Genomic DNA, 111,725 nt, shown 5'->3' with positions numbered 1-111,725 from the left:
GCAAAAAAGGCAAACATCACAATGAAAATTACCACATGCACGTAAAAATAAACCCAGTCACGTTTTGACCTTTATAACAAGGTTAAACATGTTAATGACGGCTGTTGTAGTGGAAAGTTTCAATCATGTTCATTATAAATTTACAATATGTTTTAGCACAAAAATAGAACCTGTAGCATAGGAAAGTGTCCCAGTTGGGTCTTTAAGGTCAGCTCTCACATCAGTGGATGTTTGTTCCTGGCTGTGAAGAACATCTTTAAACGAAATAATTTGTGTCATATATGAGTCCACTTGGGCCATAATAGGATTTAGCATGAACCAGAATCACTGATAAAATGATTTGCATGAATCTATAGAGATTCTGTTGTGTGCGTTTTGCAGTGAATATTGACAAATGCAGTCAATGACCATATGCTCTTATGAGTTTGTTTGCCTTTTAAAACATGAATGTGTTGGGTTTATGCTTCAAATGGTTGTTGTGTGGATATACATCTTAAAGAATATTAAAAAGAGTATTTCTTGACAAAATCAACAGAACGATCGCCCACAGCACTATGAATTCTATGCATTATGTATTCAATTCTGCGCATATGATGTAAGCAAGCAAGCAAATACTAAACATTAACAGAAGACTGTACAAGTCACAAACTTCAAGATGCAGTTGTTTACAAAAAATTTTTTTTTAACGAAGTGACATTTTTGTCAAGAGTAAAATGTGCCTATTTGTCATAAAAAATTATGTTTCAGTGCAATCTCGAGATTCATTCTGCTAGTCATGTTTATGTATGGTTGTACATTCTGTTTAACAATCTACCTGACTTTGCTCAGGGTATATCTGTAAAAGCAGGGCCCTAATGGGCATGTTCAGTCATGTGCACTGGGTAATGACCAGCTCGTTGTATTGCCCCATGCATAGCAACCGTTGTCAATGGCGTTCATCTAAGAGCAAAGTGTTCTGTGTCCCGTCACTGGTACAAGCCCCTCTCCTCACAAGGAACAATGCAGTTTGTGTCTTAATGCACAACAGGCTCGACCGAATATGCATTTAACTTAACTATGTTTAATTTAGAGTCCAAACAGTAGAATCTATTATATTAGAATGATAGTAAACCCGTCAAAACTATGCCAAATGGGAAATGGACCAAATGGGAATTACGTTGTGAAATCAATGCATCTTCAAAGACCCTCTTTGTCTAGAAAGAAGAAAAATGACTCTTGAAATATTATCTTGAGGTCTCACCCTGAGATGCTTTGAAAAGTTAATGAAGGGGTTTCAATCTGTTCTGGGCTCATATTGGCCGCTTTTCTATATTGTTCCATACAAGTCATCCATTATTAAAATTTTATCGTTGTAAGGAAAGAAATCAATGTTCAAACAGTTTTATAAACAAACAAGAAAAGAAAGTCTTATATTTTTACCTTTACACAATCTTCCTGTAGCTCGGTAGACCTTTGGGTTGCAGAGTATTCAGAGCAACCAGAATATGTATATTTTAGAAATCAAACCTGTGACATTCGCGTTAGTGCCATGTTGTACCAACTGAGCTGCAGGAACATTTCTAATGCTAGGAAGCATTTCATGGAACAGCTGCTCCGACAACATGTTATGCTCACCTGGTTGGGAGGGAAAAGCAGCAGGTGATTGTAATGACTAGCCCTAAGAGAGTTGTTAAGGGTGAAAGCACTCAAGTGTGAGCAGCCAGTTGTGGCCAAGTAGAAACAAATATGCATCATGAGTCTGAGCTTTATGGAAACAAGCCAGAAACTATATTATGTCGTATGAATACAGTCCTATTATGCACAAAAAATATATATTTTTACAAGCATGGGTATATTGCTACATAAATAAAGCGTCAAATGGTTTATTGAACAGAGATGTAATAATTTTCTAAATCATTAGAATTGTGATAGTTGTCTGGTAGAAAATAAAAGCACTTTTTATTTTTAAGGAGGCACACACGCACTCAAGCACAAGCACAAAGTCAAATGAATTAGATCTTTTATTACAGACGGCCCCTTTGAATTGGAAATTATCCAACATGGCAACCTGAAAAACTATGATGTTCATCCCTATTGTAATGTCTTCATATTCAGTTTTGCAACCACGTGAACACATGTTTCAATTACACTTGATTTCCATAGTTTCCCTACTGAGAAAACCCAGAATGGCCTTTTGAACAGAAAGAAAGCATAAAGCATGTGTGGCATGCTTCTGCTTAAAGTAAAACACACCTGAACGATCATGCTTTGTCAGCAAATCCCCCCCCAAGTCTCAACTTCACAGTCTAGACGGCATGTTTTTTAACCGCAAGCTGTATCTCTTGGAGACTAGACGCTGCTACACCAGTGAGAGTTCTGAACCACACACAGTTTCCTGCTAACTGAGTGGTGGGAAAAACTGCACATTTTCGTAGGGGTATCCGAGATCAGTTTTGGCGCCCCCCGTCCGCCATCCTAACCCAATAGCCTACAGACAACGCGCATATAAAAATATGTTTTATATTGGCTTTGAAATCATTCTAGTCATATTTGAAATCGTATCAATACATAATTGACATAAGCACATAAAGTTAGTGCACAGAAATGCACAATAAATGAAGCTAATGATTATTTTGATAATCGAATAATCGACGATTGTGAAGTATTTTGCTTATAATAACCAAATAAAACCCCAAATAACTGTATTTATTGTATTTTTTGAAAGGGAGTTTCGCTTATAATCTATTATTTTGTCACGTAGCTTTAATACAAAATGCATGTCCAGTTTTAAACAATAAAACTATTTTTTAAATATCCCAACAACGGAGTTGTAGCCCATTTGTGAATAAAACACTTATTTTGATTTTAAATGTTAGTCATTTAGATTAGGCCTATTCCCTTTCCTTCAACAAAAAGTATTAAAGTTATTCATTATTATCAAAACGAATAAAACGCATAACGCATACCTGCCTTCTAGGCTATAACAAAAAGTCTTTTTTTTCACTTTAAAACGAATGCTTGTGGTTCATTAATGCTATTTAATAAAAATACAAAAACGAAAAAAGTAGCCTGTTAATCATAACTGAAACTTTAAACTAAAACCTTTATTGAAAAAAGAAATAAGACGGATACACTCCCATTATAACACTAATAAATACAATATTTTAATTACTGATGTCTTACTTTGAAACATTTTTAGTTTGTGGTTCATACTTCACGAAAACACAACATCGTTAAGATAAAGTCTTTGAACAAAGAAACAAAGTTTTTATTAACAAACGCCCTTGTCTCTGTCCTCCCGCTGTCATTCATCGCGCTGTTTCACTGTCCTCACGCAATCCCGCGGTGCTATGTGCCGCGCGCCGTATGGAGAAGACGCGTCAGACGCATCTGCTCGCGTTGTATGAAGATCACAGGCCGTGATGGGGAAGGCGTATTCTGACGTTTAACGATGTGCGCGACAACTAGTTTATATGCGTGATAGTGGGAGACTTAACAGCTTTAACAACCTTCAGCGCCTCACGACGTTTCCTTGCTTGATCCATTTGGTGATGTGACTGTCACAGAACGAGTGTGGCTGACATAATAACATGATAAAATATATTTGTTGAACTAGTTTAAAATGCTAGACAAAAAAGTAAAACGGAAACGTTTTAAACATTTACCTTTTTCGTTTTATTTTTTATTATAACAGTTTAAAAAATGTATAGAATAATATTTTGGCACAGTGGCGCCCCCTAATGCACCGCATATACTGCATACCCCCTTTTTTCACCACAGGGCAGACAGGTGATATCTTGTGGATTTGTTTTTCAGTAAGCATTTGCACTAAAGAAGAGTTTAGCATTTGACAGACACAGCTTTTGTTCCTCAAAAGCAAGGTTCAGAATGGAATACTAGGATACTGTAGACTACCTGTTTAAAAATGGTCTGTAAAATATTATGCCGGGATATAAAGCTACAAAAAAAATTCAAGACCTCATTGAGTCTCATGTCTTATTCACAGAGTGCCATACTTAGAAATTTTAGCAATGCCAATGTCATGGGTTCAATCCCAGGGATTGCACATACTCATAAACAATTGTATAGTATAATGCGATGTAAGTCGCTGTGGGATAAAAGTGTCTGCCAAATGTAAATGGGTGATCTGCACTCAATGTTATGTTTGAATTACAATTCTTCATTATTTGAGTTGTATCAGATTTGTATTTTTTGTGATTTAAGATTATTTACACAGCAAGACGACAGAATCTTCATATCTCATTTTTATTTGTTAAGGTCACTCTAGGGAATGTTTCTTGTTATTTACAGAATTATCAAATTTCTTAATGTATCTATATTTTATTCATTTAATAAATTAATTGTTACGAATCGTTATAATAATTATTTAATAGACAAATAATCATTTTATAATCGTGATCACCCTAGTTGTGTGGCAGTTGCATAGACCTGCTCGAGTATTCATTATTTATGTGTTGTAAAGTATTAAAGAATTTGTGTTGCTATCAAACCTTCAAACTTATAAGACTTTCTTCTATCAAACATGTTAGAAAGTATATTCTGAATTCATTCAAACTTTCAAGGTCTAAAGATGTACATTGTTAGTGCTTAGTAATTCACTTGATCACTTACACTCTATGAAATATTATATGGGGACACATCAAAGTTCATTGGTTTTTGAGTCATGACATTGGTTCATGAAATGCAATAGAAAAGTTTAAATATAGGCAACAGGTTCAATAAGCCAAAGGTCTTCCAAGACCATAGAAGCAAAAGTTGCTTCGCTTGTATTTTGGCCCAACCATCACAGGTATAACTGGACAATTTTATAGAATACACTTTCTGCTCAGCTTGAGCATTTATGACGGACTTTCAACACCGAAACTTGAAGTTCTTCAATCAAGTGCCTTCTTATTGAAGTGCTATATACAGTACACGGCGATTACAGAGAAATGTGCCGTTCCCTGCTGCCCCCAATGCACCAGTTGTTGTAAAACATCAACCAGTGAATAATAAATATATGTTGCAAACATCTGATCCCATCGAAACCCCTTGGAAATACTTGTGCTGACAGCATTAATATTTGCTTGTCTATAGATAACCACCACATCTTATTGCTTTCCAAATGTCTGGTTAAAGATATTCGACAGACATATAAATACGCATTCACACAATTTATTGAGCTTTTATTTCAGCAAGCAAATGTTCAATAAAAGATAAACGTCACATTGCTGGTTCAGTCAGTTCTTACCTCGCTTCCAAGAACATGACTTAGCCAGAATTTAAAAGCAATAAAACAAGGCAGGAATGCTTTAGGGCTGTTTTTAATACTGTGTAATTGTTTTAAAACCCCAAACTTGTTTATTTTTCAGTTTTTCTTTTTTTATTCCTTTTTTTAAATACCTTACTAGGACTAGAAATCTCTCCTCCAGACCTGGCTCTTTCTAGTTTCTTTTTTTACACATAGTTTTAGATGTTTTTGCGATGTTTTCTGCGTTTTAGTATTTTTCTCCGTTTATTTTTCCTCTTGGTGAAGTTTCAAGGTTTCACATCCCTATAAAACATAAATGTCGTGCATTAGCAGTTTTTAAGTAGCATGAGCAAAGTAAAAAACCATCAGATCCTTTGGCACTTGCATTCCTCTCAGAAAATTTAACACTTTTATGTTAAGGGTCACGTTAAAAGCTAACACTGTTAAAATAAAGTCCTAGCAATTTTCCAGAATGAGATGTTTCAACGTCAGCACACATTTTGGTGCCTGTGTGAATAAAGCATAAAAGCTGTAAAATTACCTGTATGTACATTTTTTCAATTTTAGGAAGGACTTATTTAAGTAGTCAGCTCTCACCCGTTAAAAAATATGAATTTGCTGTTAAGTCATTACTTAAAAACAACCCACTTAACAACTAAACATGAAAACACCAGAACCACGGTGTGTTTGCCTACATTCCCCACCATGTTTCACACATTCTCATGAAATATTAACATTAACGAAACTCGACCGGTTGGATTTGTGCAAGGGGCTACTGATAACAACAGAAACGCCTGTTACCTTGGCTTAAACGCTTGGCACACCAGCAGAGTTGGTAACGGTCTTCTGTGCGGCTTCTTTAGCCTGGTGAGCCTGAAGCACAGCCACTGCCTCATCAACCTGTTGGCACACGATCAACCACTTTTTTTATTTCCTTCAATTTATCTAAAATATTAGTGATGCGTTGATCCAATATTTCGTTCAAAATGGTATCGCCAGATACTCAGGGTTGCTATTGAAAATAAAGTGGTATCGAGTCATTCCTATAAACTTGCATGTTTTCAATCAAACAGCAAGTTGTACCTTGGAGCGCAAAGACTCCGGAGACTCCAACATGTGGAGAAGCTCAGAATTGTCTATTTCAAGAAGCATCCCGGTGATCTTGCCAGCCAGGCTGGGATGCATATTCTGGATAAGTGGAAAGAGGCGCTCACCTGGGAGAGGAAAACAACACTTTAACTTTTTTTACTGGGCAGGGACACAACTTCAACAGTATAGTACTCTTCTGAAAAGAACCCTCACCCAACATCTGCTTCTGCTCCTGTGGAGGAGCGGCAGCGAGCATGGAGGCGGTCAGTGGCTCCTGTCCTTGCACATGCACAGCAGGCTGAGATATAAAAACAAAAACACTTGATAAATCTTCCTACTGATTTGAAGATCTAAAGCCGTTTAAAGTCAAGTCAAGTCAAGTCAAGACTTACACAGATGCTCACCTGCTGCATAGTAACCTGAGACTGTGTGTTCATGTGCTGCTGAGGGTTGCGGACTGTGGGTGCGTATTTGTATTGAGGCACACCGCGCACGGGGGGCGCAGCTGAGGCAGCCGCTGCAGACGTGGGTCGTGGACCCATAGTCTGTGCAGCTATGTAAAAGAAGAGGACATTTCTTTTCATCAAACACTGTAATAATTCAACTTGCAAAGTGTTCTTTCTACAAAGATAAATAAGTAACTTAAATATAGAATTTTTTGTTAAAGGAGTCAAATTATTGTTTTGCATATACTGAACAAAATTAGCCTAACCATGTTTCTAACTAAGATTAATTTGTTGAAAGGACTTAGATTCTCAAGTTTTTGACCAAAATTCACCAGAAAGCTTGCCCAACTTACAAAACGTAAGAAAATATTCTGAACAAACAATATTGCAAGAGTTTGAAAGTTCCCAAGATGCATTGCAGCATGTTCAATTCTGTGTTTCTTGCTTGTTTGTCTTTTAAAGATTTGTGTTTTAGTTCTTGCTAGATTCATTTATGCTTAAATATCATAATTAGTGTAAATTAACTTTTGTGTTTAAGAGTTTTTTCAATGAAAGATGGTTTTCAATGGTTACCATGTTTGAGTTTTTTTTTGTTCAATGTTGAGGTGTAAGTGCATTACACAACAGACAAAAACGGTATCAATGCACTCAATACAAACTGTTACACAAGGTACTTGATCAAAGGTTTGACCTGTTTTAGGCAGAAAACATGTAAAATTATAGTAAAAGCCAAGAAATATATTTGGTTCTGTTGTTCATTAGGTAAACTTGAATATTTATGTTTTAACAGCTTGTTTTATAACAAAATATATGAGTTGTGTGGATTTCAGACCACATTTGTTGAGAAAAATCATAAATTTGCTTGTGATCTTTGGCCTTATTATTTTTTTGTTTTGGCAACTTTTTTTTTTTACAGTGAATGAACACAAGCGTGATGTCTAATAAAAAAATAAACAGAAGTCAAGGTGTAGGCTGAAGGGACTCACCAACGCGCTGAGTAGACATCATGCGGGGCACCTGGGAGGCAGGACGCATGGTACTGAAGGTCTGAGGTCTAGGGGCAGAGGGTCGCATAGTGCCCGGCATATTCTGGAAGTCTGGAAACGTTGAGGTCAACAGTATGAATTCACACTTGGTTTTGATTGATTACATTTACAAGCAGGGTAGAGATTTTCACATTGACTTACGCTGAGGACGAACACCCTGCGTGGCCCAGCGTGGGCTTGGTCTGAGCTGGGCAAGCTGGCTGGTAGGGTAATACGCAGCTCTGTTCTGGGCCTGTGAGGCAGGATCACAGTCAACTTAGCATACACAACCCGGATGTCACTTACTAACAGAGCCGGACAGTAACGGAGTACATTTACTCGAGTACAGTACTTAAGTACAATTTTGAGGGATCTGTACTTTACTTGAGTATAATTTTTGGGGAGTACTCATGACTTTACTCAAGTACATTTGAGAGGCAAATATTGTACTCTTTACTCCGCTACATTTCTATCCATAACCGTAAGTACACGTTACTTCTAAAAAGGAAAAAGAAAAATCTCGGAAACCACCAATTTGTTTTTTCCCTCTCAAACGTGATTGGATTGTGCAGGCGCCACTTATTGGGCGAGCCTATCAGCAACAATCACCCAGACCTCAGAGCTCTATCATTTGCTGTACACAGCTGTCAATCATCTCACGTCTGCATGACACGTCCTGTGTACACTTCCTCATTCAGGACATCCGCGATGAAGCTAAAGTAACATTTCTTCACCAAAACAAGAAGCTAATAAATGCACGATTGAAGAATATGTGTTTTGTGTGTTATTTTCATGCGATTTGGGGGTATTTTTATATGAATAAAGAATAAAGGTAAGGGAAGAGTAGCCAATAGCGTCATATAAAATGCTAAATATAACATGAAATGAACTTGAAAACATCGCGACCGGTCAGCTGATTTTCTTTAATCATTATTATTTTCACTTCTTTGCTCTATGCTGCGTGTATAACACGGTCAGGTTCAGAGGTGTGTCAGAACATTGCTATATCGCCTTTGCTGTTTTAGGTTTATTGATTTCAGGTGCGGCGTTTGTGTATGGCCCTAGCGTTCAGAAAACATTGTTGAAACAAAGTACGTGTGCATAATGAGACTCATTATAGATAATTAAACTACTTTACACTGATCTGTACATGTAGCATAGGCGTCGGAAGCATGTGTATTTGAGAATGTATAAACACCGTTAATTCACATAGCGTCATTGACGTATAGTCGGTAAGACCGAAGATATGTAGTTTTGACGTGACATCATCGTAATGTTGGTTCGAAGCTCTTTTAGCTAAACTCGTTTGTCTGCATTTTCCACATTTAAGATCATATACAGGCATTTATTTTCAATAAAACAAAGAAACTGTCTACAAAATGCCTAACAGTGGTTTTGGAATCAAGTGTGAGGTTAGGGGTAGTGGGGATGGTCTTTATTTTCCCAATTAGTTGGCATCCATTTAATAATTTTAATAAATCGAATAATTTACACTATTGTTATTGTATTTCATTCATAATGTACAACGCTATCTGTGAAAAATTAAAAAAATATATTGTACGGAAAGACTTTGTAGTGCAGTCGCAGTTTAGGCTATTATGTATTTTGCGATTTGCCACTAGCTATGCCAGGATTAGCTTAAAAATGAAAAGAATCAAGGCTTAACAACCCTGCGACAAGGTAAGACATGTTTTATATTTAATCTTGTTTGCTGAATCTGATCAATGGTTGGTTTATATTTTAGTCTCATAGTCGATTAACATAGTCGTTGGTGGTGGTTATGACAACATCTGGCTGTGGGTTATTTTTTACTACTTTAAGTTTTGTGGTTACATGTGGTATCATTTGGTTTCATTGTGGTTCGTTTTTGTATGGTCTGAGGAAATTTCGCCATACCCTGTTTTGATGAAACGCCACTACTGATTGATGAAAAACAGAGAAACTCACATGTACACACAATTGTTAGCTGAATTGTATTTTCTAATATTACTCATTAATGTAAGCAGAGTATTTGCTTTGATGTTCTTGAGTATGCGGTGTGTTGTTTAAAACTGTTCGGTTCAAATATGGGTGCAAAAAATCCATTAAAACTCTAGCAGAGGTGAAAAGAATAAAGCATGGTAAAAAGATTAAAATTACTTTATTTTACTTTAAATTCCTTTAACATTCTCCAAGGTATTAACATTAACATTTTTCATAACTCCATGTAGGACGTTTCTGTAAGCACTGTGGCAGTAGTAATGCAATATTTAGAAAATGTACTCTTGTACTCTTGATACTCAAGTACTTTTAAAAACATGTACTTCAGTACTTTTACTTAAGTACACATCTGACTGTAGTACTTTTACTTGTACTTGAGTAAAATTTAGCAAGGGGTATCTGTACTTTTACTCAAGTAATGAACCTGTGTACTCTGTCCGCCTCTGCTTACTAAACCTAAGACTGTTTTCAGCAAGTTTACCTGTGGAATAGCGGCCATGAAGTATCCCGATGGAGGTGCGGGCTGGTAGGGGTTGATTACAGGGTTTGGCACTGCTCGAACACTGGCCATCCTCTGCATGTACTGGTTGGTAAGATGGGCCTGTCGTTCCTCTTTACGTTGAGCCAAAGCCACATACAACGGCTTGGTGGCAACAATACGTCCGTTCATCTCAGTCACTGCTTTTGTGGCTTCCTCGGGTGAAGAGAAACAGACGAAGCCAAAGCCTTTACTGCGACCCCCATCCATCATGACCTTACACAGAAGAGAGGGAGAGAGGATGTCAACTTGTTATCTTAGTCAATGTGAAAATCAGTTTGCAGAAACAGTGACGGACGTCTTTCATCCTGAAACACTGAAAAATAGGCTTTTTGACCAACACGTGGAGGCTGAAGGTCATTATACTTTTCATCACCAAACCATTTGGGTGAATTATGGCCAGATTCTAAAAAGCTTTCAACCTACCCACAACAAAACCTGAAAGGTACCAATCTTTGGCTGTGTTTTGAAGCTTTGATTATGTAATAGTGGGATTATAACACCTAGTCCTTGAGTGTGTGTCCGAAGATGTCCTACCCAAACCATATCAGCGAGCTTCTGCTTCTCAGGGTGTTGTGATTGGCCGGTGCCCCTCTCAGGGCACGTGTGTTCATAAGATTTGGCTTTTATCAATAAACAGTAATGGCGTCAACTTCACTTCATCAGTTAAAAACATGCAGATTGATCAAGGTGTAACAGAGGTCTGCTAGTGCAAACGTAAATCTTTGTTAGAGATTGCAATTTATTTCCTACTATGGTGAGGGAAATAAGACCGGTTATATTAACACAATAACAGAACCCAAGTTGGATAATAAACAAGTAGATTGACCAGGAGACATTTGCAAGCAGGACTTCAAAGGACGTTTCATAGAAGTGTTCACGCACACACAGACAATATCAGTGTATTACGCAGAACAGCTTTCACAGCCGTTAAAGTCATGCAAGCTTTTATTTGATGTTGGTTATCTTAGAATGTGTTTAACGTTCTTATTCTTATCACCAGCTGTAGGACTGTTATGAAAGTGAAAGAAATAAAACGCGTAGCTCAGTCAAATGTTTACAATCTCTGATAACCAAAGACTACTGCAGTGGCTCTTCCTCTTCTCTAAGGAAGGCCTCGGCCCTTTTTTGGTGTATTCCTTTGGGCGGAGGTTATCCAAAAACTCGGAATACTGACTTCATGAACCGGGAAGTAAAGGGCTGTAGTCCGATTCCAGCCGTTCTCTGTAGTCCTTGAAAAGCGAGTTCTGTTAAAGACAATATCTCGCTTGGCATTGACCTTTGAGCTTTATCATTTTGCAGATATTATTTATGCTATAACAACAACATTACACAGTAACTACAGTTTGAAAATTGCCCTCACGAGAAATGGCACCTTTAAAATAAAGCCAAAACAGATACTAGATTTGCATATTGGATTATTAAATACCTTGGCACTAGTGATTGTACCGAAGGGAGAGAATTCTTTACGAAGACGCTCATCATCTATGCCATCATCCAGGTTCTTTACATAGAGATTGACACCCTGTAAATAGAGTAAATGGTTATAAATACAAAACGTGACCAAGGAATCTCCATTTAACTCAAAACACAAGAAACATTATCCATATACTGTGCATAGTATCATTTAGGAGTTTTAAAGGTAAAGTTCACTTTCAAAATGAATTCTGCCATTATTTACTGATCCTGTTATTTTACACCTGTGTGATTTTCTTTCTTCTACAAAACACAAAAGAAGATATTTTGATTGAAGTTGATAACCCCTTGGTCCCCATTGACTTACATTGGTTTTGTGTCAATACAGTAGCAATCAATGGGGACCAACGGGTTACCAAAATTTTTCAAAATATCTTCTTTTGGACAAATGGTTTTCTGTAACCAACCTTTGGTTTAGATAATGTTCTTCAGAAGAAAGACGGTTTTAAATGACAAGAGGATGTGTAAATAATGAAAACATTATAACACTACTCCTTTAATCGATTTTATAATAAGTTGTTTATGTAACAGAAACTCACACAGCCATCTAAATTACAGATCTTTTAGTTTGCATACACAAGACACATGACCTTTCAGAAATGCAAAAATCCCAAATAAATAGTTTTTTTACCAAACAATTGTTCATAGTTTCTTCTATCCCCAGTATCAACACTGGAAGAAATCGAAGAATTCCCCGCCACAGCCATTTTGGCCAGTGTGGTTCACAAGGCAAGCACTGAATTTGACTTGGCTGCAGAAGACAAGAGTGTAACCTCACCTGATAGCGAGTCATGCGGTCCTGCTTCATCTGTTCAAATTTGCGTTTGAGCTCAGTCTGGCGCTCTACCTTTTTCTGAGCGCGACCCACATATATGAGCTTCCCGTTCAGCTCTCTACCATTCATCTCATCCACAGCCTGTTGGAATGAAAGTGAGAAAAGACTAAGCTGACCATGAATAGTTGTTTTACACCTCTCTTCAAAACTCAAAAAAAATCACATTTGTAGATTGCCCGTATCGTTAGCTCATTTAAATATATGTTCAATGCTCTCTAATTTGTAAGTCACACATTTTTTGAAGTGTCTGCTAATGGATTAAAAGCAAACTCTCATAGAATGCAAAGGTAGACTAACCCTTTGGGCGTCTTCATGCCTCTCAAAACTCACAAAGCCAAAACCTCTAGATTTTCCGCTTTCATCTGTCATGACGCGGATACTCATAGCAATACCTTATACAATAGAATAAAATACAATAACATGTATAAACCTAAAGAATAATACAAATAGAGCTTAAATAAAGGTGCAGCAAAAACTTACCATATTTGCTGAAGATATCCTTGAGTTTATCATCATCCATATCTTCTCCAAAGTTTTTAATATACACATTGGTGAATTCTTTGGCTCTTGCGCCAAGCTCAGCCTCCCTCTCTTTGCGAGATTTGAAACGCCCTACAAACCTGATAGCAATGAATATAAAGAGGATTTAGTAGACGACAAAAGTCATAACTGAATAACGGTGCAGAGGTACAATAATACTCGATAATTAAATATCATGAATTGTCATGCACAAGTAAAAATTAGCTTTGACAACTACATCTCATAAGTCTAATGTCTCAAAACACTGTGTGGCCCAGTTCAAGCATGTTAGTTACCCACAACACCCCAAGTCGGTTAGCAATTGTGCTTCCACACATTTATAACAAAGCTAAAAATCACACTTACACTTTTCTGTCATTCAGCAACATGCCATTCATTTTCTCGATAGCCCTTTCGGCAGCCTCCTGTGTCTCAAAGTGCACAAAGCCATACCCCTTTGAGCCATTCTCATCACAAACAACCTTGAAAAAGGACATCAGGAGCAAAAGTATGATGTCATTCACACACTGACCAGTTCAAAAGCAGTCAAATCCCCCACCATGAGACCTGCCAACCTTGGATATTTATTATTAGACTACCACTAGTGCAACAGGACGGGCCACAGTTTCAGGGGGTGCATATATTTTCAAATTTTAAACAAGGTTATGATAAAACTATTAGCCTAGCTAACTCGTAAAAATGTCAAATATGGACAACAGGGCTATAGTCAAGTCCAAGACCAGTGTGGCGAGCAGGGCGGGACGAGAGCCACGAGGGAACGGCGCGAGGCCGGTGAGTTAAGTGATACCGAGCGTCAGCTGCACGTGCACCAGTCTCTCATCTCTCACGGAGGAGCTCCGGAAGCATAAGAGAGGAGCGACAACGGGGAAGGGTGAGAAAGGACCAGGCCTGGACTTTATGTATTGTGTTTGTTTTAAGTTTGTTTTATTGTTTGTTTTTGTTATATTAAAAGTTGTTTTACGTTCGCCCGTTCCCGCGTCCTTCCTTCCTTTCTTGACCTTTGTTACAACCAGGATTAGTCTAGACCGAGTCCAAAGAGGTTCGAGTCCAAGTCAAGACCGAGTCCAAATGAGACGGTCAAGACAGAGACAGAAAAAAGAATCCTCTTCAAGACCACATACTTTATTTGTAATGATCAAAAAGCAGATCAAATTAGGTCATTTTATTTACTTCAGGTGTAGCAATTTCACCAGTCACATAAAGCCGAAGTGCAACTTTAGACTCTCTGTCTTTCTGTTTATTGTAGTGTAACAATCCCATTCTGGGCTGCCAATGGAACATTTTCCCATTCTCAGTTTGTTGACTTAGTATTAAAGGGGTCATATGGCGCGAATACGTGTTTTTCTGTGTCTTTAGTGTGTTATAAGTTGCCCATGCATGTATAAGACACGTAAAATTGACAATATTAAAACTTATCAGTACAATTGCTTTGGAACCTGATGTTCCAAATATGGTAAGAGGCCTTACATTTTCGTCAAACGCTTGGAGTATTTGACCAATCACTACATACTGATTAACTGGCAACTCATTGCACACTTCACTTTTCAGAGCAATGAGCTTTGTAAAAAATCTGCGCGTTTCAGAGAGGCGGGGGCAATGAGGAGGTATAAACATGCACGGTATGTGGAAAATACAGTGTTTTTAAACCTTAAATCGTATATAAACATGTGTTTCATATGACCCCTTTAACTGCATTGAATCAATATCACTTTTGCAAATGCAATTAATGTTGAAACATTTTTCAACAAGCCATTAATATTGTGATCAGCATTTGCTTTAGTTTGGTTCTTGATTCTTGTGTTTTAACGCTTTGAACGGACTTCATTGTCTGTTATAACAATTTTATAAAATAAACTTGTTTAGGCAATGAAAATTAAGATCCAATGGGATCGGTGATAAAGATTATATTCTTTGGGCAGTTACCTAATAATTGCTCATGAGTGCATTGTGTTATTGATGTATGAGTATTGTGTGATACTATAGTGTGAAATTAAAGCAGTGGTATGGCTTCTTTGAATTGACAGAAAATTATACACAAAAAAACGTTAATTTATTGAATCAATCAGACATCAAGAATGAATTTATGAAACTCAACAATACTGAAAATCAACTAAAAGCTTCATGCTGCAAGGCATACTGTGTTACATCATAGTAAAAAACTCATTCATCACTCCCAGCATGCATTGCAGTTAATCTATTTATCTGAATTAGTTTGATGATGGTCACCATTGTTGAGATTTGTGTGATGAGTGTTGATTTCAGGAAAACATTCGGTTGAATTTGGCAAAGAATCTTAGCATCAAATCAGTCATCAACTTAATTTAGTATTATTAATCATCTTTTTTACACCTTGACACCCATCACAAAAAAGTAACCTACACCAAGAGGAAAGAGAATTAACTTAATGAAAGTCCTTGGAAGGAGAAAAAAAGTCTACAGACTCGGTCGATACCAACTAGAACATTTGAGTCCAATGTCAGAGTGCAGTTACCAATCAGTCTGAGTAAGTAAGAGACCACAGAAAAATGTTTCGAGTCCAGACTCAAGTACTACAGCACTGATAGACAATGAACAACCAAACAATGAAGACAACCAAACAGTCAGTATAAAGAAAAAATACACAAATTATGAGCAGTAGCACAAATAAATGTACTAAAACAAAATTTAATTAAAGGAGTAGTTCACTGCAAAATAAAAGTTTCCTGATAATTCATACAAGCTGTCATGCCCTCTCTTGTCTTGATTTGCTAGTCCATTGGCAGAATCATGACAGAGCCACGTACTTTGTGTGGAGAGAAACATATTATTGTCGATCAGGACATAATATACGTTCTCTCCGGTCTCGTCTTTGGCTCCGCCCCTCTCGTTCCTAGTCTAACTTTCCACCTGTGTTTCATTACCCACAACTGCCCATTGTTATCTCCTTTGTTATTCTTCCTATTTAATGCCCTCATGTCTATTGTCCTGTGCTTGTTCGTTGTGCAAACTACCTAGTCCGTTGTGCCATGTATCTTGCTGTTTCTTTGCCGTGCGTGCTTTAAACTTGCCTTGCGTACACTCACCGTGTCTGTTAAGACGTTGTGTCGTTGTCTATAATGGTGCTGTCTAGCGAACAATTAGTCATTTTCCCAAAAAATTAAAAAAGATGTATGCAAAGTATCTAATATAATGTTGTACGTGTGCTTAGCTTCTCAACTGATATAGAGACACAGCGGACTACTGTTACAAGGCTGCTAATATGTTCATTTTTACATAGTCAGAACACCTCCGACAGCTGGTGATACCCGAATTTAGTTTTCGTTAGTGCCGGACTTTGTGTTGCTGTTGACTTCCAGTCTCCTTATTGATTTGTCAATCCCATCATGCCTGCTTAATATTTGTGGACTAAACCCAGCACTATTAGTAGAACTCTCTCTTTTTTGCTGTTGCCTGATTTGAGTACTGCGTGTGGCATCACTATGTTTTTGCATAGTTTGAAGAAGTGGTTCACAAATTATTTCGTTGCAAGCCCCCCCGAATAGAGACTTACACTTCAACCAAAAACATATTTAATGTTATACAATGCCGGAACACTCATTATTTTGGTTGATGGTCCTTTTTTTATTTTTGATAGCAAATAAATAAAATCTGTGACAATTCTATATTTCATAAAATGCCACAAAATCAGTGGCCCCCCTGGATCCATCTTGGGGCCCCAGTTTGACAACCACTGGATTAGAGTGACAACTCTTTTAGGTCAAAATACGTATCCACAATGCAAAATGCTTTCAGGTTGGTAGGTCTGCACCATTAATAATAACATTCTAAACACAGCAAACCTTTAAAGACATCATTATTTTACCTTGCATGACAGGATGTTGCCGAATGCTGAGAAGGTGTCATAAAGGGCCTTATTATCGATGGACTTATCAAGGTTCTTGATAAAGATGTTGCCAACACCGCTCTTTCTCAGAGAGGGATCACGCTGGGACCACATAATGCGGACAGGTCGGCCCTTGATGACATCAAAGTTCATAGTGTCTAGAGCCCGTTCAGCTGTGAATTAAAGCAAGCAGTGGAAAAACAATCAATTAATTCAACCAAATCTCATTTTAATCGCCCTCAAACCATTTCAGATGTGTATGACTTCCTTTTTTTCCTGTCGAACACACACAAATAATTCAATATTAGAATGCCGCAATGTCACCAAAGACACGCTCTTAGTATATTGTAAGTCATAAACATCTGGAATGGCACAAGGGTAAATTATGAGAGAATCTGAGCCTCATGAATTTCTGACCTTTTGCTTTGCAACCATGATTTGAAAATGATAAGGAATACTACGTAGAATGTAAAAACGAGGATGAAGTCGAACATTACAATCCATATGTTCAAACATTCGGAGGTTAAATTTTAAGTACCTCGATGGGGCTGTGGTTCAGCAGTCAGCACTCCTGACACATATACATGAGTCGATAGCTCACAGGCTCCGAGTCTGAACCGGGTCGTGTCCCGGTTTTACAGCCTTGTCTCTTATGCTGCGTTCAGATTATGTCGCCAGTGAGCGTTCCCACTTGTGGTTGCCTGAGTGACTGAGTCACCAGCTCTCTATTGAAATGAATGGGATCATGTCGCTTGAAATGTGAATGAGGGGTTAAGCTGCATTCAGATTATAAGCGACTTTGTCGCTGCATGTGGCCAGGGGTGGCGGTTCAGGTATCTAGTGGTAAATTGCTAACAGCCAGGACCTGTCTCTCTTACATCTTTACGTCACTACAAGAGCTGGAGAAGGATGATGTCAGGCCCGGTTCCTGCCAGGTGCAGAAAGGTGGGCTAGCAGATATCCTGTGTGGGCTTAAACCCCAACCACACATACAGTATATAGCCGTAGAAAAAATGAAGAGACCATTTAAAAAGTATTTACATTTTTTCTGATAAGAATGTGTTTTGGTAAAATTATAATTTCTATGAACTTCTGACAACATTTCTCCCAAATTTCATATAAAAATGCTGTTTTTATTTACATTTATTTGCAGAAAATGAACTGGAGAAAACTGGTCAAAACAAGCATTTTAAGCATTAAAACTGAATCATTGCAAAAAACTAGTTTATATTAAGTTTTTAACAACACAAAATTAATGTTTGCACATGTAGGCCTATTAGAAATTAGCCTGATTTTAAAATGAGTTTATTATCATGCTCTCAGTCTTTCATATTGCTGTTGAATGTCACTCTTGAGGTTTGCTTCTGTTGGAATTCAACAAACACTACAATATGGCTGCATACATGCAGGATTTAAATGATTTATGATGCTATAAATATAAAAAAACAGCCATTAATTACGGAAGACTGCAAGTTTATAACAACAATCATTATTGTTGATTATTGCCTTTTATATAGTAATTGTGTTCATTTGATTTTATTTATGTTGTAAGCATTAATAAAGCAGTTATGCATGAATAAAGCCTAAAAACGGGCTAAGAACATCCCCCATCACTGAACGATCACTGACTTTTTTTTAATTTCGCAAAAAAACTCCCATTTTAATGAATGAATCTGATGACACTGCACAATGAACTTTACATCATATGTGCTGTTGTTTATGAGGTCCGTGAGCATGCAGCACGACTAAACTAAACTCTTTCCCACAGTATTTCGCTACCACCTGCACCAAGTTGGTGGCATTTGAGATGGAGGCAGATTTTTTTCTGAATCGGGAGCTTTCTGTCATTACTGACGGACAATAAGTTCAAATCTAGTCTATATATTGCAAGCAAATAATCGCTGTTTGTTAACAGCACAAAATAAGACCGCAAAACTGCCATTATAATAAATGAATCTGATTTTACAGAACAATACATTTTACATGCTGTTTATAAACTGAAAGGGAGCAGTGCGCCCAAAAACTATTTGCACAGTATTTTGCTTCCACCTGTAGCATGCCTCTCTGTTACAAACTAAAGCCACTCTGTGAGTGAAGAGTGACGTTGCTTTCAGCCAATAGAAAATAATGACATTTTTGGTGTTACTTTTTTATTCTCGTTGGGTGGGCAAAACAGACGTTTAGGTGGGCTCGGCCCACCCCTGCCCATGCCTAGGGCCGGCCCTGGATCACATCAGCTCTACCATCTTCCTACAGGCTGCCGCTTCCGAAAGTCGCTCTTCATTTGCATGAATTCTCAACTTTGTTGCTTCGCTGGACACGCCCCATCTAGTCGCCAAAGGTTGCGATTGCTCGTGTCGCCGGAAGTCTCCAGCTCTTCATTGAAATGAATTGGGATCATATCGCTTGTAATGTGAACGAGGGGTTAAGCTGCATTCAGATTATAAGCGACTTTGTCGCTGCATGTCGCCAGGGGTGGCGTTTCTTGTATCTAGTGGAAAATAGCCTAGAGCAAGGACCAGTCTCTCCTCCATCTTTACGTGACTACTACAAGAGCTGGAGAGGATCACACCAGCTCTACCATCTTCCTATTGGCTGTCGCTGATGAAAGTAGCTCTTCATTTGCACAAAGTTGAATATTTCTCAACTTTGTCTCGTCGCTAGACACACCCATCCGGTCGCCAACGATTGTGCCTGCTCGTGTCGCCGGAAGTCGCCAGCTCTCCATGGAAAAGAATGGAATCATGTCACTTGTCATGTACTGTGAACGAAGGGTTAAACTCCACTATCCTGTGTGTGTGATTACCCCCCTCCCACCCAAACAACATTATAACTCAATGGGTACATAACAACATTAAGTACGTTAGCAACGCGAATGTCTTGGGCTCCCAGAGAAGGTATAGATGAAATAAAGTCGCTTGGCAAGATGCATCTGTCAAATGCATGAGCGCAAATGCAGCGTAAGCGTGTACCGTTATGTCTGACTCTGACCTGAACAAGTTTCACGTGACTATTCTCATCAGTCAAGACAACGTCAGACCAAATGGAAATGTTCTGCTACACCTAAACATATTTCCGAAAGAACAAAGAGCCATTATTACAGTAATCGATGTTAATCCTCCTGACAGCCCCCGATGTGTTGTGTCGTTGACATATTTCCCCCACACTCTAAGCTCCACCCTCGCACTACATACAGCACACATACGAGTCACTTCTGTCATGCAAAACTAAGCAACCGGAGCACACACTTGTATATAAATAATCTTAATAATATATTTCAATATCAAATATTTCAACGTGTTCAAGGCATAAGACGTGAACTACTTTATGCAGCGCTGCGCATGTCGTCGACGTTTGACATCAAAGTACCGCGAGAGCGGTTCGTAAGTTCAGCTGATGATCGCTCTCTCGCAGTATTTTGATGTCATAAACATCTGTCTGCGAAGCACCGCATGAAGTCGAACACTTTATTTACACCAGACTCACCGTCTGCCGGTTGCTGGAAATTGACATAGGCGTAACCGAGCGATCTGCGGGTGATCATGTCCCTGCACACACGAATGGAGAGGATGGCACCGGCCGGACTGAACTTCTCGTACAGCATGGCTTCGGTCACGTCCTGATGCAGATCCCCCACGTACAGTGATGCCATGGGGTAACTGGGAGCACTGGGGTTCATTTTGTTTTCGATGTCAATTGTACAGACTCGGAGGACGTGACTTGTTTCGGTGCACTAGCTCGTGAGCTCGACTAACGTTACGTCAACGCAATATTAGCTGTCAGGCTAATTTCAGTAAGCCAATGTTCCGAATTGAAAAAGAGTCTAAAAGAACATGTCAAACATTTTTTTCAAAGCGTTTAAAACGACTAATATTGAGGGTAAGAATAATAAAACCGCGAGAAATTCCGGAACCGACGAATATGGCAAACCGCTTGGCCTTCAGATGCTCACTGACGTCCTTTAAAACTCTCGTTATTTCTTCGCGGCGCTGTTTTGGGCCTCCTTCTCCTGCTTCACCGAATCTTACTTGTAGAAAGAAAAATATAATTTTTTGGAGTTTTTAAAAGTTTTATTGTTTTTTTTATATTTTTTATTTTTTATATAATGTGTGCCGAGGCGAGCTCCGGAGCACACACGCACTCGCACAGCACTAACAGCCGGGGGTTTCGGGAGAGAAGGGGCGGGGAGAGCTGTCACATATATACTTGCTATTACGTCATCTTGTCACGCACGCACATGGCATTGTGCACGCGCACAGGATTCTAAACGGGTTGAAAGACGATTGGATGAGAAGGTCAGCGCACGCAGCAGCGTCCAATCAGCTTGATCGTAGGGGTGGGCAGAGGGAGGCTTCGTGAAATGAAACGTATCGTGTCGAGGCTTCGAAACATTCCGACACCCGTTTCCGCGGTGACACCTTGTGGTGATTTGCGCGTGTTGCTCTAAAACACTTAAATTAACAACGATGTAGAGAACCGCTGACGCATCAGGGCACGTGCGGTCGTGGGTGTGCGAGGGAGTGGTTCGTGTTTTTGACTGGCGATCTGCTGTCGAGGATTCGGATCTTGGATCTCACATCATTCTAGGAGTCAATTCGTTAAAATGAGTCTTTTTTATTTCGAGTTTTTAGTATCCTTAAATACAGCAGATGTTTTGGCTGCACCGATGCTCATCCATAAACAAGAGGGGTTAGGAGTGCACGTGTCTTAATATCGAAAAGTGTTATGATTTGCCATCACAAGGCTGTTCTCTTTTACCGCACTATGCAGCAACTGCTACCGTTAGGGGGAGTCACAGGCCATGCGAAAACAAACTGAGCTCAGGGACCGTCACATTCACTGTCAAGCTAAATGCGCCAAGCGTGTGACAAAGAAAAATTTCATCTTGAAACAGCAAATGTATTCGCAATAGATAATTACCAATATATTGAAACCTTCTAGTTACCACGTGGACTAACATTTTAAGACATTCATTTTTCATTCATAGGTTTATTCGGATTTGATGGTCTTGGGAACTCTTAAAAGGTATAGGTTACCCAAAAATAATGTCATGTCATTCAAACCCTGTGACATGGAATACAAGAGATGACAAAAGATTTTGAGAAATGTCCCTGTAGTTTTGGGTCTACGGTGAAAGTCAATGTTGTTTGGTATGATAGTGCTTTAGAGCATGGCGCCAGCAACGCCAAGGCAATGGGTTCAAACCCAGGGTTTACACATACTTACAAAACAAATGTATAGTCAAATTCAATGTTAGGCACTTTGGATAAAAAGCATAAATATCTATGATTATGTCTTCTTAAGATCACATAAACATAGCGTTTGGCTGGACCTCATCTTATAGTCTTGGTCAAATATCACCGGCTATTTCCAATGTAGCGTAGGGGATACATTGACATTTCATTGACAATATCGAGAATGTGAAAGGGGTTTGTTTTTTGTCTATTATAATCGTTCGCAAATATCTATAGCTGGAAATGTATACAAGATGCTTTAAAAGTTTATTCACAGCAATAAAGACTCGTTTTTGGTTTCCCAAAGAACCATTTGCTCAAAGGTTCTTCTAAGAACCATTTTTTCCCTTTTGTGAACAGAAAAGTCATTCATTCATTCATTCATTCATTCATTCACCTTTTTTAAAATGTAAATGTTCTATTAAATACCATCCCGTTTGCTGAAACAGCGATTTCAGAATGAAAACGTACAGATGATGCTCAAAGTTGTCTTTTAAAGTGCTAGGATAAATACATCTATTGTCTCATGACAGTGTGATTTATCATTACTCAGAGAAGTTTCTGTCTCCCATTTCTTCCTGCAGATTACTCATTCCTTCCCCACAGACATACCGCTGTTGTTCCATGCAGGCTAGCGGTTTCCATAGCAACACGGGCCTATCCCACAGTCGTAGCCCGAGGCTCTTTATTGACACACCCAAAGTAACACTGGTGCATTTGGAAGAAGCCTTCCTGACATACAGAAATGCAAAGGTGTTCACCTTCTTTAAATAAACTAAGCCTATTTGATTTATTTGCAATAGCAATTTTAAATGAGAAATAGAATTACTTTTATTTGTGGAGTTTTAACTAATTAATATAAAAGCCTGAATGTACTTTCTTATATGTGATCCAGTATCTCCTGTAAGCATGTGCACTATCCATTGCTCCAAACGTAAAACACAAAACCTGGGTTTATGCAAAGTGTCTCCAGATTTGCAAATTCTTCAACAAACGTGACATGCAGACATCGTGCATTAAACAACAATTCACATTCCTTTCGTTATTTGCGGTTGCTGTAGTCACCTGTTCCGAAAGTCACCTCTCCTTGGTCCATTAAATTTGGGGCAGGGCTCAAAGGCCTTTGAAGACTCAAATGACTAGCGAACCTTCGGCTGAGATTATATGACCCATTTCCTGTTCTTCATGTTAAACAGGTCTTAAAAACATCTGCTTGACCACTATCACCAAAACAGAGGGATTTTATGAAGTTATGTCCTGGAATAAATGAAGTAGAGATAGTTGAACCACGCACGAGAATTCTTTCATTTTCACCATTCCTCGTGTCACTTCAAATAATAGGTTTTCATGGAACACAAAAGGAGTTCATTACCACAATATCCTGGTGGATTTTGTTCGACAAGGGGATGTTAAGCCAGAGGTTCCTTTGACTTTATTTGAGGAAAAGATATGTATTGTTGCATCTCCAATTTGGATATTTTTCACATGTGACAAATTAAAGATGTGTCATGTTAGATGTTGGTGATGGAACCAATTGCATTTGACATCATCAGCTCTTTGGTGAAATTGAAACGAAGACTTTTTGAGCGTGTATATGCATAACACTTAAGTAGGCAAAAAGATAACGATGTTTATGTATTCATTCTATAGATATAGACAAATACGTTACAATGACATTTAAAGATCTGGTGTAGCATACAGGCAACCAGTTAAAGGGACAGTTCACCCGAAAAGGAAAGTTCTTTCAGCATTTACTAAATCTGTATGACCTTCTGCAGAACACAAAATAAGATGTTTTGAATATTTTAAAAAAGGTTACCAAACATTTTTGTCCCTCTCTGACAACCGATGTTAAACCACATAGACATTTGCAGCGTCTATTATGTTCTACAGAAAGAGTCATGTAGAGGTTGTATAAATAATGCATTTTTGGTGAATCTTTATATTTGCATGAGAACTCGCACCTAAAAAAACATTTTTATTTAGATGTTCGATGGCTCCATCGACAATATGAAAAGACACATCTTGCCTAACATGGCTTTTTATGGACCGAGGAAATAAAATTATACAAGTTTCAAATTATTTACTGAGGGTAACTACATAATTTTCCCTTGTTAGAAAATCTTTCGAACCTTAACTTGGGTCACCAAAATGAACCCTGTTTTTCCAACCAACAATAACATATATATACACAAGTAGGTGCAATGCAAAATGATCAAGAAATCTTGTTTTTTTGTAGATATTTTTTAATTCCACTTACATGAAATCCAAATCCCTCTGCCCACCCTCGGTAACAAATAACAATAATGCGAAGTGTTTTGTATGAAAATTCCAAAGACAATTTCTAAGCAGCCAAGTCCAGTCACCCTGATTAACTAAAGCCACATGCATTGTAGGCAAGTATCAAAAGAGTAAACAAAAAAAACTAAAAACAGATTTAGTAAGTAGTAGTACAAATAGAACAAAAACAATCCTAATAGAAAACCGTATTAGATTAGCACATGAAAAGCATTACTTACTGTTCTCATAGCAAGACATGTATATCAAAGTTACAGTATAAGCCATGTGGTCAAGTCTTTATAATCTTAGGTCTGTGGTTGACAATGAGAGCTTGTACGTTTATCACCAATGAGAAATCAAACGCTTGACAACTGAACGTCTCACACGAACCAAAGCCATCTACTATACTTTCACACTGACATTTGGTTTGATTTCCCATGATTCATTAGGGAAAGTAAGAATTCAGTCTAAGCCACAAGAAACCCGATCGCTAAACGCTCCCCTAGCAAACTCAGAAAAGGTTTCATTCTCTCTCGCTCATGCCTATGCTCTTATAAAGTTTTATGTTGTTGTCATGTTGGCTCAATGGTGACTCTTATGGGATGCAAAAGCATCTCAAAGGCCATAGGCATGAGCCCCCAAAAAGCCAACAAACTAAAACGTGTTGTCCACTCCACCAAATTACACATTTTATCAACAAATAGCTGCTGTTTGCTCCCCTCCCCCCAAACAAACACACATACATGGCCATTAAACAGTCTTTCCTTCACACTCTCATATCCAAACATACACACAAATGACGGGCTGGTGAGTATGAAGCTGGAACTGTAGAAGCGTCAGCATAGTCTCTTGCTGTGCTGACTGAAAAGGGTCAAAGTTGGCTTGGCTTTAGTTATCCCGTCCCTCCTCTGCGTCATCGCCATCGGCCTGATTGTCAGAGGTCCACAGCTAAAAAAAAAAGTGCAACGTTATCAACTGATTTTAATGTACAACATTTTGACAATACTTAAGGGACCATGTCCGCAAGTCTTTCTTTTATAAGAAAGCTTGATCAAAGAAAACTAATCAACATTCCCTATTGGTGCATTCCTATGGAAAAATAATGAAAATATGCAATCTTCTCAAGGCACACATGTAAAACTCACTGTCAGATTGTCTCTAAGTAACTGCATGATCAGTGTGCTGTCTTTGTACGAGTCTTCAGTTAACTGGTCCAGCTCGGCGATGGCATCATCAAAAGCCTAAATAAAACGAAAAATAGTTAATACTTCGACTTCAATCAGGTATAGGATAAATCGGAAAACAAAAGCAAAAGGAACGTTATTCTCGCTGTATAAGCGATGTAAACTTTCTCACCTTCTTAGCCAGTTCGCAGGCCAGCTCCGGTGAGTTGAGGATCTCGTAGTAGAAGACAGAGAAGTTGAGAGCCAGGCCCAGGCGGATGGGATGAGTAGGCTGCATATTATCTTTACTGATGTCAAAGGCAGCCTGGTAGCCTTCTTGAGACTTCTGGATGATACCTGTACACAACCCAAATGAAGCTCATTACTGCTCATGGCAATCACTGCAACTATCTTCTAGCATCCGTTCAAAACATTCAAGCTCATTTGCATTCGGTTTTTCATGTGCAAGACATCCCTCACAAATCATTTGTTTTATTCCCTGCTAGAATCACTAAGCCATAGCAATTTTTCCATTTTGTACAGTGTTTTTTTGGACTGAATATATTTTGGTGCAATGCAAGGCTGTTTGTATGTTGTACTGAGATGTATTAAGAGCCTGTGGTTGCTTGTATTGACCGGTGCTCAGAGGAGAAAAATACGTAAATGTTTAATTGACAGGCAACTCTGCAGATAAGCACCAGTCATTGTTCATCGGAAGAGCTTTTGCTGAACAGTGGCCAAGGCAGTATATAACCCAGCTGTAGGAGGTTCTGCCTACTGCTGACACCCAGATGGGCAGCACGTGCTAGCCAGATGCTGTTGCTATAGTGATGATCAGGCAGCTCATCACACTGACAGTAGTAGGTCAGCAGCTGCTAAAGCACAGTAAGACAAGCAATGTGTTCCCGTTCTGTACGGATCTATAAGGACCTAAAGCTTAAAGTCCTGTGAACCGGAATTTGCGATCGTTTTTACATCCGTACTTTGACATTTCTGAGGAGAAAAGTGGTGGGCGTGGCTTGCGTTTTTCACTGCGAATTGATTGGATGTGTTAAAACAGCTGTTGCAGTAGACTGACAATTGAAGGGGGGGTCTAATTTACGTCATTTGAGATGGATAGTCGTTTCAGGGCGGAAGTGCATTTTAAGATTTTAACTGAAGATTATGAGGGTACATGAATTTTAAAAAGAAAATGACCCACATTGATAAGCTATTTACTATAAACGCTGCAATATTTCATGAAAAAATAAGATTTGATATTTTTTATTTCACGGGGACTTTAACCATAAAACTACACAAACACGACTGATCTAGGATCTGCTGCAAAGCAGGATTTTCTCTCCAACACAGATGGCGGATCTTTTAGATCATTCACTCCTGTGCTGCCATAGAAACACACCAGGCTCTTAAAAATTCATCAAACCCAGCAGGAAGCAGAAGAATCCTTAATAACATTATGCATATGTCTGAAACTCAAACTTATTGTTTTATGGACCGACCCACCCGAAGACCACATGTGGAGGGAAAACCCTCGCTTACAAGTCAACTGAGGTGGAGGTGTTCATTAACAAGCGATGATAGTCTCAAGTACATGCTGCAGTGTGTTGCGCATGGTCAATCGTCAGGAAATAAACATTTGGATGATTTTCAGCTTGTGAAGTATATGCAATAAAAGACAGGCTACAAAAAATTATAATAATTTACACAACCCAGCTTAAGCTTTATATTGTGCTTTCCTTATTGACAAAAAGAAATTTAAACAAAGAATGTGTGCCTTAGTATCAGACAAATGTCTAAACAAATTACTTGATTTTTTATAACCTTTACTGGAATGAAATGTACATGGATGTAAAAAACCATAGAGAAGATTATACAGAATATGTAAGTGGGCTATTTCAGATACAGGAGGCATGAAATTACTTGTCACATTGGACGTCCTTAAATTAAACTGCAAGCAGCTTGTGTCTCAGGAGCTTTATGAACTAGGACATGAGGCTTTCAGATATAAACCACCAACTCCCGACTTCATTTCAAGACGTATAATCTCTGAATCTATGGCCATAATAAAGTGTGACTTTTGACACTGTGAAGAAGGGTTAATTAAGCCCTTGAGTCAAGTGAGACCAAAAGCTTCCTTATTTTCGACATAGGCATCTACCTCCTAAGGCGACATCCTAACCTAAACAGAACTTCACGATTGTTTGGAAATGGCAAACACTCACTCAAGCACACAACAGCAATATTTCCCCCGCTAAAATATAGTCGAGCTGCTCAAGCAATTGTGACTCTGTTTTGAGGCAAAAGGAAACCATGGAGTGCATGGGTATGTGGTGCACAGCATAGGAATAGCCTGTCCAACCTATTTGAATTCTAACGAGAGTTTTCGGTCTCAGTAAGAATTATGCTTGCCCTGACTTAACATTATTAGTCACACGGACTATGCATGATAAATCGGGTCTTGATTCAGGAACATAAACCAGACTTAAATAAGATACTTTGCGAAACAGTCACTCAATAATCAGTTATTAAGGGTGTGGAACTACAAGTTAAGACAGGTTCCACTAGAACCTATCAAACCCAAAAATCTGCGTGTGTGTGGCTACCAGGGTGTCTACAGATAGAAGCAAGTTAAATTTAACTTAAAGTTGACTTTTTAAGGCCATTTAAATGCCAGTTTATATGAAATTTAAGACCAAACCTGCGGTGGACAAACACAGTGTAATACACATATTATATATACACAGCATCTGAAAATGTAGATTTCTGTAAACAGTTTTTTCTGTGAACTACTGACGGAATTTCATCCAAATTCAAAAACGAATTATCGCTTAATATTTGCTCAAAATTCAAATGTAAAACTTGTTTTCAGAATACTTCAATATTTTTAAATGTATTAAAGACCCAGTCTGAGAAAACCAGGCTAAAGTCTCTGAATCTAATGATGATATAACTAGGGATGTACCGATCCGATACTCTGGATCGGATTTGGCTCCGATCCATACCTTTTTGAATGGATCGGGTATCGATCATGCGCGAGTCAGCACAACCGATCCAAATCCGATACCAAATTACCAGCAATTGTTGAACGGGGAGCTGTATTTAAGTAAATAGAAAACGTTCGTTTATTTTGAGAAAAATGCATTTACTTAAAAATAATAATTAAATACTTTGAAATTTATTTTGTGTAATGGCCCGACAGGCGAGTTTAGTGGGGAGACCTTTCAGGACCCAACTTTATGCCTATATGGAAATTTCAGCGCGTTGAAGATGTCGCAGATGTGGAAATATTTCACGCTTGAAACAACAGAAAGCAGCACAGCTGCCAGTGTGTAAGTACTGTTGCGCGTTACAACACGACTACAAGCGAAACGCAAAAAGGACGAATTAAAGCACCAAACCTTGCAGGAATTATTTCAAAGGCAAGAAAAACTTCACAAAGACGACAAAAAAAATCTGTAAAAATCACAGAAAAAGTTGTGGAATTTATTGTACTAGATAATCAGCCTCTCTCTGTTGTGGAAAATGTAGGCTTCTGTCGCCTGAACCACGTTAGTTTACCATCGCGTAAATACATTTCTGAAACAGCTTTGCCCGAGTTATTTTATAGTGTCGTCGCATGTTGCGGATCAGTTAAAAGATGTAAAATCTTTGAGCTTCACTGCTAATATTTGGAGCTCCGACGTGTGTCCCATTCCCTTTTGAGTTTAACCGCGCATGGGATGGATTCTGGTTACGCATTGCAGAGTCGTGTGCTACATGCTAAAGAGTTGCGAGGATCACACAGAAGCAGCGTGATTTCAGCTTCAATCAAAGAAATGCTGGATGGTTGGAAAATACAGATTGTCATTTGGATGACTCCATAGTAGGGCTGGGCGATATGTATAAAATAATAAATACGATACGATAATAAAATCTCCCACAAACGGCACAATTTGTCTCGTAGACATTTACAGGCCGCTAGGCTTTAACCCCCACGAGATCTCAGAGTCAAGCCATTTTTATTAAAATTGAATTTAAACAATTAAAATATGAAACCATATGTCATTCTTGCAATGCTAAAATGAATGATTAATTTTCAATATATAGCCAATCATCCAATACTTGGATATGGAAAATAAAGGATATTACACAAAGCAGATGAGAATCTTGTAAATCTTTCACTGCTGAGATTTGTATCTCTGCGGATACTCACTGGATTTCTCCTCTCCTGCTGCGACCTCAGCCAGGTAACGGTAATAGTCTCCCTTCATCTTCAGGTAGAACACCTGGCTCTCTGCCGGAGAAGTGTTGCGGATCAGGTACTTGTCCAGGAGATGCTGTGGAAGAGACAAAGATATGGACGTGAACACCCGCACAGATGTAGTTCATAGACGGTAACAATTTTTGAATGGCCGGTTTCGTGAATTGACTCAGTGTAAGCTGGCTCAGAGATGTTTAAAAGATCCCTGCACGAGTCACTTAAGACACGGTACCACCGACAATCAACCCGGTCTCATCAAACTGAGTGTAAATAACACGAGTTTATGCGACAAAGTCCAGTCTTGCGTCCGTATGATAGGCCAATATTTCCCAATAGTGTCGTTGGAAAGCAGACACGATCTTGACGTGACTAAATTACAGTATGTATTGTGGTGTAATTTTGCCATCATGAATTGTAGGGTGCAATTGCTGTTTTACGGACATCGTATTTTGTGCATCTTTATTATTTTATTTGCGCAATTTAGACTCATTAAACCCCACCCCTAAACCTAATAGTTTGTGTATAATAAAACACAACACATAACAAGCAGATACGGCTAGATGCTATTTATTCCAAAAGCGCAATTATTCTGAGCGAGGCCGACGAACGGACCCAGAAGCGATCCCCCCTCTGTCCACTGTAAACTCTGACCCGGCTGCCCACGCACAGATACATTTTTTGAAAAAACGGTTTTCAATAGATACCCAAGGCTGACTTCAGTTTGCTTGTTGCATGTTCTAGGTTGGCGGGTGAGCTCATGATCAAATCTTTCCGCAGTAGGCACCTTTTGGGTCCAAAATCTATTGGTCTGTTTACAGTCAGATATCTTTATTGGCTGCTTAAATACCAGACAAGAGTTTAAATATTAATTCAAATTGTACTCAGTAACATACGGAGCCTGTAACCTGTCACACGAAATTTTTTATATATATCGTGGCCACGAATTAAGAATTCGTTCCCACAAATTATTTATTCGTGTGAACGTTTTGCTCATTCGTTCCCTCGATTTACGTTAATCGTGCCCACGTTTTATTAATTCGTTCCCTCGATTTACGTTAATCGTGCCCACGTTTTATTAATTCGTTCCCTCGATTTACGTTAATCGTGCCCACGTTTTATTAATTCGTTCCCTCGATTTACGTTAATCGTCCCCACGTTTTATTAATTCGTTTCCTCGATTTACGTTAATCGTCCCCACGTTTTATTAATTCGTTCCCTCGATTTACGTTAATCGTCCCCACGTTTTATTAATTCGTTCCCTCGATTTACGTTAATCGTGCCCACGTTTTATTCATTTGTTCCCACAATTTAATGACACCATCGGTATTTTACTAATTTGGACGTTGCTACTGTTATGGACAGAGAAACTTTAATTGATATATATTTTGAGCTGGTATTGCCCCTTGCCCTCAATATGCGATGCAGGTGCCTTGTTGTAGGTTAGGTTTTGCTATCATGAAATTGAGTAGCCTAAACCCCCCTGGGTGCCGGTCAGAGCACATATAACGAAGAGACAGGTTGGTTGGTTTTATATAGTGTATTGGAGGTAGATGAATGTCCAACATCAAGTATCAACATCAAACAGTATCCTCACAGGCAGAGATATCCGTTTAGTTTCTTTCTTCAATGACTAGTACCTTGAGAACACTTGTGCCAATACGATCAGATAATGAAAATATAAACTTAAATATGAACTATAAACTTCTGCCCCAGCCAACTGCCGGAGTAGGATAGCTCCTCTACAGCAACATTGACTACCGGAAAGAGCTGAACTGTTACCATAGCAACGATTTCAACATAAGAGTCCGTCTCTGAGGAGGCTTTAAAACATGGCTCTCTGACAAAACGATTCCTTGCAATGCAAGGCTTCGGAGAATGTCTTTGTAACTTAATCCCAGCTCAAAATATATATCAATTAACGTTTCTCTGTCCATAACAGTAGCAACGTCTAAATTAGTAAAATACAGATGGTATCATTAAATTGTGGGAACAAATGAATAAAACGTGGCCACGATTTACGTAAATCGAGGGAACGAATTAATAAAACGTGGGCACGATTTACGTTAATCGAGGGAACGAATTAATAAAACGTGGGCACGATTTACGTTAATCGAGGGAACGAATTAATAAAACGTGCGTGCGATTTACCTAAATCGAGGGAACGAATAAGCAAAACGTTCACACGAATAAATAATTTGTGGGAACGAATTCTTAATTCGTGGCCACGATATATATAAAAAATTTCGTGTGACAGGTTACGTAGTAACAAGTGCGATTTTGAGAGCGATTTATAAAAGTATAATTACAGACCTAAAAATATACTCAAAAGTACAAGTATTAAAAAAAACTACTTAATAACAGTAGCGTGAGTAGTTGTAATTCGTTACTACCACCCTTGCGCTCAATTCAGGCCATCAACCTTTTCGGTTTGGAAGAGAACCGAGAGTCTGTATCATTATCTAAGGGCAAAACAAGGAAATGGATTGTGTGTTTTATAGAGACAAGCACAAAGCTTGCTTTCTCTACAGTGACTGAGGCAAGGACTCAGAGCTCAAGGGCGAAGGAGAGAAATACAGTGAAAATATAAGATACCATAGCGTGTACATGCATATAACAAGCAACGGAAGCTTAGAAAGACTCTTGATGGGAGAGGGTCCTAATGGCCTGTTCACACAAGGAATCTTTTTGCTTAAACAATTTCTATCAAAACCACATAATCATAGCATACTCTAAAATCAATATAATGGCTTAATATAGATTTTATTCATATTTAAGAGGACAAAGTCAGAATGATGCATACAAATCGGTTTTGAATGCTTATATCATCCAAATACAAATTTGGGTTTGAAGCTAAATATTTTACAGAACATGTCAAATGTGAATTACATGGGGACTTTAGGAAGTGTTTGGCATCTTTTCTGCTGATTACTTCAGATGTGCTACTTTGTGAGAGCTAACCACAACCCATTACCCTCTCAATGAAACATCAGTTTTTAAAACCAGTCTAAATAACAGCTAGAAAAATTAGAGGAATGTCATACATGCAAAGCACAACATTCCATGTGCCACTGTTTATAATGCCTCAGGCAGCATTCCACCAAAAAGACTCAACACCCAGAGGCATGATACATTAAAACCTACATTTGCACAGAAAAAACCTGAGACCGTTTTGGAGGAAGAGCTGATTTGGTGACCATTCAAACAACAGACCCCATTGTTGAACTTTAGTCATTGACTGGCAGAAGCTCTGGGACAACAGCCTAACAAGAAAAAAGCAAGCACTATTCATTGCTAACGTGGATCATATGATACAAGTGCTGATTGGAAAAGCTGAAAAAAATAGAATATTGAGTCCAACTTTACATTATGATTTTGGTTCGTTTACGTTTCAATTAATGATTCTGTAAAGCATCCCCATAACAAACTTCCCTTGTTTGTCCCATTACGAAGTTTACCAAAGTCATCCAGCATTAATCCAGAGCAAGGTCTTCCCATGAAAAGGGGTTTACGCCTAAGTCTTTTATTGAGGCTTTTAAAGTGCCTTTATAACATGCACCCTTTTTAGCTCTCCATAGAGGATGCATTTTGGTAAAAAGCTGAGATTTTTACAGGATCGTAAAGATACTGGCCATGCTTCCTGTCAAGTATTTATGTGTTGGGATTAGGGCTGTCAAATAATTACAAAATATATGACTGTATTATAATTTTGTATTTATAAACACAAACATTGTATGCATATACTTAGGACAATTGAGATGTATTTATTTATTTATATTTACTTATAAAAACTTAAATAATGTATCAACGTTAAATAATATTAATATTTTTCTTAAATATATGCATGTATGTGTATGTTTAAATGAATACAAAATGAATATGCACAGCACAAGACAAATATTATGTGAAAGACAAACTTTTATTTTGGATGCAATTAATCACGATCAGCAACTGACCGTTTCAAAAATGAAGTTAGGTTAGTAATACCACCACGCCTATATCGGCTTATGAATAAATTATGAGCATCAATCAGATATGTCCGCTATTAAGGCATGTCCTTTGTCTTTCCTATTAAATATGAGAAAGATATGTAGGCTTATTTCAGTATCGGCCATAATGACATGAAAAATATCAGAATATTGGGATTTGATATCAGCAAAAACCTGATATTGTGCATTCCTAATTATTAACGTCGCTACATGTAGTTAGCTCCCCAAAATAAGATTTTAGATGTCAAGAGATGCAATGGTTATGATCCTACAGTGGCCCTCGCCCGTCAAAGCTTACCAGAACATCTTTGCAGATGGACTTCAGCTCAGTCTCAATCGTCTCCCGGTACTCTTTGGCCATCTCCTTTTTGTCAGTGCCCTCTGTCTTCTGCTCGATGCTGGACACCACCCTCCACGCAGACCGACGAGCACCCACAACATTCTTGTAGGCCACAGACAGAAGGTTCCTCTCCTCATCAGTCAGCTCTTCTCCGAGCTCAGTCACTTCCTTCATGGAGGCGGCCATGTCATCATAGCGCTCGGCCTGCTCCGCCAGTTTAGCCCTCTGCACATGTTGGCTCTTGTCCATGGCTGCTTGGTTCTAAGGGATCAATGTAAAATTGTCGTTTTAAATCCATATCAAGTCAGAAATATATATGACACCAACCTAGGTTTGCTAATTTTGCGTCAACACCACTACTAAATGGTGTGGTCTTCTCCAAACAGTATGTATATCCCAAAAATTAAGGATGCATCGATTGCCATTTTCTTTGCTGATTCCAATTTTTCTAATTGGACCTGCCGTTACAGATTTGTGCCAATTCTGATTATCTATCTATGAACTATAATTGACATATATATATATATATATATAAACAAATATGTACTTTTCTTCAATGCAAACATTTTAATTTTCATAAGAGCAATTGTTGAACATTACAATCTCCCAGATGAAGTCTTCCAAACTGCATTAAGTTAGATGCAGGGGTCCCCAGTCTTGGTCTTTCTGGCCTTGTGTCCTGCAGCATTTAGCTCCAACCTACCTCAACACACCTGTCTGCATGTTTCTACTATCCCTAGCTTTGTGTCAATTTGGGGGCTGCATCCTTTGAATGCTGGTTTTAAGAACGATTGTCTCAAAGCAGTGCAATTGATGTGGTATTTATAACTCCGATAATGCATTATTCTTCAAGAAGAAAGTCATATTCCGTTAGGATGCCTTGAGGGCAAGTAAAACATGAGGAAATTTGGTTTCTCTTTTTGAGTTTTTTCGAATGCACATTGATACAGAGTCCTACCACACTGCCCTAAAAGGAATTTAACATAGCTATGATAATGCATGTCTAGACTCATAGTAGCTCCAGAAGCAATTAAAATTAAAGCCGCAAGCACCATTTATCAGGCTCTCGCATCCTGGTGCATGTTGGGGATGCTGGTGTGAAGTTTGAACATCTCTAATTAAGAAGTTCTTGTTTCATGGCGATGAAACTTTATTAGGCTCCCACGGACACACCGCTGAACAGAAACTCAAAAGCATTACAATTACACATGGCAAAGACCTTTAGATAAGACTGACCAAATGTGGAGTTTATGTAATTAAATCTCTTGGTATTGCACAATGCCTGGGAATGGCAAAAAAGATCAAATTTGAAATTGTAGACTTCCTGTTTGGTTTAGGATATTGCTGTAAGACACTTCTTTTTGTATCTGTTGGAATGTTAAATGAGCCTACGGAAATTCAAACATTTAAGTGAAACTATTAAGGGCTTTAATAAAATTTTGTAGGTGGTGGTATAGAGCCATTTTACCACACTTGATCACTGAAATACATCTCAGACATGAATGTTCGCCACCTCTGACACATATGCAAACTTTCATTTTTCGAGCATGTTAGATGTGTTATATGCAATAGCCAAACAATAGGGGTGTGACGAGACACTTATCCCATGAGACGAGATTTTAGAATTTTTTTAAGCGTATAGGGCAGGCAATTCGGCGCAAATTCTGAAATATGGGATAATACACTGTTGCTGTTAAACAGCGTTACAACTACAGAACACACCACAGGGCAAGAGCTCGCACACAGACTGAGAAAGTGTGTGCGGGAAACTCTGCTACCTTTTTGTTAAGTCATGAAAAACTCAATCAGCAGTCTTTTCGGTCAATAATATCTTTGACTGTTGATGTTCACGTGGAAAGGCAAGTACATGGAAGAACGCATGTTGGAAACACCACCACATTTTAATTCGTTCACTGTCATGTGAGGCGCTGTCGAGATGCCGCAGAGAGAGAGAGGGTGAGAGAGGCAAAACGTTTGCAACTCTACAATGAATTAAGCCGTTTTAGATAGTTAAATAAAATGTAAATACATTTATATTTATGCATTTGGCAGACGCTTTTATCCAAAGCGACATACATTGCATTATACTATACATTTACCCTGGGATCGAACCCACGACCTTGGCATTGCTAGGCCACGCTCTAACCACTGAGCATGAAAAATTTATGATTTTAATCGATCTTCAATTTAGCAAAAAATTTAGATTCGGGAAATCCGGAAATTAACGAACTAATATTGAATCAAATCAAACCCATATAAATAAGAATCGAATCATATAAAAAATTATTTCCCCCAATAAGTCCCCTTCAATAGCTTACAGACCACCACAAGACAAAGAGTAACACCAGCAACTGATATTAAACATAAATCAGAAAGTTGGCTGGGGGCATTGAGGGCTCTCAAGCCTCACGCATTCACCGTGAGACACACGCATTTCAGCCTGTTCACAAGCTCACACGCCACACCTTGTATTTCACACGCTGAGAAATAAGGGATAACTCATCCCGCTTTATACAATTAATGGACGAGGCAAATGAAAGAAGATGAGCAAACCGTGTCTGTTACAGCGTTCACGTCCGATCACGGTGCAGATTTTTTCCTTAATCCCAGCGCTAAGCATCACAACGAATCATAGATGGCGAATGAACATAATGACCAATCAGAAGTTTAGATGAGTCCCTGGCGTAGCAGAGTTTTGTTGCGGCTCGTTCACAGACAGCAGCAGAAACGATCAGTCAGACCTATTTACTATATTATAACGGGAGTTAATGCAGTCCGTTTTAATCTTTATAACGCAATATTATAACTAAAGTTAATGACTGTTTTTTGCACGCTTTCTGTTTATTCCCAGATTAAATAAATGTTAAACGAATGACGCGAGTTGAAAAACCTGAACTTTGGCGAAAATTCGCGCCGCGTTAACCAATCAGGAGCCTGCTCTAGTAGTGACGTAGACCACGTAGCGAGCAGAGGCAGAAATACAAAATGGAGGACAAGCTAATCATCACAGTGTGTGGACACCCGGCGCTATATGATACGTGTTCATATTTTTATAAAAATAGGAATAAAAAGGATCTTGCTTGGAAGAAAGTGAGTGAGGAGGTCGGAGAATCTGGTAAATTGTAAAAACATTTCCGTGAAGCGAATGACGCGAATAGCGCGAATGACGCGAATTACACGCGCGAATGAAGCGAGTAAACACAAAATGTTCACACGTCCAACTACTCGCGAAAAAGCGCGTTTTTGACGCCTCATTCGCGCTCTATGTGAACACACAGTAAGGGATAATGTGAAGATTGACTAATGCGAAAACTGCAGTATAATCACTCATAAACAGTTGTCTGCCTACCTCTAAGAATACGACATGCAAAACGATTTTAATGTATAATCAGAATTACAATACCAAAAGCATCAATGTTGGGTTTTTTTAAGGAGAGGTTGAGGGTTAAATATAAGTATTTGAAGACAATGCATATTAGGGCTTGGTATCGATTCTGATGTTTCCGATTTGATTCTGATTCACAAGTACTCGATTAGATTCCGATTCAGAAGCACTCGATTCGATTCGAGTCAATGATTATAGATTTAAAGGCAGGGCGGGTGTCCTGTCCAGAAACATTCTTTGTCATGTTGGTTGGAAATCTTTTTACATCCTGATAGCAATCAAGAAGTATAGTGGTCAATTCTAATTTTAATATTATATATCATGTGTAAAGGCGTATGATAAAAAAAGGTTCGCCCAATAAAAACGTTCAGGCCAAACGCTGAAAATCATCAATATATCCGCTGATATTGAGAGAGAGAGAGGAAAAACGTCTGGGTCATGAAAGTGGAAAAACTCAAATTCACATCGGTTCAGCTTTGACATGATGGAGACAGCTCCCTGCCAGAGGGTCTGAAAGACGATACCATGGTTGCGCTCTTTCTTTTAAACAGGTATGTACATGCTTTAAGAAGAATATAATGTATTTAGCTTGTAATTCATTTACGTGGATTTATGAAATACGTTCATGTGTTTGGAGGATGCGAGGCTTTGGACGGTGAAGCGCATAGAGGGTAGGATTATGATTTCAGCGCTAACAGGCTAAAGTTAGCACATTTCCAAATCACACACCCCACCTTTAATACAAATCCTATAGATATTTCTAGAAAAGATCAGTAAATATCACATTATAATGGTGAATTAAAAAATTAAATGAAGAGCCACAAACCTGTATATTAAACTTTAAATGCATTTGGGTATATTGAAACAGAACAGGTTATTTTACATTTAAGATACCGAATAACAAACAAAATTTAGTTTGAACCGATTCCTTTTTTGTTAAGTTGATGTTAAATTCGAAGAATCCATCGGACATATGAATGGAACAATGAATGAACGATATGCTCCCTGTTGTAACATCCACACGTTGTAAAAAGAAAAGTGACATCTAGTGGATGGTAGTAGCAATAACATTGACGTTTAAAGGTTCCTTGAGTAAAGAGCGATGTATGTCTTAATATATGAACAATGGCATTGACTTTATAATTGTGAAATAAAAACAGTGTAACTGTCACAGTACTCATAAACTTTGAAAAAATATTTTTACTTTTACCATATTTTTCTGGTAACAAGCCTTTTCTTCGACACAAGCCATTAATGTTCTTTTTAGCCATGCTAAGACTACATCTCTTAAAGGGGTGGTGCAACGGAGTGTCATGCAATCCGACTTCTTTACAGTGTAAAACGTGCTGTATTCTCATACTTCTTAACATGGTCAACTTGTCAAAAAAACGAATTTGACGTATTACGTAGTGTTTCTGTGCTCGATACACTCCCCCAGTGTTCGTACAGGTTTCGAAAGGTTTTTTCATACAGATTTCGAAAAAACTTTTCTTAGTTCCTTATTGGACAATTCTCCCGAAAAAGCACGCGGCACGCCCACACATCAACCACGGAGAGCGGGAGGAGGAGCATGCGAAAGTCACTTTCACTAGTGTACAGGAGAGAGCACCATGTTCGCGAAGTTCAACAGCGTTGTTTGATCGCTGTATTCGGGTGATGAATGTTAAATAAAAGGTGGCTATAACGTTAGATTTGCGCTTAAGGTCCCAGCGCAAAAGGTGCCGGAAATGAACCGCACGCGGTAAGTGAAACTGGTGTCTGTGTTTTCTTGGCAATGTGTGAGCATGTGCTTTTGTTCCGCCCCTCCTAATCGTACAGCTGTATCTGTCTTTTATAAATGTGATCAAACTAAAGACTGCGGATATTTGAAGATTAACATGAGATATGCAGAAACTGCGGGGCACTTTCCCGGACAGGGATTAGCGTAATCCAGGACTGGGTTTTAGGTAAATTAGGACATTTAAGGTGTTTTAAAAAACACACTTTACAATCTTACAATGCATCACAAAACAATCGCACTGATATATTTTAAGAGAAGCAAGTGCAAGTTGTTTTCGATCAAGACGGGACTAACATTTTATTAAGTCTGGGACTAAATTTAAACCCTGTCTGGGTAACCGCCCCGTGTTAGTTAGGGCAACTTTAAAGCAGAGCACTCTGGTTATTTCTGTAGTATACACACAGCTTGCCATACATGCTCAAGGCAATTTCTACAATCTTATATGTAAAGTATATACATTGAGCACTGCTTTGATTGGGTCCAAATTTCTTATTATTTTTAATATAAAACGATTTATTTTATTTGTATTCATTTGTCAGATTTGTAAAAAATGTATTTTTATGACAATAGTCAAATTGAACTGCTAGAAAACCTTGAGAGAATTGGGTGGGGCTGATGGGCCGCTGCTGAAACTTTAAATGGCTCCTCCTTCCCTAACAGATGCGATCTCACTCCAAACATTTGATAAGACTTGAGTGTCCTGATCATTATTTAAAAAATGAAAACACCCAAAACAAAAAAGTTTTTTTTGTATGCCATTTGTAAGAATTTAAAATAAGATGCCCCAAAACGTTACTTGGCCAACCACGCCCAGTCCGTAGAAAAGCCAACAGTGCGCAAGGTCTGAACAAGAAGCCGCACTCTTTGCGGTTCATCCTCAGTTTTGAGGTTGATTACGGCGCATCCGGGAACTTATACGTGCAAATAGTTCCCGCCCTGCGCTCCCGCTTCTCCGTACTTTAACGGCTTCTCACCTGCAGTTGCCATAGTGTATTCTTTGTGCTTCAATTCCAAAGCAACGTACCGAAGTCTTACTCTGACGGCTTGAACTTAAACCCGCTATTTACACGAGAGAATCAAAATATCAATTTCTGCTAATACAGATGAACGCATATTCGGTATTCACCAGGAAACCGATAATGACACGGGGTATCATACCTTCAGCTGACAGGAACTCCATAGTAGTACAGCAGCGGTAGACGCCCTACCTACTTCCTTGCCTAAAGTGCCCGACATGAAGTGGCTTGCCAGATATTCTCTATAACTGAAGCCTGAATGTAATACATCACCAATCTCCACTCATGCCCCGAACCACAAAACACGTGAATAACAAATAAAGCGATAGAGGAGGGCGAGCGAACCAGCCTTCCGTTGTTTAACTGTAAAAGCTAACATTAATGCCAAACTATCTCCCATAACACAGCCAACCGAAGAGCACAGGCTATTAACGCCAAAATGCTTCATTCATTCATCTTGTCCGTGCTGAACTGAGCCGTCACCGAGTCATTTATAAAGCAAAAAGATCTCTCCGAGGCACATCTCTTGGCATGCAACTATTACAAACCATTTATTTCACTTTAAAAAAAATTAAACCAGGTACATTCACATGAACACAGTCAGAAGACATTAAGCCGGTTAATGTTTGTACAACAGTAGTACACTAAACAAGTGAATGAAACGAAAGTAAACTAACCTGTGAGATTGGTCGCTCAGTCTCGGCTGCCGCTCACTGACTGCACAGCGCCGCGGCGCGCACCCGTACGATCCACGGGGTTTCCCTCCCACTCACAAGCTCAGAGAGCAGGGACTGGGCATGGGCTGTGACGTCAACCGCTGCCAAGGCAACAGGATTCATGATTGGCGTACGCTGTTAAGGCTAGAAGGACAATCTGGAGCGCGTTTGATCCCGAGGACTCTCATGGTGTCGATTGCAAATTCTCTTTTAACCATTGGATGCATAAATTGTAAAATGGCAAACTAGAACTAAATGAATGTTTCTTTTTTTTATTTAAGTGATGCATATTTACCAATTACGATTTTAAGGTTGTCATAAAAGTCAGGAAAAGCCATAGAATTTAAACAGCTTTTATTATTCTTTAATCATGAAAAACGCATATTTCTCATTTTAACATATTGATCTGGTCTAATTGTTATAAGCTAGAATGATAATGCTCGTTTGGGAGTGGTTTATAAAATCATTAGTTTTCACGAATGACCGAATAGATTGGAAATACATGTCAAAAACCCAGAGAATTAAGTCATATTTTATTCTGTTATGGGTGCATGATATATATATTTTTAAATCAGTAAAGAGATGAAACTGTTTAATCCTATTTGTTTAAAATCAAGTCAGCAAATAGTCTTATCATGATTTATCCATTTACATTAAGTCATTTAGCAGATGCTTTTAAGCGACTTACAGATGAGGTGAACAATGGAAGCAATAGAAACAACATAAGGATAACAAAAGCATAAGTGCAGCCTACATGCTTCAGCCTACCACAGTAAAGAAAGAGTAGAAAAGAAATAGATCGGTCAGGGGCTGACGGAAGAGATGTGTTTTCAGCCCATTCTTAAAGATGGCTATATCCAATGTATATAGACATAATGGCTTAATGTTACAAAGGTGTAAACCCAGATGTGTAATAATGTAGCACACAGCTGACCCCAAAAACAATGACATGTCTATGAATTAAATAAATTTTTTACATGCTGATGTGACACAACTGCTGTAGATATGTCATTACAATACATTAAAGACAGAGGGAAGCAATAACAGAGGAAAAAACTAGTGTCTGCAGAACACACTTGCAAAGATGCTTAGCCCTTAAATTAGAGCAGAGAAGAGAATCTCAATTATCTCCCTTTTAGGTCTATAAAGAGAACACGTTCTATTTTCTAACACGGTCACATTTTCACTTTGGAGCAGTGTTTTAGGATGAAGCAACCCAATTTCTGGGGTAAAGTCACACCAGCCTTGTGAGATCTAAGTTTTATTAGCATCGTATGTTGAAATATGAAATAATTTGAACTATTGTTTTAATGTGACTAACCATAATAATGATTATGCTCACACTTTCTCATATGTAAGATTTTTGACAACGTTTGACTTTTTTCACCCCACCCACTGCCACACCTATACTGTATGCATAGCACTGATACATCTGAGTCATTGATGACACAGAATGGAGATATATCTGGGTTTGTAATAATGACCTCAGTATCCTCAAAAGAAATACACGCTAACCAGGTCAATCTATTAACAATTCGTTATAATAAATAGCTATCTATGACTAAGAAATTGAAGACAGGATGTTACAAATTTTGTATATCATTGAAGTAGCATACCATTAGTTTTTTAATCATTGCCGTTTCTATCCAGTCTCCCCACCAGCAAGGTCATTGGCAGGGGGATAAGCAGAATCCCAGTCCAGTATTGAGGGGTAACCCACTAAACACATCTTTACACTGCTGGGTGTATGGGAGCTGGGGTATACTCTTAGAATTTTGTTCCTGTTGTCCCATGATTTCTAGTGATGGCCCTGCCCACCGGAGTGCCTTATAAGGGTGTGTCCTGAAGAGAGCAGCCCTAACTCGTCCAAACCTGCAGAACAACTTACTGTTCATCCACGTTATAATCATTGACTGCATTCTCCTGGGTGACATTAAGAACAAATAAGCATTGTCTCTTTTGCACTGTTATATAAACAAGCCTGTGGAAATTCTCATTACTATTAATTGAGAAGAAAATGATGGTGTGAGAATGATTTGTTTAAAGCTTAGAGAACCTAAGGGCATGAATGAATGTAAGAGTATATGAAGGGCATTCTTGTTTGATGGTTAAGATCTTAATTGATAAAACTTGCGACATATAGGCCCAGTTTCAGAGACAAGGCTATATGCACAGACAAAAACGAATTTTAGAGCTGCCTTAATTTAAAATAACTTGAGATACCTAAAATACACCAGTGCCATTGTGTGAATTTTTTTCTAATGCATTGTATATAAGTGACTTAAATATCTTTATCTAAGCCTTGTCTGTGAAATGGGCAAACACCGCATTGCTGTCAACAGACAGGTGATATTTCTAAGACAGGTCCCACAAGTTTTAAACAAAGTTAAACTTTATTAAAGAGATATATTACATTGGTGGTTCGAGCGGAAACATTAAACATTGAGGCGATATTGTCTGGGAATTCCAGAGAGAAATAAGAAATTCTGCGGCAACATTAAATTAATAATAAAGTCACCTTGGGCACATCCAGTGATTTCAGAGAAACACAAAATATTTCAGTTTGAAGCATAGAGAATCAAGTTTTGAACTAAAAGAGATTTCTCGTTGAAAATTATTAAATGAAAAAATTAAAACAACATTACAATGAATATTTTTTGCCCAGACCTACTAAGTATCAGTATTTGTCCCCAAAAATGTTCCATTTGCATTCATTTACTCTTACCTAACAAGTCAAAAGCAGGACAAATATATCAATATATCTACCAAACGTGTGTTATAGATGATCAGATGACAAAACTGACTAAAATCACTGGTAGTGTTCGACTTATTTATCTCAAACCATTTATTTACACCTGTTAGATGATAACAAGAAAAGCATGTGAGTGCAGGTTGAGGTAAAACACTGATCTGATCATAGCAAGGGCAGGTGCTCTGAAACAGGGTCGTGAAAGGGAAGCATCAGTCTTTGAACCGCGGGATTCGTTTCTGCAGTGAGGTTGCTTGTATAAAACTCTAAAAACTCTATAAGAATGCTGACCACGTCCCAGAGAATAAAATTGACATCAGAACTCTTATGATTAAGTTTTATACAGTGAACCTCAGGTCTCGGTCAACTCATGCCTCCACGCCCTCCAGTTCTGGGGGAAGGGGGGTCTTGGGATGCTTGCTCTCAAAGTGTTGCTTGAAGGTTTTGGGATCTGGCATTTGTGACTGCAGAAAAAAAGCAGAGAGAGATTTTAAAGTTTGATTTACCACATATGCTTCAAGGCATGACATTTCAAACATATTAAAGTTGGTCGATTGACCGGATGTATTTAAATGAAATAAACCTTATTTACACATTGCTATGTTTTATACCTCAAGGATGAACCTCATTGGTTCTCGTGTGTAACACTATGAATGTCTAACTCTTAACTTAATCATCCTTGAGATACAGTATTTGTAGCCTGGGTGCCCCCATTACATGTGTAGTTCTCATGTTCAAAGTCTAACGTAATGTATTTGAGCTAAATCTGTTACAAATATGAACAGTGTAACATATTACTGAATTGTTTGGCTTCAGAAGACATTTATTAACCCCTTGGAATTACTCCAATTGTGTCCGGCTGAAGAAGGTCATACAGACCTAAGATGGCATGACGGCGAGTAAATGATGGATTCATTTGTTTGGGTGAACTATTCCTTTAAACTGTAGGTGTTCTAACAAGCTTTATTTTGTTACCTAGTAAAGTATCTCTTACGGTCAAAAACAAGTTCCAACTTGAGAATAGAGTTTCTCAACACATTCGTTCACCACACACACCCATATGAAAAATAAGGTTCATATTGACACAACAATATCTCTATGCACAGCAAAAATAATGGGTTCTTTTCTCACGTGTGGCAAAGTTTAAAACTGACATGAAGTTCAAAAAGCATAATATGTTGGCGAATTGTAGTCACCCCTAAGGACGATGTGTTGAGGTAAAAATGAACAATTGCCACTGACCCTGCAGACGGCACACGTGAACACCAATGCTGCTTTAGCCGCCGTCTTCTGGTCATGGCCTTTGGATTTCTTGATCTCTGCCTGCTTCTTGGCATTTTTCTGCTGAGACTGAAGTTTCTGGTGTCCACGAGCCATGCTGTTGGAAGGTATTGACGTTGATAATACAGATAGACCGAAAAGGCCTGACTCACAGAGAGTGGCAAACCAAAATCTGTTTGATAAAACCCAGTTGCTTGGCAGTTGGCACCCAGGGAAAGCATATACGACTTCCATGTACATGTGTCATGTAATCTTTGATTTGGTTAAAACAATAACAGCCTCAGACAGCTAACATTTTTCCTTGATACATAACCATGGAAATATCTCCACATCTGAAGACACAGACATGTACGCATTGCATTGCCTCGATATGTCTATTCACTACAGAATATTTGCCTCCTTAACTTTTTCATCGGACGCTTTTTGAAACACCAGTAATTGATATTGCCTACACAAATAGGGGGGGGGGGGTTAATCGAGCGTAGTTGTTTACTAGCTAGCTGGCAACGCATATTAAGATCGTTAGTTTTCAGTTCTTCGTGTTCCAGTATAAGTTAGTTACGTGGTAAGTTCAAATCAATTTTATTCATTTAAAATATACCAGTTTAGATGTTGAAAATAACACATTAGTTAATAGGAATAAAAAATATCTTACACCGCTGGTCGGGTTGGTTTGTAAGGACACTGAGCTCAGTTAACAAAACCATAGGGTTGCTAGCTAGCATACATGCTAACAAACCATCAAAGCCAGATCTTTCGACAAAGAAGTATCCTAAATTATAACGCATTCGTACAATAATCTAAATATGATCGTATACGAGCAGATATTATGAGCTTACTTGACAGATGAGAGCCGTAGGCAGCTATTAGCTTCTTTAGTGTACTGCACGCTTATGACAGCTGTACTCTTCCCAGAGCGCCTCACGTGTATTTCCCACACCGACCACAAACATCACAAAGCGCTAGAAGCGACTTCTTCTTTTTGAGTTTAACTGGCGGTTTGCAAACCAGCCTGTTGGTGCATTACCGCCATCTTCTGAACTGGAATGCGGATCGAGTTATTGGCTATTACCTTCAATAGTATATATATATAAAAAAAAACTATTAACACTCTCTCCATCAATCCTGTTTCTCTCAAGAATTTAATATACTGCTCATTTACTTCCTTCAACTCCCAACTTAGAATATGTTTAATGGAAATTGTAATTCCAATTGTACAACTGCTTATTTTCCTCCTTCCTTTTTCATATACTTTACATTCTTTTAACACTTGTTCTAGATTCTGGCGACTTCACTTTTTTTATTTATGAGTGTCTTGTGAGTCCTGTGTGTCCTATTCACGAGATAACTAGTCCTTCCCTTAGTGTTTCCCCATGTAATTTCAAATTTATATATATCTCTTAAAATTATATAAATGTCTTCCTGTACTATCCCAATATTTCTGCCATACTTTATTTTACAATTCTTAGCCTCACCTCAATAAAACGTGAATTTATATTATTTGTGTCTACCTTGGGTGGATTCCTTGGCTAATTTATCTACTACTTCATTAGCCTTCGCCCCCAAATGGGGTTACCTTCAAACCTATATTATGTTATCTCTTTATAATTTGTAACATCTCATTTAATGCATCAAGCCTTTGTTTGGCCTGTTTAATACTTGATAATGCTGACGCAATTAAAACATTAATTTTCCACTTTAATCCTATTATCTACTGTACAAGAAAGATGATCTGTTGTCCTTTTTTATTTTAATGTCGTATTGAGAAATATATACTGCAGCTCCTGTATTCCCATTCTCGATATTTAATGGATTACCATCCGTAAACATCTTTAATTTTCTTTCCATACAATTTGTAACTACTTACCATTCAGGCCATTCTTTCACATTATATTTTAATTCATTGTGAAATTGTAAGTCAATTGATGGCATTATAAATAAACAGTGAGGCATTTCTGAAAATGATACTGTACAATGTTGTATTTGTTCTAAAGCAGTTTTCCTTGCTTTTATATTACCAATCCATCCAAAACTTCTTAATTTTGCGTTACTATGCACCCAATACTCCTGAACTATACTCTCTGCAGGGTGCACAACATCATGTCCCTGTAAATTCACCCAATAAGACATCATCATTTTCATTCTTCTTACAAACAAAGGCATCTCTCCCATTCCACTTGAATTACTGCTACTGGTGACGATTTAGTTGCACCACAACATATTGTTAAGGCTTGGTTTTGTACTATATCCAAATTTTTAAGGTCACTCTTAGCTAAACTAGATACCATCTTTAGTAAGGGTGCTCCAATTGATCGGTCGGAGCGTGATCTGGTTGCTCCCCAATCACGTCCCGAAAGACATAGCAGAATATTAATTACCTTCTTACATTTTGTTGTGACTTTATCTATGTGCTGTTTCCATGTCAACTTTTCATCAAATAGCATTCCCAGAAATCTAATCACCCTCACTTGTTGTAGTTCTTGATCAAATAGTTCCAATGACATTTTTTATGCTGTTTAGATAAACAGATTATTTGCGTTTTGCTGTCGATAATTTAAAACCCCCATTTATAAGACCATATTCTACTTTTTAATTGCTATCTGCATTTTCTTTTTCAGATATTCAATATTTTTTCCCATAATCCAGAGAGACCCTTCATCTGCAACAATGATTTTCCTATGCCATGTTCCACAAAAATATCATGAATCATTATATAAAATAACAACTACACACATTCTATTTTCTATGTGTCTGTCTACTTGAATACAGTTCTTCCAAACAAGAAATCTAACACTCAATTATAGATCCTACTTCCTATAGCTAATTTATTTAACTTGATACGATCCATAACATATCGTGTGCTTTCTCAATATAAAAAATAAAGCTATAACGATTCCTTTATTTGTTTGTACTGTTTGAATGGACATGACGCCTCTAGCGGCTATTTGTAGGTGAAAGCGGCTCTTTTCTGCTAGTGAGTTCAGTTCAACGTTGTTTCCTTTGACCAGATTATTCATATTTTTCACCGCTTCTAATTATCCTCACACCACTGTACGCAAAAGCCAGGTGACCGTAGTAAAACAAAACAATCGCATGTTAACAACCTCCTAAGATAGCGGCGCCACCCCAGCATACAACGCGACGTGACGTCGATTGACAAGCTCTATAAAAATTTTCCCCTTTTCCTAGAGAGCGACTTCCGTACATTACGTCATTTTGTTGGCCGACCCGAAAGACTTCTTAAATTTAAATGATGTTTTTTCCGAATATAATTGCCTTCCACCAAAAACAATTTGTCGTTTGAATCAACTGAAAATCGTTTCATTTTTTTCAATAAAAAAAAATGCTTCAAATAAGGAGGCCCCACTTTCTTTTTGATGACGTAAAAAGTGTTGCACGCGCAGGTTAACAGAATTGAAATATGATATTAGGCTTGTTTGAGATGAGCAAAATCTGCGCAGAACCGATCACCGGTGATCACCGAGAGCTGCATGCCGGTTAGAAAAGTGTCCGAGTTACGTCCGCCTTGCTCTGATGTCATGCTGACGTGTGCTAAAAAACTCTCGCGACGGCGAGGCGGCTGTGTCGGATTGAGCAGTCGAGCGCAGTTGCTCTCCTCCGACTGCGCTATTCAAATATGGCGGGAACTCCGTGCCAAAACCTAACGTCCGATCGACCGACCGATCGACCGTCCGTCTAACCGAACGTCTGACCGGACGTCTTGAACGTTTGTGCGGGTGACCCACGTGACGACCTGACGTGACGTCAACGTCTCAAAATAAGTGTTTTATTTACTTAAAATTGTAATTGTCAACTAGTTTTGAAGACAAGTTGTTGTTATTCAAGCAATTAACGTGGTTATCCAGTATTCTGCTGTACTTCCTTAAATAAAAGTTTAGAGAAATATGTTGTGTGTTATTCTAGGCACTTCTGATCTTTCTCGGTGTGTTTTTAAAACTGCTCCAAAACATGGAATATCCAAATCAGTTGTTCGTGTGGGGACATTTTTTGAGGAAACAAGCCTATAAATCATACAGAATGATCTTTTTAATAAATGTAAATGGATTTTCTGTGATTATTGGGTTTAGGGGAGAATATACAGTTTTGTTAGTTCCATTATTAAAGACTCACCCCAACACAAACTGTCCTCTGACAAGAGAAGTGCGAACTGAAGTACATTGGGACTGTTACATTGTAATGTTAAGTGGGTTAAACAAGAACTGAACCTAGCATATCATTTTAATCTCACTTAATTTAATACACTCATGCTAGTTTTAAAATAAGAATTTAACTACAGGCAATTACACATATAACAATAAATGCATTTTACTTCAACTGCAGTTTTCATGTGAGGATTCATCATAATTTATTCCTTTACAAAAATGTATAGTTTAAAAAAATCTATTCTTATCAGTGTAAAAAAAGAAACAGTATATTACAGGTTTTCTCAGTCCAAATTGCTTAATAACTTTAACTATAGTTTAACCATGGTAATTTGTATTTTACAAAATGTAATCAATCCACTAAAATGAAAATATTACCACACTTTTACTATAATAAAATACGGTTTAAACAAGATACAATTTTGACTTTATTAAGAAGAGCTATAGAAACATAGAATACATATTAATCAAATTGTTTAATTACACAGTGCCTCACAAATAAAAATCAGGAACAAAAGTGTTATTTTATGAAGCGCTGATTTTAATCTAAACCTGTAAACAGATAAATATGCTGTGTTATGAATTTACCGTCACCAAGACTTTGACTATGAAAAAGTTTGTTTTCATATCAACCACAAACAACCAATTGGCCAAACAACCTTGTAATATTTCTTTAAATAAAATCCTATAACACGTTCCTGCGTGTGTTTACATGTTGTTAACACGTACCAATAGCGCCCGGTCGACAGAGCCGGTATTCTATCGTCTTAATAACGTGTTTTCCATCTGTAAGAACACGTTTAGACACGTTTGTGTTTGCTTTGCCTTTATTTAACATCGTATGATTCAGTATCCTCCAGCTAATCCGCTTTTCATTCATTTAATGTCTGGTTTAGACGGTTATATGATGTAGAATGTTATTGAAGTAAAATAAAGTGTAATCCTTCTTCGGGGTTTATTTTGGTTGCGGCCCAATATTAATGGCGCTTACCGCCATCTAGTGACGGAGTGTAAAGTCCCATAGACCCTAGATTCCATAACTGCGTTACTTACGTTTGAAATATGTATTTATTTAATAGTTTGCAGCTTCAGGTGAAAGCTTTAAATGTCCATGTTTTTAGTTTTGTAGGTGTTACAGTAGTAGACTAATACAATTGTTCCCACATGAGAAATACTCCAGTACACTTTTAATATAGTAAACTGTAGTGATATTCCTTCATACTAAGTGTTAGATCTTTACTAAAGTAAATATTAAAATATAGTATTTACCATTAACAAGTAACTATATTCTAGTATACTACAATACTTTATAAAGACGTATATGGTGACCATACCCGAAATGTGACCTCTGCATTTAAACCATCCAGTGATAGTGAACACACGAACACACACACACACACACAGAAGAGTGGGCAGATATCACTGCAGGGCCCGGTGAGAAAGTGGGGGTAATGTGCCTTGCTTAAGGGCACCTCAGCCATTACCCGTCGGTGCTGGGAATAAGCAGGGGCAACCTTCTGATCACGAGTACGATCTCGGACCGCTGGGGCACGACTGCCCACTAATCCCCATACAGATTTTCATCTTGATGTTCAAATTAATAGGACTGTTTATTTTGTTCATTTGTATCCAAGACAATTCATTCATTGTAAATGCTCCTGAAATTAAAGGGTTAAATTCCGACACAAAGTGATATATATTGCACTGCACAGTCCTTTAATATTATTTTTAATTAACCAATATATGATTTTTAAGGTTATAATAAAACATTTTATTTTATTCTTCAGGCACCTTGCAATAACGACAAGACACATCCCTTGTAAGAAACACGAAGCTAGTAGGGAATGTTGCAAGAAGTTTGATAAATTGACGGCATTTACACCAGAATTACTATTCACAAATAGACATTGTGTAGTATTATGGGATATTGTACATATTGTATACATATATTGATCTATACCATATTTAATAATTGAAATGACTATTATGACTGCTGGACACACACACACACACATTTGGAAACAGTTACTAGGAGTTTGGCACGGAGTTCCCGCCATACTCAAAAGCATGATGGGAAACGACTGACTGACGACACAGCTTCATGCTCATTGGCTGAGAATGTCAACTGATACATTTTCTCTTCATTCTAAGAATTAGATTACGCATCTTTTTATTTATATTTACATGCAAACTAAACAAAAACAAAACACGCCTATTGAGGTTAAGAATTAGGACATGCGTTTATTTTATATTTCTCTTCAATAGAATTATTCCTTGTTGTAATTTTCACTTTATTCTATTGTATGTTTGTGTGAATTAATAAATGAATCCATTAAAAATATACATGCACACATACATATCTAAATGGACTGTTTAGTCATTATGCCTCATCTTTGTGTGGTTTCATCTGAGAAGTGTCTGGGTCTTAAAACAAGGGAAGAAATTCTGAAGAATGTTTGCTACAATACAGCTTTGACTTGCATGGTATGGAAAAATACTATGGACGTGAAATGGTGGCAGAAACCTGATGTTATTAAATATTAGAAACATTTGTTATGACCTCTGTCTCTCAAAAGCAACTTGCAATTTTCTTCATTTACCATTTGTTCATACAATCCATGAAAATGTCTTACATGTTGTTGTGTAAGCTGTTTATTTGGACATTATTTCACAGTACATTCTGTGATTATTATTGTAACCATCTTCATGTAAAAACAGTGTTATTTCGATTACATCCACTTCGTCTGCGATAAAAAACGCGAACGCGATCTCCTCCATTGTTCACGTTTACAAGCGACAAAACAGCGAGATTCACGAAGTGTCCGACTTCAAAGGTCTTTTTTGACCACTCCCCTTACTGCAGCCGCCTACTCTCACCTACATTTCAGGCGAGGCAAGGCGCATCTCAAACAAGCAATACAGAAACACGTAAATATCAGGTCCTGTAAGAACAACAAAATGAAGACGCTAACTGGTGTATTTTTAAATCTCGTCGCAGTCGCACATAATATACATAAATACACATTAATAAAAAATCCATGTAAATTTAACATGCAATCATACGTGTAGCGAAGAACTACTCTGAGAGGGGAGGGGCTAGTTTGGATGAATATAGCAGTGAACCGGGGTGTCGGTCAGAACACAACAGGGATCTTTCAATGAACTGAAACCTTTTATTCTTGACACAATAACAAATCAGAGAGCCTGCATTCACAAGATTCCCGAGGAATGCAGCTGTGTGCAGATGTGGTTTCCTCTTATTAGACGCACATGAGCACACTGTGTTAAAACCTGGTACGGATGATTCCGTTACAACCTGATTCACGAGTGTGTTTGCCGCGTATCACACGCGCTGTTCACACGCACCTCGCGCTCTTCCACTATCCCTCCGGACGAGCGGTACCCGCCTTCATAATAAAGCCCCTAAGCGTGGGTCTTTTGCACAATACGCAAACGCACTTATAAACCGCAAGCAGCTAAAGTGTTTCTAGTAAGGTGCACTTTCTTGGCAGGGTTGGTGCACAAAGGACATTCCGCCACCAAGTGTCCCCGTGTAGGCCTATTTATATCAGTGCAGAGTCCGGACTCGTGACGTTTTTCTGTAGTCTCGGACTTGGCATCTACACTCGGTGTCTCGGTCTCGGTCATTGGACTCGCCAAATGTCCTTGTTGGTCTCGACCGATGCCGATTATTTTTTATCCTAAAAAAAAAACTATTGATGATAAGCATATATGTTTGCTTTAGAAGGCATTTTTTCAAAGGCTATTTAAAATGTATTTGTATATTTATTATCACATTTATTAAAATGTATTAATTTATTAACATTTATTGTATAAATCTCTTGGTGGGATTTAGACAATATGAAAAATAAACTCTTTAAGGAAATCAGACAAGAATATATTATATATTACGAAAGAAATTTGCAACCCTTACCCTACACATTTAAATATTGGTTTGACACGTAATTAGTTATTTATTATATTATTTCATTTTGAGTATTGGTCCTCCATAGGTCTGCATATTAGGTAGTTTAGCTATTTCACTTTACCAATTTGTATTATTTGGTTGGGACCATTTAATAAAACCCGAATAAATATCCATTTGAACTCCCTGTTGTTTTCTCACTTATAAACCATGCTGAGACTTATTGTAATAACATATTGTTCACTTTCTATGTTCAAATAAGAAATGATTTAATATGCATGTCCCTAGCAGGCAGTTCAAGATAAATAAATTGTCACTAGGTGGCAGTAATAACTGCAGGTGTGTGTACAGGTTTCTGTGGTTCATTTCCACACAAGGATGGTAAAAGTCTAAATTTGTACCCAAAAATAAGCAAAACCTGCTTTTCAGGAGGTCCTCGTTTAGTGAATAATATATAGTGACTTAATATCTGTTAGTGCTAGGATCAGTGTTGTTAGGTTATAACAAGCTGTGTATAAAATAATAGAATTCAATGTAATTTCCCGATTTAGTATAGAAGTGTGTGTGTGTGTGTGTGCGCACATGAGTATGTGTAAGTTTAATTGGTTGTGTAAGTTAAAGTTCTTTATGGAACCATAAATGGTTCTTGTATGGCATCGCTGTAAAGAACCTTTTTATTTTTAAGAATGTAGTTGGGGCCATTTTATTCTTAATTTTCAAAAATCCCACTATATTTATGTATGAAATATCAATAGCATTTAGAAACTATACATTTTTAAAGGTGGAAATTCAAATTTTTTTACTGGAACCTTTTAAATTTACTCCCCGAACTTCCGAATTGCCTTTTATTCTTGATTAATCATTTGATAGCTCATACATTAAACTATATTACCACAACAAGAAAGTTATAATCTGATTAAATGTTAAGGAGCACAACAGAATATTGCTTTGCTGTTTTTATGGCTATATTTACTAGGCCATAAAATGACAAGACTTGTGAGAGGATACTTTTAATTTTTTGTCTATTTCGTTGTGTACCAGTAGGTGGCAGTAAAATATATACTTTAAGGACAACCTTACTGTATGGGTATTACATGAAGTTGTCATACAGTTGCCCTGCCTAAGTCTAATTCTGTGTAAGTGATCTGTACATATTCTTATCTTATGGCAGAATTGATTCACCAAAGTAATATCATTCTCTGGTATAGTTACATTTAAATGTTTGAATACATATTTCCTCTGTAACAAGTCAACCCACATAATAGGAAGTTGTTTCAGAATTTCATGAGGACCTTAAACAACTGTAAATAAGAACTAACATGTGTGTATTTCCAACAAAAGATTAATAGATTAATGTGGATAAATGTGTTTTTCTGGTGTTTAACCTATAGAAAGTAAAACGCTTCCACTCATCTGTAAACAGACAGGAGGAAATTTGTTAGCTCTCTGTACTAACGGCACGTCTGAACATGCAAGGCACCCCTTTTTCCACTGCCGCAAGGTTATATAAATGTTAATAAATATGTATTTTTCATGTGTATGGCTTTGTCGTGGGAAACTATATCATTGTGAGAAAAGTTTCCTGTCAATGGTGTTCTGTTTCATTCTATTCACGTCATCAAAAAGATTCCGATCACGAAACTATTTTCTTTGGCAATAACAGAAAACTACCATGGATGGGGCAATGATTTAGTCAAAGATTAGAAATCAATCTTAAGATATTTGAATGCATATATTTACATTGTTTCCATATGCAACATTTTGTTGTTGTTTAATATTGGGAGAAGTTTTGATCATGCTTGGGTGGAGATGTCTGGCCTTGGGCTTTCTGAAAGCAAATCTCCCAGGTGTCAGGCCTCAATAGCAACACGGTAATTTTACCTCTTCTGCCCTTTGTCCTATTAAAAAGGATTTTCCTTAGACATCGCTGAGTTTTTCCACTGCTGAGAGTATGGATTTTTATTAGGTCTTTCTAACGGTATAAACAGCCCAAAACAACTGGATAACATTACCATACAAAACGTTTACATGCTCTGAAGAGAATGTGAGTGGTGTCTCCTTGTACAAAAAAAATGCCTCCAGGTTTGTTTTGGGTAGTTACCAGGGCGTTGCTGTCTGGTTGCTAAGGTATTCTTAAGTCACTGGGGTCAGCTGTGGCCTAATGGTTAGAGTGTTGGGCTTGTGATCAGAAGGTTGCTGGTTCTAATCTCAGTGTCAGTAGGTCATGCCTGAAGGGCCCTTGAGCAAGGCACCTTACCCCTGATTGCTCTGCAGTAATGTGATACTGTAAAACACAACTTGTAAGTCGCTTAGGATAAAAGCGTCTGCCAAATGAATAAATGTAAATGTAAGTCCTTTTGTTACCTGCTACGCTATTGCTTTTGTAGTTGCTAGGTGGTTTACAGATGTAAATCAAAAGTGTGCATGCAAGTCTCTGTGATATTCTTGTCTATAGTTTTAGTTCAAGTCCTTCCTTTAATGTAGGCCTATAGGATTTTTAAACTTCTTTAATGGTTTGCTAGGCAAAACGTCGCAACCTCTACACAACAAGTGTTAAATGATGATCATCTTAAATGATCTGTAACAGGCTATTCATCCGACTTAAATACACTGTGTTGTACATACTCATGACTGTAACCAATAGTTAGTGATGCTTTTATTAGGTTTTAAGGGAAAAATATCTTCGTTAATTCCATCAATGCTTTTCATTATTAGAATGTGGGTGTGTCATTAATGCAAATGAGCAGTTTAAGTATTTCCCCGGCTCATAAGAACTTTGTTCGAGTGTCAAAACTGTGGTGAAACTGTAAGTGTTATAATGTACAATAATTGCATCTTTCAAGATGAAAGTAGTCTAGGACATCAAAAATATTCATATGTGGCGCAGGAACACAAGCTAGCCAAGACACAAGAGGAAGTTATTCTAATCTGTCCCATCAGTGACTTCCTCTGACATACGACTAAATATAAAAACAATACTCAACGGACTGGATCCATGTTCACCACAATCATGGAAGTGCCTACAACAAATGCACTAGTGTCAAAGCATATTCACCTTTGTTCGATACAACCAGGCAACAAACCAACAAAGTATTATCAACACATGCATCCTTCCAAGTGGTTCCTGTGAAGTAAAACTAAAGCGTGCCATGCCATGGAAATACATAGCGACTACACAGATACAGAATCATCAGTGTTTACTGCAACTGAGACAGGTTTATGGTGCTGATGCAAAAAGAATCATTCCCTTCACCCAACCTGTTCAGCAGCTTCCCCAATTTCTCACAGGACTGGTTTGGGAGTGAGGATATTCTGCCGCGTGTAAGGAAAAGAACGCTGTCCCTTTAAGGGCGACTGGAATGCGAGTGACCCCTCCACCACCCACTAACAGCAGTCCAAGTCCTCAACACACCTGTGATGTCAGTGGAGTCACGATTGCTGTCCCGGGCCTCCACCTATTACATTCCAACTCCTACCCTAAACTCCTGCTGCATGCTGCAAACAGGTACGCTGTGGCAGTTGGGCAGGTACAAACAGGCATATTATTCCCATCTCAGAAATCCTTGGCATGCAGTATAGTATACCTCTCCCCCTTTCTCCATCTTCCATAGCCGGCCCTTCATGTAGGAATGCGATGGGCAGTGAAGAAATTGTGACACCCTGGGTATTCTGTGTTCATACTTGCCTGCCATTCGTCAGGTTTCAACAGCTGTCAAAGTCTTAATGTAACACAACAATGGCTCAAGGTCTACACCTTAGTGTAATAGTGGGCCTCAATTTTGACTATGTGTTTCAGAAGTCCTGACTACTTAGGTGTAATTTATAGTAGATTACTGGCTTTTGCTTATGTGTACAAATGGAATGTAATCTACTTTATTGTTTCCTTCTGGCTCGCTGTTCATCCTGTCCTTTTACTCTGTGCTGTCCAGGGCATGGTGAGGCAAGCTTGTTCGCAATGTTGTGGTTTGTCTGCATTAACCATAATCCTTCAGGCAAAGCTTGCAGAATACCGTTTTGAGACCCGGCCTGTATTTATTTAGCAAGCTCATTTGCACACTGAAGTGAAAAGACCAGGTGCTCTGTCTGTGAGATTAGAAAAGAGGGGTTTCAACCATGTCATCACACATCCTCAGAAGATCAGAAACATAGCCTAAGAAGATTCCGAGAATTGCTCAAACTAAGAAACCGTTGTGACAACACCCTAGCAACTGCATAGCAACACCCTGGCGACTACCTAGAGCTGTGGTGGTGACTATATGGTAATCAATTTCAAAAACTTTCTCAATATGCAAATCTATTTTATGCATCACGTTTTCTTTATTCTGTAATGCAAAGCAATCTAATGATAAAACATCATTATGACAAAGAAGTTCGGCAGATGTGTTTGCTTCTCTGAGTACTATTTGGAGTCTCGGCATTCCTTTGTGGGTATCCAAAGAGCACGAGGTCAGAGCAAGGGTCCTCAGAAGGGGCAGGCCAAGGAGATGTTATCCGACTAATTTTGGCCCCATTGGTTCAATACCCTTGACAATCTGACCCCCTCTCCTTGAAGCATGGACCCATTGTCTCTGGCCCACCTTTTTATTGTGTCTTGAATGGGTGAGCTATGCTTAAAACAAAGACCTGTGTTTGCTTGCCCAAGGTGTCATTCTTCAAACTCTTTTACAATGGACGGCCTGTGTTTACACTTAAGTGAACTGAGGTTTACCAAAGCCACCACAAATTAGTTTGTTTTAACGGGGTAATGACCATTATTAAATTCTCTCACAAAAGATTCATTTAGGTGACAATAACATTTGGTAAACAAGTTATTAAGCAGATCCTAGTTCCTAAGTGTCATGGATAATCTCTCTTTGGTAGTGATAGAAAAATTCAGAACCACGCTTTATAGTTAAACATGAACTGAATGAATGTTGCAATCTGTAACCGTTATACAGTTGTGCAGTATTTCTCTCTTTGTTGTATGACTAGTTTCTCTTTTCCCAGATTTTGTTATTGTGTGATGTCACCGTGCAACTTTCATGTTCACACCTGACACTTGGAACAAAACAAGCACTTAAACTGTGGGAAATGTCACTCGGATGAAATTTTCTCACACAAAATCGCATTTTAAGGAACTAATATTGACTGATTACTATTTGACTTGTGGGCATGTCAGGTCTTGATGATTTGAAGTAGCAGGAATCATAACAGGACATGATCTGTATATAGTGGCATTGCCCAACTTTTCGTACTATACTGTTCGAACCACTCCTTCTGGCATTTACCTGATTTTAAAAATAATTCTTATGACAGTTTAAAACAATACTTACCATTGAAATGAAATTTTAATGAAGACGTGTGGGTTCAAGGGCTTCTTGAAGTCACTAGGGGAAAAGACGGGATCAATAAAAACTACTTATTTTCGTAGATCTCATAGATGAAAATTTGTCTTTAGCATGCCTTAATTTTTATACAAACCTGTAGTTTACGGTGAGGCGGGTCTTTTTACGTGTCTACAGAAGTTCCAGCCAATCGGTGAGCTTTTTTTACGCACGGAGACCAATCAAATGCGCTGGCCCGCCCCTACTTGAACCCAAATACTTCACACAGAAAACCCCCCATCAAAGTTTACCTATATGTCTTTACGCAAACAATAAGAATATACAACACCTAAAGTATATTATGTTAGGTTAAAAGCTTTTAATGTTTATATTTCAAACTCAAAATAACAGATTCAATCTTCGGGAACTGGAATGTCCTTTTCATCAGGTGTCTCCTACCATCAGACCTTGTGAAATAATCCGGGAGCGAAAAGTAGATTTACCTGTAGCTCGGGTTCTGCATCTCTCTCACTCGCTCTCTGTCTTCTGTTACCTGCACCGACTTGAAAGTCCAGTTTCACAAGGAAGAACCGCGGAGGAAGAGAAATATGTCACAGGAGACAACAGACAGGTAAGAGTCATGAGTGCGACACGATCTTCCATTACCTGAACACAAGTATCGGAACGTCACCGCGACCCGTTCTGCATTTCCCACGATAAAAACATTTTTTTTCTTTAAACTTGATTTTTTATCGTCGCACTGGTTTCTGAAGCAGGTTTTTCGATTATTCAAGTGGATTTTGTTTGGTAACTTGTTGTTTGTATGGATAAAGATCACCGCAACGGGAAAGTAGTTTTTTTGCGGTCAAAACGCCATCTTTCACGAATGAACCACCTTGGATATAAGCGGCCGAAAATCATTTAATTCTTAACGTATTTACAAAAGAATCGTACCATTTACGCTACAATACGTGTGGGATTCTTACTAAAATAAATATTACATTTTTAAGATCTCCATTGTTTTGTGTTTTTTAAACTTTAGCAAAGTTATAATTCTGGTTTTCACATTCATTTATTACTTTTTGCATGTTTGTATCGTTTGGCGAGGTTTAAAACGATGAGATGGTTGGAGAGATCAGCTGTTTTGGTTTTTGTGTCTGCCCATTTTTATTATTTATTTGGTCTTTTTTTAATATAAATAATAAGTAACGAATAAAACACAACTTTGTTAAAATAAATAAATAAATACATTGAACGATTCTCTTTTGGTTGGTGTAATAACGGTCTTGAGAGCTATGAGACCTGTGAGCGGAAAATTCATTTTTAGCTTAATTCACGTAGCCTGCTATTCTCATAAACTATGTAAGTTAATAAAAACATGTTCGACGAAAGACAGGAGTGCCTGTTTACTGATGATTGACTTTTGTGAAAAAGTTGTTTCTTCCAAATGTGTGACTTTCAAATATGTTTCTTATAATACAATTAAATTTTGACATTAAAAACGTAGTTTGAAAATTACTGGACTTTTATGGAAATTTGTATTTTTTCTTAGATACAGCAAGTGCACATTTCTATATGAAAAATCTAAAATCCATTATGTGGCTGATTTGGAAAACTGTACTGGCACTATATTGTTATGGAAGATCACAATTTTAGAATTTGATTGTGCAATCTTATCAGTTTAACTCTTTTAACGCAGTTTCAATCTTTATGAAAGCACAGTAGCCTAAGTAGTTTAGAAATAAAGTTTCTGGTAGAGTTAAATATTTTATTAAGATTATTCAGTGTTTGTGCTGATTGTATTATTATTATTATTCATTTATATATGCTGAGCTGACCACAAATAGCCTTTATTGAAATGATATATAATTTTATTTCATCAGCTAACAACCAAGTTGCACCAGCAAACAAAAGATGCTCGACCTTTTCACAAAACTCAGAGACACTGGCGGTGCCATAGCAGAGAAACCCCACAGGTGTTGTTTATCTATAGACAACCAGTATATACCAGAGTTCATAACCAGAAAGTGTCTAAACAACTTATATTTTGTTTTATTTTTCTCGGCAAAAACAATTATTTTGTTATCTAATAATGACATTTTTACAGTTTTTGGTTTGGCATTATTGTCCATTTTCTTCTGGCCACTTTTTAAGATTTATATTTAAATCATTTTTGCATACGTTGAAACTGTATCTAAAGCCAAGCCAAATTTAGAGTAATTAAGGGACTTTAATATTGTCAGTATTTGGTTGGTTTGATGTCTACAGGCATTGATACATTGCCCATCAGACACTAACAAAAGGTGCAGTGTACCGGTTTGTTTGCAGCAGTATGCAAAATAGAGCTTTTACCTAGACCTTTATCAGCTGGATCATTTATGTCTCTGTGTGTTGCTGTTTGCTGGTGTGCTCAAATTGATGGTGTGTGTTTGGCAGTAAGAGGCTGGTGGTAGTGGTGCCCAATGAGCCATCCTTTCACCCGCGGCGGGCCTACACCAGTGAGGATGAAGCCTGGAGGTCCTACCTGGAAAATCCTCTCACTGCGGCCACAAAGGCCATGATGAGCATCAATGGAGATGAGGACAGTGCAGCAGCTCTGGGACTCCTCTATGATTACTACAAGGTTAGGACGTTAGCTTTTTTGTGCTCGAGAAATGTATTAATGTGTGAAAGCTGTAAATAATCAAATAAATGTCTTAGCATCCCAGTTTAAAGAACCAAAGAACAGTATAAAATTAAATTGCATCATTTTATAGTAAGCCTCTCAATATGCACATTCTTGTTCACACCAAGACAGATAATGAAAACTGTTAAGATATAGAGATATATAAAATAGTTCTACATTTAAGAATGACAATTAATAGCGGGACTCACACAACAACTACAACGATTAAGATATAGGGACGAATCGACATTGTTGACATCACTTTAATATGCATTTGATATTTACAGCCAAAACCTTTTCAAATTGAAAGGGCCCACACATTTAAAACGCATAGATACAGTATGGGCAATGCATATAACATCACTGTTACTGTTGTTCTTTGGTGTTTAATACTTCTCAGGTACCAAAAGATAAGAGAGTATTACCTGTCGGCAAAGCGATTGAAATTGCAGAGGAGCAAGAAAAAAGGTCAGTATCTAGAGCAATATTTAATATAAGAGCTGCTATAGTAAACCATTATACACATTCAAACAAATTTTAGTACGTAGTATATCGACAATTAACATGTCTCATGTTTTTTTGTGTTTTTAGAAACATTGCAGTGGGAAACAGTAGTCAAACTGAACTGGAGACAATAGATAACAGGGTCCAAGTGCTGAAATCAGTTCCGGTTAATCTGTCTCTCAACACTGATCAACAGGACAGCAAGAGGGAGCAGTACAGCGCAGGCCCAGGAGAGAGCGGAACCGTTGCTGTGGTGAAGTCTGAGGTATACACCCCTGTCTTCATGGGTTCAGGCTTTCACTATAGAGCCGAAGGCGAAGAACAGACGCGGGTCATCTACGAACAGGCACACTCTTTCGACAACTCAGCAGTCAGTCATGGTGGATTTGTGAAGGACGACCAACGCAGCAGTCCAGATAGCACCTACGAAGATGACAGCAATGAAGTGAGAGAGGTTTTTAAAAGTCCTTGTCCTATTGTTGTATTCCAGAAACCGTTTTCTTTTAATGAATGGCTGATGAATTGTTTAATTTGACGCAGAAATACCGCTCATCATCTCTCGGAGCTGATGACTTCATATATGACCAGTCAGACGTGTAAGCGTTCATACTAAAGAGTTACATAGAATTATATATATTCATACATTTTTGAATAACACACTAGTATGTTCTTCAACAGAGACACCTTTCAGTACACACTAGATGCTACCAGGTCCTTGCGACAAAAGCAAGGGGAGGGGCCTATGACCTACCTGAACAAGGGCCAGTTTTACGCCATTACACTAAATGAGACCAGTGCCAATAAACGCCTCAGACATCCCATCAGCAAAGTCAGGGTGAGTGTTGTGGTGTGTCGTCCAACCTAATGATATTTTGAGTTTCAAGTTCAAGAATTTCAATACTTGATTGCTCAGATTTTTAAGATTCCATTAAGAATTGTATGCATACGGAAACAAAATAGCAATGCAACGAAGACGCCTCCTAGCAACGGTATTACCTTGTATGATTAACAGTGTCATTTACTTTTCAGCGAACTTTTGCTGAACAGGTTTAACTAATGCTACTGCTACTGATGGTTTGTGAATTGAGAAGTTGAACATTTCGACTTTTTAAGGTTAAATGGAACGGAAATAGTCCAAAGATATGATTCCTGGACACTGGTGCTGCATGATGGGAAATTGCGTTTTAGAAGGGGATAGTACTATTTGCTGAGCTTTGTCTTTAGGCAAGGAATAGATTATCAGATTTTTGTTACTGTGTTTTTTAACAGCATATTACGATCTTACTTGGCCCTTAATAATTTTAAACAAACATATGGTATAAATAATTGAGCGTTAACCTCTGTTAACCATATATTCATTATTTCCTCATCAGAGTGTCATCATGGTTGTGTTCAGTGAAGATAAGAACCGCGACGAACAGCTCAAGTACTGGAAGTATTGGCACTCTCGCCAACACACGGCCAAGCAGAGAGTTCTAGACATCGGTAAGTGTTCACACACCTGCAAAAAGTTCGTTGGATCAGTGTGAAACACGTGCTCACATTTGTCAATGAGAATTGAGGATGTTGGTGTATGTTGGCATTTATTGGATCAGTGTGAATGAACCTTTACCCCAGCTCTAGCTCTAGCATTAGAAAGCAGATATTTCATGAAAGTTGCAAAATTCACTATTCAAGCGAGCCATTTAAGGTTACCTTTAAATGTTTTGTCAAATGTTTTTCACATGTAGCTATCTAAAGACTTTTTGACGGTTTTAGTTATTGATATGTCAGAACCCCTCAGGGCTCTTCAGGAGATTGGCTTGCTGTCACCCTATTTAAACTCCATGTCTTTCCTCTACATTGCTAAATAAAAAATAAAAAATAAATGTCTGGGGAATAAAGGGGTAGGAGTAAGAAAAATGAAACAAAAAATTATGAGGGAACTGCGTGCCATTATAAACCTCCAAATCAAACCGCTCTTGAAATACTTGATTATTGTCTCAAAAGATCAACACAAATTTTGCCCCTTTTTACACGTTAAAACACAATCAAGATAACTTATAAAAACTCATAATTAAAAGAAATGATTTGTGACCAACAAATTAATCCTAAAGTCAAAACTCCCAAGTCAAATTTACAGTGGACACACAGTCTGCAAGCTTCATTTGTGATGTTTTGCTTGTAGAAAAACTGAACCCTTATCTCACGTTTGCTATAGTAATAAAATAAGAACCCTTACTTAATTAATATCCAAAATAGCTTATTTATGGGTACATTGTGATTACAAAAATGCAGTGTATATTCGCTCAAAGATTGTTGCATAGCATACTGCAGGTCATACCTACAACAGTTACCCCTAAATTATCAAATACACACAATATAAATATATATTTGTATTTTTAATTTGTTTATTTCCCAAACTTTGCACTTTGTTCCTCTTTATCTACAGATATGTACTGTAGAGGTACATTATTGCTACAATTAGTTCCGCTGTAAATCCTGTTTAATTATGCGGTACATTGCGGGCTGTAATCTAAAGCGTTACCAAAAAATGCTTGACAGAAATGACACAGGTTTTCTTTCATTTGTAGTCATACTCAGTGGATGTTTTCACCACGTTTAACTGTGGATGGGCAGCTCTTCCACGCTTGAAAACACTAATGTTGATGTAGACCATATTTAAAATGAACAGAAATGCGTTTATGTGGACATGGTCACAGTTTCAATTGCATGGGTTAAATAAGGGCACAGTTTTTTCTTTAACCTCCAGCCAATTTAAATAGCCCAGCTTCTGCAAGTGTAATGAGGCACACATGCAAGCTTGAAATTGTTAGTCCATCAAAAGCAGGGCTGCAATGAGACTCATTCACACATTGTCACACCTTCAGAAACCGTCATCTTGAGCTTGTTTCTTCTTGTCCTTCCCTCATTTTCAGTAATCAGACGCTCTGCTACGTCCTTTGTCAGGATTTGGTCTGGAGACTCTTAGAGCCTGGGAGCACCCTTAGGGAATATCTGAGCTATCTTTGTTTTAAAACTTGCTTTAAAATGAAAAAGATCAACTTTAAACCCTTTATGGCACATTTTAAGGTAACAGTTCAAACCAAAGCTGGGTGGTACAAACAAAGCCGGTGGACCGTTGAGGTGGACGGACCTCCAGACATATGGTGTAATGCCCAAGCCTAGTAGGGAAGACGCAGTGACTGAAATTTGATACTTCCACAGTTGGGATTTGAATAGCAGTTGAGGTGGGATTGTTCCTTAGGCTGGAGGCCATGACACAAGAGCTGGGATTTGAATGGGGCTATTTAATGGGGGGAGACATGTATGGGTGTTGCCTGAGTCTTGGTAAACCAAGCAAAGGTGATCTATTTCTGAAATCGCTGGAAAAAAAATCACAATTAAATATCTCAGATCCAAAGAATCACCAGTTTTTAACAATTGAAGATTGGCTCCGTTTACTGGAAGGCGGGTCTTCTTATATTTAGAGTTTCATTCCCTTGCCATTCAAAGTGGCGCATCTTGTTAATATCTATGATCTTTGCATCAACCACTTAGCAATGAACTAATGAACTAAATATTGCAAAAAACCCATATTTAAAACAACCATACAGCCTCCACAACCATAGAAAAAATTATTGTATGGGCCGCTATTCTTAGGCCATCCGCCATATTGAAATAGGGCGAGCCGGTCTGTGTTGCCAAGTCTGCGCTTTTCCTGTGGAATTAGATAACTTTTTAACTGTTGATGCGCTTTGTATTTTTGCACAGGTTAGAAGTGGAAGGATTTTGTTACTTAGCTGTCAATCTTAAGATGATTTTTTTTATGAATGTTAAGTGAACTAGGGACATTTGGCTCATGATAAATGATTTTGTTTCAAAGATCTAGTAACCCTACGCAAGCTGTCCATTAACACTCAAGAGCAAGCAGATGTGCGTTTGCAACTCTAGTAATAAGTGTGTTTGATTATGAAAATGTATTTGGTTTATTCATTATATTTGCCAGACGGACACGTCTATGTGTCTTAAGCGCTGAATGAGGCATCTAGTTATACATATACCCACAACATCCCAGCATCTCATAGAACTTACATTGTTCACATTCAGTTAATCTGCAATGTTTTGGAAATATTTGAAGTAGTCAAGGCAAGAATATCCGTTTAATACAAAGCTTACTTATGTAGCTAAGATAGCGCAGACAGACAGACTCCACCCGCATATTAACCATCAGTTTACTCATCCTTATGATGTCGTATAATCTGAATCACAGACTTGTTTAAAGTGTGAGCAGCCATAAATGTGAGCTAGTCTATCAAGCGGCTACTTTAAAAGGCTAGTGTTTGTGTACAACAGATAAGCAGGATCTAGTGTGGATGCGCGCTCTTTTATATACACTCATCTTATCGACCTTAACAATGCCCTGCTTGCTTTGGCAGACATTTTTTTCTAGTTTAATATTTGAAATTGCTCCTGATCACAGTAGTATTGTGCATCTCATTTCTTACGAAAACGTTTTGTATTCCATCAAATATCACTGCTGTTAATGCAATGCTCTCTTGATTGAGCTATAGGATGCATGCTGGTCTTTGTTGGTTCATGCATAGTTCGGGTCTGATGCACATTTTGTTTAGGCAAACATTTTAATATGCTGGTAAAACATGTACAACCCAGCAAAGGTATGCCTGTAAGATCGGGAGATCTGGAAATCTACTGTGTAAAAGAGAAAAGCTTTTGCATCTATTCAAAATCATAAACATCTCACAGACGATGTCTATATGACATCTGACAGCAAATGTCTCCAAGACATTGCAGATGAAACTATGTCTTGCAGATGTAAAAGCAGACATCGAATAAACGTCTGCCAGATGTTTGTGTGCTATCAGTTAAGACCCATGCTTAGTGATACGCCAAAATGAAAATGGGACAAGATATATATTTATTTTCTTTTGGACCGAAACCGATAATGCCATGTAGTATATGTAGCATTTAAACTACATATACTGTTTGTGTTTTGCTATTTTGTTTCAATGAAGATTGCAGTTGATTTCGCTTGTATGTTTTTTCACCAGCTGACTACAAAGAAAGCTTCAACACAATCGGGAACATCGAAGAAATCGCATACAACGCAGTGTCTTTCACCTGGGACGTGAATGAGGAGGCAAAGGTAAGGCAGTTTCCACAATCCAAAAGTGTGTGTTTTGGATTTTTGGACATCCTGCTAACATTACTGATCCCAGCGAATGACGGAATGACAGGTGCAGTCGTTCCACACATCCAGGTTTCGGTTTTCACTCATATGACTGCGTCTAAGTTTTGTCACGGATTTGTATTCAGCCCTGCTGTCATTGTGTGTAATACACTAAATGTTATTGAGACTCTGGGTGGAGTGTTACGACATCTGATATGTGTATTTAACACGTTCGTCTCTCTCCATTTGCGGAACACTCCCAAGCGTTATGTTTGGGATTGACAATAGTGCCTCTTCCCCAATCCTGTCCATTAATTCGGAGCTCTATTTTCTCCTATATGGTGTATCAGGTTTCACTGGTAAGCTACGTAGTGTAGAAAATGGATTAGATCTGTGTACATAAACACACACAAACTTCAGTCTGAATCCTCCCCGCCTTACAGGCAGAGTCCCTGCCCTCCTATTGTGGCTCGTGTTTGGTTCTTCTGATGCAATAAAGATTAGTTCAAACACTTGCCTCTGGAGTATATTCAGCAACAGCTCTCTACGCAAACATTTGCTTTTCATAACGCAAACACACACAGTTCAAACCCATTCGTGTGCACTATGCAGTGAAGTGTACGCAATGCAGAAGATTGTTTAGGTGAATTCATTTATCTTTTAGAGTCCGGAATCATACATGTAAAATGTGCAGCGGGGTGCGAAATGTATTAGTGCCTTCAAAGAGGTTTTCATCAGGACAGGAATGGAGGAAGCCGTAAACTCAGTTTCTTCATGCGCCATTGATCTTTGAGGTGGAAATGATGTTCTGGTGCAGAGCAGAAAGGGTTGGTTTCTTTTACGAGTGCTCCGCCGTAGATACGTCTGTGGGTCTTAAACATTTTGAAAGAACAATTAATGGCTGTTGCATATCGAAAGAGCCTGACAAAACTTTCTGAAATTGCACATCAAGATCTGTGTATACATGGACTGAAATTTGTTTTTTTTCATGTAAATGTGAACGCTGCTTTTGTTCTTAAATGGGCATCGCACCTGTTGGTTTTTGAAGGAGAACTTGGCTTTTATTGTGGTTCTTGTGTTCATGTAAATGTACTACATGTTAGTTAAATAGGGTTTAGAAGTGTTTTTTCTTTAGAACCCTCATTATACATTGGACATCAGGTGGTAACCCATATCAAAATTGTTTATCGAATCAGACGAAAGCAACAACATAAAATACCCGTTACATTATAAGGCTAGGTTAAGATTTTTAAAACCATACACTACCGTTGTTGCATGTGTTGTCATAAAATGACATCTGACCATCTCAACTATTAAAATTAACTTTGTACATAATTCCTTACCTTCCATTTTTCCAATACCTAATTTGATTTTACATTTATGCATTAACAGTGTATTCAAGGTGTGTTACCAGGGATTGGACCAATGGTTTTCGCACACTTTACTAACCAAGCTACAGTGTTTTTGTTATTGATGTGGAGAATAAACCCCACAAAGCGTTAAGGCAGAGAAGTGACAAACAACCTATTCTGTTGTTTGGGTTTGGACGCTGAACATAAGCTTCAGCCAAGGCAAGGGTTTCTAAATAATACACAGCAAAAGGACTGTGCAATTGAACCCATATTGTATTTATTGGAATCTGATGTTTTTTTTATGATAAGAGTAAAATCATGTCACACCACCATATTTTGATTGAATGCACGGATGCCAACAACAAAAGATGTGGGAAGTTTTTTAATTTTTTAAACACTTCCCACACCTTTCTGTTGTTGGCAGCCATGCATTCAATCATCTTATTTATTATGATATCTGTCTTTTTTTAATTCTTTGCATTCAACATTATTTGCCCTTTGCTGTCTGCAAACATCAAAACAGATCTGCGACCCTTTTGTTTATTTCTAACACAATCTCATGGGAATTCGTGAGGTGGCAAATTTCTTAGTATGAAAGTTTTTGTATGATTTGCTTTCATGCCAGTAATGTAAAATGCAGGGGTGGGGTTAAGGGCGGGGCTTCGTTGTTGCTTTTTCCTAAAAAATCCTATTCACATCGAACGGATTTATACGAATTAGCCACCTTGTAAAATGCTCAGGAATTTCTGTGAGATTCGATTGTTATTTCTGAGTTTGTTGGGTTTGTAAGGTTAGCATGTTGTTTCTGCCAGAAAGACTGGGACACGGGAGGCATGATGACGTTGCAATGAGCTTTATTTAACAGATGACTTTAAAGGAAAATATGATAGGATTAAGTTCTTTGGCGAATGCTCCGTCTGTAGCTCTAATCCAGTGGGTCGTAGATTCTTGCACTTCCTGCCTAAGGCGAGGGCAGGGGTGGAGCCAACCCCCCGGGATGTATGGACAGGGACCGACAGGTGGTGGGGGGGAGGAGGGGGTCTAAATGTCAACGTCAGTATCTGCAAATGCACATGTTCAGTAAGTATGGATCTTATATACTCCAAGTGTTGTAAGATGATAGGATAGAACTATAGGTAATGAGTGATGTAGCATTAGAGTCTTGCTGGGAAATTTTCTTTTAATGCCATTAGAAAGTAAAACACTTTTTGGAACCTTCATATGTTTACAGTCAGCCCAATCCAGATTTTCATCTCTGATGTTATACTATGCTGAGTTGTTGCATGTCTCACTCACTTGTCCTCTGGCATTGGTAATGGTTGATTATATGAAACTGTTAATAACTAACCACATAAATATTTATTGAGCAAGACTTCGTTTTGTTTCCTAACTTTTCCTAAAATGCTGGAGGCAAAAGCACTACCTTGGAATTTGAAGAGACATGGCAGAGATGTAGTTGACGATTCATTCAAAGCCTTGCATTAATACACAACTAAGATTCCTTTGAGTTGGAGAATTGTTGTGGTTTGTGATGGAACTATACTGTTTGATGTGTGAGCATTGCCCGTGGCTCAGTTGTACAGCAGACGTGTTGGAGCAGGCACCTGTTTTGCGTGTGTAAGTGGCTGGTGGGGGAAAAACAAAGGACACTTTCAACGGTCAGGGCTCTTTAGGTCAATCCGGAACAGGCTGTTAGACAATATGAATATTGAAGTTTTTACGCAACCATTCCTCTCATGGAAATGTGATTAAAACCCGTCGAAATGTACAGTATGGTCATCATTACATTCTATCAGCTCTTTAGTTAAAGGTGTACCCCAAAATCAAAATTCTGTCATCATTTGCCCTCATATCTTCCGAGTCGTTTAACTTTCTTGCTGCTTAACTTCATGCAATAAAAATAATGTGTTGATCAGTTTTATAAACCACCCAGAGGAACACAAAAAAGAACTCAAAACATTCCAGTTCCGCATTTATTTGACTAACCAATAACTGTCTATGTCTTTTGTCTAAAACAATTTGTTAGTCGGGCAAATTAATTAATGTAAATGCAATAGCCAGTAAAACTAATAGTCTGTATATATAGAGACTTACTTTATCAAACAAATGGCCTAGCTAGACTTATCATTGGAAAAAATGGCATTGGAAAAATAGAACTACATAAATGGAAGAATTGTATTGTCGGGTTAACTATCCTTTTAATCCTTGTCGTTTCATGTTCACTGAGAATGAATCAACATTTCTTTTTGTCCTTTTTTCTGTGATTGTTAGATTTTCATCACAGCGAACTGTCTGAGCACAGATTTCTCCTCTCAGAAGGGGGTGAAGGGTCTTCCACTCATGATCCAGATCGACACTTATAGCTACAATAACCGCAGTAACAAGCCCCTGCACAGAGCCTACTGCCAGATCAAGGTCTTCTGTGATAAGGTGAATCTTTCAACCAATATGTACCTCGTACCAAAATGATGCCTCTTTGGAAGCAGTTATTAACAACAAAAGATACTAAATAGTTCTGAGTTGTTGTAACAAAATGAACATGTTGCAGAGGGATAGTTCTCTGTCGCCACCATGTGATTATGTTTAGTACTGTTACTTTGATCTACCACATCATCCTTACATACATGAACAACGTCTGCAGGAGAATGCGTTCGCTCATTTCTCTCTTCTGTATTCTCGTCTGCATGTTTGTGGATCTCAGGGAGCAGAGAGGAAGATCAGAGATGAGGAGAGGAAACAGAATCGAAAGAAAACAAAAGGTCTGTAACACTAACGAAAATAAAAGGTTTATTGATAATGCCTGCAACTATTTATGTCATTTCTTTTAGTTAAATAGAAATACATTTGTGTTAATGACATTTTCTTCAAAAACAAGACCAAGACAGATCATGTGACTTTTAAGATATTCTTTACTTATTGAGATTAACATAATATTATTATTCAACCGTGCCCGACATTAGGTCATATAATTCTCCCCAAATAAATTCTGACATCTGAACCTAACATCATAAGACTCTCGTACAGTAAGTTGGAACATTAACAAAGTAGTGCAAAAAAAAGGGTAAAACTTTTGTGTTTAATATATTATTGCTTAATAGGTACAGTGATATGCTTTTTCTTAACTGCTTACCAAAAGCTGGACACTATTGAAAAATGATATCTATATCTATAACATTTAAATTGAACCAAAATAATTCTAAATCTTTGTCAAAAGCAGTTCTCTGAGGTGGACAAACATTTTTCTAGAGGATGAGCGTCCTACTTCTACGGTATGGTGACTGTAGTGACTGATGACTAATACTGTTCTCGCATGACATCCTCTCATCAGGAAAGGATGGGGGGGTTGGAGCAGTAACCCTTCCGAAAAAATGTGACGCCACCTTCTTTAAAACGATGACGGATTTGGACGCCCAGCCGGTTCTGTTTATTCCGGATGTGCACTTTGGGAATCTGCAGAGGGCAGGCCAGGTACTGTACGAGTCAGTCTGCAAACACATTCACAGCCTGATCTCAACCGTTTTTGTGTTCAAAGTCCCCTGCTTTTGCTAAATAGTTGAATGTGTGATTTCATAGTTAGCCCCCCGGCTTCCTGAAATCTCAAAAAGGTTGAAAGACCCTCATTAAAGAACTGTCTTGACTAACGTAGCAATCCACTGCAGTGTTTTTAATAAGACAGAGAATGCGTGACCTTTCCAAACTCAACATGAAAGGTCATTTGGTCTTTCTCATCAAACATGCAAGTCTGTGTATATAGGCTATGAACATTTGATCATTATCATATCTGCTGTAACGGTCTTTGCAGTGTCTATACTCAGGTTGGCTTTAAATGTTACAGAGATGTTTGAGAGTTTAAGTGTTTACCAAAATAATCTTTCAACTTGTTGCAGGTGTTTGCCTTTAATACAGAGGAACTTGAACGAGAGGGGTGAGTTTACATTGCATTGCTTTTTCATTTTTTCAATGATTCAACAAACAAATGTACAGCTTTGTAGAAGCTAAATGGTTATTAAAATGGGAATGTTTACTACAAAGGTATTACATTTGTAATGCACTTTATTTATTATTTGCCAAAATCATGATGTAGTTGTACCGTATTTGACCATGTCCCACCATCTCTGTCACGAGAATAATCTTTTTCTGCCATGTCTCCTTACATTTCAAAGGGGAAACATCTTGACTGTCCTCTTTAGTCCACAGTCTATAGTTATATATAGTTTATAACCGCTTTATAAAGCATGGATTCCATTGTGAACGCCTACAGGAAAATTTCATTGCTCAAATGTTGCTCATGTACTGTATAGTTTGGGAGACTTTATGGAATCTTCATTTATGAGCCTATTAACATATGAAAGTTCCTCCACTGACATTTTATTTGAAAGAAATAATTCAGTCTAAAATGCTTATTGGTGTGCGGTTGTGTTAGAAGTGTGCTGGTGAAGAGAATGTTTCGGCCATCTGAAGACGAATTCAGCCCTCCTCCTCATAAACAACTTAAAGAAGATACACACAAGAGAGGTCAGTTCAGCACATGCTTATTCTACATAGATACAGTTGTGTAAACTAATTTGTAACATTCATAACAAAGGAAGCCATAAAAACAGGAATTACAGTGTTTTACCTCACATAAAAAAAGGATATATGATGTCTTGTACTTTATTATGACGCTTTTTCCATTTATGCTCTGAGTTTCCACGGCAGATCGTTTTTAGAAAATCTCTGATTTAGAAATATGGAGTAGTAAAAAGATCACTTTATTTGCAGTGCTCCTTTATGTGAGAAAAGAGTCAGATGAGGTGTTTGATGCGCTGATGCTGCGGTCGCCAACTCTCAGAGGACTGATGGATGCAGTGAGTATCTGTTCCTATAGGGGGGGCTGTACTCACATCTACCAGGAGTTTACAAATTCTTTGAATCGTCAGGGTCCTTTTCAAATTTACAGCAACATTAAAGATAAAAGTTTACTACTAAAATAGGTCCATTTTCTTATACTTAATAAAGTATCGTGCCATGTTTTCTACTTTCAGATAAACATTTTCCTTCTTCGTCAAGCATCATCCATCGTTGCACTGTAAAGCTTTGATAAATAGCATGGTTTTTGTTTCCTCCTAACAGATTTCAGAGAAATATGGTGTGCCCACTGAAAGAATGGCCAAGATTTACAAGAAAAGCAAGAAAGGGTATGCCAGATGTACAGTACATACAGATATCGACATTATTAAGTGATGGGATAACCAATGAATAACGACTTTACAACTCTCTCCAATACAGGATCCTGGTGAACATGGATGACAATATCATCGAGCATTACTCTAATGAAGACACATTCATCCTGAGTCTCGAGAACCATGCAGATGCATACAAAATCACATTAACGGAAATATGAACATCATCGCATTTCTAACAAACTGTACTGTCTATGCTGAAAGACTTGTTTCTCGGACTGGAGCCATCAAAACCGCCGTTGGATTCATGTCAGCTACATCTGATTCTTCATCATCCTTTAATTGAATTGAAATGACTAAAAGAAGACATACCTCATTCCTAAGAGACCTCATGGATGATTTTCATGAATCAATAAGCGTTCCTTAAAGTGTGCAGTGGGAAATATGGTCTGGGTGCTGATGGTTATTTGTCATTATTCAGCTGTGAATAGAAAAGCTATTGTGGCCACACACCCCAAATTCCTCATGAACAGGTCGAGGGTTATAGACTGAGGATTTAACATTTCATTTGGTTTTGAAGAGCATTGACAGATCTCTCTTAACTACCCCCTAAATGATTGAATTGGAGCGGAGGAAAATATCATAAAGACTAAGGGACATGCGCTTAGTACGTAAAACCATCATTTGCTCTAATGTGTAAATTCTAGATCTACATTTGCTTGAATGAGTTGAGTGCGCCTGTTTGGAATTGAGACTTTGTTACCCACAGAGCTACTGATCTTCGAAAGCGTCCAATACTGTAAATGTTTGTTTTATTTGTTTAATTTTATAATTAATATTATTGCTGTTTTTTAACATATCGTTTAGGTTCTGTTTAGGTCGTACTGATTTTGTTTCAGATGTACAAAGAAAGTTATTTTTATGAAGATATGACGTGTGCCATCGAGTTTTTTATAATGAATATGAATAATGCAAGTAAACGTGTTTAAATAACGTTGAACTGTAAAGTACACAATATCAATAGGACTTCAAATGAAAGAGTCACAGCAGGTGTAGCCAAGATTCATTTCAGCCATGTTTATGTATTGCACTCAAATTTGAATGTGAATTTCATTTTTGGAGGTCCTTAGGTTTCAAATGCAAAAGCAGTTTGAGATTTGATATTTGAACATTTCTTACCAGCACAGAGCTGTGCATTTTTCATGTTTTAATGTGGTCCATATTCAAGAATAACTGGGCTGTTTGTGTTATTGTAACATTGTCTTCCAAAAGAAATGATGTAAAGGGCACTTTGGAAAAGAATAATTTGAGTGTAAATAAATGCATTTTTATCAAGTGATGGATATTCTGTTTCATCGTCATCAAATATTTGAGTAGTTTATTTTATCTTTTTATCTTGTTTTAATGGGAGTGTTTGAATCCTTAAATGGTATTAGTTTTACCTCGATGCTTCGTGTGTACTTTAACTTTCCATCCTGTTTATGTTTTGAAACATTTCTGTTTTTCCAATATATTCCAAAAGCCTTTTTCGGAATGTCATCATCATTGAGTTGAATGATGTTGCAGGGAAAATATTTTTATATATTTTATATTCCAAACTTTTTGAACTGAAATGAAAATGCCAAAGCTTCACATAAAATTGTATTTTAATGCCATTGTTTAAAATGGCAACATCACTCAGTGAGCAATGTGTAACTGAATCTCTATTTTATATCTAATTGGTAAGTGGAATTATTCAATTGGTCAACATATTTAGTTATCACACATAAAAGGAAGGAGGAACGTGTAAATGACAAATATTTAGTAGTATTTGTGAAAAACTCAGGATATGCCAGTCTATGGGCAAGTTATGAGGCACAGGATCACAAATGTTTCAATAGGACTTTTTATTTAAAATAAACCAAAACGGATGTCTGCATTCATATCTATACTCACACGATATATAATTTACCATACAAAATCTACAAAATGATAATGACAAACATTTATTTAGACAGATAACAGTACAGCATAAACTGTTAGAACACTGTTTGCTTTGCCATTGATATTTAGCTGTGTTTGGCACTTGACCACGTTGTCTTGTGCAGTTTCAAGATGAATACCACGCGCTGTTTTATGTTCATGAAGGGCATTTCACAAAAATGCAACATGTGCAGAAATGATTTCTTCATAGTTTGGTTTGCTTTGAAGAAAGCGAGAATCCTTTTTCTGCGAGAACTGTTCTGAACAGCGTGTTTGTGTTTTTAATAACGTGGCTTACATGTGAGCGGGTGTTTATGAATATGGATTTACACAGGAGCATGTTAGACCTTTACACATTTTCTGGCCATTCAAAATAGATAGGCTGTAAAGAAATATTCACAAATATTCCGCCCTGTTGTTCTTTGCTGAGACCTTTTGGTTTTATACAGTCTGTTGTCTCACTATATTCATGTTATTGACTGCATGCTCACAATTAAAATATACAAGTATGCATTGACAACACTGAATGAACTCATCGTGACAGCACATATATCCCATAAACACACTCATTCTGAAACGTTAAGACCCATCGACCCATACAGACAATACATTCAGTTTGAAATGCAGATCCTCATTTAGTATTTACTAAACAACTGGAATTGTAATTATACCCAATATATAAAAATAAAAGGATTAAAATCACCCAAATCTTGAAATTAAGGCCAGGATTTTGTCAAATTGAATATTTTCGGCAATGAAAACGTATTTCTTTGGGCTTACACATGTGTGTCTCGTGTGACAATAAAAGTGGTCATCTGACAGCAAATGTTGCAGTGGTCCATATGTGCATAGAATTTCACAATTCTACATAGAATTTCAATGTACAAATGTATTTGAGAAAAAAAATATTTAAAACAGCAGTTTCATAATAATAAAGCATTTTTGTGGTATGTCACCCATCAAATAAAACCATAAATATTATCTACATTTTCTGTCTAATACTTTATCCCTTCTCTTTAAAATCCAGTATTATGGTTTCTATGATGATCTCCTCCGACTATATATTATTGACTGTACTAGGTGGAGAGGATAGCATGCATGTTCGTTTGTTTAAAAATATTTTTTGATGTTTTTAGTTTTTTTTAAAGGTTACACTTTAAAGGTAAAAATCCCACCTGAGCCGAACTGCCCCATCAAGGACCCCCAAAAATGTATTATGTTTTAGTCCCTGTCTGTATTACTAAAAGTTGTCACTTCGTTCAAGCGTTTAGGGTCATTTATTCATTCTCACATTTTAGAATAATAGTAAACTCATCAGAACTATAGCACAACACAAATGGGGGCTTAAAAAAATCCAACCATTAGCAAGTCTGTAAATCAAACTAAATTAAACTATAAACTAAACTAAATAAACCCATTTATTACCGAAAGCCTATGGATTGTTATAAAATTGGCAAAATGTTTTATTCTATGTCTCAGTAAGTCAAGTAAGATTTTTCGGGGGCTATTATTTGAAGGCTACGATGTCAGGCTGCCAAAATATACTTTAAGTAACAAATTTGTATACATATATGATATGGTTAGATACAAGTCTTAAGTGCCTTTCCTCAAATTATTTATGCTCTTGATCAACGACTTGATCTTTGCTTTATTAAGGATTATTTTTCGGTTTAGAAAGAACGTCATCGAGGTGACACTTTACCATTCTTCTTTCAGTCTGTCAGAATAACCTTGCTTGGACAAGCACATAAACCTCCACAACCCCTCAACTTTCCTTCACCCAAAGCCCTTAATACGTGTTTTTTTGGGGAGCACCGCATATAACAGAATGCGATGTCCTTTACACCACTCTTCAGTTTGTTTTAAAAGCCCTTTATGAGGATTCCAAAGTGCAGCAGGACACATGAGCACGATATTTTTAGTGTGTCTGTCCCTTTGTGTGTATTTGAATGTATCCTGGTGTTTGCCAGTGGCCAAAAAATGATGGAGGCATGTTATGTGATACCATCTGCTAAAACAGACGTTTGGTGGGAAACCCGCAGGGACAGTTAGATGGGGGAAATATTGGAGTCCAGGTTCTGCTTGTATTAAAACATTTTTAAACAGCAAGACCTGTGTGAGAAGGGTTAGGACATCAGGGAGACGCTCAGTTGATTCACTGGCTGGCACCGCTGGGGTCACACTGCAACAGTCGTACGATGGATGGGTCGCTCTTTGCACCCTCTACAAACTCCTCCAGTGACAATTTACCTGAGGAGGAATGCAGTGTCTGATGGTTAGCATGGGTCATCCCTCTCACGGAAAAAACAACTAATAGGATTTACATAATATTTTTGATTGACGTTGGACACATTTTTGCAACTTTTTTTCCATGAGTTAATTTCTCCAATAGTGTTTAGGTCAATATTCTATTTGATTTCAATGAACAGGAACTTTTTCAAAGTTGTAATTTAGGTAAACTAAAATAACCTTGGTGCTTAATTCTTCTGAAATTGTAAATGTATCTATAGATGTTTTCATCGGACACCCATGCCTGGCCTGAAGTTACCAGCCAGCCTTAATCCAAGCTCCCCATACCCCATAATTTATTTGTTATTTATTTAGCTTGTTATTAGAAATAATCTGCAGGGACTCTTTTCTTTGCGGATGTGCACTGGAAGTTAAATTTGGGCCACAAAAGCTCACATGCGTAATGTTTGTTTTTTACAGTTAAAACCGTATATATTTTCTCTCAATTTTCCCATAAGCAAAAATGGCAAAATTCCCAAAAATTGACATACTTATGGAGGTCACATGTTTACATATTGATTGAAATGAATGGGAATGCAAATTTATATCTCTGTACATGTTGGCCAACTGATTATACTCACCATCACGATTTGTGTCCATCTGGCGGAAGATCTTTTCTGTGCGTTTCTCTGGTGTTGACTCATCCTCTGGCATCTTCATGACGGAAGACACCATCTTATAAATAGCCTGAGGAAATAAATATGAAAGATATGAGCTTCAGCATGGATTTACTGACTAAAACAACAAATATTTTCATACTCAATTGTTGAATGGTAATATTGTCATGACATGTGGATGTAGCTTGTGTCGGTATTGTTTATAATATATGGAGAGTGATTTCGGACCAACGGGATTTCATTGTTGGCAGACCGACACAGCACAACACAGGAATTCAAACGGATCCAATGACAACCATACACATACCTGTACAATCTCTAGCATTTCCGCCTTGCTTATGTATCCGTTACCATCCAGATCGTACATGCTGAAGGCCCACTTCAGCTTCTGGTCCAAACGGCCACGTGACGTAACGCTCAGCGCAATGATGAACTCTCTGAAGTCTATTGTTCCATCTCCATTGGCATCGAAGGTTCGGAAGACGTGCTCTGCAAACTTCGACGCATCTCCATAGGGAAAGAAATTGCCGTAGATCTTCTTAAATTCTTCCATGGAGAGCGCACCGCTCGGGCAGTCTCGCAGGAAGCCCTTGTACCACTCCTGGATCTCTTGCTCGGTGAAATCTGTGTTGTCCAACAGTTCCTGTATCACTTCGGGACGGAGCTTGCTGTTCTGCTTGCCCATGTTGATGGTCTGGTTTCACCTAGAGATATGACAGAGAAAAGCAAAAACAGTTATTTTACAGTAAATGACTCTATAGATGCACATGTTGTACTTCAGCCTTGGTAAATACACATTTTAGCTTCAAAATCTTTATTGTTTTTTCCTTCACACCAATAATCCTGAATTGAGAGCTAATACGTTTCTTGCTTTTTTAGATTTAGGGACTGTAGAAAGAAACATTAGAGACTTGATCCATAAATAATCTTGTCAACATAAACAATCATTTCTGAAGTCAGAAAAAGACCCCTAAGACTTTGAGACTTTTTAAATATTCTTTGAGCCTGTTGTTGTGAACAGACAAACCACGGCGTATCTTCCGCATATCTAAAGCTTGTCATCCCTTTCCCATCTGTCAACTGAACTTTCCATTGGTAGACCACAGTGATGCTTTCACCTGCTGCAATATGTCTGTGTGTGTCTGTGCATCTGCACCAAACTCATTTCCTGATGCAAATGTCTTACTTGAAGACCTGCCTGACCGCAGTCCCATACAGCCACAGTTCAAATGATCCTCAAATGAGAGCTCACATTAGAGTCAGTCAATGAGACAGATGCACGGGTGTTAGATTAAATGATTGTTAAACAACCTGGAGACACAACTTTAATTTTCTGTAATAATGAACATTGTTAAGCAAAATCTAAAAACTTTGTTTTCATCATAAGTGCTAATAAAAAAAGGGTTGGGAACATGGTAAAAAATTAAGTTTCTCTTGTTTTGTGGATACGTTTAGTTTGCATGATAATTCTCATCCATGTCCGCCAGATGAGAGAGAACAGAGGTTCAGTTTCTCTGTGATAGGGGCAAATAATAACATTTAGAGAGATGAATAGATGGAGAAACTGAACCTCCTCTTGTCAACAGGAAGCTGTTCATCAGTTGGCCTTTCAATGTTCCACACGTAGCAAATGTGACCATTAGCCCCGCACTATATATAGCATGCTTATTCATCTCTTTTTTTAATTAGGACAAAACATGTTAAAGATAAGAAAACCTTATTATTATATAAATTGAGGAAATAAAATGAGGAACAGTTCTAGCTACACTCACTATGTCTTTGTTTAGGCCCTATTTGGGAACTGTCATTCGTACAGTAAATGGCATAAGAGCTTTGAAGTTAAAATTAGGCCATTAAATGTCAACTGACTAGTTTGGAGGACGTTCTTCAAAACAGATTGTTTTCTTTGACTATAAGAATATTTCATGAATTATAATTGATTTACTAACAATGGTACTGCAATGACAATTGAAAGCTCTAATGTCATATTATAAATATCTACACTGAAAAACAAAAGGTACATTTACGGAACTTTACTGTCATTTTTTGCAGATTTGCCATGTATAATGTGAAAAAATGTAACTTGTTTTTTTTAAACAGGATTTTTCATGTATTTTTTTAAATACGGTAAAAAAACCCGTACAATTACAGAAAAAGAAAGCAAATTTGCAAACGGGGAAAACATTTATTTTAGGATTTATTTTTGTATTTTTTTGTTACAGTTCATTTGAAAAAATACGGTCAAAAGCTGTAAGATTACAGAAAAAGACTGCAAATTTACAAAACATGGGGAAAACGTGTAATGTTGCAGCTGCCATGCAGAACATTTTCAATTTGTTACGTTTCTTATAGTGTACAATTGATATAAACCCTGGCCATAAAAATTTGATAGTAACATATTTAGAACTGTAACATATAATAACAGTTTTTGATATACAGTAAGAGTAGCTACCTATATTTGATATCTTACTCATGACAATATCCTTCTAATAGTCAAAACCTATGTCTATGAATTATGGAATTAAATTCTCTACCTATGTCTGAGTTAAAGTGCCTCTGCTGATCTATGCTAATGTCCGCTCTGTCAAATAACCAGAGACGTATCCACCCCCCCACCTCTAACCACTGTACCTCAAAAGTACAACAGACCAATTTGTCAGAGCTTTTATTTCATCCCTTTTGATGGTGCACAAAATTGTCACGGTCAAACTGAGTTTAATAACTTAATGGAAATGCATTTGTATTATGTTCCACCAGGTTGTCATGGTAACAGACAGTCAAATCTCAACACAAGTCTTTTGAAGCGACTTCCAATCAAATAATGTCTTGTTGTGCAACAATGAATCAAACAAACAAGAATGAGTCCTTACCACATGAATGCGGATGTAGCCATTGAGGAAAATTTAGTTTGTGTTTACTGGGCCTAGTCAAAAGTGACTCCCAACCTGAAGTCCCAACTAGTGCGTATTCTTGTCCATATGTACACTCCAAAAATCCCTCATCAGTTGAACGCAATTTGGTTATGTGGCAAATTCCCACATGATTTCATTGCATTGATAGCTTTATTTAATCAGGTTGGATGCAAACTCAAATTTGACTATCCAAGTATCTGCTCATTACATGTACAACATGGACCATTTATAGTTCTCCAATGAAACAAAAAGACATCTGTTTATGAATATGTCATATTTTTATTGACCCATGACGAGCAATTTATGGTCATCTAATGAATGCAATAGGCTTCAGGGTGTAAACTTAATCCAAGTTACTTTTCTCTCATTATATGTACAAATATTTTATCTTCATTGAAACAAAAAGACATCTGTTTGTTAACATAAATGATTCTTATTGACCTAAATTGAACTATTTATGTTCATCCAAAGAATGTCCGTTTGCACCTTCTTTGGGATAAGTCTATTTTATCATACACAAGGTGAAAATCAAGCACAAGATCAAGCAATGTCACACTAAGGAGTGTGCAATAGTAGTGCAGACTTGTCATTCATCCAAAGCGACAAAAAATTCTTGAAAAGGTTCATCAGCTGAGCTTTTGAAGTCTCACTCCTGATCTTTACTTAGAGAACCTGAGCTTATCTTGGAAAAGAGTTTCTGGCCTGTGTGTTTAGAGATGTTCTCTGTGTCTCTATTTCTAGGGTCAACAGCTCAAGATCTTTGGTTCAAATTAACCCTAAGACTCTTAGTGCCTCCAATAGCAACTGGGTGACGCCACGCTTACATAACGAAAGGCAAAGTACCGATGTCCTAATAGTGATGGAAGGTCGGGTGACTGTGTTGGAATGGCTATATCTTAGAACAACTGAATCACACAGCAGAATCCTATACTGTATATGACAGAGAAGGTTTTAGCATGGAACTCATTCCTATAGTCTAAACCAATCTGAAATAATAACTTTATCACACGGTGCAGCGGATTGGTTCCTTCTGTATCAGCAGCCAATGAGCTTGCTTCTTAACGTTTACATTTTGGCTAGTGATTGTCGTAGCAGTGCAGCGCTTCCGAAACCCTCCTCCTTCCCCAACTCCACTTATATAGATCTGCTACAAGGTGATCGTACGCTATTCAGGGCTCATATATGTTATATGTGCAGCAGCACCATGTTGTGGATGTATTGGCAGTACCAAATCTCTGTACTTGCACAGCCGCAGCAGCAACTCGTAGCAGATCTATTCAGCCAAAATACATTTATATGTCATGTACATACAATGCTAAACCCTCCAAGAGTTGTCAGAAATAGGTCTAAATTAAGCACAACAAAGCAAACATGGTTCACAAAACTTGACCTAGTGTTACCTTTTTTGTAACTTTTGGATACTTTCCATTTATGCAGATGTTTGAGAGATAGCAGAAAACAATAAGAACTGAGGAACTGTAAATGATGCCAACCAGATTAATTTACACTGGCCAGATGAGCATCAGAGCTCAGGAAAGCATGCAGTAAATTTAGCTTGACTTTTAAACAAATTTAAATTAAACAAATGTTACCCTTTATGATAATCTATGATTTCTGTTTACAGCCTAACAAAAGCATGATTTATTCACAAATGTTAAGAACACACTCAGATGGAAGGATATACAAATGACGTGTGACAGAGAGGTTGAAATTCACCGCCCCACCTCCTCCACCCCTCAAAACCACATAGAGCAAATACAACACAAGCTGAATTATGACTATGGAAAATGTCAACGCTGTTTTAGTCTTCGCGAGGAGGCCTGAATGCAATGCTGTCATTACTTCCCTCTACATTCTCAAGAAATTAAATGCATTCATCTCATCAACTCATCATTCACACATATGTATCGTGACCCTTTATAGGTTTTAGTGGCCACATGGCTGGTACCAACTTTTTTCCTCAAGCTACAGTTTATGTGTGCCATGCTAATACCAAGCCTAAACACGTTTACCAAACACTAGGCATTTATAACCATCAAAACAAATGTTGATTTTCCAGTCTGAAACATGCAAGATGGTAGGAAGCCAATGTGATGTAAACATGATGTAAATGTACTTTATGTGTCGATGGACTTGCACGAGGGAATGATAAACAAAATCAATTATTAAAACTACCCTTAGATAGCTTAATTTTTTTGCAGAGACTGTGTAAGTAATTTAGGTTTAAGAATGATCTTGAAACACCTAAGAAATAAACGAAGTGTTTAAAGAGTGTAAACTCATTATTACTGTATGTGGTGAATTTCTGTGACTAATATTAAAGACTTTACGGTAGATGAAAGATGATACAAGCAAATCCAGTAAAGTTTGTAGGACGACGCTACCTTCTGCATATTCAATAAAGTTGTTCCACAGCTGTATCTTGTATCGTATAATAATATAATAAAATAAAAATTTCAGCAATAAAGGTAATCCAAAACCCAAGAGCTTTCTCTCTCTCTCTTTCTCTCTCTCTCTCTCTCTCTCTCTCTCTCTCCCTCTCTCCTACTCCTTGTACCTGTAGGATTACCTCAAGGGCCTGTGGGGCTAATCTGAAGTAATAGGATTTAAATATAGACTCACGTCTGTTATGTAAGTATACAAAATATCTTATAGCAGTACTAGGCAAAGTATAGTAACTGGATTCCACAAGTAATTCCAAAAATACTGTTAAAAATGTAAAATGTGTAAAAGTATAGCCCTAAATACTAACAAATAAAAAATCTTCAAGATGAGTTTAAATTCTGCACATTTATTTATAGTGGAACATCTAATGAATGTTATATATGAGAGTATGTGAGTGTTCAGTATATGAGATTCAGTTTATAATGGAGACCTATGCTGAGAACTCACAGTGAGACACTGTTACTGTGTCTTTATAGTGTAGCAAATCTAACTAATAAAGCGAAAAGTGGTGAATGTTCATCCAATTACTTTATCAAAGAAAATTTCAACAAACGTTATTGAAAGTCTCTTACAAACTCTAAAAAAGTTAACATGACTATTTCAGTTCTGACAATGAAACTTATATTAATATCGAAACTTTCGAGGTAAACTATTTTTATCCAGTTCAAATTTGCTCAGCCGATATCTAAAATGAGCAACAATTCTTGTAAACTATCCTTGCTTAACCCCACAATAGAAGGGCACCGACCGCCATCAAGAGACACGTTCGACATGGAGCAACTGAACTCCAGTACATACTGTGAGTGTAAATATTTGTTAAGCTTCTATTTTTAGAAAACCCGCCTTCGAAGAGATTCACTCTCACAGTTTAACACTATTGTCAATTATAGCAAAGGTTATGTGACAGGTCACACGGTCGAAATGACTTGAGAAACTCGGGCGTGAAGTGACTGTTGCTCAACGCTGTGGTGAATTATCATGGTTTTTATGATACATCGTTACTGTTCTCAACACATCATGTGTTTACTTTGCCTTATCAGTAGAGCGATAAATTGTGGCCTTAGCAGATAATGTAGCCTCATTAAAAATGCATACTATCCTGACAACAGACAGGCGTTCAATTGAACACCACAAACATTTGCATTCCACTTGGCATCACAGTCCATTGAAAGCTCAAAAGCTTGATAAGAGACCTTGACCGGAAAGCTTTCAACACCCAATGAAGCATTCTGTGCGTGAGGCAAGCTACAGTGCACACATTTAATTCAGACATACTGGAAGAACACAGAGAAAAGACAAACAGCATATCTTAATCGACTTACAAATGGGGAAGTATTCAACATTTTGCATCACCCAGCATATATTTTCATTCAACGTATTTAAAAAATAAACATTTTAAATAAAGATGAATTTGACAAATAATTCTTTACAAATAACCACAGTACAAGTACCAGCTAGATCAAACGTTATCTCAGTTGCTGCAAGGTCATAAAAGTGACATGTATGATACAAATAAAGCCACGATAAACATCTAAAATAGTTTCAAATGTGTAGCATGCCAAACTGTGGGACACCCTCATCTGTCCTCACAAAGATTGCTTGTTTTTTTACCCACCTTATCATAAATGATGTAGTTCTGCTTCACCTGTTCCCCTTTAGGACATTTGTGAGACTCGTGTTATCCTCTCTACAGTATATGTACTCTATGCAGCTCTTCCAAAAAAGCTCTTTGAACAGACACACCTCTCCCTCTCTACATTTCCGTCCCCATCTCTCTTTTTCTCTCAGTCTCTCTCTCTCTCTCTGGGGGTTTACTAGACTCTCCCACCAAGCTCAGCCTCTCTATTTCCACATCCCCATAGACTGTCACATTTTTCCAAGCGCCCACGTTTCTTTTAAGACAGGTTAAGGGCCATGACTGAACAGATGTGTCCGTGAGCCGTCTGTCATCTCAAAACTTAATTTACGTCATGGCGTAACCCACACGCATGCTGTCACAATGCAACGGGGAAAAACGTTGACTTCCTGCAACATGAGCTGTTTTGTTGAATGCGTTGAGAGTGCTTCTGCACCGTGTACATTAAATCTAAAAACTGGAATCAGTAATGCAATCCTGTTATCGTTTCCTTGTTGTTATACTTCTCAATGAATGAAAAATGGAATTGAAATCTTTTGAGGGCTTGTTTCCTCTTTCACATAAATCCACGTGACTCTGTGAAACAATAGCTGTTTTCACTGGTGTATTTATTTGTTATGTACGGTGCAACTTGCATGAAGAAATGTTTGCCAACACATTGTATGACTTTTCTCATAAAACGCTAAAGTTTTGAACACATACTGATGTCACTATAGGACACTATAGAACTGAAACTGATGAAGTTTTGTCGTTCAAAGTTCTTCCTCTGGAACCAGATACCGTTCTTCTTCGTGACCTTTCATTAGCCAACAGGTCTGAAATCCACTTAGGTCTGGCATGCTGTCATTTCCAAGTTTTGGATGAAGGTGTCCTGAGTGTTACATCTGAACTGTTTTCGCAATTGTTCGCTTTCATTCATTCAAACCTCATGTTCTCCTCGTGTTTCGCCCCTGTGCATCAGATATCATGGGGCAACGACCTTTCCAGTAACAGTTCATGGAGAAAAGAAAGAACAAGAACTCACCTCAGGTGCTTGTTCCGGTGCAGTGCTGTCAGATGTTAGATGGCCATAACCCGTGGAGCTCTGCAGAGAAGAGGCGTTGAGTGGCCTCAGTGATGAGATGCAGCTGCAGGTATCAGGAACTTTGCACTTTGATGCGACCGGCAGCGGCAATGAGGAACTCTGCAAGACTCACTGCGAGCAGTCCACCCGCAGCTTAGTTCACAGCACCAAAGTGCCTCCCTCACTGACGTCAACCCTGCTGGTCACATGACCTGCCTAAAAGCCTATGTGAGCTACCGTTGTCCTGGCAACAGAAACTCTGCGTTGACTCTTGCTGTCACTTCTTGATTACAAAGTCAGGAACATTATAATTATAACTATATCACAAATAAATATAACAAAAACACATTTTTTTACTCTTTTAATGCACTTAAAATTAATATATTCATTTGAGAAGGTCTAGAACTTAACCAGACATTTGTGCATTTGTTATATTGCATTGTTGAATATTTGTCTTTTTTTTTTCCGGACATGATCACATTGTCATACACAGGACTGTGCAGCCGAACGAGGACCTGAGCAGACGTCCTCACATTGGCGGCCATGCTTTACTTAAGCAGATTAAAAGGAAGTCAAAGCCTTCACTCATTAGCCTTGCAGTACAGACATGAAAGCTGCATGCTGAGTCAGTCATCTGCAGATGTACAGTCTGCACACGCACTCAAATTTCACCCAGCAATTTCGGCCTGATAATAAAACAGGTGCACATGCAAAATATATGCAATGCAATCTTGTGCAGATATCGAGGGGTTATTTGCAAGCACAATGCATGAAACATAATACGTCATAATATTTCATGGTCAGATTCTGGCGCGGGTACTTTAGATGACCAACAGAATATTATTGCTCCTGTTTATTGAGTTCATAGTTCTGTTTAACCATGTGTCCTTATTTTGTTCAGCGAATATAAAAACAAAAAAATGCAATAAGTGGAATAGTAAACCCAGAAGGGAATGCATTCCTTAATGATATAACGTGCAACATTTTAAGTTAGCCCAGGCATTTCAACGAAATGTCTAATATCTTTGCGTTCCTGTGCACAGCGTGGTTCTATTTTAAACGATTTATAATGATAAACAATTGACTTCTATTGAAATCTTTTACCTGCAGAATTTGATGTATTATCACATCTGAGCTCAGTGTGAGACATTATCGATATTATAAGACACTCAAGGCAATTTTTTTCATTACGCTGGAGTCTCTACCTTTATCTTATAGCTGTTTAGAAGAACCAAGAAAGATGGACCTGAAAAAAAGGTCCCCCCTGCAATGAAAAAGCAACAGTTAGCTCTGAGCCGGCAACTCTGTTGGCCCAGGCAGGGCCACGGGCTCTTATCTTTAGATAATGTCAGCTTTAACATGCATGGACAATGAGAGCTCTACGGGAGGGCCGAGCTCTCTCTGATTTTCTGTTACCTAACCGCCCCCTTACACCCCACGGGCGTGAGGAGCTGCTATTTCAGTCAGAGGAGAGGAGCAGTGCTACTCTCCAGCTGCAGAATGATTGCGTGTGTTTTGTGAGGTCATAGTGTGTTTTGCAGGTTTGCTCTTTGCTTACGATGTTCCAAAAGCAGGGCTTTGAAGGCTGAATACCATGAAGACATTGGGAGACATCAGTTCATGTGGGTTTTGCAATATCAGCGAAAAGGTGATGGCAATGTAGAGAGGATTTCATCCTGTTTATTATGACGCTTGTGAACACTGAAACCAGAACGCGATGATCATTTATAGATGTTGTGGATCCAAGCTCCATTATATCTAATTTAATGTTAGTAATTTGAATAAACCCCACATATTTAATCTTTGATGCATGATTTGTCTTGCACCAGTTGTGGTAAAAAATAGTGAAAAATAGTGATGTGCTTTTAATTCATTATTCTTACACTCTTGGGAACCCGTGCTAGATGGATGACCAGATGAATAAACAATTTTCATTGAATAAGGAACCTGATCCATAAGTATCAGAATAGAAACGAAACAACCCAGTACACGCTTGCAACCACCCCAAACTCACAAATACAGAGCTAAATACACTCTGGGAAGTTGAACTGGGAAGTGATCTCAGTGGTGGTTTTTATGTGTGTGTTTGTTTGTTGAACAACCTCAGCTCTAACTTTTCACAAAGAGAACAAGCTTGATATGTTAGAAAATCCTGGTTCATTATTAATATGGTTGTCTAGTGACTCTGCGTGCTTGCTGGTACATAGCTGGGTGATAGCTCGCTCAGGGTTTAGCTAGTTAGCTTGGTCCAGTTGGCCTATTCTGGTAGATATCTACATCATCTAGCAGTAGCAATCATCTAGTGTCATTTTACTTCAGCTTCAAAGTGTTCACAGGCATTGCATTTAGCTGATTTAGGGAGACCACGAGTGACCATTATTGAGATGAAAAGAAATACGAACAGATATTTCTGTGTGTTGTGGACCTTGCCTTGAAGACTTACTTTAGCTATGTGAAAATTGTGACAGTATAGACCGTTTCTTTAGACGCTCATGCACCTGACCCCCAGTTAACTTCTGGTCTGTGTTCGTCTAGTTTCTAATCATTGAACTCGTTATATTTAATTTAATTTATGTTCATATTAATTTATTTCATTTTTTTATTGTATAATACTTGTATTCAATAAACGATTTGTTGAATTTGTATGAGAACATGTCATTTAATTAAATAAAAATTTTTGGAATGGGTCCTGCAGTTTGCTCGCATTTAAACAAGCCTAATGGTACAATAGACAAGTTAAACCAAGTAACGGTTCTTCTCAGTTTCTTTTGATTGTAATCAGAAATAATCTACAGGCACTTCATTGTTTGTAAATGTGTACCGGAAGTTAAGTTGGGGGGAGGGGGGTCACAAAAGTGAAACCATCTTGTGCAGTATTCACTTCATACTTCACTTCATACTCACACTCAGCATACTTCATACATTAGCATCCACAACTACCTCAATTACATTTCCAAATGGTTTATGGAACTGCCAATCTGCTGTAAACAAAGCAGATTTCATCACAGCTATTCCTAAACATTCTCTTTTTGCACTTACTGAAACCTGGACCAAGCTAGAGGACAGTGACACACCGGCTGCCCTCTCCAATAACTACACATTCTCCCACAGCCCACGCATCTCAGGGAGGGGTGGAGGAACTGGTCTATTTATCCCTAATGACCCTCACGCAACCTCATGTGACAACATCTCCTTCGAGTCACATGCTGTTACTGTCATCAACCCAAGGGTTCTCAAGTTTTATCAGAAGCTTGGAGTGAGATCACATGCAGTTAGGGGAGGAGCCTTAATGGAGCCCTGCCCCCCAATTTTACCCATTGTTCATAATTAACCAGCACAAATTGAAATTATAACAATTGGTAAATCTGATAAATGACAGAACAATTCATCACATCAAATTTACTCTGTAATGTTATATTTCATTGCAAATAAACAAAAATTACAAAAATATATCAAGTTGGTCCAAACAGTTTGGAAAATCTAATCTTTTTCCATTTTGAATTTGTCTAGTGTGGTGGGACATTGTGAACAAATTGACATATATTGAGAGTATTAAGGAGTGTGTGTGTGTGTGTGTGTACACAAGAGTACACACTGTTGTAAGTGTTTGTAGCAGATTTTGATGACTTGATAATAATAATATAATTATTAATGTAACTAGAAAGACTATTAATACAGTATATAATTTTAAATAAAATGAAGAAATACATCTTCATTTCTTCCAATATCCTTTAACATTTCCCTTAGTCATAGATAATAGATAATGTTTTGACTGCATCAATATGTATACGATGGGCTATATATTAAATGTTCTAGCCTAAAATGTTAGACAAGCTTTCTTCCAACTTACCTTCTCCATCACGACGTGTGTTCGCGCGATATTGCCGGTTACCTAGTAACGCACGTACGGTGGCCGAGAATGTTCCGTCAACTTCCGTGTGTTCGCGCATCTATGTTGCCTAGTAACGAACGCAATCTGGCCGAGACACGTGCTGGCGGCAGGAAACTTCACTTTGTGTGCCTGCGCCTCGTATACAACGTTATATATATAAAGCTTGCAGGACAACTTGGTTGGCATTACCTTTTCGGCATGAGAAATACACGGTGTGGCGTGTGAGCGTGTGAACTGGTTGAATTTCGTGTGTCTCACGGCCAATGCGTGAGACTTGAGAACCCTGGTCAACCCTGTTAAAACTCATGTTGTAGTCCACAAGGTCAGCTTTGATATTTCTCTTGGTTCTCTAGGATGGAACTCTGGTGGTACTTGGAGCTTCAAAATCCACCTTGGAAAACCACAGGCTTCTGACTTCAACAACCTGACTGTGTCGTTTGACCTCAAGCAAGTTCCCACTTTAGCAACTCATAAGTCTGCTAATTAACAAGATGTTATCTACGATACTTCTCCACTCATCACTCCCAGGTCACCCAGCTGCACACTTCGGATCATTTCCTCTGGAACACGGCCAACCCCTGACACATGCTTGCTCCCCTCTTTCTCTCTCCTGTCTGAAGGTGACATTTCCAAGATAAATTCTTCTACCCACTCGAATACCTCCACTCCTGTCCTCTAGGCCATTCTTCCCATTCTGACCCACATTATCAACTCGTCTCTCACCACTGGTACATTTGCCGGAGTCTTCAAAGAGGCCCGTATTACCCCGCTTCTGAAGAAACCCAATCTTAATACTGCACTGTTAGATAACTACAGACTGGTATCTCTCCTCCCCCTTCATTGCCAAAACTTTTGAGCGTGTTGTATGTAACCAGCTCTCTGCCTTTCTCACGCAGAACAACCTCCTCGACAGCCACCAGTCTGGTTTCAAGAGCGGTCATTCCACCGAGACTGCCTGCTCTCGGTCATTGAACGCCTTGGACTGGCAAGAGCTGCCTCTAACTCATCTGTACTTATTCTACTAGATCACTCTGTTGCCTTGGACACTGTTAACCACCCCATGCTCCTGGACACCCTCAAGGCTGTGGGTGTCTCTGATATGGTGAGACAATGGTTCAGGTCCTACCTCTCAGGTCATTTAGAGTGTCCTGGAGAGGTCCCAAAATAAATATAGGGCATAAACATGGCTTTCACTGCTAAGAGAATGATACACAACTCCACCTGTCATTTTAGCCTGACGATCCGACTGTTTCTGCACGCATTTCGGCATGCCTGACTGGCATTTCTCTCTGGACTAAGGACAATCACCTGCAGCTGAACCTTGCAAAAACAGATTGTAATCCCGGCCGATCCAAAGATTCATCACAAGTTCTCCATTTAACTGGGCTCATCAACCATCAATCACATCTTCCAGAAACCTGGGAATGGTCATCAATGATCAGCTAAACTTCACGAATCAGGTTGCCAGCACCAATCGGTCCTGTAGATTCATCCTCTACAATATTAGGAAATTTAGACTCTTGTTCTGTCCAGACTGGACTATTGCAATGCGCTACTGGCTGGACTTCCAGCATGCACAACCAAATTGCTACAGATGATCCAGAATGCAGTGGCAAGAGTGGTCTTCAATGAACCGAAGAGAGCACACATCACTCCTCTCTTCATTAAGTTACATTGGCACCCTATAGCAGCTCGCATCAAATTCAAGGCTCTGCCCCTGGTTTACCAGACCACAACTGGTTCGGCACCTCCCTATTTTCATTCGTTGATGCAGACATATGTACCCGCCAGATCCATACACTCTGCAAACGAAGGACGTCTTGTGGTGCCATCCCAAAAAGGTAAAAAAATCAATCTCACGTATCTTCTCTGGTTCGGTTCCAAATTTGTGGAATGATCTGCCCACTGCTCGGGACCAGCAGATTCCGTGGCCATCTTTAAGAATCTTCTGTCAGCAGCTGATCGATCAGTTCTGGGTTCTATCTCTTTTCTTCCCTTTCTATCAAAAATAATAATAATAGGGTGATCTGTATACTGTATACTGTAGGCTATATGACATCAGTTTTATTGCACTTATGCTTTTTGTTGTCCTTATGTTGTTCCAACTGCTTCCATTGTGCACCTCATTTGTAGGTCACGTTGGATAAAAGGATCTGCTAAATGACTAAATGTAAATGTTTAAAAAGAGATACAATGTGCATTTGTCGTAGCTTTTTATTTATTATGTAGTGTTATGTGTAAGAGCTATGAATATAATTTGAAAATAATATAAAATATATTATTAAATGAATATAATACCACTTTATAATAGTGTTTAAATTGCTGGTGTCACACAGCGGAAAGACTTTGGAGAGTAACAAAAATGTTTGACTTGTAGTGTGTGTTTGGCATGAATACTGCTTGAGTTGTTGTGTTGGTACTTGTGTAGATCTTGATATAATGAAATAAAGAGGGCAGGCTGGGTTAAAGATGTGAACAGAAGGGTTTTGTTCATACCTCTAATGTCAGGTCATTATCTAATGCTCTATAGATAGCACACAGGTGAAGTCTGGCTGTTAAAACAACTTTAATCCTCTCTCAAGCAAACATGAACAAGCACATGCACACACACATTTCAGACAGGCGGGACTTTTTTTCTGAAGAGCAGTGAACAGTTTTCTGGCTAAGGCCAAACAAGAGACTTCTGAACAACAATCACAAAACATAAAAACTGTCATTGATAATCTGGGTAATATCACAAATTATTAATGACAAAAATATATAATCATTTTAACACATTTAAATCCATTCCCCAATTATTAAAATTGGGTAAGTAAATTCATTTGTGGATTATATATCATCCTAAACATGAGTCTGCTGACCCTGGTGTCGCAAAAGCTAACCGGCCCCAGCCCACTGCGTTTAGTTTATGGTACAGTCACCCTGACATAGCTGCATATCCACAGTGGTGTAAAGTCTACTGAAAACATTAGGATGCCCAGTGATGTGTCATTTGAAACTTGTTATGTTACGTTGGTGAGTGACACTAGCGTTTCTCTCCTCCTTTACTCATCAAGGCAGCGATCTCCGATCTCTTCCATAGGGCCTTGACATACAACATTCTGTGTAGACTTGAAACGGGTCAGGTACGTTTTGTTTTCTCAGTGGATTTGCGCGTATGATCTGTATCATATCGCATGCTATGGTGTCTCTGAACCGGAGGAGACTCACATGCAACCGCCCGTATGACCTATTTCCCATCTAATGCATTCTGCATCATTCACCATGTAGGACATAATAAATGTAACAAGTTGCTGATTTGAGGTGCCGCTTCTGCAGCTCTCATAGTGAATGGACTCTTCGGATTCTAAAGTGGATTTGATTGGACGAGTACTTTGCCGAGAGGCTGAGGTAGCGTGATGTCATGGAATTTCTAGATTTTTTTTAACAAACGTGCCAGTCTGTCAGTTTTGAACGCTTATATCTTCTTGATGGCAATTTTATTAGCACGTAGGAGCATATCAGTTTATACAACGTCCTTAAGGCAAACTTATTTTAAATAAATGGAAAAAACTTTACTTTTGATTTCATTGGGGCTTAAAACAGATTTAAGTGCCAGAACTGTCCGTATGAGATAAAAATATGTAAAACTTCACCAAACCTTGTGCTGTTCCTTGCTGTATGTAGAGTCTGCTCCGTATATACTTCTGTAGCCACCTAAGGTTACACTATGCATGTGACAGAAAACCCAGAGCTTAAGTCACACTCAATTTTTACATCTTATGTTTCCCATAAACACGTAACAACACAGTTTTAGCAGGTATAAAAAAATATGCGTGATGCTGTGAAGAACCACTTTCTTTTTAAATTCTTCTTAAAGTTTTCTTTTGAGTTTCTCAAGTGTTCACTGTTCGAATCCTGATGCACTAGAAATGTTTACTTTAACGTAGACACATTCAATGACAGTCTTAAGATGATTTAAACACTATTGAATTCACAAATCCAGCCTGGCTGTAACTGTCAGAAAATACGATCACATAACCCCAATGTTATCAACCCTTCATTGGCTACCCATTAAGTATCATATTGACTTTAAAGTTCTTTAAATCACTTATAAAGATCAGACACACTCGCCCAATTTAAATCTAGATTAAAGACACATCTTTTTAGCAAAGCATTTACTTAAATGCTAAATATGCTAAATAAACTACTGGGAGACTGCTGACATTAGATAGGCCTATTATTTACTAGAATAATTGAACTTATTACATAAAACACCATGTAGTGTTTTACCTTCTTTTGTGTTTCAAGGTTTCTATTTTCCCATGTAAAGCTGCTTTGGAACAATGCACATTGTTTAAAGCGCTGTATAAATCAAATTGAATGAACTACTTAAATAAGTTTATCTTGTACAGCCATCCTGAACCAGAGTTACAAAAAGTACTGGATTCTGTGTAAACCTCTTATTCCAACAACACATCACAAGGGACCAGTGTGAAAACTTTGCAAAATCACAGAAAAAGGGAAAGATGATGTGATCAACATCGGTCTGCATGTGTCACTCACACGCTTCCTCAGACCTCCGCGTCACACACACTCCCACTCCCACGCAAGCAAGCGCGCACACACTAGGCTTGTTTGAGATGCGCCTTGCCTCGCCTGAATGTAGGCGAGAGTAGGCGGCTGCAGTAAGGGGCCGAGTCAAAACAAACCTTTGAAGTCGGACACTTCTTGAATCTCGCTGTTTTGTCGCTTGGAGATCGCATTCGCGTTTTTTATCGCAGACGAAGTGGATGTAATCGAATTAACACTGTTTTTACATGAAGATGGTTACAATAATAATCACAGAATGTACTGCCAAATAATGTCCAAATAAACAGCTTACACAACAACATGTAAGACATTTTCAAGGATTGTATAAACAAATGGTAAATTAAGTAAAAAGCAAGTTGCTTTTGAGAGACAGAGGTCATAACAAATGTTTATCATATTTAATAACAAGCAGGTTTCTCACCATTTCACGTCCATAGTATTTTTCCATACCATGCAAGTCAAAGCTGTATTGTAGCAAACATTCTTCAGAATTTCTTTTGAAGACCCAGACACTTTTCAGATGAAACCACACAAAGATGAGGCATAATGACTAAACAGTCCATTTAGATATGTATGTGTGCATGTATATTTTTAATGGATTGATTTATTAATTCACACAAACATACAATAGAATAAAGAGAAAATTACAACAAGGAATAATTCGAATGAAGAGAAATATAAAATAAAAACATGTCCTAATTCTTAACCTCAATAGGCGTGTTTTGTTTTTGTTTAGTTTGCATGTAAATATAAATAAATAGATGCGTAATCTAATTCTTAGAATGAAGAGAAAATGTATCAGTTGACATTCTCAGCCAATGAGCATGAAGCTGTGTCGTCAGTCAGTCGTTTCCCATCATGCTTTTGAATAGCGCAGTCTGAGGAGAGCAACTGCGCTCGACTGCTCAATCCGACACAGCCGCCTCGCCGTCGCGAGAGTTTTTTGGCACACGTCAGCATGACATCCGAGCAAGGCGGACGTGGCTCGGACACTTTTCTAACCGGCATGCAGCTCGCGGTGATCACCGGTGATCGGTTCTGCGCAGATTTTGCACATCTCAAACAAGCCTATTCACGGACAGAGATGCGCACGCAAAGTGTTGCGGTGTTAACAAACTGTTGACAGAAAAGCGCATAGCAGCATGAATGTAGTTTGTATGTAGGCTACATATGCAAACAGTTTGTTGCTATTTTATACATTTATGTCTGAAAACCGAAACTTAGAACAACTTTATTGCGCATTTATTTGTGCTGCCTAAAACACTGTTCAGTACTGTATGTAACCGTTAGAGAGTAAACGCAAACACGACGCAATGACGTCATTTATATGCTAATTAGCACTGCTGGTCAAATTATGTCCTGTAGTTCGTAGTGGCAAAGTCGGCATCCCTAGTCTTAGTCATTCTCTTCACTTAAGTAAAAAAAGCACAGATTATAGGAGTCACCAACCGCTGGTTAACTGGTTTGATTTAATAACTATCCGTACATTTACAGCACACGGGGAACACATAAAACAAGTATAAAAGTGAAAGTGTGGTGCCATCTGGTGGCCATTTATGTAATCATCGTACATTGGGCATCAATTTATTTCTGTGGTGTTTACCGACCAATGTCACATTCCAGTGGAATAAAATCCAGTGGAAAGCAAAGCAGGAAAATTAAACAAATATAGGCGAATGATCATCGGGATGATCATTTCCTTCATATTAGGCTGTATCCTATTGCTAAATGCGGAGTGAATCAAGAAAATAAGATCAATTGGTTAAAATAAATTTAATATCAATTAGTTCTAAGCAATGTCATTAATAAATAAACAAATAGCTCTTTTCTTAAAACACATCATGGAGTAGGCTACGGTTTTCCTCCGCGAGAGGAGATTTCTCAGTATGCCTTGGAATCGACCTATTTGTACCGCTAGAGGGCCCCATATAACCCCATAATACAATCCACAACCACATACAATATCACGCTAAACTGTGATATTATGCATGGCACCGACTGCCTGATTTTTAAGAGTTTTATAGTTTTATTTAAATTACTCTGCGTATGGTAATTCATAGTCTGTCTGATATTGGACCTTTGTTTTGACTTGCATAACCTTATATGTTTTGCTTAAAGTCAATGTTTTCTTGTACAGCTGCTTTGTAACCATGAAAATTGTGAAAAGCCACATATATATAAAGCTGACTTGACTTGACTTGACTTAAGATGCCCCGTAGTTATGTGGTGTATACAGTAGCCTACTTGCAGCAGCTGAGCCGATGACGATGCCTGAGCTTAATGAGATTGTTTTTTTAGTTGACCCCACACCAATAAAATGGCTAAATAACAACAGCATTTTAATTTTGGGGTGAATCTGCTCCACGCCATTTAATGTCTTTACTTCGTGAGTCTGGGTATGAGTTCTTCTTGGAAGATTGCTGCATGTTTAATGCATGTTTCTGTGATTTCCTTTTTCCCATTTTCTTAGGAAAAAGAAAAGTAGTAGGCTAAGGTTTTACAGAATGTAAGGGTGTTAGACATTCTTATTTTTTTCTTTAGATTTGTCTTTTAACAGATGCTTAAATTTAAAAAGTGATATAGAAAATGTAAAATACGTTTTTGTGGGCACTTTACAAATACATGATTTTTTCACAGTGTAGCCCACAATGGATAGAAACGTACACACATACACACACATTACTGTGTTGTTCTGTCAATTATATGCAATGTGCATTTCAAGCAGATATGTGACAACGAGAGGGAGTAATAAAGAGACTTCTTTCTCATTACTAATATAGACAGGGCACATTTTATACTAAGTGTGTAACACATTAATCACAGAGGAAACACATTTGATGCCATGTGTTGCTCTCCCAGCTGTCAGTGTACGTTTCTGACAAATACATCACCCATACCATGCACCTGTTTGCCTCAGTTGTCATGGATCCACCATGCTAAAAAATGACAGCTTCTCTTTGTGCCTATTTAACTAAAGGACGTGAGCAGTTTTGACTACACAAGTCACCTTCATTTTTCTGTTATGAAATAACAAGTGTTTGTTGTTTACATGGAGATCCTACGGAATGTTAATGTAAAACATTTAGCCATGACTATAGTGTGAAGGCTTCCTGTGGCTCAGTGGTTACGGCATGTCGCTAGCCATGCCAACGTCATGGGTTTGATCCCGTGGGATTGCACATGGTCAGAAACAAATGTACAGTACAATGCACCGAAAGTCGTTTTGGATAAAAGCGTCTGCCAAATGCATGAATGTAAATGAAGGCTAAAATACAGATCAAATAAATACATAATCAAATTCCAGGCAAAAGTAGCAGCCTAGTTAAAGGGACACTTCACCCAAAAATGAAAACTCTGTCATCATTTACTCACCTTCAATTTGTTCCAAATCTGAATAAATGTCTTTGTTCTGATGAACACGGAGAACGATTCTTTAAAGAAAGCTTATAACCATCAGATCTTACCTCCCGTTGTATACAGACTTTATCATTTTTTGTTCTGTTGAACACAAAAGAAGACATTTTGAAGAATGTGTAGGACAGCAAACAGTTTTGGCACTTTTGACTACCATTGTATTTTTATATGGTAGTCAACGGGGGCATCTGTCTGGATTATTCACAATCTTAGATTAGATTAGATTCAACTTTATTGTCATTCCAAATATACAAGTACAGTGTAACGAAATGTAGTTTAGGTCTAACCAGAAGTGCAAGTAGCATGTGCGGGATATACAATAAATACAGAATACAATCTTAGGAAAATATTTATACAGTGGGCATGGACTATGAAAATATTTGACAGTAGGTATGTTCTATGAAAATCTTCCTATCTGTGAATATCTTTCTCTGTGTTCATCAGAAGAATTCATTTGAACAGATTTGGAACAACTCGAGGGTGAATAAAAGATGACAGAATTTCCATTTCCTGTTATAGGAACATATGTGATGAACTACACTTGTGGCTATAATAAGGCACCTGTGCAAAATGAAATAAAAAAAGTGATTGCAGAAATAGTTGTCGATCGTACATAAAGGACTTGCAATGTGTCGTGTGGTCATCTGAATGTCGGATGATAATATGCTATGGGGGTCACATGTTATGCGCGCCGCGAGGAGGAGTCTCGCTAAGAAGAGTTTAGAGCAGCGCAACGTCTGCATTTCGAGCAGAGCACCGGAGGACCACAGCACTCCTACTCTCAGGGCTGGAGGCATTTGTGTAAATGCATAAATGCCTTTTTCATACACACATTAGTGGATTATGCATAACTAGCAAAACAAGACTTTATAACCTGCTTGTCTATAAGAGCATAAAGAGGTGGAACAGCATTGAGATGAAAGTTTGATGTGGTCTTGTAAGTTAACGTTCGTTCAGGTGAGCATGCATTACGAGCTGCGCTTCTATGGACGTATTGGAGCGACATCAATTACTTTTTGGGACTTGTTTATAAACTCGAGCGGATACTTTGCTTTGTTTTGATGGGACGTTTCCGAAATGATGGATTTTTTTGACATTATGTTGCCATTTTTACAATAAGCATGTGTTGCGCGTTTCGGTGCCAGACGATGTGCTGGGACACAGTCTGTGGTTTACAGATGTCGGACAAACAGGTAAACATCCCACATCCATTATAGAAATAAACCACGATTACCTCAATGCTGTAATTATTAACACAGTCTACTCAAACTCTAATAATAATAATAATAACACAATTTTGCCACAATAACTGTATGACAACAGGCTAATGATGTTATTATAAATTGTAAATGGCTCTAAAGATAAGCAAGTACAAGCAGCTCTACAAAATAATAACTAAGTCAATACGTAAAGTTCATATTCATAAATATGTTTAAATGACTCTTTAGTTAAGTGTGTCACATTCTGTCCTCTCACGAGACTGGTATTAAAGGGACACTCCACCCAAAAATGAAAATTCTGTCATGAATAACTCACCCTTTAGTTGTTCCAAAGCTGTATTCATTTCTTTGATCGGTTGAAGATATTTGGAAAATGTTAGCAACTGACATTTCTGGGGTATCGTTGACAACCACAGTAGGAAAGGGATTTGCTTTCGTCAAAATATCTTGTGTTGTGTTCAAGAGAACAAAAATTGATACAATGCACATTTTTTACTATGGTTGAATGCCAAATGCCTGTAAAATGGTAATGACGCTCATGTGACATGTAACACATGCACATGCCTAGTATGTTTACAAAAATATAGCATCCATTTTATAAACGTTTACATGTATTCATTTAGAATTTAAAGTCTGCATTTGTTTTCTCAGGTGTTCATCTGTGCTCTTCACCATCCCAGTTTTGACCTTTCGGCTTTGGAGCAGTAAAGCACAAGCAAATCAGCACTTTATATAAAAGATTTATAATCTCACACAGTCGGCTCACTGGACTCATGGGTACTGTACTGTCCCTCTCTCCGGGTCCTAGGAAACCTAGTTATTATGACGATCGGCCCGGTTCCCTAAGCCATTACCCGAGCCTGAGCAGTCGCTCTCTGAACACTCAGAGGGACCGCAGTCTCAAACGTGGCCATTCCATCTTCCTCCCTGCTCTCACCTGGAAGCGGCTGGTAGCCTCCACAAAGAAGCGGGGCGAGTCCAAAAAATGCTACCCTGGAGGGCAGGGGGCTGTTGGGGCTCCTCTAAACAACAATAACATCTACCAAAAGGACCCGGTCTTGCACCGCAACCAGGAGAATGTGAAGAAGTCACTCTCCTGGGCCAACCTCTCCAGCTATGAAGGTCCAGCAGGTCTGGGCTTAGGCATGGGCATTGGGTATGGAAAACCACAGCAGATTTCCTCGGTAAAGAAGATTCCACCTGTGTGCACATCTTCACCCAGGCGTGTGGTCGTCCAGGCCTCCACCAGCGAGCTTCTTCGTTGCCTGGGTGAGTTTCTTTGTGGTCGCTGCTATCGGCTTAAGCAACTGTCCCCTGCGGATCCGGTTCTGTGGTTGCGGGCTGTGGACCGTTCGCTCTTGCTGCAAGGCTGGCAGGACCAGGCATTCGTTACGCCGGCTAATGTGGTTTTTGTGTACATGCTGTGCCGTGACGTGGTGGACGGTGACCTGGTCGCTTCTGAGCATGATCTCCAAGCGATTCTGCTGACCTGCCTCTACCTCTCCTACTCCTACATGGGAAACGAGATCTCTTATCCCCTCAAGCCCTTCCTCGTGGAGGCCACTAAAGAGGCATTCTGGGACCGTTGTCTGGCCATTATTGACATCACCAGCTCGAAGATGCTGCGCATCAACGCAGACCCACATTTCTTTACGCAGGTCTTTGCTGATCTGAAGAGCGAAGGAGGATGCGGACTGCAGAACTATGCTCGAGTTTTGGATCGGTGAAAAGAGGACGCGGCAGATTGTCTCTGCTAATGTAATGTAGTCTCCAGCAACCGCTGTTGTCACCATCATTCCATATTTCTGGTTCCTTATGTCACATTGTATAAGTCTCCGTTTTGCTGAACATTCTGAAAGAAAACCAATAGAGAGGAGGATGTTAAATGGAGTTAATGATGTGGGAGTATGTGATGGACAAGGTTCACAGCTGTTAGTTATTCCGTTGCCCTTCCTTTATTTAATGTGCTGGACATTGGGGCACAAGCTGCAATTGCATTAACAAGATTAACAGATTAGTGTCACACACGTACACACACACACGTACACACAGTGCCTCTCTTTGGTCACGAGTCTTTAGGTCATGTGGCTAATCCATGCCGGAAAGGCCCAATCCTTTATGTTTCTCTCCCTAGTGTTTTGTTTTTTACCATCAATGTGTGTAAGGTTAAAATGTAAATCCCATGCCATTTAAATCTAAATGATATGAACTGGAATCCCAGTTTTAGTGTTGTTAGGTCACAAATGTATCTGCATGTCTCTTTCAGTGGAGGAAACTTGTGAAGTTACTGTCCATCATTATTTTCGGGGTTAGAAGAAATACCATTCTGTTTTAAAGTCAGGACAAAATCCTCCCTGTTTAGTTTCTTAAATCATTAGTGAGAATTATGACAAAGAACAACAAATTTTTTTTATATTTTACCAGCATTTTGCCTGTTGCCTTTTTTTAAATGGACAAAGCATTAATGAAGCCAGAAAGTGATGATTGTCAGCCTTGTCAGCGTTTATCTTCCAAACTTTACCAAACTTGGAAAAGGAAGATCAACTTCAAAACACTTTTTCTCCACTTGGGTCAATCATTGTAAAATGCATATGAAAAAACATATACAGTATACCCTGTATTGGCACTTGTGCAAAGACACTTGAATACAACCTTTGAACCTCCCTCACAGATGTCGGCTTTTATCACTTCACCAACCCCTGCTATAAAGAATAAGCACACGTGCTTACTCGAATCACTGCTCATAGATTTTCAATCTTATTATAATGAACACAACGATACGCATGCGCAAATGCCCAGGCACATAGAAAGTATAATCCGCTCATGAGCCGGCAATAGGGTAGAGTGAGCCGAAAAGGTCACAATAATGAAATGCCATTTAGAACGCGATCATCTTCCTGAAACTGGCAGCAAACACAGGTCTTACTGTATTTGGACATAGTGTTTGTTAGTTAAAAGAATGTAGGATGGTCTCCTGGTTATAATCAGTTATGTTGGTGTAAATTGGACTTTTCCGAGTTGGGATGATGATTTTGGGCCGTAATAGATCTCAATATCTATTTAGCTGGTTGTATTTATTTCACCCAGACTTCTAGTCATTGACAAAGATTTGGGCTGATTGGCATATTATTAAATGTAAATATCCTTTGTGAGCCTCCCATCCTCGCTTCTGTCACAAACACATCACTAATCGTCCGTTTATATTCTGTAGTGAGAGCAAAGAGGGCTGTTGTTCCATAGCTAGGGTGCACAGCCTTCGCGATAGGCTTGTTCAGTGTGGAATGATCTGCTGCAGTGGGGTCAGGGAGAGACACGCAGTGTTTCCAGCTAGGACCGCTTGCGCTTAGACTCTCGTGTCTGGCTCGCCTCCACGCCCCTCTGCTGGAACTGTCTGCCCATTGTTTCTTCCCAATGTGTGCTGAAGCTCTGGGTTATTTCTGCCTTCAAGTAGGCCTACTCCTGGTGGGAAGTTCCCACTTTAGGAGTTGGGAATTTGTATTTATGTGTTCATGGTGCGAATAAAATATAAACATTAGGCAGTTATATATTTTATATTGCACTGCCACAAATGATGAGGCAAAATGTAGTGTTGATGCTAAAGAGAGTAACTAAAGCAAGACTGCATACAAATGAAATAGTATTCATATTTTAAATTATTAATATTAATTAATTAATATGATTATTATCTTCGCACGGCTAAATTCAACATGGATTTATTTTGTGAAAACGATGATACCGAGATGACTTGAAGGCAGCATTAGATTTCGTCTGTTTACGTTGTTCAGTCAGTTGTTTGCTTGCTCTGAAATTAGGATGTAGGGTGATAAATGACTCTCGTACTATATATCTGTGCCTTGATCTGATTATAAACTATCCCGCAAATACATCATTGCTAAATATCACCTTGGTAACCACTTACTAAATCCCATTTGTGACCCACAGTCCCCATGTGAAAAAAAATCACAAATAAACACAAAGGCAGGAGCAAGGGAAGATGTGATTTCAAAAAGGAGCCAGAAAAGTCTAATGTACTCAGGCAATGTTGATTCATCACAATTCATGAGCCATTTTATTCTGTTTGTTAAATGTACTGTTTTACTGTTTGCTGTTTGTTGACATTCAATGCAATGGAACTGAAATGGAACAGCAAACATCTTTGAAGGAAATATGCATACTCCAACATTTTGTTTTATTAAACCTCAAACATCCGTTTGACTGCTGTACACAGAGATTTCTAATGTGACAAAACGAACATGCAGAGACTCCTATGGATATTCCGTGTAGATAATTTCATGGAGCGGCACATTTGAACAAAAAGGGACAACTGAGTTACCACCATGAGACGAGTTCTAGACGACTGAATTAAAGACACACGATGCAAACAAAAGAAAAGACATAATGCACATACTGCATGTCTCTCTTTTTGGACTCAGGACGTGGAAATTAAATGGACTTTTGAACGGCTGCTAGATTTAACAATGTATTCAATGCTGCTAAATATATGTAGAACAAAAACGCCATGTAGGGTCTCTTATCGCAGGGACAGAAGCGTAACCAGTGTGGTGTAAATATGTTGCTTGTGTCAATATGAAATGACTGAAACTGCATGTATATCATTCAGGAATCTACTGTGGTGGTGTACATGTGAACTTGACACTTAATTGTTCTTTATTTAAAATGTAAGTTCGAGGTTCAATGGAACTTTTATTTGTTGTAATTGTCATTATTATAATTAAATTAAATTGTTATTTTTACTGAAAAGGACCCCATCCCAAATTTGGGCGATCTTATGACAGTTTTAGAATGTTAATTTCAGACTTTTCTTTGCATTATTGTTGTTTTAGATGTGGTTGTTTCAGTAACAGCTTGCTCTATACTGAATACAGAAATATCTGAGAATCAGGCTTTGATAGTGCGAAAACTTCATACCTTGGCAGCATAAACAGCAGTGCTGAAGCAGAGATGTTGAAGTGTTGGGGTCTGGGTGAGACCCCAGATTTTTTTGGGAAGGACCCCATTATCCGTGTCAGATCCTTTCCTCTCTTAAAATCGTCTTGCTCCATCCCGCTGTTGACACAGGGAGTCCAGAGTCTTTCTCTTGATATTGTATACATGCATACAGTTTAAAGTAGCACATAAAGTGATGATGTCGTTTGGAAAACTTGAAAAAAGAAAAATTCTGTGACTTCTAACGGTGACTTTTTTGTTTGTTTGGTTATTTAATAAAGTATTGAATATTGAGTAGGAGTGAACATTGAGTGTTGATTCAAAAATAAGTTATGTCGGAAGGCCGGCAAGTGATTCAATTTTAATGAATGATTAAAAATGAATGAATTAATGTAGTTTCGCTTATTAAACAGTGCTCATAGGCATCTGTCTAAATAGTAGCCTCAATTGAAACAAGTGCACGCTTTTGGACACAGAAACAGTATTCCTTACAACACAACAAATGGATACTGATGTGAAACCAAAATGGTTGAAATGTCAAAAGATGGATATCCTCATATAGTAAAATTGGTGTTAATGGAAAAAAGACTAAACAAAAATAATCCAGAGCGAACCTGTAGAACATTTTGATCAAGTAGCTTCAAAAGCATCTGCAAAATATGAAATTGGTTCAATAGAAATATTTGTAATAGAGAAAATTGTTCTTCCAATCCATCAACAATGTTGTTCAATTTAATGTAGTGTAACAGCTTAAGTTTATTTCTTGGGGTATTTGCAAGCTGACTCATAGCAACAATTTCTTGCACCTGTCGAGCTTGTTCATTGTCTATTTTTGAAAGCTTTAGCTGTGGCTTTCCTCTACTCACCATGTGCAAGACACACACTGCCATTGTACCACTGTTACACATGATATACAGAGCCCAGCCCAGCAGTCTGTGCAGTGTGTGCTGCAGTAAATCTAGTTCGGGAATCAAACCCCCTCAATTCACAGGGCCAACTTCGGCCCAGGATGGTTACATGTGTGGGGAATTGAATCTAAGCACATCCTGCAAGAGCTTCTTGTTCTCAGTCACATCTGTGCTTTTGGAGCAAGTAAATGATAAGAAGATTAATAGAAGATGGCAACCTTGGTTGTACATAAAACAATGATATTATGGCTTTGATATCACTGCGTTATATGAGTTATATTTCATTTATATTTTTATATACTGAGTTATATGATGGTCACAATCTATAGTGGTTACAAAACAGTCAAGATTACATTTTTACCTTCACGCTGGTCACAAAATACTAATTTCCACAGCTCAACCTGGTGAATTTGGTCATATGCTTTACTTGCCTTATATCTGGACACCGCTAAGTGAAATTGAGGCACAAGTTTTTGGATTTGACAGTCAAAAGTCGGTTAAAAAAGGATGGAGCAGTGATGTGAACAGAACTGAAGTGGAACTTAAGAAGGGAATAAGGGTTTTGTACAGATGGTTGATCTTTCCTTTGTGACACAATACACAAATCTTCCTGCCAAACTGAGTGTCGGTGTCATCTTTTGTGTGATGTTCTATAGATAAACACATTGGGTCTTTCTTCTTCTCCACCCACAGATAAATCTTTCGGGTTTTAACAAACCTTGAGGATTTTTAAAATAGGCGACACATGCTTGCCTGGTGGACATCTGTTTAGAGCAGAAGGGTGTCTTTAGATGACTGCTGTATTTTAGGTTTTTCTTCATATTGTACAAAAATTTAATCTTATCATTTTTTTGCAAATTGTTCCAAAAGATCAAATTTGCTTTTACAATCAAATTCTAATCATTTTTATGCTGTTTGGCTTTTTGGTTGATGTTGGACCAGCATAATGGTTAAATCAATATACAATTCACATATTAAATAACTTATTTTACTGAAAGTCTCTTTGTCAGGTCTGCCACACATATGTATTTTCTCCCCTTTTCTAACAGTATAAGCAGATGAAATGTGACTCTCTGTGCTGTCAATCTGTATTTTCAGAATTGGTGTCAAATAAAGAATTTTAGGAAAAATAAGCAATGAAATAAGGCAAACATAATCATTCAATAGAGATCTTGGAGTACTTTTCGAAGCTGAGCATCCATTAAATCAATTCATAATGTGCATGAACACAACTTGTATTTGTTTATAAAATTGACTAATTTAAAGTATTTAGATTTTACTTTCCAAAGCTTATGACTCCAAAAATATGGACTGATATTTTATAGATTAACACTACAGATACGTTATAATGTACATTTGTGCAATTTACACATCTTTACTTTTCAGTCTCTGTAGAGCTGGTGAATCACATGCATTTGGTGAGGTTATTTAAAGAAAAGTGCCTGGTCTGTAGATCGAAGTGTTTCCTTGACAGGGACCTCCTGAATTGTTGACATTTGTTCTAATGGCTCATACTGAAATAATCTGCTACATGTGACCTGTAAACAGCACATTGATGCTTGTCCATGCAAGTCAGCACCACAATGTCGGAGTGCGGTTGGTTAGAAGGGTGTTGCTATATGGGGGTATCACATATATACATTAATCACAACGCCATCCTACGTCAAGCCAATTGTGTGCAAAATGTGCTGATAGCATATAGTCTGAACTCATCATAACATGTTACACACTCTTGTATATTATCAGATATGTCGAGCCACTATATTGCCATCTCGGTTTGTCTGTTTGTAGTCCACTCTCTGATTGATTGAAAATCATGCAATGCTTAATTATTAGTTAACCAAACATTGAAGCTAAAGGCCAATACTGTACAAGTGAAGTAATGTTGAGATCCACAGCTGGGTGTGAAGCTCCATGTCAGTCCATTGAGAAGAACAAGGGTCCTTTTATCAATTAGACACAGCCCATCACTCAGCGAGCCATGTGATTGGACAAGCTGTCACAAAGATAAATGACTGATTGGAGGAGTCGTCGCTGTGAAAAAAAGAGGCCATTGTTGGAAGTTTTAATAAGGAGTGAATGATCAGAAAGTTGATCTCCACAGCTGTGATTGAACAAGCTACTACTGAACCACCTGAAGGTCCTGTTTTCTCTGCCAGGAACTCGAGAACCTCCAGAAATCTAGAAATATAATGGAATAATGAACAGTTTTTATCTTTGTTTTAGCTGGAAGCCACATATGAAACAGTTTGCAATAAATACCTTTTAATTAACAATACATTTAAAAAAAAAAATTAAGAGTGTTTAAATGTGTTTAGAAATTGAATAGTAGTGCTCTCCGAGAAAGCCCTATAAGCAAAAGAAGTTCTACACACCTTTAAATTTTTTATATGAATTACCATTGTTTACATTCAAAGTTGTGAATGTGAGGAATGCACTAGACTAGATCACAAAGAAAATTCAAAGGCCTAGGGTGACCACACGTCCCGGCATGTTCACCCCTTGTCCGCGCGTCGCATATTGAGAAAATGTTCCACATTTCATCAGTCTTTTGGTTTTTAGTTGTCACATTAAGAAACACGTCATTTAAGCCGAAACGCATATGAGACGTCTGTTTGTAGACAGGGTGTCGATCCATCCATGTCTACTTGCCGGAAAAAAACTCACTAAAACATCGTAAACTTTGTGGTTTTGAAACTGTGTTTAGCCTATAAGTTGTTTTTAGCGTATTAAAATAAAATAATTAGAAAATAATGAAATGCATTATTTAACCATAATACATTTTAAAAGAGAAACTCTGGTAACACTTTATATTGAGGTTCCCTTTATAAAGCATTTGTAAATGTGTTCATTAATGATTATTTATTTATTAATAAAGGCCTTGTAAAGCAGTTATAACTGCAAAAATAAAAGGGATTCTAACAAAATTCCTGCCAAATACTTAGCCATGTTAACTGACATGTTATTATGTTATAATTAATAAAACATCGTAAACAAACAAGTTTAGAACAAAAAAGTGATCAAAAGTTTAATGAATGTATATCAGTAAGCAAGAAAAAAAATCATGATCTGACGGCACTCTGGAGACATTCGGAATCGGATCAGGTAAGCAACATGGTTTGAATAGTGACATAAGATATGAATAGATACAATAGATACAATAATAAGAAAAACCAACATAACACCCTACAGTCTCCGTCTGACAGCCTATTTTGCAAACAACGTCAAGACAATAATGAAGCTGCTTTTGAATCAAATAAATAATGAATAAATACATTTATCAAGCATTTATAACATGTTGGTTGAAAATGGCTCACTATGTGGCAGGTATTCCATTAGAATCCACCTTTTTATTCATGCATTTATAACTGCTTTATAATGGATTTGTAAATTACTTATTCATCATTAATGAAGACATTTAAAAATGCTTTATAAAGGGAACCTTAATGTAAAGTGTTAACGAAACTCTTTTTCATTATCTCTTTTTGAGAAGATCTTCAAAGTGTACAAAGGATGACTCCACGTCTGATCTGTGCTCAAAATTTAAAGAGACAGTTAACCTTAAATTGAAATTGCCATTAAAATGGTTTTAGGTTATATTTGATCAATGCCTTAATTATGCTTTAGGTGGAATGGACTAAATAGCAAATAATTTTTACGCGCTAAAAAGTGTTTCATTCCGTTGTTATATCCCAGTTTCACGCTACCTTTCAGTGGTGTCCCACATTGTCCCACAAAAACGAATCACCTGTCCCACAATTGGTTTGTTGGGTGGTGGTCACCCTGCAAAGGCCCCATGTAAGCTTCAAGATGGATTCAACTCTCTTTGTTGCCGTGTGGTGGGGTTATGGGTGGGTGGTGGCGTTATTGCCAGAGAAGTAGCTATTTTTGCCTGTGACTCGTTTTACCCTAGAAACATGATTGACTTAGTAACAGAATGGCTTTAATACACTTTACTGACCTAAAACAAAAGGTAGGCCCAACTTTTCTTTTATGTTGCAGAATTAAAAATCTCCTGACTGACACTAGGGCTGCGTTCAAAAGCTCTTAAATGATGCCTTCGGAGGCAGCATTTCAATGTAGGAAGGCATTAAGGCAGGGCTCTTCAATAGGCGGCCCGCGGGCCACATCCGGCCCGCAAATGATTTTTTTTGGCCCGCTTGATGCACTAAAAGTGTATTCAGTTTCATTTGGGTTGGCATGACATCACCGCACGAAAACACACGAAGCACTCTGATCTCACATAGCTCTCGCGGTACTCCATCAGCCAATCACAATGCTGGCGCGAAAATGCAAACGGCGCAGGTTCATTGACAGCTAGTGACAAGGGTTGACAGCGAAATCATGGCGATTGTAAAAAAGAGAAAGGTAGACACAGAATATTTAAAAGCGAATGGACTTAACAGTTTTGTTTTATTTTACCTGACCACCACAATGCAAAGCCAACGTGTTTATTATGCACAAGACCGTGGCGGTCTGCAAGAATGATAACTTGAAACGGCATTTCGGGGCATTGCGCAGAAATTTCAAATGCAGTTATCCGGAACATTCTGAAAGCCTGTAACCGCAGCATTCTTACGTGTGGCTTGGAACCTGGCAAAGGCCAAAAAACCGTTCACTGACGCCGAATTAATTAAAACCTGTGCAACTGACATGGTGGATAAACTTCTAAATCACGACGCGAAAATAAAGAAAATGGTAACGGAGCAGGTTCCATTATCTGATTGCACAGCAACAACAAGAGTGGAGCCATTGGCGGGTGAGTGCCTGTCTAATCTGTTATAAGACATAAAGAAAGCAGAAGCCATATCACTCGCAATTGACTCGTCTCGCGAACTTAACCGACATTGCACAGCGGTGTTTGTCCGATTTTTTTTATGGGAAGGATTTCCGCGAAGAGCTGCTTTGTTTGCTGCCGATGCATGGCCGCACAACCGGTGAAATACTTTTTAATGAACTAACGGAGTTCTTTAAAAAATAATGAATTAGATTTGAGCAAAGTTGTTTCTGTCATTACTGACGGGGCTCCCTCAATGGTTGGACATCAAAAAGGCCTGATAAGCACTAGCTTCATAAATCGGTGTTGAAAAATGAAAGAGACGATGGATGCAGTCACGAGGCTGGTAAACTTTATTCGCGAGAGCTCGAGTCTGCCACATCGTCGTTTCCGAGCTCGTCGTGTGCTGAAGAGAGTTTGTGAATATAATGTTACTGTTTTATCAAAACTGAGGAAATAGAACTAATAAAAAACATATTTATATTGTGATTTTTTTTAAAACAAATAAACAACTGTAAAAAAAATAAAAAAAATAATAATGACAATAATAATAATAATAGCAGAACAAACATTGTAGTTATCCAATTATAGTCGGTGGCCCTTGACTTGCTATTGTTAGTAGAATTTGGCCCTTGGTGAAAACTAATTGAGGAACCCTGCATTAAGGCATGTCCGAATCCAATGTTTTTTTACTTCCCGTCTCCTGAGATACCTCCATCAGGTCGATTTTGGAAGGCAGCACAGATGCATCCTTCGCTTTCTTCAATGTCCTACAATTATGCGTGTGTGGGGAATGGGATTGGTTGAACAGGGTCTACTTCGGAAAAATCTAATCGCGGCATTTCCAGCACTCAGTGAAGTGAGTGTCCGAATTTACTCACCCGCCATATTAGTGGAGTATATAGGTGAACTTATATACGGAATAGTGAATGAGGGTATAGTGGGCGATTTTGGACACAGCCATTGCCTCATGAGGCAGTGAGGAAACAAGTCAGCTGCCTAAGATTTCGGACACAGTTAAAAGCGGTCTTGTGGCCTGTCTAAAAGTCATCACAAACTATCAAAGTCCGGTTCCAATACTCAAGAACAGAGAACGTATGAATGTACCCGGATGTGTTCTCGATATCAAGGATGCATCGAATGGCGCCTTGCACGTACACGGAACCTGCTTGAAGTCCCAGAAGTCACTGCGGTGCGTCCACCCAAGTTCGTTCTTCCGAGGCTACCTCGAAGACCGGTCTCCACGAGAACACAAGTCCGTTTTTTGCATTCCCCGTGAACCGGAAGTTGCGATCGTGTTTACTGCTGTATTCTGAAGCATTTCAGAGTCAAATGGAATGGTTTTCCCTGCGATTCGATTGGATGTATAAAAACAGCCGTGCATTTTGAAATGAAACTGGGAGCAGACTGACAGTTGAATGGGAGGACTAAACCGATGCTCCGCCCAAGTCGTCTAACATACGTACAGCCTTTAAGATGGATAGTCACTACAGGACGGAAGTGCATTTTCAGATTTTAACTGAAGATTATGAAGGCACATGAATTGAAAGAGAAGGACCCACGTTGGTAAGCTGTTTACAATACATGCTGCAATATGTCAAGAAAATAGGAGTTATTTATTAGTTCTTTTGAATTT

The 111,725-nt window shown here is 38.2% G+C and overlaps 6 protein-coding genes across 9 annotated transcripts; 2 read left to right on the top strand and 4 right to left on the bottom strand.

The window, feature by feature from the left end:
• Positions 1–5,139: 5,139 nt before the first annotated feature.
• pabpc1b (poly A binding protein, cytoplasmic 1 b) lies at positions 5,140–21,196 on the bottom strand. Its single transcript, XM_079484944.1, has 15 exons — positions 20,508–21,196; positions 17,001–17,194; positions 13,505–13,620; positions 13,100–13,239; positions 12,917–13,011; positions 12,563–12,700; positions 11,738–11,833; positions 10,252–10,524; positions 7,953–8,043; positions 7,752–7,862; positions 6,724–6,872; positions 6,533–6,617; positions 6,314–6,444; positions 6,032–6,130; positions 5,140–5,533 (listed from the first exon to the last, which is right to left on the bottom strand). The coding sequence occupies exons 1-14, from the start codon at positions 20,698–20,700 to the stop codon at positions 6,038–6,040; spliced, it is 1,905 nt and encodes a 634-aa protein (XP_079341070.1). The 5' UTR covers positions 20,701–21,196; the 3' UTR covers positions 5,140–5,533; positions 6,032–6,037.
• A 2,670-nt stretch (positions 21,197–23,866) lies between these two features.
• On the bottom strand, positions 23,867–41,272 carry ywhaz (tyrosine 3-monooxygenase/tryptophan 5-monooxygenase activation protein, zeta polypeptide). 2 transcript variants are annotated; one of them, XM_079485601.1, is made up of 6 exons: positions 41,123–41,272; positions 34,223–34,525; positions 29,891–30,014; positions 25,892–26,055; positions 25,681–25,776; positions 23,867–25,483 (listed from the first exon to the last, which is right to left on the bottom strand). In XM_079485601.1, the coding sequence occupies exons 2-6, from the start codon at positions 34,511–34,513 to the stop codon at positions 25,424–25,426; spliced, it is 735 nt and encodes a 244-aa protein (XP_079341727.1). In that variant the 5' UTR covers positions 34,514–34,525; positions 41,123–41,272; the 3' UTR covers positions 23,867–25,423. The 2 variants fall into 2 exon arrangements, with proteins under 2 accessions (XP_079341727.1, XP_079341726.1); XM_079485600.1 differs by having other exon boundaries at positions 24,491–25,483; positions 40,588–41,133.
• A 405-nt stretch (positions 41,273–41,677) lies between these two features.
• znf706 (zinc finger protein 706) lies at positions 41,678–46,309 on the bottom strand. The gene is made up of 3 exons (XM_079485599.1): positions 46,031–46,309; positions 45,153–45,288; positions 41,678–44,374 (listed from the first exon to the last, which is right to left on the bottom strand). The coding sequence occupies exons 2-3, from the start codon at positions 45,285–45,287 to the stop codon at positions 44,279–44,281; spliced, it is 231 nt and encodes a 76-aa protein (XP_079341725.1). The 5' UTR covers position 45,288; positions 46,031–46,309; the 3' UTR covers positions 41,678–44,278.
• Positions 46,310–58,876: 12,567 nt separating this feature from the next.
• grhl2b (grainyhead-like transcription factor 2b) lies at positions 58,877–74,779 on the top strand. 2 transcript variants are annotated; one of them, XM_079485598.1, is made up of 16 exons: positions 58,877–59,213; positions 61,019–61,205; positions 61,648–61,715; positions 61,839–62,196; positions 62,292–62,347; positions 62,430–62,586; positions 63,125–63,236; positions 66,803–66,897; positions 70,545–70,703; positions 70,975–71,032; positions 71,602–71,741; positions 72,161–72,198; positions 72,697–72,788; positions 73,035–73,120; positions 73,386–73,450; positions 73,542–74,779. In XM_079485598.1, exons 1-16 carry the CDS (start codon positions 59,191–59,193, stop codon positions 73,654–73,656), a joined length of 1,809 nt encoding a protein of 602 aa, XP_079341724.1. In that variant the 5' UTR covers positions 58,877–59,190; the 3' UTR covers positions 73,657–74,779. The 2 variants fall into 2 exon arrangements, with proteins under 2 accessions (XP_079341724.1, XP_079341723.1); XM_079485597.1 differs by having other exon boundaries at positions 59,157–59,213; positions 61,839–62,205.
• A 59-nt stretch (positions 74,780–74,838) lies between these two features.
• On the bottom strand, positions 74,839–86,898 carry ncaldb (neurocalcin delta b). 2 transcript variants are annotated; one of them, XM_079484472.1, is made up of 4 exons: positions 86,321–86,898; positions 78,611–79,007; positions 78,268–78,373; positions 74,839–77,647 (listed from the first exon to the last, which is right to left on the bottom strand). In XM_079484472.1, exons 2-4 carry the CDS (start codon positions 78,986–78,988, stop codon positions 77,553–77,555), a joined length of 579 nt encoding a protein of 192 aa, XP_079340598.1. In that variant the 5' UTR covers positions 78,989–79,007; positions 86,321–86,898; the 3' UTR covers positions 74,839–77,552. The 2 variants fall into 2 exon arrangements, with proteins under 2 accessions (XP_079340598.1, XP_079340599.1); XM_079484473.1 differs by lacking the exon at positions 86,321–86,898 and adding an exon at positions 85,276–85,737 and having other exon boundaries at positions 75,310–77,647.
• Positions 86,899–98,987: 12,089 nt separating this feature from the next.
• Positions 98,988–102,121, top strand: LOC306910763 (cyclin-dependent kinase 5 activator 1). Its single transcript, XM_079485577.1, has 2 exons — positions 98,988–99,430; positions 100,109–102,121. The coding sequence occupies exon 2, from the start codon at positions 100,231–100,233 to the stop codon at positions 101,182–101,184; it is 954 nt and encodes a 317-aa protein (XP_079341703.1). The 5' UTR covers positions 98,988–99,430; positions 100,109–100,230; the 3' UTR covers positions 101,185–102,121.
• The last annotated feature ends 9,604 nt before the right edge of the window (positions 102,122–111,725 follow it).

This window comes from Barbatula barbatula (genome assembly GCF_947034865.1).
Source record: "Barbatula barbatula genome assembly, chromosome: 21".
Taxonomy (NCBI): domain Eukaryota; kingdom Metazoa; phylum Chordata; class Actinopteri; order Cypriniformes; family Nemacheilidae; genus Barbatula; species Barbatula barbatula.
The sequence above is the reverse complement of the archived record's forward strand: the minus strand, read 5'-3'. Positions and strand labels throughout refer to the sequence as shown.

Excerpts from the sequence above, each read along its gene's own strand:
- LOC306910763 (XM_079485577.1), top strand. The coding sequence starts at position 100,231 with ATGGGTACTGTACTGTCCCTCTCTCCGGGTCCTAGGAAACCTAGTTAT.
- ncaldb (XM_079484472.1), bottom strand. The coding sequence starts at position 78,988 with ATGGGCAAGCAGAACAGCAAGCTCCGTCCCGAAGTGATACAGGAACTG. Across the intron at positions 78,374-78,610 it reads AAATGCTAGAGATTGTACAG|GCTATTTATAAGATGGTGTC; the intron begins GTATGTGTATGG and ends TTATTTCCTCAG. Across the intron at positions 77,648-78,267 it reads GATGGACACAAATCGTGATG|GTAAATTGTCACTGGAGGAG; the intron begins GTGAGTATAATC and ends ATTCCTCCTCAG.
- pabpc1b (XM_079484944.1), bottom strand. The coding sequence starts at position 20,700 with ATGAACCCCAGTGCTCCCAGTTACCCCATGGCATCACTGTACGTGGGG. Across the intron at positions 12,701-12,916 it reads GGCATGAAGACGCCCAAAGG|GCTGTGGATGAGATGAATGG; the intron begins GTTAGTCTACCT and ends TCATTCCAACAG. Across the intron at positions 10,525-11,737 it reads GTACAATCACTAGTGCCAAG|GTCATGATGGATGGGGGTCG; the intron begins GTATTTAATAAT and ends CTTCTGTGTAAG.
- grhl2b (XM_079485597.1), top strand. The coding sequence starts at position 59,191 with ATGTCACAGGAGACAACAGACAG. Across the intron at positions 63,237-66,802 it reads GCAGAGAGTTCTAGACATCG|CTGACTACAAAGAAAGCTTC; the intron begins GTAAGTGTTCAC and ends TTTTTTCACCAG. Across the intron at positions 73,451-73,541 it reads TACAAGAAAAGCAAGAAAGG|GATCCTGGTGAACATGGATG; the intron begins GTATGCCAGATG and ends TCTCCAATACAG.
- ywhaz (XM_079485600.1), bottom strand. The coding sequence starts at position 40,665 with ATGTCGGGCACTTTAGGCAAGGAAGTAGGTAGGGCGTCTACCGCTGCT. Across the intron at positions 30,015-34,222 it reads CCATCTGCAAAGATGTTCTG|CATCTCCTGGACAAGTACCT; the intron begins GTAAGCTTTGAC and ends TCTCTTCCACAG. Across the intron at positions 25,484-25,680 it reads TACTTAGAGACAATCTGACA|CTGTGGACCTCTGACAATCA; the intron begins GTGAGTTTTACA and ends TTTTTTTTTTAG.
- znf706 (XM_079485599.1), bottom strand. The coding sequence starts at position 45,287 with ATGGCTCGTGGACACCAGAAACTTCAGTCTCAGCAGAAAAATGCCAAG. Across the intron at positions 44,375-45,152 it reads TCACGTGTGCCGTCTGCAGG|TCACAAATGCCAGATCCCAA; the intron begins GTCAGTGGCAAT and ends TTTTTTCTGCAG.